Source organism: Salmo trutta, chromosome 13 (assembly GCF_901001165.1).
Source record: "Salmo trutta chromosome 13, fSalTru1.1, whole genome shotgun sequence".
Lineage (NCBI taxonomy): Eukaryota > Metazoa > Chordata > Actinopteri > Salmoniformes > Salmonidae > Salmo > Salmo trutta.
In genome coordinates, this window is record NC_042969.1 from 31,907,357 (window position 1) to 32,043,225 (window position 135,869).

The 135,869-nt window shown below is 42.9% G+C and overlaps 5 protein-coding genes and 1 long non-coding RNA gene across 10 annotated transcripts in view; 3 read left to right on the plus strand and 3 right to left on the minus strand.

Moving 5' to 3' along the window:
- Positions 1–30,577: 30,577 nt before the first annotated feature.
- On the minus strand, positions 30,578–73,349 carry LOC115205652 (androgen receptor). 2 transcript variants are annotated; one of them, XM_029771843.1, is made up of 10 exons: positions 72,194–73,348; positions 70,035–70,168; positions 69,248–69,364; positions 46,653–46,793; positions 46,225–46,434; positions 39,642–39,693; positions 39,467–39,559; positions 38,981–39,111; positions 38,745–38,896; positions 30,578–32,682 (listed from the first exon to the last, which is right to left on the minus strand). In XM_029771843.1, the coding sequence occupies exons 1-10, from the start codon at positions 73,057–73,059 to the stop codon at positions 32,515–32,517; spliced, it is 2,064 nt and encodes a 687-aa protein (XP_029627703.1). In that variant the 5' UTR covers positions 73,060–73,348; the 3' UTR covers positions 30,578–32,514. The 2 variants fall into 2 exon arrangements, with proteins under 2 accessions (XP_029627703.1, XP_029627701.1); XM_029771841.1 differs by lacking the exon at positions 39,642–39,693 and having other exon boundaries at positions 39,467–39,611; positions 72,194–73,349.
- On the plus strand, positions 40,387–46,071 carry LOC115205655 (uncharacterized). 2 transcript variants are annotated; one of them, XR_003880656.1, is made up of 4 exons: positions 40,387–40,630; positions 40,727–40,854; positions 40,895–41,356; positions 46,002–46,071. It is a non-coding gene; the product is annotated as an uncharacterized LOC115205655 (long non-coding RNA). The 2 variants fall into 2 exon arrangements; XR_003880655.1 differs by lacking the exon at positions 40,387–40,630 and having other exon boundaries at positions 40,640–40,854.
- Positions 73,350–74,708: 1,359 nt separating the features above from the next.
- LOC115205653 (moesin-like) lies at positions 74,709–87,851 on the minus strand. Its single transcript, XM_029771844.1, has 14 exons — positions 87,748–87,851; positions 86,413–86,496; positions 86,131–86,226; positions 85,893–86,015; positions 80,913–81,064; positions 80,437–80,520; positions 80,112–80,258; positions 79,888–79,984; positions 77,936–78,099; positions 77,720–77,850; positions 77,404–77,564; positions 76,999–77,091; positions 76,637–76,849; positions 74,709–75,406 (listed from the first exon to the last, which is right to left on the minus strand). The coding sequence occupies exons 1-14, from the start codon at positions 87,754–87,756 to the stop codon at positions 75,242–75,244; spliced, it is 1,719 nt and encodes a 572-aa protein (XP_029627704.1). The 5' UTR covers positions 87,757–87,851; the 3' UTR covers positions 74,709–75,241.
- Positions 87,852–98,614: 10,763 nt separating this feature from the next.
- LOC115205654 (zinc finger C4H2 domain-containing protein) lies at positions 98,615–107,744 on the plus strand. 3 transcript variants are annotated; one of them, XM_029771845.1, is made up of 5 exons: positions 98,615–98,795; positions 99,800–99,971; positions 105,127–105,299; positions 105,392–105,554; positions 107,099–107,744. In XM_029771845.1, the coding sequence occupies exons 1-5, from the start codon at positions 98,743–98,745 to the stop codon at positions 107,210–107,212; spliced, it is 675 nt and encodes a 224-aa protein (XP_029627705.1). In that variant the 5' UTR covers positions 98,615–98,742; the 3' UTR covers positions 107,213–107,744. The 3 variants fall into 3 exon arrangements, with proteins under 3 accessions (XP_029627705.1, XP_029627706.1, XP_029627707.1); XM_029771846.1 differs by having other exon boundaries at positions 98,633–98,801; XM_029771847.1 differs by lacking the exon at positions 98,615–98,795 and adding an exon at positions 98,828–98,966.
- Positions 107,745–112,768: 5,024 nt separating this feature from the next.
- Positions 112,769–118,381, plus strand: LOC115205656 (ankyrin repeat and SOCS box protein 12-like). Its single transcript, XM_029771848.1, has 5 exons — positions 112,769–112,944; positions 115,543–115,702; positions 116,236–116,418; positions 116,635–117,163; positions 117,374–118,381. The coding sequence occupies exons 2-5, from the start codon at positions 115,547–115,549 to the stop codon at positions 117,505–117,507; spliced, it is 1,002 nt and encodes a 333-aa protein (XP_029627708.1). The 5' UTR covers positions 112,769–112,944; positions 115,543–115,546; the 3' UTR covers positions 117,508–118,381.
- Positions 118,382–128,122: 9,741 nt separating this feature from the next.
- The window catches only part of LOC115205658 (rho guanine nucleotide exchange factor 9-like), a 35,566-nt gene continuing 27,819 nt past the window's right edge, over positions 128,123–135,869 (minus strand). Inside the window, 2 exon segments of the mRNA XM_029771849.1 lie at positions 128,123–128,374; positions 128,377–128,397. Of these exon segments, the coding sequence (XP_029627709.1) occupies positions 128,277–128,374; positions 128,377–128,397 (119 nt within the window). The 3' untranslated portion in view covers positions 128,123–128,276.

Below are 135,869 nucleotides of genomic sequence, written 5' to 3' on the forward strand. Positions count from 1 at the left end.
GGGTGTTATTTGGAACACAACTATGGTTTCTCCCCCTGATCGATTTAAACCTATTGAGTCCCTGGACATGGTTTCTCCCACCCCAGAGGCTGCTTACTGCAGTGTTAGGAATGACATGGTTTCTCCCACCCCAGAGGCTGCTTACTGCAGTGTTAGGAATGACATGGTTTCTCCCACCCCAGAGGCTGCTTACTGCAGTGTTAGGAATGACATGGTTTCTCCCACCCCAGAGGCTGCTTACTGCAGTGTTAGGAATGACATGGTTTCTCCCACCCCAGAGGCTGCTTACTGCAGTGTTAGGAATGTAGGAGGAATGAAATATACGTTACAACTCTATTAATGTACGGATGTATCTTCTATGCTGGGTGTGAGACTTACACAAGCTCTGGGCATGTGTGGGGATGTGTGTGTGCCTGCGCGTATGTGTGTGTGTGTATATATATCTGTGTATGTTTTATAGAGCTCAGTGAGTTGGGCTGGTTATATCTTAAAATCTCTGTGTTTTCAGTATTATGTACTGAGTGTTATAGTGGCTAATACCTAACAGCTTTTCTGTAGCCGGACCTCTAGTGGAAAAAAACCCAGTGTATTTGTCCAAAATAGCACCCTATTCCCTACACAGAGCACTATGGGCCCTGGACAGAAGTAGTGCACTATATAGGGTGTCATTTCGGACATAGGCAGTGTCTGGGGGACTCGCCAAAACATTGTTTTCAGTTCTGATGCACGTGAAAATGTGAGCTCCCCCATGAGAACAGTTCAAAGGTATTCTTCCTCCTATGCCACTATCGTTCTGTCTGTCTCAGCACGATGCTCTCTCTCTCTCTCTCCCATCCAAAACAGTTCCATTCACACATGTACTGTATTAGAAGACTGAGACAGAGACACCATTCAGAGTAAGGCTGTAAGGAGGTGACTATAGGTCATGACCTATAGAAACGCCCACACCTAACCACAGTGCTTCTCCATGGTTCTTCAACTCAACAACTCTACATACACAAGGGGAACTTAAATGTTGCTTTTGCATGATTACCAAACTGAAGACAGAAATGAATTCTTACTAAACTGCCATTAGTCATGTATGAAGAAAAAGCAATAACAGCCCACTTCACTGTCTCAGATACAGTAGTCTTTATGCAATAAACTCTAAATAATGCAGTGTGTGTGTGTGTGTGTGTGTGTGTGTGTGTGTGTGTGTGTGTGTGTGTGTGTGTGTGTGTGTGTGTGACTCTAAGATATATCGCATAATGCACTGAAAAGTACAATTATCTTGACGCTGAAAGTATTGCCTCATTGTCATATAGATGTGATTACTCCAAAATGGCACCCTATTCCCTATATAGTGCACTACTTCTGACCAGAGCCCTGTGGGCCCAAGACTAGCGCACTATGTGGGGAATAAGGTGCCATTTGGGATGCAGACAGACAGTCAAACAGAAAACCATTCCATTTGTCAGTTTTAGTTTTGGGTTGTTTTCCCATAAAGCCTAAAACAATAAATTAGAGGAAAACTAAAACACAACATAAAACTCTTTTTTTCCATCCTCATTTATTCACAAGCACTAATGAATGTAAGATGGGATGAGGAGAGGAGGAGGAGAGGAGGATGAGAGGACAGGAGGGAGGAGAAGAGGGAGGACAGTAGGAGGAGATGAGGAGGAGAGGACCGGAGGGAGGAGAGGAGGACAGGAGGAGAGGAGAGGAGAGGACAGGAGGGAGGACAGGAGGACGAGAGGAGGAGGAGAGGACAGGAGGGAGGAGAGGAAGGAGGAGGAGAGGAGGAGGAGAGGACCGGAGAGAGGAGAGGAGGAGGAGAGGAGGAGAGGACCGGAGGAGAGGACCGGAGGGAGGAGAGGAGGAGAGGAAGGAGGACAGGAGGAGGAGAGGAGGAGGAGGAGAGGACCGGAGGGAGGACAGGAGGAGGAGAGGACAGGATGGAGGAGAGGAGGAGAGGAGGGAGGACAGGAGGAGGAGAGGATGAGGAGAGGAGGAGGAGAGGACCAGAGGGAGGAGAGGAAGAGGAGAGGACAGGAGGGAGGACAGGAGGAGAGGAGGAGGAGAGGACCGGAGGGAGGAGAGGAGGAGGAGAGGACAGGAGGAGAGGACTGGAGGAGAGGAGAGGAGGAGGAGAGGACAGGAGGGAGGACAGGAGGAGAGGAGAGGAGGAGGAGAGGACAGGAGGGAGGACAGGAGGAGAGGAGAGGAGGAGGAGAGGACAGGAGGGAGGACAGGAGGAGAGGACAGGAGGGAGGAAAGGAGAGAAAGGAGGGGAGAATAAGAGAGATAAAGGGAAGAAGAGAAAATAAGAGATGAGGAGGAGGGAGAACGGGGACAGGAGATAAGTGAGTGTAGGAGTAGAAAAAAGGAGAAAAAATGATGGGAGGAGGAAGAGGATGATGAGAAGGGAGAGGAGATGAATATATTATATATCGGGCATTCTTGCTCAAGATGGAAAACTTGTGTAATCCACAACGAACATGATGACGTAAACATGTTTGATTGAAGTGTCTTTAGTCAGGAACTCATTGTGAAAACCATTCAAATGTTGTCCTTTCCCAATATCTATTCCTGTGTAATATCCTTTTCTGGAAATTCTTTGTTGAACATGTCTATGTTAGTTCGAGCAATCAGCATGTTCCTTTTTCCTTTAAAGTACCGTTGGTGTGCTCTGAGGAAAGACCATGACAAGGAACGTGCAAATGGTAAAACACACACCCCTCATTTTCTACATCACTAACATAAGGTTGATGGTTTCTTTATGAAAATGGAAACATGAAATTAAACATGGGCTATGCCCCAAATGGAACCCTATTCACTATATAGTGCACTACAGAATCCTGTGGGATGCAAAAAAAGGTTGTTCATGCAGCTGCTGAAAACTGCTCAAGCAGGGACACTCACTGTTATCTATCTGTTGTTGTGCCATTTGTAATGGGCCCAGTTGCATAAAACATCTTAAGAGTTTCTCCTAAGTATTTACCTTAAGCAATCATTTCCCGTACCTCAGGGAATTGTTTAAGGGCGTGCATAGAGTCCCTCAACGTTTTCCCTAGGTAAGGGCATACTTGAGGGGTTTTAAGGTAGTTTGAAGGCGTGTATGGCAGAAAGAGTCTCTGGTTACCATGGAGATGACCTGATTCACGGATTGGTCTTGTCAAAGAGAATTTATTTTGGAAGATCGAAAATTGATTCTGAAGATAATAAAACATGTTTCTTTTAGTTACTTTCTTCTCAGCTTGTTTCTAGTACTTTCTAGCACATCAAACTAACTTACAGAGTAGTTAGCTAGCTAGCCAGCTAGCTTTGTAGCCGTTGATGAAATCAAATCCAATCCAATCGACCTCCACTCATCACTGTCAAACGCTCCCTGAAACATTTCAGTGAGCAAGCCTTTCTAATCGATCTGGCCCTGGTATCCTGGAAGGATATTGACCTCATCCCGTCAGTAGAGGATGCCTGGTTATTTTTTTTGAATGCCTTCCTCACCATCTTAAATAAGCATGCCCCATTCAAAAAATTTAGAACCAGGAACAGATATAAAGCCCTTGGTTTTCCCCAGACCTGACTGCCCTTAACCAACACAAAAACATCCTGTGGCGTTCTGCATTAGCATCGAACAGCCCCCGTGATATGCAACTTTTCAGGGAAGTTAGAAACCAATATACACAGGCAGTTAGAAAAGCCAAGGCTAGCTTTTTCAAGCAGAAATTTGCTTCCTGCAACACAAATTCAAAAAAGTTCTGGGACATTGTAAAGTCCATGGAGAATAAGAACACCTCCTCCCAACTGCCCACTGCTCTGAGGATAGGAAACTCTGTCACCACCATAAACCCACTATAATTGAGAATTTCAATAAGCATTTTTCTACGGCTGGCCATGCTTTCCGCCTGGCTACCCCTACTGCAGTCAACAGCACTGCACCCCCCATAGCTACTCGCCCAAGCCTTTCCCATTTTTCCTTCTCCCAAATCAATTCAGCTGATATTCTGAAAGAGCTGCAAAATCTGGACCCCTACAAATCAGCCGGGCTAGACAATCTGGACCCTTTCTTTCTTAAATGATCTGCTGAAATTATTGCAATCCCTATTACTAGCCTGTTCAACCTCTCTTTCGTGTCGTCTGAGATTCCCATAGATTGGAAAGCAGCTGCTGTCATCCCCCTCTTCAAAGGAGGGGACACTCTTGACCCAAATTGCTACAGACCTATATCCATCCTACCCTGCCTTTCTAAGGTCTTCGAAAGCCAAGTTAACAAACAGATTTCCGACCATTTCGAATCCCACCGCACCTTCTCCGCTATGCAATCTGGTTTCAGAGCTGGTCATGGGTGCACCTCAGCCACGCTCAAGGTCCTAAACGATATCGTAACCGCCATCGATAAGAAACAATACTGTGCTGCCGTATTCATTGACCTGGCCAAAGCTTTCGACTCTGTCAATCACCACATCCTCATCGGCAGACTCAATAGCCTTGGTTTCTCAAACGATTGCATCGCCTGGTTCACCAACTACTTCTCTGATAGAGTTCAGTGTGTCAAATCCGAGGTCCTGTTGTCCGGACCTCTGGCAGTCTCTATGGGGGTGCCACAGGGTTCAATTCTCGGGCCGACTCTTTTCTCATTAAACATCAATGATATTGCTCTCACTGCTGGTGATACTCTGATCCACCTCTACGCAGACGACACCATTCTGTATACTTCTGGCCCTTCTTTGGACACTGTGTTAACAACCCTCTAGATGAGCTTCAATGCCATACAACTCTCCTTCCGTGGCCTCCAACTGCTCCTAAATACAAGTAAAACTAAATGCATGCTCTTCAAACGATCACTGCCTGCACCTGCCCGCCTGTCCAGCATCACTACTCTGGACGGTTCTGACTTAGAATATGTGGACAACTACAAATACCTAGGTGTCTGGTTAGACTGTAAACTCTCCTTCCAGACTCACATCAAACATCTCCAATCCAAAGTTAAATCTAGAATTGGCTTCCTATTTCGCAACAAAGCATCCTTCACTCATGCTGCTAAACATACTCTCGTAAAACTGACCATTCTACCGATCTTCGACTTCGGCGATGTCATTTACAAAATAGCCTCCAATACCCTACTCAACAAACTGGATGCAGTCTATCACAGTGCCATCCGTTTTGTCACCAAAGCCCCATATACTACCCACCACTGCGACCTGTACGCTCTCGTCGGCTGGCCTTCGCTTCATAATCGTCGCCAAACCCAGTGGCTCCAGGTCATCTACAAGACCCTACTAGGTAAAGTCCCCCCTTATCACCGCTCACTTGTCACCATAGCAGCACCCACCTGTAGCACGCGCTCCAGCAGGTATATCTCTCTGGTCACCCCCAAAGCCAATTCCTCCTTTGGCCGTCTCTCCTTCCAGTTCTCTGCTGCCAATGACTGGAACGAACAACAAAAATCTCTGAAACTGGAAACACTTATCTCCCTCACTAGCTTTAAGCACCAGCTGTCAGAGCAGCTCACAGATCATTGCACCTGTGCATAGCCCATCTATAATTTAGCCCAAACAACTACCTCTTCCCCTACTGTATTTATTTATTTTGCTCCTTTGCACCCCAATATTTCTATGTCTACATTGCACTTTCTTCTACTACAAATCTACCATTCCAGTGTTTTACTTGCTATATTGTATTTACTTTGCCACCATGGCCTTTTTTTGCCTTTACCTCCCTTATCTCACCTCATTTGCTCACATTGTATATAGACGTATTTTTCTACTGTATTATTGACTGTATGTTTGTTTTACTCCATGTGTAACTCTGTGTTGTTGTGTTGTCGAACTGCTTTGCTTTATCTTGGCCAGGTCGCAATTGTAAATGAGAACTTGTTCTCAACTTGCCTACCTGGTTAAATAAAGGTGAAATAAATAAATAAAATGTTATTGGTCACATACACATGGTTAGCAGATGTTAATGTGAGTGTAGTGAAATGCTTGTGTTTCTAGTTCTGACAGTGCAGTAATATCTAACATGTAATCTAACAATTCCACAACAACTACCTAATACACACAAATCTAAGTAAAGGAATGGAATAAGAATATATACATATGGATGAGCAATGACCAAGCGGCAGAGGCAAGATGCAATAGATATACATATGAGATGAGTAATTCAAGATATGTAAACATTATTAAAGTGACTAGTGATCCATTTATTAAATTGGCCAATGATTTCAAGTCTGTATCTAGGCAGCAGCCTCTGTGTTAGTGATGACTGTTTAACAGTCTGATGGCCTTGAGATAGAAGCTGTTTTTCAATCTCTCTGTCCCAGCTTTGATGCACCTGTACTGACCTCGCCTTCTGGATTGTGGCGGGGTGAACAGGCAGTGGCTAGAGTGGTTGTTGTCCTTGATTATCTTTTTGGCCTTCCTGTGGCATTGGGTGCTGTAGGTGTCCTGGAGGGCAGTTAGTTTGCCCTCTGTGATGCGTTGTGCAGACCGCACCACCCTCTGGAGAGCCCTGCGGTTGTGGACGGTGCAGTTGCCGTACCAGGCTGTGATACAGCCCAACAGGTTGCTCTCAATTGTGCATCTGTAAAGGTTTGTTAGGGTTTTAGGCAACAGGACACATTTCTTCAGCCTCCAGAGGTTGAAGAGGCGCTGTTGCGCCTTCTTCACCACGCTGTCTGTGTGGGTGGACCATTTCAGTTTGTCCGTGATGTGTACGCCGAGGAAATTATAACTGTCCACCTTCTCCACTGCTGTCCCGTCAATGTGGATAGGGGGGTGCTCCCTCTGCTGTTTTCTGAAGTCCACGATCATCTCCTTTGTTTTGTTGACTTTGAGTGAGAGGTTGTTTTCCTGACACCACACTCCGAGTGCCCTCACCTCCTCCCTGCAGGCTGTGTCGTCGTTGTTGGTAATCAAGCCTACTACTGTTGTGTTGTCTGCAAACTTGATGATTGAGTTGGAGGCGTGCATGGCCATGCAGTCATGGGTGAACAGGGAGTACAGGAGGGGGCTGAGCACGCACCCTTGCGGGGCCCCAGTGTTGAGGATCAGCGATGTGGAGATGTTGTTTCCTACCTTCACCACCTGGGGGCGGCCCATCAGGAAGTCCAAGACCCAATTGCACAGGACGGGGTTGAGACCCAGGGCCTCAAACTTAATGATGAGCTTGGAGGGTACTATGGTGTTGAATGCTGAGCTGTAGCCAATGAACAGCATTCTTACATAGGTATTCCTCTTGTCCAGATGGGAAAGGGCAGTGTGCAGTGTGATGGCAATTGCGTCATCTGTGGACCTATTGGGGCGGTACGCAAATTGAAGTGGTTCTAGGATATCAGGCAGGGTGGAGGTGATATGATCCTTGACTAGTCTCTCAAAACACTTAATGATGACAGAAGTGAGTGCTACGGGGCGAAAGTCATTTAGTTCAGTTACCTTTGCCTTCTTGGGTACAGGAACAATGGTAGCCATCTTGAAGAATGTGGGGACAGCAGACTGGGATAGGGAGAGATTGAATATGTCCGTAAACACACCCGCCAGCTGGTCTGCGCAAGCTCGGAGGATGCAGCTAGGGATGCTGTCTGGGACGGCAGCCTAGCGAGGCTTAACACGTTTAAATGTCTTACTCACGTCGGCCACAGAGAAGGAGAGCCTACAGTCCTTGGTAGCGGACTGGTCATACTAGCATTGAATAGTCGTTATCGCGGGTACATCCTGTTTGAGTTTCTGCCTATAGGAAGTGAGGAGCAAAATGGAGTCCTGGTCAGATTTGCCGAAAGGAGGTCGGGGCAGGACCTTGTATGCAGTGATCCAGTGTTTTGCCAGCGAGAGTGCTACAATCAATATATTGATAGAAGTTAGGTAGCCTTGTTCTCAAATTTGCTTTGCTAAAATCCCCAGCTACAATAAATGCAGCCTAAGGATATATGGTTTCCAGTTTGCATAAAGTCCAGGGAAGTTCTTTGAGGGCCATCGTGGTATCGGCTTGAGGGGGGATACTGTACACGGCTGTGACAATAACCAACGAGAATTCTCTTGGGAGATAAGATGGTTAGCATTTGATTGTGACGAATTCTAGGTCAGGTGAACAAAAGGACTTGAGTTCCTGTATGTTGTTTCAATTACACCATGAGTCGTTAATAATGAAACATACACCCTCGCCTTTCAACTTCCCAGAGAGATGTTTATTTCTGTCGGCGCAATGCACCAAGAATCCCAGTGGCTGTACCGACTCCGACAGTATATACCGAGAGATTCCATGAAACAGAGTATGTTACAATCCCTGATTTCTCTCTGGAAAGCAACCCTTACCCTAATTTCATGTACCTTGTTATCTAGAGACTGGACATTAGCGAGTAATATAAGGGAGAAATTCACCTTAAAATGTTTTCTGCAACTGACTTAAAGTTAAGGAAACTTTAAGGGAAAAGATAAGGGGAAAAATAAATTAAGATGTTTTATGCAACCGCTCCCTGGCCTTTTCATGGTTTCTACCGAGAGCACAGACCTCTTAGTATGTATCATTCAGTTTCACAGGAACAGTCTCTGCCTCACTATTTTAATGTATAGCTCTGCAAGATATTTCACATTATCATATTAATATGCTATCTGATTACGACAAGTAATAAATGCAAATCACATTTGATGACACGCTCGCACACACGCACGCACGCATGCACACACACACACCACAAGACGATGCAATATAAACATAATGTGGTCATATGAGTTAGATTATAATGACTTCATTGGGACCATAACTGGTGAACAATACATCTCTCTCTTAACTCCCTCTATTGTCCTGCTGTTAACTCATTATACTCCACTATAACTCTATTGTCCTGCTGTTAACTCATTATACTCCACTATAACTCTATTGTCTTGCTGTTAACTCATTATACTCCACTATAACTCTATTGTCCTGCTGGTAACTCATTATACTCCACTATAACTCTATTGTCCTGCTGTTAACTCATTATACTCCACTATAACTCTATTGTCCTGCTGTTAACTCATTATACTCCACTATAACTCTATTGTCCTGCTGTTAACTCATTATAGTCCACTACAACTCTATTGTCCTGCTGTTAACTCATTATACTCCACTATAACTCTATTGTCCTGCTGTTAACTCATTATACTCCACTATAACTCTATTGTCCTGCTGTTAACTCATTATAGTCCACTATAACTCTATTGTCCTGCTGTTAACTCATTATACTCCACTATGACTATATTGTCCTGCTGTTAACTCATTATACTCCACTATAACTCTATTGTCCTGCTGTTAACTCATTATACTCCACTATAACTCTATTGTCCTGCTGTTAACTCATTATAGTCCACTATAACTCTATTGTCCTGCTGTTAACTCATTATAGTCCACTATAACTCTATTGTCCTGCTGTTAACTCATTATACTCCACTATAACTCTATTGTCCTGCTGTTAACTCATTATACTCCACTATAACTCTATTGTCCTGCTGTTAACTCATTATACTCCACTATAACTCTATTGTATTGCTGTTAACTCATTATACTCCACTATAACTCTATTGTCTTGCTGTTAACTCATTATAGTCCACTATAACTCTATTGTCCTGCTGTTAACTCATTATAGTCCACTATAACTCTATTGTCCTGCTGTTAACTCATTATAGTCCACTATAACTCTATTGTCCTTCTGTTAACTCATTATACTCCACTATAACTCTATTGTCCTGCTGTTAACTCATTATAGTCCACTATAACTCTATTGTCCTGCTGTTAACTCATTATAGTCCACTATAACTCTATTGTCTTGCTGTTAACTCATTATAGTCCACTATAACTCTATTGTCTTGCTGTTAACTCATTAAACTCCACTATAACTCTATTGTCTTGCTGTTAACTCATTATAGTCCACTATAACTCCCTCTATTGTCCTGCTGTTAACTCATTATACTCCACTATAACTCTATTGTCCTGCTGTTAACTCATTATAGTCCACTATAACTCTATTGTCCTGCTGTTAACTCATTATACTCTACTATAACTCTATTGTCCTGCTGTTAACTCATTATAGTCCACTATAACTCTATTGTCCTGCTGTAAACTCATTATACTCCACTATAACTCTATTGTCCTGCTGTTAACTCATTATACTCCACTATAACTCTATTGTCCTGCTGTTAACTCATTATACTCCACTATAACTCTATTGTCCTGCTGTTAACTCATTATAGTCCACTATAACTCTATTGTCCTGCTGTTAACTCATTATACTCCACTATAACTCCCTCTATTGTCCTGCTGTTAACTCATTATAGTCCACTAGAACTCCCTCTAATGTCCTGCTGTTAACTCATTATACTCCACTATAACTCTATTGTCCTGCTGTTAACTCATTATACTCCACTATGACTATATTGTCCTGCTGTTATTCCATTATCCTCCACTACAATTCCCTCTATTGTCCTGCTGTTAACTCATTATACTCCACTACATCTCTATTGTCCTGCTGTTAACTCATTATACTCCACTATAACTCTATTGACCTGCTGCTAACTCATTATACTCTACTATAACTCTATTGTCTTGCTGTTAACTCATTATATTCCACTATAACTCTATTGTCCTGCTGTTAACTCATTATACTCCACTATAACTCCCTCTATTGTCTTTCTGTTAACTCATTATACTCCACTATAACTCTATTGTCCTGCTGGTAACTCATTATACTCCACTATAACTCTATTGTCTTGCTGTTAACTCATTATATTCCACTATAACTCTATTGTCCTGCTGTTAACTCATTATACTCCACTATAACTCTATTGTCCTGCTGTTAACTCATTATAGTCCACTATAACTCCCTCTATTGTCCTGCTGTTAACTCATTATAGTCCACTATAACTCTATTGTCCTGCTGTTAACTCATTATAGTCCACTATAACTCTATTGTCTTGCTGTTAACTCATTATACTCCACTATAACTCTATTGTCCTGCTGTTAACTCATTATACTCCACTATAACTCTATTGTCCTGCTGTTAACTCATTATAGTCCACTGTAACTCTATTGTCCTGCTGTTAACTCATTATAGTCCACTATAACTCTATTGTCCTGCTGTTAACTCATTATAGTCCACTATAACTCTATTGTCCTGCTGTTAACTCATTATACTCCACTATAACTCTATTGTCCTGCTGTTAACTCATTATAGTCCACTATAACTCTATTGTCCTGCTGTTAACTCATTATAGTCCACTATAACTCTATTGTCCTGCTGTTAACTCATTATAGTCCACTATAACTCTATTGTCCTGCTGTTAACTCATTATAGTCCACTATAACTCTATTGTCCTGCTGTTAACTCATTATACTCCACTATAACTCTATTGTCCTGCTGTTAACTCATTATACTCAACTATAACTCCCTCTATTGTCCTGCTGTTAACTCATTATAGTCCACTATAACTCTATTGTCCTTGCTGATAACTCATTATACTCCACTATAATTCCCTCTATTGTCCTGCTGTTAACTCATTATAGTCCACTATAACTCTATTGTCCTGCTTTTAACTCATTATAGTCCACTATAACTCTATTGTCCAGCTGTTAACTCATTATACTCCACTATAACTCTATTGTCCTGCTGTTAACTCATTATACTCCACTATAATTCCCTCTATTGTCCTGCTGTTAACTCATTATAGTCCACTATAACTCTATTGTCCTGCTGTTAACTCATTATACTCCACTATAACTCTATTGTCCTGCTGTTAACTCATTATACTCCACTATAACTCTATTGTCCTGCTGTTAACTCATTATACTCCACTATAACTCTATTGTCTTGCTGTTAACTCATTATAGTCCACTATAACTCTATTGTCCTGCTGTTAACTCATTATACTCCACTATAACTCTATTGTCTTGCTGTTAACTCATTATACTCTACTATAACTCTATTGTCTTGCTGTTAACTCATTATAGTCCACTATAACTCCCTCTATTGTCCTGCTGTTAACTCATTATACTCCACTATAACTCTATTGTCCTGCTGTTAACTCATTATAGTCCACTATAACTCTATTGTCCTGCTGTTAACTCATTATACTCCACTATAACTCTATTGTCCTGCTGTTAACTCATTATAGTCCACTATAACTCTATTGTCCTGCTGTTAACTCATTATACTCCACTATAACTCTATTGTCTTGCTGTTAACTCATTATACTCCACTATAACTCTATTGTCCTGCTGTTAACTCATTATACTCCACTATAACTCTATTGTCCTGCTGTTAACTCATTATACTCCACTATAACTCTATTGTCCTGCTGTTAACTCATTATACTCCACTATAACTCTATTGTCCTGCTGTTAAATCATTATAGTCCACTATAACTCTATTGTCCTGCTGTTAACTCATTATACTCCACTATAACTCTATTGTCCTGCTGTTAACTCATTATACTCCACTATAACTCTATTGTCCTGCTGTTAACTCATTATACTCCACTATAACTCCCTCTATTGTCCTGCTGTTAACTCATTATAGTCCACTATAACTCCCTCTAATGTCCTGCTGTTAACTCATTATACTCCACTATAACTCTATTGTCCTGCTGTTAACTCATTCTACTCCACTATAACTCTATTGTCCTGCTGTTAACTCATTATAGTCCACTATAACTCTATTGTCCTTGCTGATAACTCATTATACTCCACTATAATTCCCTCTATTGTCCTGCTGTTAACTCATTATAGTCCACTATAACTCTATTGTCCTTCTGTTAACTCATTATACTCCACTATAACTCTATTGTCCTGCTGTTAACTCATTATAGTCCACTATAACTCTATTGTCTTGCTGTTAACTCATTATACTCCACTATAACTCTATTGTCCTGCTGTTAACTCATTATAGTCCACTATAACTCTATTGTCCTGCTGTTAACTCATTATACTCCACTATAACTCTATTGTCCTGCTGTTAACTCATTATAGTCCACTATAACTCTATTGTCCTGCTGTTAACTCATTATAGTCCACTATAACTCTATTGTCCTGCTGTTAACTCATTATAGTCCACTATAACTCTATTGTCCTGCTGTTAACTCATTATACTCCACTATAACTCTATTGTCCTGCTGTTAACTCATTATACTCCACTATAACTCTATTGTCCTGCTGTTAACTCATTATACTCCACTATAACTCTATTATCCTGCTGTTAACTCATTATACTCCACTATAACTCTATTGTCTTGCTGTTAACTCATTATACTCTACTATAACTCTATTGTCTTGCTGTTAACTCATTATAGTCCACTATAACTCTATTGTCCTGCTGTTAACTCATTATAGTCCACTATAACTCAATTGTCCTGCTGTTAACTCATTATACTCCACTATAACTCTATTGTCCTGCTGTTAACTCATTATAGTCCACTATAACTCTATTGTCCTGCTGTTAACTCATTATACTCCACTATAAATCTATTGACCTGCTGTTAACTCATTATACTCCACTATAACTCTATTGTCCTGCTGTTAACTCATTATACTCCACTATAACTCTATTGTCCTGCTGTTAACTCATTATACTCCACTATAACTCTATTGTCCTGCTGTTAACTCATTATACTCCACTATAACTCTATTGTCCTGCTGTTAACTCATTATACTCCACTATAACTCTATTGTCCTGCTGTTAACTCATTATAGTCCACTATAACTCTATTGTCCTGCTGTTAACTCATTATAGTCCACTATAACTCTATTGTCCTGCTGTTAACTCATTATAGTCCACTATAACTCTATTGTCCTGCTGTTAACTCATTATACTCCACTATAACTCTATTGTCTTGCTGTTAACTCATTATAGTCCACTATAACTCTATTGTCCTGCTGTTAACTCATTATACTCCACTATAACTCTATTGTCTTGCTGTTAACTCATTATACTCTACTATAACTCTATTGTCTTGCTGTTAACTCATTATAGTCCACTATAACTCCCTCTATTGTCCTGCTGTTAACTCATTATACTCCACTATAACTCTATTGTCCTGCTGTTAACTCATTATACTCCACTATAACTCTATTGTATTGCTGTTAACTCATTATACTCCACTATAACTCTATTGTCTTGCTGTTAACTCATTATAGTCCACTATAACTCTATTGTCCTGCTGTTAACTCATTATAGTCCACTATAACTCTATTGTCCTGCTGTTAACTCATTATAGTCCACTATAACTCTATTGTCCTTCTGTTAACTCATTATACTCCACTATAACTCTATTGTCCTGCTGTTAACTCATTATAGTCCACTATAACTCTATTGTCCTGCTGTTAACTCATTATAGTCCACTATAACTCTATTGTCTTGCTGTTAACTCATTATAGTCCACTATAACTCTATTGTCTTGCTGTTAACTCATTAAACTCCACTATAACTCTATTGTCTTGCTGTTAACTCATTATAGTCCACTATAACTCCCTCTATTGTCCTGCTGTTAACTCATTATACTCCACTATAATTCTATTGTCCTGCTGTTAACTCATTATAGTCCACTATAACTCTATTGTCCTGCTGTTAACTCATTATACTCTACTATAACTCTATTGTCCTGCTGTTAACTCATTATAGTCCACTATAACTCTATTGTCCTGCTGTAAACTCATTATACTCCACTATAACTCTATTGTCCTGCTGTTAACTCATTATACTCCACTATAACTCTATTGTCCTGCTGTTAACTCATTATACTCCACTATAACTCTATTGTCCTGCTGTTAACTCATTATAGTCCACTATAACTCTATTGTCCTGCTGTTAACTCATTATACTCCACTATAACTCCCTCTATTGTCCTGCTGTTAACTCATTATAGTCCACTAGAACTCCCTCTAATGTCCTGCTGTTAACTCATTATACTCCACTATAACTCTATTGTCCTGCTGTTAACTCATTATACTCCACTATGACTATATTGTCCTGCTGTTATTCCATTATCCTCCACTACAATTCCCTCTATTGTCCTGCTGTTAACTCATTATACTCCACTACATCTCTATTGTCCTGCTGTTAACTCATTATACTCCACTATAACTCTATTGACCTGCTGCTAACTCATTATACTCTACTATAACTCTATTGTCTTGCTGTTAACTCATTATATTCCACTATAACTCTATTGTCCTGCTGTTAACTCATTATACTCCACTATAACTCCCTCTATTGTCTTTCTGTTAACTCATTATACTCCACTATAACTCTATTGTCCTGCTGGTAACTCATTATACTCCACTATAACTCTATTGTCTTGCTGTTAACTCATTATATTCCACTATAACTCTATTGTCCTGCTGTTAACTCATTATACTCCACTATAACTCTATTGTCCTGCTGTTAACTCATTATAGTCCACTATAACTCCCTCTATTGTCCTGCTGTTAACTCATTATAGTCCACTATAACTCTATTGTCCTGCTGTTAACTCATTATAGTCCACTATAACTCTATTGTCTTGCTGTTAACTCATTATACTCCACTATAACTCTATTGTCCTGCTGTTAACTCATTATACTCCACTATAACTCTATTGTCCTGCTGTTAACTCATTATAGTCCACTGTAACTCTATTGTCCTGCTGTTAACTCATTATAGTCCACTATAACTCTATTGTCCTGCTGTTAACTCATTATAGTCCACTATAACTCTATTGTCCTGCTGTTAACTCATTATACTCCACTATAACTCTATTGTCCTGCTGTTAACTCATTATAGTCCACTATAACTCTATTGTCCTGCTGTTAACTCATTATAGTCCACTATAACTCTTTTGTCCTGCTGTTAACTCATTATAGTCCACTATAACTCTATTGTCCTGCTGTTAACTCATTATAGTCCACTATAACTCTATTGTCCTGCTGTTAACTCATTATACTCCACTATAACTCTATTGTCCTGCTGTTAACTCATTATACTCAACTATAACTCCCTCTATTGTCCTGCTGTTAACTCATTATAGTCCACTATAACTCTATTGTCCTTGCTGATAACTCATTATACTCCACTATAATTCCCTCTATTGTCCTGCTGTTAACTCATTATACTCCACTATAATTCCCTCTATTGTCCTGCTGTTAACTCATTATAGTCCACTATAACTCTATTGTCCTGCTGTTAACTCATTATACTCCACTATAACTCTATTGTCCTGCTGTTAACTCATTATAGTCCACTATAACTCTATTGTCCTGCTGTTAACTCATTATAGTCCACTATAACTCTTTTGTCCTGCTGTTAACTCATTATAGTCCACTATAACTCTATTGTCCTGCTGTTAACTCATTATAGTCCACTATAACTCTATTGTCCTGCTGTTAACTCATTATACTCCACTATAACTCTATTGTCCTGCTGTTAACTCATTATACTCAACTATAACTCCCTCTATTGTCCTGCTGTTAACTCATTATAGTCCACTATAACTCTATTGTCCTTGCTGATAACTCATTATACTCCACTATAATTCCCTCTATTGTCCTGCTGTTAACTCATTATACTCCACTATAATTCCCTCTATTGTCCTGCTGTTAACTCATTATAGTCCACTATAACTCTATTGTCCTGCTGTTAACTCATTATACTCCACTATAACTCTATTGTCCTGCTGTTAACTCATTATACTCCACTATAACTCTATTGTCCTGCTGTTAACTCATTATACTCCACTATAACTCTATTGTCTTGCTGTTAACTCATTATAGTCCACTATAACTCTATTGTCCTGCTGTTAACTCATTATACTCCACTATAACTCTATTGTCTTGCTGTTAACTCATTATACTCTACTATAACTCTATTGTCTTGCTGTTAACTCATTATAGTCCACTATAACTCCCTCTATTGTCCTGCTGTTAACTCATTATACTCCACTATAACTCTATTGTCCTGCTGTTAACTCATTATAGTCCACTATAACTCTATTGTCCTGCTGTTAACTCATTATACTCCACTATAACTCTATTGTCCTGCTGTTAACTCATTATAGTCCACTATAACTCTATTGTCCTGCTGTTAACTCATTATACTCCACTATAACTCTATTGTCTTGCTGTTAACTCATTATACTCCACTATAACTCTATTGTCCTGCTGTTAACTCATTATACTCCACTATAACTCTATTGTCCTGCTGTTAACTCATTATACTCCACTATAACTCTATTGTCCTGCTGTTAACTCATTATACTCCACTATAACTCTATTGTCCTGCTGTTAAATCATTATAGTCCACTATAACTCTATTGTCCTGCTGTTAACTCATTATACTCCACTATAACTCTATTGTCCTGCTGTTAACTCATTATACTCCACTATAACTCTATTGTCCTGCTGTTAACTCATTATACTCCACTATAACTCCCTCTATTGTCCTGCTGTTAACTCATTATAGTCCACTATAACTCCCTCTAATGTCCTGCTGTTAACTCATTATACTCCACTATAACTCTATTGTCCTGCTGTTAACTCATTCTACTCCACTATAACTCTATTGTCCTGCTGTTAACTCATTATAGTCCACTATAACTCTATTGTCCTTGCTGATAACTCATTATACTCCACTATAATTCCCTCTATTGTCCTGCTGTTAACTCATTATAGTCCACTATAACTCTATTGTCCTTCTGTTAACTCATTATACTCCACTATAATTCTATTGTCCTGCTGTTAACTCATTATAGTCCACTATAACTCTATTGTCTTGCTGTTAACTCATTATACTCCACTATAACTCTATTGTCCTGCTGTTAACTCATTATAGTCCACTATAACTCTATTGTCCTGCTGTTAACTCATTATACTCCACTATAACTCTATTGTCCTGCTGTTAACTCATTATAGTCCACTATAACTCTATTGTCCTGCTGTTAACTCATTATAGTCCACTATAACTCTATTGTCCTGCTGTTAACTCATTATAGTCCACTATAACTCTATTGTCCTGCTGTTAACTCATTATACTCCACTATAACTCTATTGTCCTGCTGTTAACTCATTATACTCCACTATAACTCTATTGTCCTGCTGTTAACTCATTATACTCCACTATAACTCTATTGACCTGCTGTTAACTCATTATACTCCACTATAACTCTATTGTCCTGCTGTTAACTCATTATACTCCACTATAACTCTATTGTCCTGCTGTTAACTCATTATACTCCACTATAACTCTATTGTCCTGCTGTTAACTCATTATACTCCACTATAACTCTATTGTCCTGCTGTTAACTCATTATACTCCACTATAACTCTATTGTCCTGCTGTTAACTCATTATAGTCCACTATAACTCTATTGTCCTGCTGTTAACTCATTATAGTCCACTATAACTCTATTGTCCTGCTGTTAACTCATTATAGTCCACTATAACTCTATTGTCCTGCTGTTAACTCATTATACTCCACTATAACTCTATTGTCTTGCTGTTAACTCATTATAGTCCACTATAACTCTATTGTCCTGCTGTTAACTCATTATACTCCACTATAACTCTATTGTCTTGCTGTTAACTCATTATACTCTACTATAACTCTATTGTCTTGCTGTTAACTCATTATAGTCCACTATAACTCCCTCTATTGTCCTGCTGTTAACTCATTATACTCCACTATAACTCTATTGTCCTGCTGTTAACTCATTATAGTCCACTATAACTCTATTGTCTTGCTGTTAACTCATTATAGTCCACTATAACTCTATTGTCTTGCTGTTAACTCATTATAGTCCACTATAACTCTATTGTCCTGCTGTTAACTCATTATACTCCACTATAACTCTATTGTCTTGCTGTTAACTCATTATACTCCACTATAACTCTATTGTCCTGCTGGTAACTCATTATACTCCACTATAACTCCCTCTATTGTCCTGCTGTTAACTCATTATACTCCACTATAACTCTATTGTCCTGCTGGTAACTCATTATACTCCACTATAACTCTATTGTCCTGCTGTTAACTCATTATAGTCCACTATAACTCTATTGTCCTGCTGTTAACTCATTATAGTCCACTATAACTCTATTGTCTTGCTGTTAACTCATTATACTCCACTATAACTCTATTGTCCTGCTGTTAACTCATTATACTCCACTATAACTCTATTGTCCTGCTGGTAACTCATTATACTCCACTATAACTCTATTGTCCTGCTGTTAACTCATTATACTCCACTATAACTCTATTGTCCTGCTGTTAACTCATTATAGTCCACTATAACTCTATTGTCCTGCTGTTAACTCATTATACTCCACTATAACTCTATTGTCTTGCTGTTAACTCATTATACTCCACAATAACTCTATTGTCCTGCTGTTAACTCATTATACTCCACTATAACTCTATTGTCCTGCTGTTAACTCATTATACTCCACTATAACTCTATTGTCCTGCTGTTAACTCATTATACTCCACTATAACTCTATTGTCCTGCTGTTAACTCATTATACTCCACTATAACTCTATTGTCTTGCTGTTAACTCATTATAGTCCACTATAACTCCCTCTATTGTCTTGCTGTTAACTCATTATACTCCACTATAACTCTATTGTCCTGCTGTTAACTCATTATACTCCACTATAACTCTATTGTCCTGCTGGTAACTCATTATACTCCACTATAACTCTATTGTCCTGCTGTTAACTCATTATAGTCCACTATAACTCTATTGTCCTGCTGTTAACTCATTATAGTCCACTATAACTCTATTGTCCTGCTGTTAACTCATTATACTCCACTATAACTCCCTCTATTGTCCTGCTGTTAACTCATTATAGTCCACTATAACTCTATTGTCCTGCTGTTAACTCATTATACTCCACTATAACTCTATTGACCTGCTGCTAACTCAGTATTCTCTATATCACACAAGAAAAGAAGCTCGTTCTTCTGCAGATGCTGCATTATTGGATTAGTATGAGGATCTTAGGAGGGTGGTATCAAATTGTATTGTGTGTGCGTGTGTGTGCGTGTGTGTGTGTGCGTGCATGCATGTGTGCGTGTGTGTGTTTGTGTGTGTGTTCGAGGGCAGACGTGTGAAGATCCTGTCGGAATCAAAGGTGACAAGAGACGATTGTTTTTTTGCAGTCGCATTAATAATTCAATCATTTGACCCGTAAAACAATATGATCCTCAGAGAGATAGACCGGATCCAACTAAGTGTGTGAAAATGTGTGTGTGTATGGCTGTGTTTAGACAGGCAACCCAATTCGGATTTTATTTTTTTCAATCATTTATATTTTGACCGATCAGATCAGCCCTGGAAAAGACCTGATGTGAAAATATCTGATTTGATTGGTAAAAATCAAAATAAGTGGAAAAAGAAGGTCAAAACTGGGGTGCCTGTGTAAACATAGCCTATGTGTGTTCTGATCTTCCCTGTTCAAAAGGAAGCCTAGACCTCAGACAAAGGTAAGCATATTCTGCCTCTGTTAAAATGTAAACGTGTGTTGACCCCCAAACATACATACACACACACATAGTATTGTAATGATCAGCCATGCATCAGCTTGCAGTAGTAAATCTGTAGAAGGAGAATATGCAGCCAGGTCACCCGTGATACAAGTCAGTATTCGACATCCATCCATGTCTGAGGATGTCAGGAGATGATGTGGAAACCGGTCACTAGGGGCAACAGAGAGTGCTGTTACCTTTAAGAAGGTTTCGGTTTTGTTAGGGGGTTGTGGACAAATAAAATAAAATACAATTGTTGTAGTGGTCTGGGTGTAGCTGGTGCAGAGGAGTCACAGGCTCAGGACAGCAGAGATAAGTAACAGCAGAGATAATAACTTTACTCAAATATTCCAATAACATGCCGTAAAACCGAGCCCACAATAATGGACCGAACATACATAAAACAATCACGCACAAAAACCATGGGGAAAACAGAGGGTTAAATAATGAACATATAATTGGGGAATTGAAACCAGGTGTGTAAAACAAAGACAAAACAAATGGAAAATGAAAAGTGGATCGGCGATGGCTAGAAGGCTGGTGATGTCGACCGCCGAACGCCGCCCGAACAAGGAGTGGGGCCGACTTCGGCGGAAGTCGTGACAGTACCCCCCCTTGACGCGCGGCTCCAGCTGCGCGTCGACACCGATCTCGGGGACGACCCGGAGTGGACCAGAGTGGAGTGGACCAGCCACCACCGGCCTGAGGAGAGACACATGGAACGAGGGGTTAATACGGTAATCGGGGAGCCTCGATCTGGCTCTGATGCCAAGGTGCCAGAACCGGCTGATACCCCAGTACGCACTGGAAGGGGGAGAGGTTAGTGGAGGAGTGGCGGAGTGAGTTTTGGGCCATCTTTGCCCAGGGGATGAACGCCGCCCACTCCCCCGGCCGGTCCTGGCAATAAGACCGCAGAAACCTACCCACATCCTGGTTTACTCTCTCCACCTGCCCGTTACTCTCGCCCTCCAGACCCTTGACGTGAACTGGGGACCTCGATCAGAGACTATGTCCTCAGGAACCCCGTAGTGCCGGAAGACGTGTGTAAACAGGGCCTCCGCAGTCTGTAGGGCCGTAGGGAGACCGGGCAAAGGGAGGAGACGGCAGGACTTAGAAAACTGATCCACAACGACCAGGATCGTGGTGTTATCCTGTGAGGGAGGAAGATCCGTGAGGAAGTCCACCGACAGGTGCGACCACGGCCGTTGTGGAACGGGGAGGGGCTGTATCTTCCCTCTGGGCAGGTGCCTGGGAGCCTTGCACTGGGCACACACCAAGCAGGAGGAAACATAAACCCTCATGTCCTTAGCTAAGGTGGACCACCAGTACTTCCCACTAAGGCAACGCACTGTCCGACCGATGCCAGGATGACCAGAGGAGGGTGACGTGTGGGCCCAATAGATCAAATGGTCACGGACAGCAGACGGAACGTACAGACGCCCAGCTTGACACTGGGGAGGAGTGGGCTCTGTGCGTAACGCCCGCTCTATGTCCGCGTCCAGCTCCCACACTACCGGTGCCACCAGGCAAGAGGCCGGAAGTATGGGAGTGTGATCTATGGACCGCTCCTCTGTGTCGTACATCCGGGACAGTGCGTCTGACTTAGCGTTCTGGGAACCTGGTCTGTAGGACAGGGTGAAAACAAAACGGGTAAAGAACATGGCCCACCTTGCCTGGTGAGGGTTCAGTCTCCTCACCGCCCGGATGTACTCCAGATTGCGGTGGTCAGTCCAGATGAGAAAAGGGTGTTTAGCCCCCTCAAGCCAATGTCTCCACGCCTCCAGAGCCTTGACAACAGCCAACAGCTCCCGGTCCCCCACATCATAGTTTTGTTCCGCCGGGCTGAGCTTCTTCGAAAAGAAAGCACAGGGGCGGAGCTTTGGTGGCGTACCCGAGCGCTGAGAGAGCACGGCTCCTATCCCAGACGAGAGAGAGACAAATATATAACAGCAAATTCCACACTAACACATCCCCCATGTTTTATTGCATCACAAACACCCCATTCCAATAAAAACACAATGAGAGAGGGAGGAGGGGGGAGGGGTGTAATATCTGGTGCTGGGGGAAATTAAATCTGAAGTTCCTCGCCTCTGCTCGGGCACAAACACACACACAGACACACACACAGACACACACACAGACACACACACACTCACACAGACGTTAATCAGCAGCCCAGAGAGAAATCTAAGACCACAGCTACATCCAGTGAAGGAAATCTGATACAACTGCTGGCCTCTCTTCTCCATCTCTTCCTCAATCCCTCTCGCTCTCTCTCCCTTTATTTCCTTTCATTCCATCTCTCTTTTTCTCTCCCTTTTGCTCTATTTCACTTCCTCTCTTATCTTCCTCAATCCCTCTGACTCTCTCTCCATCTCTCTTTCTCCTGGATAACTATGTGGTTATGATTCAGATATAATACAATTATTTCAAATGTAAGTAGCGAAACTCATCAAGAGAGAATGATAACTCCTTATTCAGTCTCCAGGCAAACATCAAACATTAAAAAACCTCAAGCCTTGAAACGTTTATTTTTTCTGCTATTCTTCCAAACCTGTTTCAGTGCCAAACATAACCCTACTCTTACAGCTAGGAAAATAAATCATACTTTCAAGTAAAGACAAATACATGTTCCACTGGGACTTACTGAGGTCATAATGGGCCTTCTCTCTCTCTTCCCACTCTCCCTCTCTTCCCGCTCTCCCTCCTTCTCCATCTCTCTCTCCTCCCTCTTCTCCCTCTCTCTTCCCGCTCTCCCTCTCCTCCCATCTCCCTCTCTCTTCACGCTCTCCCTCCTTCTCCATCTCTCTCTCCTCCCTCCTCCCTCTCTCTTCCCGCTCTCCCTCTCCTCCCTTCTCCCTCTCTCTTCACGCTGTCCCTCCTTCTCCATCTCCCTCTCCTCCCTCTCTTCCCACTCTCCCTCCTTCTCCATCTCCCTCTCCTCCCTCACTCTTCCTGCTCTCCCTCCTTCATCTCCCTCTCCTCCCTCTCTCTTCACGCTCTCCCTCCTCTCTCTCTCATCTATCCTCTCTCTCCCCATCTATCCCCCTCTCTCTCTCCCTACTTCTCCCTCCCTCCCTCCCTCCCTCCCTCCCACTCTCTCTCTCTTCCCTCTCTATCTCCCTACCTCTCCTCCCCCCCCCCTCTCTCTCTCTCTCTCTGAGACTGGGAGTTTCCCTGAGCTATATAGTTCTACTGTCCACCCTGATCCCAGTTCATAGAATAGGAACCAGTAAGCGGACATTCTAGTGTGAATGAGTTCATAGGGCCTCATGCCTTTGCCCACATCCTAACTCTGTCTCAACACGCCCCAGACTGAGACCAGCTGCAGAAAGCTGTCTTTCTCCTCATGTTGCAATCAGGTTGTCTCTCAGGGTTGGGAAGGTTACTTTCTAAATGTAATCTGTTACAGTTACATGTCCAACATTATAATCAGTAATGTAACTTTTGGATTACCCAAACTCAGTAATGTAATCTGATTACTTTCTCCTTAAGAAGCGATAGAAGACAAAAAGCATCCATCAAACGCATTTGGTGTGTCATCATAGTGGTCTCTGATTGGTGGTCATCATTCGGTGTGTCATCATAGTGGTCTCTGATTGGTGGTCATCATTTGGTGTGTCATCATAGTAGTCTCTGACTTGCTAAGGTGGGACAAACTTAAACTTGCGCCTTTTTGAGAAAACAGAAAGGTGTCATGTTGTTTTTTTTTTGTTGCAAACATCCTTTCTGAATTTAAAAGTAATCCAAGAAGTAATGATGTCATTTTTGAAAACAATCTGTAATTTGATTACGATATGTTTTATTGGAACACAACTGATGACATTTTTTGTAATCAGATTACATGTAATCTGATATTCTCCAACCCTGCTCTCCATCTAATTCTCCCTATTCCCTTTCCACCTTCTCCAGACCATCTCCCCAGTCCTCTCTCCCTTTTCACCTCCTCCTCCCCTCGGGACAGTAGTGGAGAAGGTGGAAAGTTTTAAGTTCCTCGGCGTACACATCACAGACAAACTGAAATGGTCCACCCACACAGACAGCGTGGTGAAGAAGGCGCAACAGCACCTCTTCAACCTCAGGAGGCTGAAGAAATTCGGCTTGTCACCAAAAATACTCACAAACTTTTACAGATGCACAATCAAGAGCATCCTGTCGGGCTGTATCACCGCCTGGTACGGCAACTGCTCCGCCCATAACCGGAAGGCTCTCCAGAGGGTAGTGCGGTCTGCACGACGCATCACCGGGTGCAAACTACCTGCCCTCCAGGACAGCTACACCACCCGATGTCACAGGAAGGCCAAAAAGATCATCAAGGACAACAACCACCTGGGCCACTGTCTGTTCACCCCGCTATCATCCAGAAGGCGAGGTCAGTACAGGTGCATCAAAGCGGGGACCGAGAGACTGAACAACAGCTTCTATCTCAAGGCCATCAGACTGTTAAACAGCCATCACTAACATTGAGTGGCTGCTGCCAACATACTGACTCAACTCCAGCTAATTTAATAATGAAAAATTGGATGTAATAAATATATCACTTGCCACTTTAAACAATGCCACTTTATATAATGTTTACATACCCTACATTACTCATCTCATATGTATATACTGTACTGTATACCATCTACTGCATCTTGCCTATGCCGTTCGGCCATCACTCATCCATATATTTTTATGTACATATTCTTATTCATTCCTTTACACTTGTGTGTATGAGGTAGTTGTTGTGAAATTGTTAGATTACTTGTTAGATATTACTGCATGGTCGGAACTAGAATCACAAGCATTTTGCTACACTCACATTAACATCTGCTAACCATGTGTATGTGACAAATAAAATTTGATTTGATTTCTCCCTTTTTTCCCAACCCTCAATACCTTCTGTCCATCTCCACCTCCCCGTTTTCTCTCGTCATTTCCTCTCTCCTCCTCCTCTACCCTCCATCCAGACCATTACACCAGTCCTCTGTCCTCCTCCTCTACCCTCCATCCAGACCATTACACCAGTCCTCTGTCCTCCTCCTCTTCCCTCCATCCAGACCATTACACCAGTCCTCTGTCCTCCTCCTCTACCCTCCATCCAGACCATTACACCAGTCCTCTGTCCTCCTCCTCTTCCCTCCATCCAGACCATTACACCAGTCCTCTGTCCTCCTCCTCTTCCCTCCATCCAGATCATTACACCAGTCCTCTGTCCTCTTCCTCTACCCTCCATCCAGACCATTACACCAGTCCTCTGTCCTCCTCCTCTACCCTCCATCCAGACCATTACACCAGTCCTCTGTCCTCCTCCTCTACCCTCCCTCCAGACCATTACACCAGTCCTCTGTCCTCCTCCTCTTCCCTCCATCCAGACCATTACACCAGTCCTCTGTCCTCCTCCTCTTCCCTCCATCCAGACCATTACACCAGTCCTCTGTCCTCCTCCTCTACCCTCCATCCAGACCTTTACACCAGTCCTCTGTCCTCCTCCTCTTCCCTCCCTCCAGACCATTACACCAGTCCTCTGTCCTCCTCCCTTTCCCTCCATCCAGACCATTACACCAGTCCTCTGTCCTCCTCCTCTACCCTCCATCCAGACCATTACACCAGTCCTCTGTCCTCCTCCTCTTCCCTCCATCCAGACCATTACACCAGTCCTCTGTCCTCCTCCTCTTCCCTCCATCCAGACCATTACACCAGTCCTCTGTCCTCCTCCTCTTCCCTCCATCTAGACCATTACACCAGTCCTCTGTCCTCCTCCTCTACCCTCCATCCAGACCATTACACCAGTCCTCTGTCCTCCTCCTCTTCCCTCCATCCAGACCATTACACCAGTCCTCTGTCCTCCTCCTCTTCCCTCCATCTAGACCATTACACCAGTCCTCTGTCCTCCTCCTCTTCCCTCCATCCAGACCATTACACCAGTCCTCTGTCCTCCTCCTCTTCCCTCCATCCAGACCATTACACCAGTCCTCTGTCCTCCTCCTCTACCCTCCATCCAGACCATTACACCAGTCCTCTGTCCTCCTCCTCTTCCCTCCATCCAGACCATTACACCAGTCCTCTGTCCTCCTCCTCTACCCTCCATCCAGACCATTACACCAGTCCTCTGTCCTCCTCCTCTTCCCTCCATCCAGACCATTACACCAGTCCTCTGTCCTCCTCCTCTACCCTCCATCCAGACCTTTACACCAGTCCTCTGTCCTCCTCCTCTTCCCTCCCTCCAGACCATTACACCAGTCCTCTGTCCTCCTCCTCTTCCCTCCATCCAGACCATTACACCAGTCCTCTGTCCTCCTCCTCTACCCTCCATCCAGACCATTACACCAGTCCTCTGTCCTCCTCCTCTTCCCTCCATCCAGACCATTACACCAGATCTCTGTCCTCCTCCTCTTCCCTCCATCCAGACCATTACACCAGTCCTCTGTCCTCCTCCTCTTCCCTCCATCCAGACCATTACACCAGTCCTCTGTCCTCCTCCTCTTCCCTCCATCCAGACCATTACACCGGCTTCTTACTGCTACGGCTGAAAGCAGCTCATGTTCAAACACTCCTAGGACATCCTCCTTTAAACCACACTCCATCTCTCTCTCTCTCTCTCTCCTAGGACATCCTCCTTTAAACCACACTCCCTCCCTGTCTCTCTCTCTCTCCTAGGACATCCTCCTTTAAACCACACACTTCCTCTCTCTCTCACTCCGAGGACATTCTCCTTTAAACCACACACTCCCTCTCTCTCTCTCCTAGGACAACCTCCTTTAAACCACACACTCCCTGTCTCTCTCACTCCTAGGACATCCTCCTTTAAACCACACACAGCCCCTCTCTCTCTCTCCTAGGACACTCTCCTTTAAACCACACACAGCCCCTCTCTCTCTCTCTCTCCTAGGACACTCTCCTTTAAACCACACACAGCCCCTCTCTCTCTCTCTCCTATGACATTCTCCTTTAAACCACACACAGCCCCTCTCTCTCTCTCTCTCCTAGGACATTCTCCTTTAAACCACACACAGCCCCTCTCTTTCTCTCTCTCCTAGGACATTCTCCTTTAAACCACACACAGCCCCTCTCTCTCTCCTAGGACATTTTCCTTTAAACCACACACAGCCCCTCTCTCTCTCCTAGGACATTTTCCTTTAAACCACACACAGCCCCTCTCTCTCTCCTAGGACATCCTCCTTTAAACCACACACAGCCCCTCTCTTTCCCTCTCTCCTAGGACATTCTCCTTTAAACCACACACAGCCCCTCTCTCTCCTAGGACATTTTCCTTTAAACCACACACAGCCCCTCTCTCTCCTAGGACATTCTCCTTTAAACCACACACTCCCTCTCTCTCTCTCCTGGGACATCCTCTTTTAAAACCACAATGAGATGAGAAGGGCTGTCTGGTAAAATAGTAATAGTCCATTCATTGGTTGTTAATGGACTGGGTTGTGTTAATAGTCCTGTTTATTACCATTCAACCACAGCCCTGTGAGCCCTGGCCACATAGTGTAGAGTTACACCTCTACAACTGGCTGATAAACCAGGATCTGCGTCCCAAAGGGCTCTCTATTCACCATATAGTGCACTACTTTTGACCTGGGCCCATTGGTGCACTATATAGTGCTATTTCTGACACAGCCAATATGTTGTGGAATTCAGAGTGTAGAAGTTAATCCTAGTATTGTTTTATGTGCTGCTGCTTTGGTTTATTAGTGTTATTTTTTTGTGCCCCAAGTCAAGTGGCCCAGGAGGTTGACCACGTTGTCTAGTGAGATTTACTATCCTAAGCATTCCCCTAATCAATTATGTTGTGGAACATTCTGTTAGCACAGTACCTACAATAGCCCAACCGCACAGGAAATCTCACAGGAATGTGACTTGTGACAATCTTACATACCAATCATTTTACTGCAACAACAACAAAAATTGATTCTGTTTCTACTGTATGTTCTTCTCTGGTGTGCATTGGGGAGAAATATACATCCGGTAGGAATGTAAATGACTAGGGCTATTTATGACTGTGATGTCGCAAGCCTTGTCTCTACTCCCCAGTACTTCCACTACAGTAGGAATGTAAATGACTAGGGCTATTTATGACTGTGATGTCGCAAGCCTTGTCTCTACTCCCCAGTACTTCCACTACAGTAGGAATGTAAATGACTAGGGCTATTTATGACTGTGATGTCGCAAGCCTTGTCTCTACTCCCCAGTACTTCCACTACAGTAGGAATGTAAATGACTAGGGCTATTTATGACTGTGATGTCGCAAGCCTTGTCTCTACTCCCCAGTACTTCCACTCCAGTAGGAATGTAAATGACTAGGGCTATTTATGACTGTGATGTCGCAAGCCTTGTCTCTACTCCCCAGTACTTCCACTACAGTAGGAATGTAAATGACTAGGGCTATTTATGACTGTGATGTCGCAAGCCTTGTCTCTACTCCCCAGTACTTCCACTCCAGTAGGAATGTAAATGACTAGGGCTATTTATGACTGTGATGTCGCAAGCCTTGTCTCTACTCCCCAGTACTTCCACTCCAGTAGGAATGTAAATGACTAGGGCTATTTATGACTGTGATGTCGCAAGCCTTGTCTCTACTCCCCAGTACTTCCACTCCAGTAGGAATGTAAATGACTAGGGCTATTTATGACTGTGATGTCGCAAGCCTTGTCTCTACTCCCCAGTACTTCCACTACAGTGGAAATATATTGATGTACAAATGGCTGGAGGATCACAAACACACACAAACCAAATGGAATCACAACTAAAAGTTCAAATGTCGACGTCAACACATGTATTTTTGATCATTTCAAATGTAGGAGTAGCCTGTCCTTTTTAAGTCAAACCACAAGGGCAATGTTGCAAATAATATATTTAGAGAAGTGATCTTTCAGCTCTCGATCACTCAGTTCTACGTCATTTATGAGGAGACAAATAGTTAAATAGTTAATAGTTAAGAGAGTTGGTTAGAGCAGGAACTGAATATGTGTGTGTGTGTGTACTTAACATGGCCGCAGTGCAGGATGTTACTCAGACAGATCTGGGCTTTTTACAGCCGGGTCTTTCGGACGTCCAATCCAATGAACTAAAACAGACTAGTGGCATTCAGTCAGAGTCATGTCACTCCTCGCTGTGGAGAGATGTACTAAAACATTTCACTAACAGAAAGAATGTTTTTAATTTTTTATACAACCAGATAGTCTAGATGGACTGTTTTAAAAACCCACAGGAATCAGAGCGATTCAATGTGACATTGGTTCTGGTTTAGACGGGTCAGAGGTTGCGTCCCACATTAGACCACTTTCACTGTATAGTGCACTACTTTAACCAGACGCCTGGTCAAAAGTAGTGCACTATATAGGGGATAGGATAAGTAGTGCACTATAAAGGGTTCCATTTAGGACAATACCTTGTAGACAAAGTAGACTATTTAGGCCCTGTTCCAATCTCCATACTACCATACCACTTGGAGTACATGCTTCATACTAAGAGTCGTACTAGTGTGGACATTGGAATACAGCTTAGGGGTTGAGCCCTAAACCATATTCTTATCTGGTTTCATCAACATGTGAGGATTTCAACATAAAACATTGAGGGAAAGACAGATTGTTGAGGCATGTTCATGAATAATACATTAAGAAAGTTATGAGATCAGAAAAGACGGTTTTCATTATAAGGAGTTCATCATCTCATTCCTCTGCCCAGCACATGATGATATAAGATTGTTCCAGCATGTAGAACTAATGTGGTTGGTATCAACGTGGCAGACTGTCTGTCGTAACCCAGTCCTACGTCACTGCCAGCTGGTCTTCATTTGCCGCTTGTTGCAGTAACAGGGCCGTCCACTAGATGGCTGTAGTTGAACACTGAACTGCTCTACTCAGTTGTTATTAATCATGTTTGATGTGGGCTCTTTTTGGGCTGAGAAATAAAAACTACAAGACCCATAAGCAGATGATCACTGGGGCCTGTTCAGGATGCAACATTTTTTTTCTTCCAGAAAGAGATAGAAATGTATTGTGTTTCTCAAGTAGAATAGGGAATTGTGTTGGCTTTGTTTCCCTTTCTGCAACGTCGTGAAAATATAACCTCACTGAATAGAACACACCTTTTGGAATAGTGAGGTAAGGTATTTATTTGGTAAGTAGAAATGTGAACTCAGATAGCATAAAGTATTGATGAAGCTCAATACGTCAATAGATGGTAACACCTTACCTGAGGGAGAAATATAAGCTTTTTATGGAAAATTACTGTGATTGAGTCAGAAATTGGCACCCTATTCCCTACATAGTGCACTAGTTTTGACCAGAGCCCTATGGGTCCTACTCAAATGTAGTGCACTAAAAGGAATAGGATGTCATTTTGGATACAGACTGTATGTCTGTTTCCCTCTCACATAGAACACTTACATACAAATCACATGATGCTAAATAAAGCCCACAGTGATGTGGAATATAGGTTGTTTTATTTGTTAGAATTTAAAGAGTTTTAAACAAGTCTGATTTGTTTTTATAGAATATGCAACGTATAATGCATTTTATATTTACAGATATTGTGTTATATATAAATGTCTATAGAGTATGAATGATGGCTTATTCAGAAGAATTATGTCTTATTTTGACAGTGTTTAACATACTACTACATTTACTGAAACTATGAAAGAGTATATAACAGTAAACTGAAAAGAGAGAAAAACAACAGTCTTAAATGTACATTCAGGATCAAACCCTAGCTTGAGATCAGGGGGTCTAACGTAATCAACGCAGAGGAAGGGTATGGGTTGGACCCTGGGGAGACCAACTGACCCCTCTTATTGAAGCCATGAAGTTCAAGGCCGACTGTGGTACTGCAGGCTGTTGTTTCCAGAAAGCAGGATCTCCCATCATAGTGAATGGGAAAATGGTGATCTTCGTTGTCAATATTAGAGAAAAAAAAACAACAAATAGCAATCAAACATAACCATGTTACCAATAATTGCTTATATTAGAACAGATGTATGTCCTTGAACCGATTATATAAAAAAAATACAATTGTACAAAGTTATAAGGATAATTCAGTTGCTATGTTAGCCTGCAGTACCCCGGTCGGCCTTCAACTTGAGATACTCAAGTTCGTTGCAGGCAGCACTGAGGTAGCCTGCAACGTCCCTTCCTGGAGTAGCTCAAACTGTGCATGTTATGTCGACATACATATCCCCATGAGACGCCATTTTAGCAAGCTTAAACCCACTTCTTAACCTTCAAATGCGACATTGAGTCTTCACATAGGAATTAATGGTGTGACATCATCGACGGCTTTGTCCATTCATTTACAGTCAATGGTTGGTCCTCTAGGAAGGTGTTTTGTGATATATTGAACCAGGGCTGGCCCTAGCTTTTTGGAGCCCCACACCATGCGGGTAAAACATTTTAGTGGTCCCCCTCTTGACGGCAAATATAAAGCAAATTTAAGTTTTAAAGTACATTTCCTAAAATTCAACACATTTAGCTATGGGGCGTAGAAAAATGTTGTGGTTTTAAGTCACATTTTCTGAAATTCTACAAATTTTTGTCCACATGGGGTAGCCAGAAGATCTTGCAGATTTAACACAAATTTCCTACAATTCTACACATTTTGCCATGTTCATATGATATCTGAGTGAGAGTGACTTGACAAAATCAATGGAGGCCCCCTGGAGGTCAGGCGCCTGGGTACATGCGTGCCTGGTCATTAGTTGGCCATGATTACTACAAGGTGTAGACAGCTGGCTAGGCTAACTTACCAATCTAAATAAATGTTTGCTGACATGGGCTAATTGAGTAACTTTCAGAGACTGACATTCCAAGAGAAAAACTGCCGAAGCACTACCAAATTTAAAAATGTCAGCTCGTGTATTCTATTTTAACTCTCAACATTAAGTTGACACTCCGACTGAGTGACCCTCTAGCAAGGTGCATTGTGATAGGATGACCCTCTAGCAAGGTGCATTGTGATAGGATGACCCTCTAGCAAGGTGCATTGTGATAGGATGACCCTCTAGCCAGGTGCATTGTGATAGGATGACCCTCTAGCAAGGTGCATTGTGAAAGAGGATTGGCTGAACTATGCCTGTGAGTATCTTGGGCACGTGAACGCTGACGATCTCAGAGATCATCTCTGGATAGCTGACTCTGGTGGGCAGAGACTGGGCCTGGATAAACAGATCATAGGTGAACTGGTGCAGCTTCCTCACAATCTGAGAGCGAGAGAGAGAGTGAGGGGGGAGAGAGAGGGGGGGAGAGAGAGAGAGAGCGAGAGAGAGGGAGAGAGTGTCAACTGTCAGCAACACCAAAGAGGCCAAACAGGCCAGGGGTTAGTGGTTAGGGATATAAGCAGGGCCGGCTCTGAGCATAGGCGACATAAGCGGTTGCTTAGGGCCCCCAGCCGCTACGGCCCCCAACCCTCAAAAATACTTTAGGAACTCAGTTGGGGTCTAAACTTACTGTTGAGAGTTATAATAGTAGAACACACAAGAACTGTTGCTAGAACGTGCAAAATTCTGACCGGATTACGTAACGAACCAAAGCGTCTGTTGCTATGCTGGTTGTTTGTTCTCTATTTTACCTCGTAGCGGTCGCGAAGGAAGGATGCGTCATATTAAGGTGTCTAGCTATAAGTTAAACCTGATCAATCAAATGGATAGGTGTAAGCAATTATGGTTATTCCAAATGTCCTTAACTAGGTGTCTTCGCTAGACAGACACAGAGAGGGGGGAGGAGGAAAGTGAGAAAGAAAGGATGAAAGTGAGGAGAGGGAGAGAGGTGGGAAAATAATGGAAGACAGAGGGACAGATGAAGAGAGAGAAACAGAGAGAGAAAAACAGCAGTGTAAATGTACTTAGACTAGAGTATTTCAACACCTCTTCTCTTCCAACTTGTTAGGCAATCATATCTACCTACGGGGGAAGGATGGCCAGCCGCACAGGAGGGTGATTTTTTACTAAGGAGGAGAAGGAGGCCGTGCTGACCAAGATGCATGCTGGCCATTTCGGAGCGAAGCGCATGATTGCCAAAATCAACCCACGCTTCTTCTGACAGGGAATTGTCAAGGTGGACAAATGGGCAAGTGAAATAACCTTTTGTTTATCATTCACATTCTATTATATCTGAAATGATTATGATTTCAATGAATGTCATATCAGAGAGCACACAATGTTTCAATTTGTAACTTTGTGCTTAAACATTTACGTCATTTAGCAGACGCTCTTATCCAGAGCGTTTTTTAAAGGTCAGTACCTGTCTAGCCTGCCAGAAGTTTGAGAGGGCGAAGACTGTGGTGCCGGAGTTGAAGCCCATCAAAGTTGTTTCATCATGGCACATGATTGGTAAGTGTCCCAATTCAAATTTTGCCCTGACAGGTTGTTTGTAATGGTTTCTTTATTTGACCACAGCAAAGTTCAATATTATAGTGTGTGTCAGTATCCTTACAAATATGAACATCTGCATACTGTATGACACAGATACGGGAAAGAATAAAGTAATCTTCTCTCTAATACTTTACATGTTAGAGGTGGACCTCATTGGACCCTTCACGAAATCCAGGAATGGCAACAGCTGGTGTCTGCCGGCGACCGATCACTCTACCAAGTGGGTGGAGGCAATTCCCATTAAGGTCAGTACAGGAAGAGTACGTGCTTAACTCTAAATTCCCTTCTGTAACCCATTAAAAAAGGTGCTTGGAACCAAAAATTGATTTTTGTTTTGTATGATACCCATCAAGGACGAGACTGGCGAGGCCACCTCCAAGGCAATGATGGACATCTTCAACACCCACGGTCATCTTGAGTGACCGGGATCATGAACGCTGGAATAAGTTACGGATGTTATAGGTTATATTCTGTCACCAATGGTTTGTTTTATTTATTTTTTTACAATTTGTTTTTCCGTGGTACATAAACAGACATATTTCAATATCTTACATTGTCAATAGATATCCCTATCCTAGCCCCTCCTCCAGGTTTGGTGAATGGACCAACCAGACTCTCAAGACTGCCATGGGCAAGTCCCTTGATTGGTACCAGGAAGGATGGGAGAACTACTGGAAGGTCATTCTCTTTGCACACAACAGCAGCATCCAGGCCTCCACCTAGTACGGACGCGAGTCGCAGCTGTTGACTGAGGCAATTGTATATACAATTATTGTATATACTGTTGTTGTTTGTCTATTGCTATTTTTATATAAAGGTACTTTCAGATCACTGAAACCCCACCTGATGGAAGCTGTGGAACCAGTTCAGAACGCTCGAGGACTACAGTACCTTCAGGCATGGACTGAGGAGGATCTGGAGGTTTTTGACCAGGTAAAAATGATTGTCCGCTGTCAATTTATTTTCTGTCCCTCCAAGAGATATGTAAGAAATGTATTTGTAATACGAAATAGAATAGCATTTATTCCTTTTATCAATCAAGGTGAGACTGAACATGGACAAGGCGCAGGAGAAACAGAAGGAGAGCTACCGGAGCAGAATCAGGAAGGGGACTGAGTGCTAATACATCAGGGCGAATTACTAGGTTTGTAAGATGGACGAAAGAAAGGTGACACCTGGGAAACCTCGCTGCTCTTTCACTCCTAGCTGGGGTCACCATCAGTTAAAGTGAATACAGAAAATCTCAGATAATAACTATTTGCATTTGCACATCAAATAACCTGAAGCTAGTTTTAGTTCCCCTAACACTGATATTTTCCTCTTTTGCCTTCCTAGGGTTTCCTCGGTGGAAGCCAACAATCTCCTACAGTTGGAGCACTTGGACGGTCGACCAGTGAAAGCACTGACGCCCTACACATCAGCGAAGCCCAATAGACAAAGTATGTTCAGCTTTGGTTGACAGAAACAAGAAGAAAAGCAAGAAATAGTAGTTATGCTAAGCCTATAAAAATGTACTTCTCCAATATCATACTCTATCCTACTCTATCATACTCTATCATACTTTATCATAGTCTATCATTCTCTATCATACTCTATCATACTTTATCATAGTCTATCATACTCTATCAGACTGGGCACATAATATGTGAGATACACAGATGAACTGAAAACACTAGCACTGTAAACACTCAGAACAAAGAGAGCATCAGCGCCTGGACTTTGCAGTCTCCCTCTTCAAGTCTCCCTTCTGAGACTGACTGCCTGTTGAGAACAGGTGACAGGCAGAACCTCCCACCCACACAGCAACCCTCTCCTCTATATTCCACACACCAGAATTCAGTATTTTTGTCTATGATTGCCATGTTAGTGTACAAAAAATCTGTGAAGATAAATGAATGACACAACTGTACCAAAAACTATCGAAGTTTATATATTCAAATCTTAAATATTGCCAGGTTGGTTTTCACAGTTGTTTCACAATGTGTTCATTATTGAAAGTTGTAAAGTATCCTTTGATGTTATTTATTTGTTCTACATTATTCATTGTTGTATTGTAGGACCTACAATAGATATATATATATATTCAACCACAAGGGAGTACTAATGAGCTATGTGAGATAGAAAAAATGAATCCTAAAAGAGGTCTAGTGAAAATATAGTATTTCAGTGTAGATAAGGGAAGGGCAGGTTCAAATGAAACATGACGGCCAGACAAGCCAGTGTATGAATCAAACGGATTTGCATATGAATGGAGTGGAAATTAGCTGACTTCCTGGTCTGTCAGGTAAGTAACTTTAATGTGTCAAGCAGATTACACGTTTTATTTGACATTTCCGAAACGTAGTAATGTTTAAGCCATGGATTTCATGTTGTAATGTTAACAAGGTACCCAAAAGTAGTTTGAATTAATGTTTTCATTTTGTCAGCTAAATAAAACTTGTTTAAACAGCGAAATTGCTGCGGAAATCCGCCTTGTTTGCATAGCGATGATGAAAAGAATGTAATTTAGGCTGTAATTAGGTAATCCCACCGTTGATATAGCAACGGACACTAACAGTTTATCGAATTCCATTGTGACGCAGAAGGGGACACTATTTAGCCAGGGGACATTATTTGTCATGACAGGCCCCCAAAACGTAGGCTGGCCCTTGGTAGTATATTACCAGGTGAAGGTAGTCCGCTGGAACAGGTGTTGTGTGCGGGTTACGGGTTAGAGGTCAGGGATAGGTCAGTTCTGTGGCTACCATGGCGCAGAGAGCTCTGTAAATATTGTACATATTTGAAGTTTTAGTTGTTTTCTTTTTTAATCAATTTTTTATTTTGTTAGCTAAGTAAGTTTTGATTGTATATATTGTAGCAACCCTGGGTTTATATGTGCGGATATCGACTGCAAGAAGAGCATGTTCTTACGCTCTGGGCTTCAGGCCAGAAGGTTGGGGGTTTGAGCCGCACTTCCTGCCTGATTCATTACAATATATTGATCCACGGCAGTGCAAGACCGGCAAGTCAGTTATTTTACCAACTGAACTGAGAAGCTAGCTATTTAGCTACCAACTTTATTTGAAACAACAAGAGATGGCAGAGGCTTGAAATAAACTACTGGGGAAAAACTTAGAGATCCTCTGCCATCTTCAAAATTCTCCAAGGTGGACTATCGCTTTTGACTGTAGTCAGCTTCATTCCATAAAGCTTAGCGGCTGCATTGCTTCACCCAGGTTGGTGCTACATGTTTTACCAAGGGAAGAGGTGACCTGACTTCTAACTTGTTTCCCCCCTGGATCTAAGCATCGTTTCACCCCTGCTCATCCACATCTCGGCCCGTCCTTCATCTGGGCCTCAACTCTTCATCTGGGTCTCAACCCTTCATCTGGGCTTCAACACTTCATCTGGGCCTCAACTCTTCATCTGGGTCTCAACCCTTCATCTGGGCTTCAACACTTCATCTGGGCCTCAACCATTCATCTGTGCCTCAACCATTTATCTGGGCCCCAAGCCTTCATCTGGGCTTCAACCCTTCATCTGGGCCTCAACCCTTCATCTGGGCTTCAACCCTTCATCTGGGCCTCAACACTTCATCTGGGCTTCAACCATTTATCTGGGCCCCAAGCCTTCATCTGGGCTTCAACCCTTCATCTGGGCCTCAACCCTTCATCTGGGCCTCAACCCTTCATCTGGGCTTCAACCCTTCATCTGGGACTCAACCATTTATCTGGGCCCCAACCCTTCATCTGGGCTTCAACCCTTCATCTGGGCTTCAACCCTTCATCTGGGCTTCAACCCTTCATCTGGGCTTCAACCCTTCATCTGGGCCTCAATCCTTCATCTGGGCCTCAACCCTTCATCTGGGCTTCAACCCTTCATCTGGGCTTCAACTCTTCATCTGGGCCTTAACCCTTGGGCTCCCGAATGGCGCAGGGGTCTAAGACACTGCATCTCAGTGCTAGAGGAGTCACTACAGACCCTGGTTCAGTGGTCTAAGACACTGCATCTCAGTGCTTGAGGCGTCACTACAGACACCCTGGTTCGAATCCAGGCTGTATCACAACCGGCAGTGATTGGGAGTCCCATACGGCGGTGCACTATAGGCCCAGCGTTGTCCGGGTTTGGCCGGTGTAGGCTGTCATTGTAAATAAGAATTTGTTCTTAACTGACTTACCTAGTTAAATAAAGGTGACATTTAAAAAAAAAAAAAAAAAAAGTATAATCTGGACCTCAACCCTTCATCTGGACCTCAACCCTTCATCTGGACCTCAACCCTTCATCTGGACCTCAACCCTTCATCTGGACCTCAACCCTTCATCTGGACCTCGGTCGGTAGAGATGTGGACGGCACGGGTGAGGTAAGTGCACATGTAGAGTGGATCGGACACAGGATGTGACCTGTTGGACTGGCACCTGCCTCTGTGGATGACTGTGAAAGACTGTGGATGACTGTGAAAGACCTTCCAGCTAGAACTGTCAATAGGCTAACGAGGCTAACTGAAAGATTTTGCTGTTTTAAGAGCGTCATTGAGATTCTTGCTGTAATGAAAAGCGCTATACTAATTAAATGTATTATTATCATTATTATTATCATTAAATTACCGGACGTAGTTGTGTTAGCTGGAACAGGTGTTGGTTAGGGGTTAGAGGTCAGGGTTAGTGTATATTACCGGGTGTAGGAAGTCCAGTAGCTGTGTTAGCTGGAACAGGTGTTGTGTAGGGGTTAGAGGTCAGGGTTAGTGTATATTACTGGGTGTAGGAAGTCCAGTAGCTGTGTTAGCTGGAACAGGTGTTGGTTAGGGGTTAGAGGTCAGGGTTAGTGTATATTACCGGGTGTAGGAAGTCCAGTAGCTGTGTTAGCTGGAACAGGTGTTGGTTAGGGGTTAGAGGTCAGGGTTAGTGTATATTACCGGGTGTAGGAAGTCCAGTAGCTGTGTTAGCTGGAACAGACGTTGTGTGTGGTGTTTTTCTCCGTGTTGGCTGGCCAGACGAACCAGCTCCTTGATGTAAGAGATCCTCAGTTCGTCAAAACACTTCTGATTCCTCAGACCCTCCACAGGGACTAAAAGACACAAAGCAATAAGCAAATATTGAACCAGATAATGATACAGTCACTTAGTTTCAGTGTGTCAGTGATGTGACTCACTGATGCTGAAGAGGAGCAGAGCCTTCATACAGAGGAACTCTTCCTGGGTGACTCTGAGCATACAGAACCTCTGGGACAGCAGACGGAACTGGACACAGTGTTCATACATACTGGACACACGCATCCTCTGACTGGGGTGGGGGTGGGGGGGGGGGGGTAGAGAGAGGAGAGAGAGACAGACGGAGCGAAAGCGAGGGAGAGAAAGAGGGTGAGGAGAGAGAGAGTAATGTTTACTAATGTTTCCCTTGTTTATTTCAATTTTTTTATTGTCTATTCCATTTGGTAACATGTGTTTCCCATGCTAATAAATTGAATTGCGAGGGAGAGAGAGAGGGAGTTAGGATGAGAGGGAGTGAAATTGATTGAGAGTGTTGTTATATAACCAATAATACAACATTTCAAATTTCAAACATTTCCCTTGTTTATTGTCTAGAGACAGAGAGAGATTGTCTTCAATATTGTATTCAGCAAGACAATAGTACTCACTCATTGAAGATGAGGTCAGGAGCGAAGTAGAGCTCTCTAGCGTCTGTATTAGTGTAAGATCTCCAGCCCAGAGCGAACACCATCAACCCCAGCCATGAAGACTGGATCACTGACATCTGGTCTTCTACATGCAGCTCTCTGAAACCTACACAGAGAGAACACCATCAACCCCAACCATGAAGACTGGATCACTGACATCTGGTCTTCTACATGCAGCTCTCTGAAACCTACACAGAGAGAACACCATCAACCCCAGCCATGAAGACTGGATCACTGACATCTGGTCTTCTACATGCAGCTCTCTGAAGCTCACAGTGCAGGGAGAATAAAATGCGTTATGAGTAGAGCCCCCTCTGGTGGGAAGGACATAGAAAACTAGAACCGAGGCTACAGCACTGGTATCAGTCATACACAGACCAGCTGTCTGTCCCCCAGCTCTCTCTATCACACCTGGGTTAGAGAGTTGGTACCATGTAATGGTTAGGTAACAGTAGGATACAGTGTTAGAGAGTTGGTACCATGTAGTGGTTAGGTAACAGTAGGATACAGGGTTAGTACCATGTAGTGGTTAGGTAACAGTAGGATACAGGGTTAGTACCATGTAGTGGTTAGGTAACAGTAGGATACAGTGTTAGAGAGTTGGTACCATGTAGTGGTTAGGTAACAGTAGGATACAGGGTTAGTACCATGTAGAGGTTAGGTAACAGTAGGATACAGTTTTAGAGGGTTGGTACCATGTAGTGGTTAGGTAACAGTAGGATACAGGGTTAGTACCATGTAGTGGTTAGGTAACAGTAGGATACAGTTTTAGAGGGTTGGTACCATGTAGTGGTTAGCTAACAGTAGGATACAGTGTTAGAGAGTTGGTACCATGTAGTGGTTAGGTAACAGTAGGATACAGTGTTAGAGGGTTAGTACCATGTAGTGGTTAGGTAACAGTAGGATACAGGGTTAGTACCATGTAGTGGTTAGGTAACAGTAGGATACAGGGTTAGAGGGTTAGTACCATGTAGTGGTTAGGTAACAGTAGGATACAGTGTTAGAGAGTTGGTACCATGTAGTGGTTAGGTAACAGTAGGATACAGTGTTAGCGGGTTGGTACCATGTAGTGGTTAGGTAACAGTAGGATACAGTGTTAGAGAGTTGGTACCATGTAGTGGTTAGGTAACAGTAGAATACAGTGTTAGAGAGTTGGTACCATGTAGTGGTTAGGTAACAGTAGGATACAGTGTTAGAGGGTTGGTACCATGTAGTGGTTAGGTAACAGTAGGATACAGGGTTAGTACCATGTAGTGGTTAGGTAACAGTAGGATACAGGGTTAGTACCATGTAGTGGTTAGGTAACAGTAGGATACAGTGTTAGAGGGTTGGTACCATGTAGTGGTTAGGTAACAGTAGGATACAGGGTTAGTACCATGTAGTGGTTAGGTAACAGTAGGATACAGTGTTAGAGAGTTGGTACCATGTAGTGGTTAGGTAACAGTAGGATACAGTGTTAGCGGGTTGGTACCATGTAGTGGTTAGGTAACAGTAGGATACAGTGTTAGAGAGTTGGTACCATGTAGTGGTTAGGTAACAGTAGGATACAGTGTTAGAGAGTTGGTACCATGTAGTGGTTAGGTAACAGTAGGATACAGTGTTAGAGAGTTGGTACCATGTAGTGGTTAGGTAACAGTAGGATACAGTGTTAGAGAGTTGGTACCATGTAGTGGTTAGGTAACAGTAGGATACAGTGTTAGAGGGTTGGTACCATGTAGTGGTTAGGTAACAGTAGGATACAGTGTTAGAGAGTTGGTACCATGTAGTGGTTAGGTAACAGTAGGATACAGGGTTAGAGAGTTGGTACCATATAGTGGTTAGGTAACAGTAGGATACAGTGTTAGAGGGTTGGTACTGTTAAGTTCATGTTTTAAGTATCCCTATATTTCTGTTATTACGGAGCTATCACTCAGTCAAGAGTGCGCCTGCGCAGGATGTCTGTTCGTTGATGGACCTAGCCTAGAGTGCAATGGCTACCTTGTAGTGTGTTCATACGGTATAGTAAACTTTGTTAAACTGGAACCTTGTCGTTTTGTCATTTCGAGTTAACATTGGTAGCAGAGGATGGCTAATAACTACAATGTGCCACCTCGCTTCGACGAGAACAGGTCGTACGAAAATTGGAAAAATGAACTTGGAATCTGGACACGGGTTACTAATCTGGACGGGAAAAAGCAAGCACTTGCAGTGGTATTATGGCTCGATGGAAGAGCGAGAGATACAGCACTGGAAATATCCGTTGAGGATTTGAACAATGATGATGGTATGGGAACTTTGATCAGAGCACTGGATTCTGTATTTCTTAAAGAAGAGAAAGACCGTGCCTACGAGGCATATTCAAACTGTGACAGTGTTACGAGAGATATTTCGGTTGCAATGACGGACTACATCATTGATTTTGAACAGAGGTACAACAGGATGCGCAAGTACAACATGGTTCTCCCGGATGCAGTGTTAGCTTTCAAGTTGCTAGATACTGCCTGTCTAGATGGTAGGGAGAAACAGTTGGCTTTGACTGCTTGTGCTGTACTGACTTTTGCATCAATGAAGTCGGCACTAAAAATCATTTTTGGTGAAAAGACGTCTGTCGCGCCGGAATGCAAGTGAGTGATGCAGCATATTACACTGAGCAGCAGACAAAAGGCGCCAAAAAGTCACGTTCTCAAGACAACCAGAAGATGGCGCCATTTCCCGGCACAAATCCACTGGACAAATATGGAAGGAGATCAAACATTTTAGACATTTTAGTCATTTAGCAGACGCTCTTATCCAGAGCGACTTACAGTAGTGAACGCATACATTTCATACAATTTCATACATTTTTTTTTTTCCTGTGCTGGCCCCCCGTGGGAATCGAACCCACAACCCTGGTGTTGTAAACACCATGCTCTACCAACTGAGCTAAATGTGCTGTTTGTCAAAGCATTTACATTTAAGTCATTTAGCAGACGCTCTTATCCAGAGCGACTTACAAAAAGCACTTACCATTCGGTTAAAGACTGTCCTCATAAAAATGAATAAAAAAAATGAATAAGTTAAACTAACAGGAAAATGTAAACACAGATAATAGAGCAGTGTAACATTACACTGTTTTCAAATGAATCTGCTTCTGATACTGAGATTTTTATAGTTGAATCCTTAGGATCTGCTGTGATTGATACTGCATGTACATGGACAGTGTGTGGTGAAAAATGGCTTGATAGCTACGTCAGTGAACTAAATATAAAAGAAGTACAAAATATGATTGACACACCAAGCAACAGAGCTTTCAAATTTGGAGATGGGAGAATTGTCCATTCTACCAAGAGAGTTAAGATACCAGCAAAAATGTGTCAGACTAAGTGTCACATTGAAACAGAGGTGGTCCCTACAGATGTCCCCTCACTATTAAGCAAAGCTTCCCTCAAGAAGGCAGGGGCTGTACTAGACATAAAAAATGACAAGGCGGTGATGTTTAAACAACCAGTGACTCTTGAACTTACTACCTCAGGCCACTATTGTGTAAACATTTTAGACAAAGACATCACACAGAGTCCATGCAAAAATTTGATTCTGACGGACCCAGAGCACATGGAGATTCTGACAGTCACAGAGAACATGAACACAAAAGAAAAACACAAAGTATTGTAAAAGATTCACAAACAGTTTGGACATGCTACAGTTGACAGACTTCAGAAGTTACTCAGCAGTTCAGGGAATAATGATGAGTATTTCCATTCTACAGCAGATAGTTAACAGTTGTGAGACATGTCAAAAATACAGTAAACCTAAGCCCAAACCAGCTGTTGGTTTGCCACTGGCTTCCAAGTACAATGAAACAGTGGCTGTAGATCTACATGAGTTAGCACCAAGTGTGTGGTACCTTCACATAATCCACCACTTCACACGCTTCAGCGCTGGAAGCATTGTGAATACAAAGAAACCCAGTGACATCGTCAGGCACTTCATTCATTCCTGGGTAAGTGTGCATGGCCCGCCCCAGAAATTGTACAGTGACAATGGAGGAGAATTAAATAATAATGAAATAAGAGAAATGGCAGAGAAATTCAACATGGAAGTTAAAGACATTGGCCAAAAATGTGTCTCAACAAGGTGGGTGTGTACCCTTAAAGAATCCTTAACTGGAATAGTGCCTAAAGCACGTCTAGTGGCTAGAGGTTTAGAGGAGCTGGCTGCTAAACAACTCCCAAAAGACTCATCTAGTGGCTAGAGGTTTAGAGGAGCTGGCTGCTAAACAACTCCCAAAAGACTCATCTAGTGGCTAGAGGTTTAGAGGAGCTGGCTGCTAAACAACTCCCAAAAGACTCATCTAATGGCTAGAGGTTTAGAGGAGCTGGCTGCTAAACAACTCCCAAAAGACTCATCTAGTGGCTAGAGGTTTAGAGGAGCTGGCTGCTAAACAACTCCCAAAAGACTCATCTAGTGGCTAGAGGTTTAGAGGAGCTGGCTGCTAAACAACTCCCAAAAGACTCATCTAGTGGCTAGAGGTTTAGAGGAGCTGGCTGCTAAACAACTCCCAAAAGACTCATCTAGTGGCTAGAGGTTTAGAGGAGCTGGCTGCTAAACAACTCCCAAAAGACTCATCTAGTGGCTAGAGGTTTTGAGGAGCTGGCTGCTAAACAACTCCCAAAAGACTCATCTAGTGGCTAGAGGTTTTGAGGAGCTGGCTGCTAAACAACTCCCAAAAGACTCATCTAGTGGCTAGAGGTTTAGAGGAGCTGGCTGCTAAACAACTCCCAAAAGACTCATCTAATGGCTAGAGGTTTAGAGGAGCTGGCTGCTAAACAACTCCCAAAAGACTCATCTAGTGGCTAGAGGTTTAGAGGAGCTGGCTGCTAAACAACTCCCAAAAGACTCATCTAGTGGCTAGAGGTTTAGAGGAGCTGGCTGCTAAACAACTCCCAAAAGACTCACCGACATGCGCCTCAGAGTCACTCAGATTGCTGATGTCAGTGATCTGCCAGAAAAAATGGAAACTTAATTCCATAGACATCAAATCTGCATTTTTGCAGGGAACAGAGCTGTCAAGGGACATTCACATCAGACCTCCACCTGAAGCTAAACGCGAAGGAACACTGTGGAAACTAAAAAAGTGTGTGTATGGACTGGCAGATGCATCACTCTACTGGTACAACAAAGTCAAGGCAACAATGCTGAATACAGGTGGAAAACTGTCACAAGTGGATCCTGCAGTCTTCTATTGGCTTGATCAAGACTGCAGTGTGACTGGAGTACTTGCCTGTCATGTTGATGACTTCATCTGGGGTGGCTCACAGACCTTTGCTACAACTGTGATTCCAAACCTCAAATCTGTTTTCCAGGTCGGCCGTGAGGAGCATGATCATTTTTGTTATGTTGGCATAGAGTTTATTACAGTTGACGGAACAATACTGATGCAACAGGAGAGCTATATCAAGAATCTTCAACCTATCCACATGGATTCTTCAAGAGCCGTACAAAGGAATTCCCCTCTGTGGAATTGAAGCTGATCAATTGTGGTCAAAGATAGGACAAATTTTATGGGTTGCTAGATAGCGTAGACCTGATGTAATGTTTGATGGTTGCAACTTGGCATCTAACACAAAACACGCCACTGTACAAACCATTCATGAGGCAAACAAAGTTGTTCGTAAACTGAAATCACAACAAGTGACTTTAAAGTTTCAGCATGTTGGAAAAGATGACTCTTTGAAACCAGTTGTCTTCAGTGATGCTTCGCTAGGGAACCTTACAGATGGAGGCACACAAGGTGGACATCTAATCGTGTTAATGGGTGAAGGAGGAAGATTCTCACCCATCTGTTGGCAGTCAAAAAGGATCAGAAGGGTTGTCCGAAGCACACTTGCTGGAGAAACACTTGCTCTTGCGGATGGAATTGACAATGCTATCTTTCTTGCAACTCTGTTCTCAGAGCTTAACACTGGTGAGACAAAACGGCACATTCTACTTGTAGTTTGTGTCACTGACAACTACTCATTAGTTGATGCTGTGAAGTCAACCAAGTCTGTCACAGAGAAAAGACTTCATCTTGAGATTAGCAACATCAAGGAACTTATTCAAGCACAGAGAATCCAGCGGATTCTGTGGTCGACCACAAAGGAACAGCTTGCTGACTGTCTGACTAAAAAGGGAGCATCCGGTCTTGTGCTCCTACAGGCAATCAGTAATGGAAAGTGGCAGCTTGAGTAATACAAATAAAAACTGTCACACAACCCATTTGTAATGGGGAACTTGAATAATACCTGGACATTTAATTATGTTGTTGATGTTTAATTTGTCTTTAAAGAAAAGGGGGAGATTGTTAAGTTCATGTTTTAAGTATCCCTATATTTCTGTTATTACGGGGCTATCACTCAGTCAAGAGTGCGCCTGCGCAGGAAGTCTGTTCGTTGATGGACCTAGCCTAGAGTGCAATGGCTACCTTGTAGTGTGTTCATACAGTATAGTAAACTTTGTTAAACTGGAACCTTGTCGTTGTGTCATTTCGAGTTAACAGGTACCATGTAGTGGTTAGGTAACAGTAGGATACAGTGTTAGTACCATGTAGTGGTTAGGTAACAGTAGGATAGTGTTAGAGAGTTGGTACCATGTAGTGGTTAGGTAACAGTAGGATACAGTGTTAGAGGGTTGGTACCATGTAGTGGTTAGGTAACAGTAGGATACAGTGTTAGTACCATGTAGTGGTTAGGTAACAGTAGGATACAGGAAGAGTGGTTTACCTGGCATGGCTTTAGCCCAGTTCACCACAGACACCAGTTGTCTCTCTCCCAGCTCGTTGAGGCTGGACAGAAGGGAGGCGAAACAGTCTGGCTGGGAGGTGTCGTGGCCTGCATTGACCATTCCTGGCTCGATGGAACTCAGGACGTTGAGGAGGGAGGGGCGCAGGCTGGGGGAGAGGCCAAGAGCGGGAGCCTGCCGTGCATCACAGCCTGCAGAGAGGGACATGAGATGAGACAAGGCAAGCTGAATTGAGACATGAGATGAGAGACACAATGAGACCAGTTGAGACTGAATATGTGCTGCCTTTCATCCAGGTTTGGGCTAAATTCTGAATTGAGTTGTAACTGCTTTCTTAGTCAGGGCTCACTTTAAAAAATAGCATTCTGGTTAAGAAAAATATTTTACATATGGTAATATTGATCCTCACATTTAGCCTGTGGGGCAACGGTGGATAACTGTAGTCCCCCCGTCCTCTCTCCTCCCCTCTCTCCAGTCCTCTCTCTGCCAGGTGCCTGTGTTCCTCCCTCCACTCCTCCTTTCAGTGGGCCAGCTCCCCTCAGCTTCCGGCCTGAAATGCACCACACACAGAAGTAGGACAGAGAGAAAGGCCTCATTTCCACTAGGAGATATGAAGGAGACTGAGGAGCGGGGTGGCGAAAAAGAAAGCTATTTTTCCATTCACATTACATCATTGCCTTAAACTTTCATGGTGGCTGGCCATGTGACATTCTTGGTCTGCAGCTCAAATTGACCGTAAATATCACAGTAGCCACTAGCCAGAAGGCAAACTATTTAACACTGACAGAGACTTTTCTTCTGAAATATTGCACTACTTGATAATGCAACAATTCACAAGCATGTACAGCGCAACCAGAAAGTATTCAGACGTTACTTATTCTATAATGGATAAAATATATATTTTTCCTCAACATTCTACACACAATACCACATAATGGCAAAGCGAAAACGGGTTTTTAGAAATGTTTGCAAATGTATTAAAAATAGAAAAAGCTGAAATATCTTATTTGCATAAGTATTCACACCCTTTGCTATGAGACTCGAAATTCTGCTCAGGTTGATCCTGTTTCCATTGATCATCCTTGAAATGTTTCTACAACTTGATTGGAGTCCACCTGTGGTAAATTCAATTGATCGGAGATGATTTAGAAAGGCACACACCTGTCTATATAAGGTCCCACAATTGACAGTGCATGTCAAAGCAAAAACCAAGCCATGAGGTGGAAGGAATTGTCAGTAGAGCTCCGAGACCGGATTACATTGAGGCACAGATCTGGGGAATCGTACCAAAACATTTCTGCAGCATTGAAGTTCCCCAAGAACAAAGTGACCTCCATCATTCTGAAATGGAAGAAGTTTGGAACCACCAAGACTCTTCCTAGAGCTGGCCGCCTGGCCAAACTGAGCAATCGGGGGGGGGGGGGGGGGGGGGGGGGGGGGGGGGGGGGGGGGGCGTTGGTCAGGGAGGTGACAAAGAACCTGATGGTCACTCTGACAGAGTTCCTCTGTGGAGATGGGAGAACCTTCCTTGAAGGACAACTATCTCTGCAGCACTCCACCAATCAGGCCTTTATGGTAGAGTGGCCAGACGGAAACAACTCTTTAGTAAAAGGCACATGACAGCCCGCTTGGAGTTTGCCAAAAGGCACCTAAAGACTCTCAGACTATGAGAAACAAGATTATTTGGTCTGATGAAACCAAGAATTAACTCTTTGGACTGAATGCCAAGCGTCACGTCTGGAGGAAATCTGGCACCATCCCTACGGTGAAGCATGGTGGTGGCAGCATCATGCTATGGGAATGTTTTTCAGCAGCAGTGACTGGGAGACTAGTCAGGATCGAGGGAAAGATGAACGAAGTAAAGTACTGAGAGATAATTGATGAAAACCTGCTCCAGAGCGTTCACCTTCCAACAGGACAATGACCTTAAGCACACGGCCAAGACAACGCAAGTCTCTGAATGTCTTTGAGTGGCCCAACCAGAGCCCGGACTTGAAACCGATTGAACATCTCTGATAAGACCTGAATATAGCTTTGCAGCGACACTCCCTATACGACCTGACAGCGCTTGAGAGGATCTGCAGAGAAGAATGGGAGAAACTCCCCAAATACAGGGGTGCCAAGCTTGTAGCATCATACCCAAAAAGACTCAAGGCTGTAATCGCTGCCAAAGGTGCTTCAACAAAGTACTGAGTAAAGGGTCTGAATACTTACGTAAATGTAAAATTCACATTTTCTATTTTTAATAAATTTGCAAAAAAATCTAAAAACCTGTTTTTGCTTTGTCATTATGGGGTATTGTGTGTAGACTGATGATGGGAAAAATAATTTATCAACGTAACAAAATGTGGAAAAATTCAAGGGGTCTGAATACTTTCCGAATGCACTGTATTATGCAGACAATTAAAAGGTTTATTTTCTTGTCTGTAGGCTACACTCATTACATTTTAGCTTCAAGACAAAAGTCCAGAGTTGCTATAACAGCATGTTTTTATTAAGTACTGTAAACATATAAAAAAATTAAGGATTAACCCTCTCATACAAATATAAAAGTACAAAAGGCCAACCTTACAACTAACCAGGCTTCATTTGTAGCAATATCATGCAAATCATTACATGTGGAAAAGGCAAATTGTGACTGAAAACATGGGTATAAGTGACTCCGCTGCAATGAGCTGTTTTATATGGAAGCCCATACCTGCCACCCAAAAATAAAATCTGAATGCCTCATGATCTGATCTAATCTGATCAACTTTAGTCTACTGATAACAACCACAGCTGCAGGTGGGTGATTGTCATGAAATCAGTTTTAAACATGTCTGTAGCAAATTGAATTACAAATCCATGATGCATCTGCAAAAATCAACTATCATTCTGAGGACTAAGATGTCTAGTTTTTAATACATTTTTGCCTGAATTTTGTAAATTCTTCCATATTCTCATTACCGCAATGCATCTGGATGAAATTATTGGGTCATTTTATAAAATTGTACTTTAGAAAAACCTAACTGATTTGAATAAAACACAAAATATGTTGCTGCAGTTTGTCCATAAATAGGGTTGCAAAGGGTCGGAAACTTCCTGGTAAATTTCCAGAGATTTTCCATGGGAAGTTAAGCCTGGGAATTTGGGGAATTTTGCTTAAATTCATCAAAAAAGTTAGCTTATAAAACAGTGAACCTTTTTTTGTGGGATACACATAAGGCAATTCTAGGTCTTGTGGCATATTTTGGAATTGCAACCCTCTGCATGCACAGTGCACTCTTCCATCACATGTGCAGTGCACTCTTCCATCACATGCACGGCTGATTCTCAAGATCTTGCACACTAATGAGATGCTATTGAGCCCACACTACTACACTGTCTGTGCCAAGGACTACATGCTTTCTGGTAAGTTTTGATTACAATACTGGGTGGGGGTGAATATACACTACCTTTCAAAAGTTTGGGGTCACTTAGAAATGTCCTTGTTTTTGAAAGAAAAGCACATTTTTTGTCCATTAAAAATAACAGTGTAGACATTGTTAATGTTGTAAATGAGTATCGTAGCTGGAAACGGCAGATTTTTTATGGAATATCTACATAGGTGTACAGAGGCCGAAAATTCAGCAACCATCACTCCTGTGTTTCAATGGCACGTTGTGTTAGCTAATCCAAGTTTATCATTTTAAAAGGCTAATTGATCATTAGAAAACCCTTTTGCAATTATGTTAGCACAGCTGAAAACTGTTGACCTTATTTTTTTAATTTTAATTTTATTTATTATTTATTACAAAAAAATACAAGGAAGGGGTAACATTAAAGTATTAGAACATGAAGGACAAGCAATACAGCATCAAGACACTATCAAACATCTATCAGTCTTTCCTCATTGTCTGACCTTCATGTCTTAAAGTAATGATGAACTTTCTTTTCTCTTTGCTTATTTGAGCTGTTCTTGCCATAATATGGACTTGGTCTTTTACCAAATAGGGCTATCTTCTGTATACCACCCCTACCTTGTCACAACACCACTGATTGGCTCAATCACATTAAGAAGGAAATAAATTCCACAAATTATATTTTAACAAGGCACACCTGTTAATTGAAATGCATTCCAGGAGATTACCTCATGAAGCTGGTTGAGAGAATGTCAAGCATGTGCAAAGCTGCTATCAATTCAAAGGGTGGCTACTTTGAATAATCTCAAATATAAAATATATTTTGCTTTGTTTAACACTTTTTTGGTTACTACATGATTCTATATTTGTTATTTCGCAGTTTAATGTTTTTTTTATAATTATTTATTACAAAAAACACAAGGAAGATGTAACATTAAAGTATTAGAACATGAAGGACAAACAATACAGCATCAAGACACTATCAAACATGTATAAGTCTTTCCGTAACAGAGCCATCCTTATGTGTGAGGGTGCGTGTGCATGATAGTGATATTAAATATGTTATAGTTTCCTTTTTCATGATCACAATCTTGTGAAACCCGAACCCTCCAAGATCCCCCCACAGTTCCACAATAGTTTTCCCTCAACCATTCGAGACCCCTCCTACAGTCTTCCCCGAAGAAAAAAATATAAAAATACAACTAATTCCATTCCCCACCCCCAAGAACCCCCCAATGCACCAACAACCAAGAGAATGAACTAAAGAGAAAAAAGGAAAAGACAGAAGAAAACAGTAAACACTGCAAAAAAATAAATAAAAAAAATTAATTTAAAACAAAGGACATCAAGGACAACTGAAATCATAACAGCAATGCCAACTGTATATGTTTGTGTGCATGTATGGCACTATTACATGTATGTGTGTGTTCTTGTATGTGTTTATTTGAATGAGAGTGTGTGTGTATATGCATGTGTACAAACACCTGCACGGCATCAGCTTCAGGCAAACCGGCATTTGTTGTAAAAACACTGCCACTTAGTGTCATTCAAATGTACTTTTATTATGTTTTATTTAGACTTTTTTTTCTCCTTTATCTTTTGACCATCATTCTCTCTCTCACACAGCAACTCCACTCCCACTTGTCTCCAATTCCACATACCAACCCTCAGCTTCTCTCAGCCCATCCCATCCCATCCCATCAACTTCGTGTGTGTACGCAACACATATCTTTCAACTATGCTGTGATGTTTAACGTACAATTTCAATCTATCTAATCGAATAGAATCTACAGATTGCGTGTTGAAGATAAATACTTTTACTAAGAGTTTTAGTATATTAGTAATTGACTGACCCGGTCTCTCCAGATCTCCTAACAGTACTATTTCTAGGGTCAATTTTAGATCAATGTTATGCATTTTCAGCCTTTCCTGAACCTGAGACCAGAAACAGGCTACCTGAAATAAATAAATGGTCTACTGATTCTGTATCCTCACAACAAAATCTGCAGAGCTTCGATGATTTTATGGCCCAGATATTCCACATTTTGTTGGTGGCAAGAATTCTATATAATAATTTTAGCTGAAAAGCACAAAGTCTTGAATCGTGCGTTGTTTTATATATCAACTCATACACCCTGTACCATGGAATCGGTACATCAAAAATCTCTTCCCAAATATTTTGCAATCTGTATGGCACAGTTGTAAACATCCTGGTCCTCAAATGAAACTGGTATACTTTCCTATTTATGCTATTTTTATTCCTCCGCCAGTTTTGATCCTTTATATTGGGCAGAAAGACCAGTTCCCTACCTCCTCCCGCTGCCACTCACCTCCTCCATTTTTGGGGCAATGCTGTAATCAATTGGTTGTACTCTTGGATTGAGCAGACAATTCCGTACAATTCTGATAACTCCATGAAGGACATAACTCTACCCTTACAATTTACAACATAATTTAAGAACAAAATACCATTTTCAAACATCTTTCCCATAAATACATGTATTTTATCAACCAGCACATTTGAGTTCAGCCATAATGAAATTGAATGAATTGGGATGAAATTTAAATTGTAGCCAGCTCTGCAATGCTTGTTTGAAAAAGACAGATACTTTGAAAAAAGTATAATTTTCAATTAATCGAAAATGAGACATGGCAACCTGCACAAAGGCAAAAAGGCCATTTTTAAACAATGGATGAGCTTTTCTTAGTAATCTACTTGAGAACCATGTAGGGCTCAAATAAAACTTTTGAATGAGTGAAGCTTTTAGAGAGAGGTTAGTGCTTTTATATTTAATAATCTCAACCCACCCAATTCATATTCATTATATAGATTCGCTCGTTTTATTTTGCCTGGTTTAGCGTCCCAGATAAAACAAAATATTTTTTGCTCATATGTTTTGAAAAACGAATCATCAGCAGTAGGCAGCGCCATAAGTAAGTGAGTAAATTGAGATATGACTAAGGAGTTAATGTAACGTTCGTCGTATTGAGTGGACCAAAACGCACCGGGAATGTGTATACTCATCTTCTTTATTAGAAGGAAAAACACAAACAAAATACTTATACAAAATAAACGACGAAGACAGTCCTGTAAGGCTAAACGCTATACATGGAACAACTACCCACAAACACAGTGACAAAAACCCCTACTTAAATATGACCTCCAATTAGAAGCAACGAAGAACAGCTGCTTCTAATTGAAGGCCAAACCAAAAACCCTGAACATAGAAATAGACTAAATAGACACAGAAATATACTAACATAGAACATTGCCCAAAACCCCCGAAACACACTAAACAAACACCCCCTGCCACGCCCTGACCAAACTACAATAACAAACAACCCCTTTTACTGGTCAGGACATGACAGTTAATCAGGTCAATTTTTCCATAAATAAACAGGTATTTACCTCTCCATGGTTGCAGGATCTTGTCTATGTTTACAAGTTTTCCATTGAAATTCATTGTGGAGAGCTTATTTATATCTTTTGTGATATGAATACCGAGTATGTCTACTTCACCATCAGCCCATTTTATAGGTAAGCTGCAGAGTAATGTAAAAGTTGTATTTTTTAAGGATCCAATACGTAATATTGTACACTTATCATAATTAGGTTTTGGTCCAGAGCAGGGGTGTCAAACGTCCGGCCCGCGGGCCGGATCAGGCCCGCAAAGGGGTTTAATCCGGCCCGCGAGATGATTTTGTAAAGTATAAAAATGAGCTGCAATTTTTCAATAAAAGAAACTGCTGTTCCAATTGCGTCCACTGTGTTAAGCAAGCAAACCGTTTATAACGGAGCAGAGCAAGTAGGTCAAGCAAGTGCAGCCAGTCCGGATGAACTACTTTGTTTTGCCCGCGATATTTATTACGGCTTCTACTTTTAACATTTTGTGCTTTGGCACCCTCATTGCCCCAATATGTCTCTGTCAAAAAAGAGAAAAGTGGACGCAGAGTGCAGAGTGTTCCAAGAAAATTGGTCATCCTCCTATTTATTCACGGAATTGAATGGGAAAGCTGTATGTTTGGTGTGTTCACAGCATGTTGCAGTGCTGAAAGAGTATAACCTTCGTCGCCACTATGTGAGTCTTCATGCCGACAAATATGACAACTTTCAAGGACAGCGGAGAAGAGAGAAGGTGAATGAACTGTTGGCGGGTCTGAAGAAACAGCAGTCTGTGTTTACTCACAGCCGAGACATCAGTGACGCTGCAGTGAAAGCTAGCTACCTCATTGCTAATGAAATCGCAGTGGCTTCAAAACCATTTAGTGAGGGTGAATTTGTAAAAACATGCAAGATGAAGGCAGCGGAGATTGTGTGCCCTGAAAAGCGGCAGGCTTTTGCAAATATCAGCCTGACAAGAAACACAGTTGCAGACAGGATTTCCGATCTTTCAGTGGATTTGGACAGCCAGTTGAAGCAAAAAGTAAAGTGGGATTTCAGTTGCAATTGATGAAAGCACGGACATTACAGATGTTGCACAACTGGCCATTTTCATCTGCGGAGTTGATGACACATTGACCGTCACCGAGGAGTTCGTGGAGTTGGTGCCGATGACAGATACAACGACAGCAGCTGATATTTTCACCGCACTCGTCGGCGCGCTGGACAGGGTCGGAGTGGACTGATCCCGCGCTGTCAGCCTGGCTACAGATGGTGCGCCCTCAATGATCGGGAAAAAAGCAGGCGTTGTGACAAAGTTCAGAGAGAAAGTGCAATCTGCAAATGGAGGATGTGATTTTTGGACTTTTCACTGTATTTTGCACCAGGAGGCTTTGTGTTGCAAGTCATTAAAGATGGATAACGTCATGAAGGTGGTCATCCAAACTGTTAATTTCATCCGATCCAGAAGCCTGAATCACCGTCAGTTTGACAGCCTTCTCAGAGAGAAAGACCACATCCATGGCCTGCCATACCACACTGAGGTAAGATGGTTAAGCCGAGGTGCTGTGCTTAGGCGTTTCTTTGATTTACGAGAAGAAATTGAACAGTTCATGGAAGAAAAGGGCAAACCAGTGTTAGAATTTCATTCCGCAGAATGGATGCAGGACCTTGCATTTATGGTGGATGTTACAGAGCACCTGAATAACTTGAACAAACAGCTGCAAGGGCGCAACAAAGTCGTCACGCAGTATTATGACAGCATACGTTCTTTCAAGTTGAAGCTGTCATTGTGGGAGACGCAACTCGCCGGTGGTGATGCAGCTCACTTCCCCTGTCTGAAAAATGTGTGCGCGACCCAACATGTGGCAGACATGAAGCGGTTCAAAGATAAAATAACGGCACTGTTATGGGAGTTTGAGCAACGCTTTCAGATTTTTGGTGAACTTGAGAAGGACTTCAACGTTTTTTGCTCGCCATTCACCGTGAATCCCTCTGATCTGCCCGTCAGCATCCAACTTGAAATAATAGACTTGCAGTGTGACTCGGATATGAGGGGCAAATTTGCCGCAGCTGGCTTGGACACATTTTATCAGAATCTCTTGCCAGGTTACCCCAACTTGACAGCCCTCGCTGCAAAACTGTTGTGCATGTTTGGAACCACATATCTTTGTGAGCAAGTTTTCTCTGTAATGAGCATAAATAAAACAAAGCTGCGCTCAAGGCTCACGCACAAGCACTTGAATCACATCCTGAAGTTGGCTGCCACTCAGGATGTGACGCCTGATATTGATGCGCTGGTGAAAGCTAAAAGATGCCAGGTATCAGGAGTCAAATAAACTATGCAACCCCACTTAAAGTGCTGCATGAGACACCCTGATATACTTATGTGAATCACTGAGGCATTGTGTGTTTGTGTGTTCTTTTTCTTTAGAATTTTCAAATAAACTTGAGGTGTTTTATGATTAATAGTGATGTTGTGCTTGTACTATTGTGGACACACAGTCCTCAGGCTCCAGCTTTATGTTTTATGTTGATCGTATTAAAACAAAGAAAACAATCTGAAGTTGTTGTTTTTAAGTTATATATACCATGATTTTACCGGTCCGGCCCACTTGGGAATAGATTTTCCTCCATGTGGCCCCTGAGCTAAAATGAGTTTGACACCCCTGGTCCAGAGAGTACAGAAAAGTTATCTAGATCTTTAATGAGACACTGCAGGGATCTAGCTTGCGGACTTAACATAACATTTGAATCCTACAGACGAAGAACCATATATGTGACAATTTTTCCATTTTAAGATAATCAGTTATTTTTATATTATTAATTGTGTGTACCACATTAGGTGTTTTATGGTTGACAAATAATTCACCATACTCATATCTTCCAACAACAATTGATATTTTTTTGTTATTTCAAAAAATACTTATTTTATTGCTGTTTTAATTTTTAGAATGTGGAAGAACAGTATATCTCCAGCGATGATTTCAGTTTGTGGAAGAACAGTATATGTGACATTTTGCATGACACTTGTAAGATGTCCTTTTTTAACACCTGATATGATGTTTTAAGTACTTTCAAGTACAGATGCCCTTCATGTAAATAACTTAAATGCAATATAGCTAATTAATTTGTATGGAGGTTCATTTAAAGGTGGTCTATCAACTTTAGCACTGATGACTTTTCTTAAAAGTTGAGTCATGAAATCTTAGTCTCATTTAAAATGAAGCCCTCAATGTGAACATACCATAGAATAACTACAAAAATAGAATACAATTAAATTAATTCAATCAAAAGAAGCACAACTTGTACATATCAAATATGGATCAATGTGATGTGCCAATATGCATGTCCATTATGCAGGTCCCTAAGGTCAATATTACAAAACGTTCAGAAAACCATTCTCTTTGCGTTTAACACTATGATCAGCAATTAAGTTTTGAATTGCGTTAAACCCATGCTAAAGGCAAGAAATGTCCTTCTGTACTGAGGTGACAGCAGTAAATAAGTTAACTGCTTAGAGTTAATGCTAAATGTGGTGACAGAGAGATGTACTGTATATTGTAATGAATAAAAAAAGGGAATCATTAGGATATTTTATTGTTAGAACAACATGTTGCATGTTGATGGGATGTTAGTAAACTATTTTCTGTGCAATACCTGTGACTTTTAACCACCTCACTGAGGTGATCTGTAGTCCAGCTGGTCGCTTGAGGACAGAATCTGGAAGGTGCCTGAAGTCTTCACATTGCATCCTCATCACCTTGAATGGTTTCGCTGGTTGTGCTTCAAGTATCATCTTTGAAACATCATCAGGTGTATGAAGGACTGACTCCTTGCACCTCTTCTCGATGGTGGCAAAAGATCGATCACAAGGAAGAAAAGAATGACCAGAGACCATGAACTTCTGCTCAACTTGGGTAAAGTAACCCATAGAGACGAGCATCGACATCAGATTGAGCATCCGCCAGTTGTTATTCTGCCCACAGCATCTGTCACTGAAGATGATCAACTTGTGCACCTCTGGTTTGGTGAGTGGCGTGAATTTTGTCTTCACCCACTTCAATATGCAGCTTGCTACCTAAATGGACCCTCGGTGTGCAATCCCCTCATGCCAAACACACATGTATGCAGGATCTTCTTTTCCAAGTTCCTGGATGCAAAGGTTAAAATTTGACAGCTGCCGCTGATAGTAGACATTGGAGTGGGTCAGATTAGGGGTGTACATCACCCCCTATAGATCCACAGAAATGACATGGCAGTCAGCATTGGCTTTAGCCCACTCAGTGTCACTTTGAAGCTGTGTGTAGGCCTTTTCGGCTTTTCGATGGTGCAACTCACTTTCAACTGCAATCTTCCTCTTCTCCTCTTCAGATGTTGCTGCTGACATCTTAGTGAAGAATGTGTCACATTTGCCACAGGTGTCACTCCTGGGTTGGCCGAAATTGAGACTGCTGTTTGAAAATGTCCCTATAAACCCAGAATTTTGCAGTTGATGTGGTATTCTTCTCTTTGTAGAACATATACATTTATTGATAGTAAAACATATACTGTAGCACATTCAGGGTATTGCTTGATCAGGACCCCCATCTTTCACACACACTCCCAACCTATACACAGAATGAGTTTGTATTGCACCATTGTGTAACACTGCACTTTTAGAGTTAACGTTAATGTACGTATCATTGCTGTCAAAGTTAAACTATGCAAGTGTTCAATATAGCTATTATAATAGGAGTTTTGTCCTATTTCTAACCTGTTCTAAGCCGGAGAGAATCAACGCTTGTTGTTTCTCGTATGGGACAGTGTAGAAACTGTTGAACAGATGCAGCTTGCGCTCATCAGTCAACTTTCCACAATCCTTTCTGCACGTCGTGGAACACGCTCTTCCCTGCAGGATACAGTGTAACGTTACATATAACTAGCTAGCTACTGTAGCCATGTCGAATCATCCGGTGGATGGACAAAAAGTAGCTAGCTATGTTTCTTCTATAATCTAGCAATAACATTTGTAACGATAGTGTATAAATTAGTAGCCAACGAACTTTAGCTAATATATTTTCTCTATAGTTACAAATTAGACAACCCAGAACATACATGTTAGTTACTGTACTCTATAGCTAGCTAGCTTGATTGTTTGATATACGGTTCTTCCACATACCTCTTTTGGACAGCTTTTCACAGTTTTTTCTTGACCCTTACGATTTGTATAGGGTTTTCCCGCATTCCGTAAGATCTTCCTTTGCCTGTCTTTCCATTCTTTTAGTTTTGTTTTACGTTTCTTTCCCACATTTCGGCGATTTTCATCAGCAACAGAAAAGGTGTGCGCTTATCCGTCCATTCTGAGTGGTGCACATAAACGGTTATTCCACGAGAGCCTATCTTTAAATTTAAAAATATTGTTAATTAGCGCGTGGAAAGCTTGTGAAACCGGTTCACTATAGAAAAAGGGTGTCCAATAATGATTTTTCATGTATATCTCTTTTTTTTGAAAAATGTCACATATACGGTTCTTCGTCTGTAGGATTCATTTGAGTCATCAGCATACATGGACACCTTTGTTTTTAAGCCTTGAATTTCTAATCCTCTGATGTTGTTATTGGATCGGTTTTTAATAGCTAGCATTTCGATGGCCATAACGAATAGATATGGTGACAGCGGACACCCTTGTTTAACTCCTTTTGACAATTCAAAACTCTCTCAGAAGTAGCCGTTATTTACTATTTTACACCTGGGGTTGCTAAACATTATTTTACCCATTTTATAAGAGAATTACCGAAATTGAAAAGAATCCGGGCATTTATAAATAAAATCAAGTCTTACTTTATCAAATGCCTTTTCAAAATCTGCTATAAATACCATTCCTGGCTTCTTATATGTTTCATGATGTTCAATTATTTCTAGTAGTTTTCGTATATTATCTCCAATGTATCGTCCATGAAAAAAACCTGTCTGATCAGGATGAACAATACCTGGCAAAACCCTTTTAATTCTGCTTGCTATGCATTTTGCTTGTATTTTTGCATCACAACATTGAAGTGTAAGGGGCCTCCAGTTTTTTATATAGACTGGGTCTTTATATTTGCCATCTGGGTCTTGTTTTAATAATAGAGAAATCAGACATTCCTGCTGAGTACCTGACAGACTACCATTTCTATAGGAGTAGTTAAAACAATCTAACAATGGAGCTTTTAGTATATCAAAAAATATTTGATATACCTCTACCGGTATGCCATCAAGTCCTGGGGTTTTTCCAGACTGAAAGGATTTAATACACTCAAAAAGTTATTCCACTGTAATTTGGCCTTCGCACTGATCTTTCTGTACATTTGTTAATTTTCCATTTTTTTTATATTATTTGGAAAGAATTCCTTACCGTAATCTTCATTCAGTGGGAGAGGATGAGACGGAAAAGAGAACATCTGCCTAAAATAATTAGCTTCCTCTTTTAAAATATCTTTCGGAGAATCATAGATGACTCCGTCTTCAGTAACGAGTTTCTGCAAATTATTTTTGTTAGCATTCCTGTATTGGAGATTCAGGAAGAATTTTGTTCATTTTTCTCCATATTCCATCCAGTTTGCTTTATTTTTGTAATAGATTACATTAGATCGTTCTTGAATAAGTTCCTCAAGTTCTTTTTGTTTTTCCTCTAACTTATTTTGTATCTCTGTAGTATCATTTTTATTGCTATCTACCTGTACTAACAGTTCATGGATTTCCCTTGTTAGTCTTGTTTCTTTAGCCAGAAACTGCTTTTTTATTATTGATGAATATTGAATTGAATGACCCCTGAAGGTACATTTAAAGGTATCCCAAACAATAAGGGGATTTGCTGAACCTATATTATATACTGGAAAAATTCAGTTAAATTATTTTGTCTTAGTTAACTTCTCTAGGGTAGGGGGCAGTATTTTGACGTCCGGATGAAAGGCGTGCCCAAATTAAACTGCCTGCTACTCAGGCAGCAGGTAGGTAGGATATGGTAGGATATGCACATTATTAGTAGATTTGGATAGAAAACACTCTGAAGTTTCTAAAACGGTTTGAATGATGTCTGTGAGTATAACAGAACTCATATGGCAGGCAAAAACCTGAGTAAAATCCAACCAGGAAGTGTGGAAATCTGAGGTTTGTAGTTTTTCAAGTGATTGCCTATACAGTATACAGTGACTTAGGGTTAATTTTGCACTTCCTAAGGCTTCCACTAGATGTCAACAGTCTTTAGAACGTTGTTTCATGCTTCTACTGTGAATATGGAGCGAACAAGAGGGCCTGGAAGTTGATGAGTGAGAAAATGACATGAGCTTAGAGGCGCGCACTCACGTGGGAGTTAGCTGTGTTCCTTTTCTTTTCTGAAGACATTGGATTTGTCCGGTTGGAATATTACTGAAGATTTATGTTAAAAACATCCTAAAGATTGATGCTATACATCGTTTGACATATTTCTACAAACGTAAATCTAACTTTTTTTGACTTTTCGTCGTGACATTTTGTGCGCGCTTCCTGCATTTGTAGTGGACTGAACGCGCAAACAAAAAAGAGGTATTTGGACATAAATTATGGACTTTATCGAACAAAACAAACATTTATTGTGGACCTGGGATTCCTGGGAGTGCATTCTGATGAAGATCATCAAAGGTAAGTGAATATTTATAATATTGTTTCTGATTTTTGTTGACTCCACAAAATGGCGGGTTTGGTTTCGTGTCTGAACGCTGAACTCAGATTATTGCAACGTGTGCTTTCGCTGTAAAGTTTTTTTGAAATCTGACACAGCGGTTGCATTAAGGAGAAGTGTATCTATAATTCTTTGAATAACAGTTTAATATTTTATCAACGTTTATGATGAGTATTTCTGTAAATTGATGTGCTCATTCACCGGAAGTTTTGGGAGGCAAAACATTTCTGAACATTACACGCCAATGTAAAATGGGGTTTTTGGATATAAATATGAACTTTATCGAGCAAAACATGCATGTATTGTGTAACATGAAGTCCTATGAGAGCCATCTGATGAAGATCAAAGGTTACTGATTCATTTTAGCTGTATTTCTGGTTTTTGTGACGCCTGGAATCTGATTGATTGATTGCTTCTGTGGACAGGTGTCTTTTATACAGGTAACAAACTGAGATTAGGAGCACTCCCTTTAAGAGTGTGCTCCTAATCTCAGGTCGATACCTGTATGAAAGACACCTGGGAGCCAGAAATCTTTCTGATTGAGAGGGGGTCAAATACTTATTTCCCTCATTAAAATGCAAATCAATTTATAACATTTTTGACATGCGTTTTTCTGGATTTTTTTGTTGTTATTCTGTCTCTCACTGTTCAAATAAACCTACCATTAAAATTATAGACTGATCATTTCTTTGTCAGTGGGCAAACGTACAAAATCAGCAGGGGATCAAATACTTTTTTCCCTCACTGTAATTACCTTTAACATAATTGAAAAATACATCCCAGCATTTCCATAGCAATTGACGTTTCACATGATCATGAAAGAGACCTTGCATTACTCCAGAGATGGCTTCACTACAGTACAAATGTATTCCGTACAATATGTTATTATTCCCCAATGGCCCTATTCTGATATCTTCCCCTTGCTTGTTGTAAACATATATAAACTTGTAGACAAATACATAAAAAAGATAGACAAACAATAAACACATTAAATTATAAAACAGTTCTCGACAATAGAGAGGGAGAGAAAAGAGAGAAATAGAGAGTGAGAAAAGAGTGAGATCAGGTGGGTGTGTGTGTATGTATAAGTCCGTATGTGTAAGCAAGCATGTAGTTGAGTACATGTGTGTTCATATCCACTTCATAATGTTCAGATATTTTAAACAGTTCCCATACCTTCTTTTTTTTCGTAACCTGAAGTCCCTGTAGAATTTAGTACAGCCACGGTGTTATGGAGCCGTCTCAGAATAGCTGTCCATCTATAAAGAGTTTGTCCACAATGATAAAGGCACACCTACCATCCATCCTTTGTTGTCTTTGTACCAGATACAGTCTCTTACGACGTTCGTTTATCTCCTTTGGAAATTGGTCATTGAGACCGAATTTGGTCCCTTTAAGCTCCCTTCCCTTGCTTTTGATCAGCTCCTTTTGTTGGTAGTGTTCAAGTTTTGTGACGATCGGTCGGGGACCCTTGGTCTTGTCGCTCCAAGTCTGTGTACTCGGTGGAAAGCCACCTTGTTTACAGTCTCTATAGGAAGTTTCAAGGCGGATTGCATGAATTCTCTGATCGCGCCCTCTGTATTATCGGATGCGTCCTCAGGAATACCAGAAAAAAATAGATTTTCACGCATGCCATGACTTTGTATGTCTAGTAGCGTCTCCTTCATCACCCTGTTTTCCCTGAGTAGACAAGCCATGTTGGAATCGTGTATCTTTACCTTGGCTGTGAGTGTCTTTTTTTCTCTTTGGAGCTTGAGAATTTCACTCTGGCTGAACTCCAAACTCCCCCTCAGCCCTGTTACCTCACTTTTCCATTGTTGCATGGATTCCAACCAGAGCACTAGCCTCTACCTCAATGGTAAGTAAATCGTCCGTGTCTGTAGATTAATCTGTTTTTCTTTTTTTTGTCGAGTTAAAGTTATTTTGTGAGGTGGTCGGATCTTTCCACGAAGGAGTATGTTGTTCCTCCATAGCGTAAAGCTGTTGGTACTCTTCGATTTCCCTCAGGATCTCCTTGGTATCCAGATTGGCTCTATACTGCAACCAGTTGTTTTACGAAAAGATAACAATGAGTCTTTCCCACGACGACGACAGGTGTCTGTAGTACAGCCAGCTAGCACTCGCAGAATCCACACAAAAAAAATGAACACAAACTTGCAGTCCCAGCCATAAAGGCTAACCACGTTGTGGAATCCTTAGTAACAAAACTTTAGTTTGGATTAAAATTGATTTAATGAAAATGTTTTAATGTTAACAACAAACCGAGTGTAGACAGTAGTATCCTGTTGCACGCTCTGATACAGTGTAGTTATTCCCTCCGCAAGGCAATCAAACAAGCGAAATGTCGGTATAGGGACAAAGTGGAGTCGCAATTGAACGGGTCAGACACAAGACGTATGTGGCCTGTTGTCCTTATTAAAGAAGCAATAAAACTGGCCTTCTTTAGACTAGCTGAGTATCTGGAGCATCAGCATTTGTGGGTTCGATTACAGGCTCAAAATGGCCAGAAACAAAGAACTTTCTTCTGAAACTCGTCAGTCTACTCTTGTTCTGAGAAATGAAGGCTATTCCATGCGAGAAATTGCCAAGAAACTGAAGATCACGTACATCGCTGTGTACTACTCCATTCACAGAGCAACGCAAACTGTCTCTAACCAGAATAGAAAGAGGAGTGGGAGGCCCCGGTGCACAACTGAGCAGGACGACAAGTACATTAGAGTGTCTAGTTTGAGAAACAAGACGCCTTACAGGTCCTCAACTGGCAACTTCATTAAATAGTACCCGCAAAACACCAGTCTCAACATCAACAGTGAAGAGGCGACTCCGGGATGCTGGCCTTCTAGGCAGAGTTGCAAAGAAAAAGCCATATTTCAGACTGGCCAATAAAAAGAAAAGATTAAGATGGGCAAAAGAATACAGACACTGGACAGAAGAAGATTGGAAAAAAGTGTTATGGACAGACGAATCTAAGTTTGAGGTGTTCAGATCACAAAGAAGAACATTCGTGAGACGCAGAAAAAATTATGGCTTGACTGTCACATCCTGACCATAGTAAGATGTGATTTTCTATGGTAGAGTAGGTCAGGGTGTGACAGCGGGTGTTTTGTGTTTTTCTATGTTTTGTATATCTATGTTTTTTTGGGGGGGGATGATCTCCAATTAGAGGCAGCTGGTCCTCGTTTTCTCTAATTGGAGATCATACTTAAGTGGGGTTTTTTTCCACCTGTGTTTGTGGGTAGTTGTCTTCTGTTTAGTTTATGTACCTGACTGAACTGTGCGCTTTCGTTTTCTCTTTGTTATTTTTTCTTTAGTGTTCTGAGTTAAAATAAATATTCATCATGAGCACTCAACACGCTGCGCTTTGGTCCACTCTCTACGACAGCCGTTACAGAACTACCCACCACCAAAGGACCAAGCAGCGTGATCAGGAACGGACCTGGGAAGAAATTCTGGAAGGGAAAGGACCCGGGAGTCAGGCTGGGGAGTATTGCCGCCCGAGGGAGGAGATTGAGGCAGCAAAAGCAGAGCGGCGTTATTATGAGGCGCTATACCAACCACAAGGCAAGTGTGAGAGACAGCCCCCCCGGGGCACACGGGGAGATTGGCAGAGTCATGTTGGAGACCTGAGCCAACTCCCCGTGCTTACCGTGGGGGGCGAGTGATCGAGCAAGCACCATGTTATGCGGGGATGCGCACTGTGTCGCCAGTGCGCAGCTACAGCCCGGTGCGCTCGGTGCAAGCTTTCCACAGTTGCCGTGCTAGAGTTAGCATTCATCCAGGAAGGATTGTGCCTGCTCAGCGTTCCTGGTCTCCGGTGCGTGTCTTCGGCCCAGGTTATCCTGCGCCAGCTCTATGCACGGTACACCCAGTTCACCAGCACAAACCTGTGCGACCTGTTACAACGCCCCGTGCTTGCCGGGCTACGGGGGTTATCCAGCCAGGACGGGTTGTGCCAGCCATAAGCTCCAGACCTCCAGTGTGCCTCCACGGCCCAATATACCCTGTGCATGCTCTGCGCACCTGGCCTCCAGCGACGTTCCCTAGTCCAGAACTCTCAGCGACGTTTCCCAGTCCGGAGCCTCCAGCGACGTTCCCTAGTCCGGTGAGACCTATTCCAGCTCCACGAAAGAAGCCTTCAGTGATGATCTATGGTCCGAAGCCTCCTGTGATGATCCATGGCACGAAGCCTCCAGTGATGATCCATGGCCCGGAGCCTGTAGGGATGATCCATGGCACGAAGCCTCCAGGGATAATCCATGGCCCGGAGCCTGTAGGGATGATCCATGGCAAGAAGCCTGTAGGGATGATCCATGGCCCGGAGCCTGTAGAGATGATCCGTGGCACGAAGCCTCCAGTGATAATCCATGGCCCGGAGCCTCCAGTGATGATCCATGGCACGAAGCCTCCAGTGATAATCCATGGCCCGGAGCCTCCAGTGATGATCCATGGCACAAAGCCTCCAGGGATAATCTATGGCGCAGAACCTGTAGTGATGATCCAAGGCACGGAACCTGTAGCGATGATCCATGGCACGGAGCCTGCAGCGAAGGCCCCCGGTCCAGAGCCTCCAGCGACGGTCCCGGGTCCGGGGCCTCCAGCGACGGTCCCGGGTCCGGAGCCTCCTGCGACGCTCCCCAGGTCCGGAGCCTCCAGCGACGCTCCTCAGTCCGGAGCCTCCAGCGACGCTCCTCAGTCCGGAGCCTCCAGCGACGCTCCTCAGCCCGGAACCTCCAGCGGCGGCCTGCAGCCCGGAACCTCCAGCGGCGGCCTGCAGCCCGGAACCTCCAGCGGCAGCCTGCAGCACGGAGCCTCCGGCGATGATCTACAGTCCGGTTCCTCCTCCGACAATCCACGGTCCGGTGGTACTGAAGCAGAGGGATCAGCGGGTGGAGCGGGGGTTACGCCCCGAACCGGAGCCGCCTCTGCTGGAGGATCCGCTGGAGGATAAGGTTATGTGGACTGCACTAGAGCCGCCATAGACAGGAGTTACCCACCCTACCCTCCCTTTTGTTTTTTAGTGGCATTCGGAGTCTGCACCTTTGGGTGGGGGGTACTGTCACATCCTGACCACAGTAAGATGTTATTTTCTATAGTAGAGTAGGTCAGAGCGTGACAGGGGTGTTTTGTGTTTTTCTATGTTTTGTATATCTATGTTTAGGTTCTAGATTTCTATTTCTATGTTGTTTTTTGGGGGGATGATCTCCATGTGAAGAAAGCAACAAAGATGCAGAATCATCTGGCCAAGTGCATAACTGTCACTCCCTGACAGTGAAAATGGGGCCTCAGAGTCTGACGTTCAAGAGGTGGACATTGAGGAGGTCCAGGGAGAAGACATGGAAGGCTGAGAAGACAACCAAAGCTTTAGTTTCTAGACAATCATTTTACAGATGTATGTTGAGAATGTTTTTGTGCGATGCAATGAATCATTGGGGATCATTCATTATTCCCTTTATTTTGTTGTTCAGTGAAATCATCAAATGTGAAGAGTCAACTCATTTGATTAAAGTTCAATGAGAAACTAAATAGTTTTTTTTATTTCTATTGGAAGGATTTAATCATTTGCAATTATGTCTACTTATGATAAGGTAAAAGGTTTATGTTTCTGTCTCCATATGATATGATAAATATACCCAATGCAAAAAAACATCTACATTTCTCCAGTACGGAGAAAAAAATGTATGATATGTATGAAATGTATGCATTCACTACTGTAAGTCGCTCTGGATAAGAGCGTCTGCTAAATGACTAAAATGTAAATGGTATTACTATTAATTTGCATATATTTCCGTTAATTCCCATTTATTCCCGTTAATTCCCACGGAAAGTTTCCACCTCTGAATATTCCCCAAAATGTGCAACCCTATCCATAAATCATAAAAATGTTATACTAGTTGAAGTTTACATTAAACTAGAATATTTATTACGTTCAAATCATTAGCATAACACTTTTTCAACTTCCTGTAGAAACCATGATGCATATCTAGAGGAGTAGTAGAATTTAATTTATCTACTTAAATGCCTTCAGAATGAGGTTCTTATTCTCAAACAACCCCTTTACCCCATTTGGCCTTTTCATTATTGAAATGGCTAACAAGCTCAAATTTAGAAAAAGTCCAATTTAATTGAATTATAATTGTATAATTTAATTTTTATTTTTTTATTTTCAGTGTTATTTTTTAAATCAGGCATTTTCATTCGGGAAGCAATGTAAAAAATATTGGCAATTGATTTGTTTATTGCTAGTTTGGGATTTTTGCCTTGATGAGAATTTGGTGGAATTTGTGGTAAAATGCATATCTTATAAAACAACATAATGATAATTATGAAATATGTAAGTACAGATCCAGGTAGCCTAGAGAAGCCTATGCCCTCTGATCCCATCTGAGCCAGGGGAAACTTATATAGCCTAAGCTATGCATTTATAGCCTAAAATAGGCCAATTTATTTGTGTTCTGAGAAAATGTGAATGTGATCAAACTTCGTGTAGCTAGGCCTTTTTAATCCAAAATGATTGGCTTGAATTTACATTTACATTTACATTTAAGTCATTTAGCAGACGCTCTTATCCAGAGCGACTTACAAATTGGATTAAACAATTAACACAATAGTGATGACACACTGTATGAGTATCTTTTTAATTACAGATGTAAAGGCCATACAACACCATACACAGCCAGCTCAGCCCTGTTAGTCTCTGTCCAATCCCAGTTGTTCTCTATGTGAAAAGGGTTTTCATCCTTCCTAGGGCCAGGAGTTTTTCCAGGAGTTGTTTTAATGACCTTACAGCTGATTTATTACTATGACATACACTACAAATAGGGATCTGGAGTTGGTTAAGGTTACGACAAGCTCCTCTCCGTTGATCTACTTGTGTGTATGTGGGTGGAGTGGGATTTTATTTTTTTATGTAAAATGGAATATGATTAATAATACAAAAATATACCCGGGTAATATTCTTCTACTTGCCGGTGTAACCTAAAACATTATCCCAGTTGGATATGCTGCTTGTGTATGTATTCCCACATCAGCTAAAAATAGAAGTGCATGTTTTGATCAAGGAGAAGAAAGCTAGAGGACTACAGTAGCCTACAGCAGTTTCTACCATTTCACAATAGCCTGTAATCACAAGATATTACTGAACAAAACAAACAAAATACATTTTGGGTAGATTCTAACAAGGCTACAATGTTTGGTTTATTGTTTGAACAGTAGATTCAATTTTCTTATCAACGCAAAATAGACTTCTTTGATGCATAGCTTACACTGCTGATCAGATCAAGGAACCAAGCAAACTTCATTGCCTACACAGCACTGCCCCCACGGGAGGGCTACGTCGAATGTCAGTGCGCACTACAAGGAGCCTCCCCTTTAATAACAAAAAAACAACATTGCGACTCTATGCTACGTCGCCGCCGTTTGAGTATTCTGTGTAGTACCCTTTAGGTTAGCCTACTACCAGATCAGGAAAACTCTGAGCCCCAGGAAAACAACTCCCCCACCACCACTCTGGGACCTGTGGTGCCACATCTGAAATCACTACACAATGTTACAAACAGTGTTGCCAACTATTGTTCAGTGATATCTGCTATTGGCCACTTGAATTCTCTCTAGATGACGTTTTGCTGTTGCCACGACTTCACAGCACCATTTTGCCTTGCTGCGGCACAGCTGCACTCCCCGACATAACGTTTTCCCCTCCTCTCTCACCGCACACCCCCTCCCCTGGTGCTTCTCTGCCTGTGTGTGCACCAATGCTGTGACTTCTGTTGCACAGACTGCTTCTCCCACTCTTGTGTGTGGCAGGACTTCTGGTCCCCACAAGGATAGCTACATGCTGTCAAAACTCCCCAAAGGCAGCCTGAAAAGCAGCTGAATTTGTCGCTTGAATCTTCTACCAATGAAAGTCACTGGATAGGGAGTAAAACACATGGTCAATTAAAACCTACCTAAAGACCTAGTCATGATTCCTGCTTTTTCAAAGACCCTGTAACCTAAATACAAGTAGGTGTGTCTAGCCTTCCTCCCCTCTTTATCTCTGCTCCCCTCTTCTTGTCACGTCCTGACCAGTAAAGGGGTTATTTGTTATTATAGTTTGGTCAGGACGTGGCAGGGGGTATTTGTTTTATATGGTTTTGAGTGTGTGTTTATGTAGAGGGGCGTTTTATTTATGTTTCCGGGGTTTTTGGTTTAGTTCTATGTTGTACAGTTCTATGTCTGTTTCTAGGGTGTTTATTTCTATGTTTAGTATTTGGGATTGGGGCCTTCAATTGGAGGCAGCTGGTTATCGTTGCCTCTGATTGAAGGTCCTATAATTAGGAGTTTGTTTGTTTTGGGGATTGTGGGAGATTGTTCTTTGTACTGCTGTGTGAGCCTACAAGACTGTTTGTCGTCCGTTCATCGTTTTCTTGTTTTGTTTCGTGTTTAATAAAATGAGCATTCACATACCCGCTGCGCCTTGGTCCAATTCATACGACGGCCGTGACACTTCTCCCCCTCTTTTTCATTATCTCTTTCTCTCCCTCTCTCCATTTAACAGTCATGTATGTTGTAGTAAAAGTTGTTACCTTTGAGGCTCATTCCAGACCGGAAGCATCTGCTGAGACGACAGGAAGGACAGTTCTTCCTCCTCAGCTTGTCGATGGTGCAGTCGTTACGGCTGGCGCACAGGTGATTCTGCTTGCCTGGGGACACAATAACAAACAAGGCCGCTACAGGGGAATTGGATATCCCATTTCCTGTAGGTTTGTGTGTGTGCGCCTGCGAGGGTGTTTTTGGTTTTACTATCCTTGTGGGGACCAGAAGTCTCTCAAGGATAGTAAAACAAGGGGAAATGTGGGGACATTTCTCCAGTACCCACAAGGGAATAGGCTATTTTAGGCTTAGGGGTTACAATTAGGGTTAGGGGTTACAATTAGGGTTAGTGGTTACAATTAGGGTTAGGGGTTACAATTAGAGTTAGTGGTTAGGTATAAGAGTTATGGTTAGGGAACATAGGATTTTGAATGGGAATCGATTGTTTGGTCCCCACAAGGATAGTAAAACAAACGTGCGTGTGTGTGTGTATGTGTGTGCGTGGGGCTCCCGAGTGGTGCAGCGGTCTAAGGCACTGCATCTCAGTGCCAGAGGCGTCACTACAGACCCTGGTTCGATTCCAGGCTGTATCACAACCGGCTGTGATTGGGAGTCCCATAAGGCGCCGCACAATTGGCCCAGGGTCGTCCGGGTTAGGTTTTGGCCGGGGTAGGCCGTCATTGTAATTAAGAATTTATTCTTAACTGACTTGCCTAGTAAAATGAATGTAAACAAAGTGATATATGTGAGTGCATGCATGCGTGTGTGTGTATGGCTCACCCTCTGCAGCCCTCTTGAAGAACACCTTGCAGCTCCCACAGGTAACAGCTCCATAGTGACAGCCTGACGCCTCGTCTCCACATACCTTACACACCCTCCGGTCAGAGAAATACACTGGCAACATATCCTCACATCTGAAACAAGCACACATCTGTAAACACCTAACACTCTTTCAGATCTTACAGATACACTCTCACTGGCAACATATATACACATCTGTAAACACACACATATCTGTACACACACCTAACATGTGGGTAACACTCTTTTAGATCTTACAGCTACACTTCATAACCACACACACACACACACATACACACACACACACACAGATGTACACACATACACATTCACCTGAAATCACACAACACACACCTAACACTCTTTCAGATCTTACAGCTACACCCTCACATCTGAAACGCACCTACCTGCCTACCTGCCTACCTGCCTATACCTGCCTACCTGCCTATACCTGCCTACCTGCCTATACCTGCCTATTGATGTGGGATTGAGTCATGCAGATTCTTTTTAATTCAGTTAGCAGCAGAATCTGTTAACCATATGGTGTGGAATACGGGCTCAGATCAACATTACACTACTTTTGAGGTATAACAAGTCTGACAAACTTTACATTTAAATTAGCCAGCTACCCGTTTAATGGGCGACTGCACTTCCTGATTTGGCCTCATTTTAAATTTGGTTCATTAAGAAATGCTAGGGGCCATGACTGAATTCAAACGTGAGTTGGTTTCGGGGTGTGGTTTGATGTGGGTACCTTGTGTGTGTTTGCAGGTGGAAAGAGGTAGACAAATTATTTAGCCAATTACTGTCAGTAAGCTGGTGTGCGACTGTGTCAAAGTTGGTTTGACCTTGGATAGCCTTTCTATAAATTAAATGGTCCTTGAATGTGAATTAATTCAACTTGATCAATATCCGCTACTAGATCTTTGACTGACCCACCACCCCACAGCCTTGGCAATAAGTGTGATATTATTATTAAAGCTGTAATATATAACTTTTTGGGCAACCTCGCCAAATTCACATTGAAATGTATGTTATAGATCTGTCATTCTCATTGAAAGCAAGTCTAAGAAGCGGTAGATATGTTCTATGTGCACTATTTCTATGCTTCCCGTGCTTAAGTTTCGTTTTTGTGCCTTTTACTTTCGGTTTTGTACACCAGCTTCAAACAGCTGAAAATACAATATTTATGGTTATGGAAAATATATTTCACAGCGGTTTAGATGATACAGTTATTTTCTACACTAGACTTGCTTGTTTTATTACATAAACTGAAAGTAGGCAAACTATTAGAATTTTAGCAACCAGGAAATGGCTGAGTGATTTCTGCACAGTGCATCTTTAAGTGGTGAGTGTTGCCTAATGTCCTACTGGGCCGTGTGGATTGAGACTAAATACATTACACCTGGTTAGTTGAAGGCCAGCGGAAAGTCAGCCGGAAGCCTATTACTCTAATACTCATTAAATAAACACTGGTTAGTAAGGTAAACAGTTGTGTCAGAGCCAGACTGCCCGGTAGTAGTCACGAGACCGGCCATGATGGAAAGGACAGTGGCAATAACCTATCACTTGCACTCTGTCCTCTCCAGCATGGGGACATTGTGGTGAGTCTCTGTGGCAGCTTGTGCAGGGAATTAGATCATTATAACAGATAGCATAAATGTTATTATAACCTGGGTGGTTTGAGCTCTGAATGCTGATTGGCTGACAGGCATGGTATCAGACAGTATACCATGGGTATGACAAAACGTTTATTTTTACTGCTCAGGAGTTTGTGGTATATTTATTTAACTAGGCAAGTCAGTTAAGAACAAATTCTTATTTTCAATGACGGCCTAGGAACAGTGGGTTAACTGCCTGTTCAGGGGCAGAACGACAGATTTTTACCTTGTCAGCTCAGGGATTCGATCTTGCAACCTTTCAGTTACAAATCCAACGCTCTAACTCTAACCAGATATGGCCAATATGCCACAGATAAGGCCATATACCACACCCCCATAACATCTGATATTACTGTTGTTTTGTTATGATTACATAGTTAGAGAAGCTCCATTGATTTGCCTCTGGTCAGCTTGGTCTTATGTGAAAACAAACAAAGAAACAATTGAAATAAAATGTATTATAAAGAGTATGTCTACCTCAGTCTGGGGTCAGCACCCATCCATCCAGAACTCTCCTCCTTGATAGCGGAGTGATACACTTGTTGAAGACCGCTTTCATGCATCACACTTTGGTAACTTTGCTCCTGGACATGACCCTCCTGTGGCATCCCTGGGTCATAGTCCTGATAATTAACCCCAGGGGGACAGGCTTTACGTGCTCCACAAGACATGCAATTTCCGTTGTCCAAATATTTACAGAACCAAGATCCACCCGCCACCGGACAGGGTCCCTCGTTCACTGGTTCGGTTTTGTTAAGGCTGCTTTTGATGAGGCCATTGACGGTCGATGGATCCGTAAAATCCCTACCGAATAACGTGGTTGGGGCGTCTTTACGGAATGGAGAACTTAACGGTAGCAGTTCGTCAAACTGAGAGGGCACCGAGAGTGCATTAGCGTTATCCAGATTCACGAACATGTCCGAGTTTTTACGGAGACCTCGGGCCATTTCCAACTCGTGCAGAGGCCTCGTCACCTTCCATGCGCTGTCCCTTTCGAGCTCAAGGGTCTGTAAAAAACCGACATAATTTTGTCCATAAATGTCTTGATGTACTTCGAACGATGGCCCGAGATCATTTGATTTAATTATCGTTTTCCTCGGCATCTGGGTGGTTAACTCTGAGGTCATACTTGCGCCAGCTCCAAACTCTGGAGATGACTCCTCGGAGACTGAAAAATGGTTTCCATGATTTGGGCCGCTGTCTGCAGAGAAGACAGGGCCGCTCCGTCCATTATCCACTATCTCGTTTAACTGCGAACTCAAACCTAAAGACACTGACACCGCGTCACTTAACTCCTTGGCTGTATCTGATATATTGGTGCCACTCTGCATTGTTGTTTTCATTTCTTCCCAGGCGCGGACAGTTCCAAAAAAAGTTTGCTCTCGCGTCTCCGTTTTTCACAGTAGGCCTAAAGCACGAGGAGCTACTACATTTGTTCCGTGGTGAGAGTAGACGCAACTATGTTAAGTCCTAACGTAACCGTGTAACCAGAGACTCCTGTTATGTCGTTATGTCGGGCCACCACCTATAACCTCCCCGAGCTGAACTACGGGAGACTACACTACATGAACAACAAATCCCTACTACGCCTCTGCGTTTCGCTCATTCGTTGTGACCTCGGGGAGGGAAAGGCTGGCGCGGGTCCAAGTTGTGACTAGTGTAGGGTAAAGTGCATTCTCTACCGTGTTATTATTGTCTGTTTATAACACCGTGTTCTACATCTATCGGTTACTTATTTGACCGTTACAATTCTGACTGTAAAGTATATTTAAAATATATTTGTAATAAAGTTGTAGAGAGACTGAGTGTTGTTGGTTCGTCTTATCTCACAGTCAAAACAGACTCTTCCTCTTCCTCCGGTACAATAACACAACATTAGTGAGTTGTCCGTATTTTTCTGACCCACAGACACTCCTGTAATCTGTTTACAAACAGGGATTGAGAGCTATGGCACATCTGTTGTTCTGTTTGTCACATGACAGTAACATGTCAGCTGTCATAAAATGACTAACAATTATATGGCATCTGTTATGACAGCATTATGAACTTATGTAGCCTATCTTATCTTACAACAGAACTTATTTTCCTGAAAAATGTACTTACTATGACTGAGACTGGTTGTCCCACCTAACTATATGTGCTCTTGAGTGGCGCAAGGCATTACTACAGATCCTGGTTCGATCCCGGGCTGTATCACAACCGGCCGTGATCGGGAGTCCATAGTGCGGCGCACAATTGGCCCCGCGTCGTCCAGGTTAGGGGAAGGTTTAGGCTGTCATTGTAAAATAAGAATTTGTTCTTAGCTGACTTGCCTAGTTAAATAATGGTTAAATATTAAACTATCTTAAGATGAATTCACTAACTGGGAGTCTGCTCTTGTAACTGAGCTGTTCAATGGCCTATTTCCCACAGAAGATAACTGTATTTTCCTTAGAGAGGGATCTTGTCTTCCAACATAGTAGACCTCAGATTTCATAACACTGTAAAAAACTAAAAGAGATGTTGATTCAATGTCAGGCAGGGTTGTGAGTTTTGCTCAAGAACATTTTTGTTGAACAAACACAATCCTATTGCAGCTGGTTGCCTTACAATTCTACATTGAATCAATATATATATATATATTTTACAGCGGTTACTGTATGCTATCAGTCATAACAGGCCTACTAAAAAACACACACTCCTTACAAACAAATGTCACACACATACTGCAGACACACAAACACATGACACACACTGCAGACACACAAACACATGACACACACTGCAGACAAACACATGACACACACACTGATGACACAAACACACACACACACACACACACACTGCAGACACACACACATACACACTGTAGACACACACACATACACACTGTAGACACACATACACTCACACACACTGCAGACACACACACACACACACATCAATCATAAGAGCCTATAACAGATGACCAGAGTGACAATCATAACAGATGACCAGAGTGAGACAGTAGCTATATGCACAGCACTCAACACATATTCAATGTTGTTAATGGTATTTATTTGACTCATAGCAAAACACTCATTTATATCTGCGAAATGACATCCATTGTAAATATTGTAAATAACCTCAAAACCGTTCCTCTCACTAAACTATGCATACAGAGAAATATGGTTTTTATAGTGTATCAGCTAAGGATTGTTTTGCATAGATGCATTTCAAGATCGCAAAATCCAAAAGCAGCAGAAATGATAATGTAGTAACAATATCATCACTCACTTTGATTGTTGTACTAGTAGCCTACAGTCTGTTGTCGACAGAATTTTACTTTAGCAAACATAAATGTAATACTTTACAGCCAGTAGATGGCAATCTTTAGTCACGGTAGACAAAACGCTACTGGGGAGAGGCAGTGGGTGCTTACAAAGTCAATAAAGCAATGTTGATGTTATAATTACACTGTACCTGCCTATATGACTTCCATTCAAATACATAGATTCAGTACAGACTCTTGTTCTCTCACTCACTCTCTCACTCACTTATTCTCTTTCACATGGACTCAAACTCGTCGATGCGTTGCTTGGTGTTGCCCTGTCGTATCTGACGGAGGGTCCTGTACTTGTCCCGGCCGGCCTTAACGTTCTCCGCGTGGATCAGGTCGTTGGGAGTATTCTTACTGTCGTCTCGAGCGCCGGCCAACTCAGTACTCAGGACCTGAGGACAAACGGACAACAAGGACACAAATAAACTGGAGGAGCATCAACATAATGTACTAAAACATTGGAAGCAATGTGTAGGACATGTGTAATGCATGTGGTCTCAGAACCATATCTCTCAGCTCAGAGCTCAGAGCAGGAGGACATTTTAAAATTTAGTCAGGATGGAACCCAACCAGGTATAAAGGGTTATTGTTAGGTTAGGTTAGGGTCATAGGTTATATGTTAAGGTAGGGTCTGACCTTTGTATAGCCATTCATTCTTCTGGGCCTCTGTTATGGTCATGAATTAAGGTCATGGGTTAGGGTTAAAGTTCATGGCTTATGGGTTAAAGGGGAACTCCACTCAAAAACTATCTTGTGGTATTTGCTTCATTAGTACACTGATGATACAGTTCCAAAATGATTAGCATGTCAGCAGCCAAGTTTTCAAGATATTGGACTTTCAGGAAGCAGTGTTACTTTTGATTAATTTCACGTCATCACGATGATGTGTCCAAATGACACTTTGCTTCTTGAAAACTTGACTGTTGGCCAGTGACACTTTGCTTCTTGAAAACTTGACTGTTGCCCAGTGACACTTTGCTTCTTGAAAACTTGACTGTTGGCCAGTGACACTTTGCTTCTTGAAAACTTGGCTGTTAGCCAGTGACACTTTGCTTCTTGAAAACTTGACTGTTAGCCAGTGACACTTTGCTTCTTGAAAACTTGACTTTTGGCCAGTGACACTTTGCTTCTTGAAAACTTGACTGTTAGCCAGTGACACTTTGCTTCTTGAAAACTTGACTGTTAGCCAGTGACACTTTGCTTCTTGAAAACTTGACTGTTAGCCAGTGACACTTTGCTTCTTGAAAACTTGACTGTTGGCCAGTGACACTTTGCTTCTTGAAAACTTGACTGTTAGCCAGTGACACTTTGCTTCTTGAAAACTTGACTGTTAGCCAGTGACACTTTGCTTCTTGAAAACTTGACTGTTGGCCAGTGACACTTTGCTTCTTGAAAACTTGACTGTTGGCCAGTGACACTTTGCTTCTTGAAAACTTGACTGTTGGCCAGTGACACTTTGCTTCTTGAAAACTTGACTGTTGGCCAGTAACACTTTGCTTCTTGAAAACTTGACTGTTTGCCAGTGACACTTTGCTTCTTGAAAACTTGACTGCTGACAATGCAAAACATTTTGTGGGACTAATGGGAAAAAAGTTACTAGAGTTCCCCTAGGTGTTTCTGACCTTGAGGTGTTTTTGTAGCCGTTTGTTCTTCTGAGCTTCCGTCATGCGTTCCTCCTCGCTGCGGTCTCTGACCATGCCTGGTGATGTCAGCTCGGCGCTGGCCTCGGCGCTGCTCTCGTCGGTCTCGTCGTGGTCCCCCTGCACACAGTCCTGGATGTCTTTAGTCTTCAGAACTTCTTTGGCCCGCTCTAAATCAACCTCCACCATGACCGTCTGACGACAAACACACACATGACCGCTCACAGTGGATAACGCTATCACACACACCACTCACACCACACACACACAGGCTCGCTCAAATTGAAGCACTGTGGTTAGATAGAGGGTTGCGCCAACACACACATTCATTTATTCTCTCTCACCCTTTTCTGCCATCTCTTTGTATCGTCGTCCTTCTCCTTCTTTACGTCCTCCAGAAGGGAGATCTTAGAGGTCAGCTCAGCCAGCTCAGTGGCCTGGAAAGAGAACCTTACAATAATACATGAGCCTCCTAATGTGTATGTGGCAGTCTATCTGACTGTCTGTGCATGTGTATGTGTGTGGTGTCTGTCTTTCTGTGTGTGCATGTGTCTGTGTGTGGTGTCTGTCTTTCTGTGTGTGTGTGGCTGTCTGACTGTCTGTGCATGTGTCTGTGTGTGGTGTCTGTCTTTCTGTGTGTGTGTGGCTGTCTGTCTGTGCATGTATCTGTGTGTGGTGTCTGCCTGTCTGTGTGTGGCTGTCTGACTGTCTGTGCATGTGTGTGTGTGTGTGTGTGTGTGTGTGTGTACCAGGTTCTCCTGGTTCATCATCTGGCTCTCTGACTGCTGTATGAGGGATGCCTTGGCCTCTTCCGCTGCCCTGCGCTCCTTCTCCAGACGCTCTGCCTCCTCCTGGGAAAACGTCCTCTCCTTCTCCAGCTCCAGGGCCCTGCGAGTCTGCTCCTCCAGCTCTACACACACACACACACACACATAGAGAGTAAAAACACACACACACACACATAACACACACACACACACACACACAGAGAGAATATGAACACACACAATCATGCATGCACACCCATACAGCACACACACTGTCAGACAACAGAAAGAGTCTGACCTTTCTGAGCTTTCTTGGTCTCTTCCTCAATCTGTTTCAGTCTGCCCATCAGCTCCATGGTTTCTCTGGCGATCTTCTCTGTCTCCTTCTCCGCATTCTCTCTCTTCTTCTTCTCGCTCTCAAGCAGAGCTCTGGAACGAGGGATATGAGGGATGAGTAAACACCTGCTAACAACATTATCATTCTCGCTCTCTTTCACCCTCTGTCTGTCCTCACTTCTCCATCTGTCTCTTAGTCTTCTCCTCGCGGGCCTGGGCCTTCATCTGCTGGACCTCGATGGTGTCTGGCTTCCTCCTCCTCATGTACAGGTCATGGTTCCCCATGCACAGCGCCAGGATACGCTTGTTGATCCGCAGACGAGGGGCGTAGAACACAAAATCCTGAAACAGACCCAGTCACCACAAATGTAGTTATCAATGCCTCTTGTAGTTATCAGTGCCTCTTGTAGTTATCAGTGCCTCTTGTAGTTATCAGTGCCTCTTGAAAAAATAAAGTGACCTTTATTCTGTACTTAACAAACAGGTACTACAGTGATGGAAAAAAGTATTTCATTCCCTGCTGATTTTGTACGTTTGCCCACTGACAAAGAAATGATCAGTCTATAATTTTAATGGTAGGTGTATTTGAACAGTGAGAGACAGAATAACAACAAAATAATCCAGAAAAACGCATGTCAAAAATGTTATAAAATGATTTGCATTTTAATGAGGGAAATAAGTATTTGACCCCTCTGCAAAACATGACTTAGTACTTGGTGGCAAAACCCTTGTTGGCAATCACAGAGGTCAGACGTTTCTTGTAGTTGGCCGCCAGGTTTGCACACATCTCAGGAGGGATTTTGTCCCACTCCTCTTTGCAGATCTTCTCTAAGTCATTAAGGTTTCGAGGCTGACGTTTGGCAACTCGAACCTTTAGCTCCCTCCACAGATTTTCTATGGGATAAAGGTCTGGAGTCTGGCTAGGCCACTCCAGGACCTTAATGTGCTTCTTCTTGAGCCACTCCTTTGTTGCCTTGGCCGTGTGTTTTGGGTCATTGTCATGCTGGAATATCCATCCACGACCCATTTTCAATGCCCTGGCTGAGGGAAGGAGGTTCTCACCCAAGATTTGATGGTACATGGCCCCGTCCATCGTCCCTTTGATGCGGTGAAGTTGTCCTGTCCCCTTAGCAGAAAAACACCCCCAAAACATATTGTTTCCTTCTCCATGTTTGACGGTGGGGATGGTGTTCTTGGGGTCATAGGCAGCATTCCTCCTCCTCCAAACACGGCGAGTTGAGTTGATGCCAAAGAGCTCCATTTTGGTCTCATCTGACCACAACACTTTCACCCAGTTGTCCTCTGAATCATTCAGATGTTCATTGGCAAACTTCAGACGGGCATGTATATGTGCTTTCTTGAGCAGGGGGACCTTGCGGGCGCTGCAGGATTTCAGTCCTTCACGGCGTAGTGTGTTACCAATTGTTTTCTTGGTGACTATGGTCCCAGCTGCCTTGAGATCATTGACAAGATCCTCCCGTGTAGTTCTGGGCTGATTCCTCACCGTTCTCATGATCATTGCAACTCCACAAGGGGAGATCTTGCATGGAGCCCCAGGCCGAGGGAGATTGACAGTTCTTTTGTGTTTCTTCCATTTGCAAATAATTGCACCAACTGTTGTCACCTTCTCACCAAGCTGCTTGGCGATGGTCTTGTAGCCCATTCCAGCCTTGTGTAGGTCTACAATCTTGTCCCTGACATCCTTGGAGAGCTCTTTGGTCTTGGCCATGGTGGAGAGTTTGGAATCTGATTGATTGATTGATTGCTTCTGTGGACAGGTGTCTTTTATATAGGTAACAAGCTGAGATTAGGAGCACTCCCTTTAAGAGTGTGCTCCTAATCTCAGCTCGTTACCTGTATAAAAGACACCTGGGAGCCAGAAATCTTTTTGATTGAGAGGGGGTCAAATACTTATTTTCCTCATTAAAATACAAATCAATTTCTAACATTTTTGACATGCTTTTTTCTGGATTTTTTGTTGTTATTCTGTCTCTCACTGTTCAAATAAAACTACCATTAAAATTATAGACTGATCATTTCTTTGTCAGTGGGCAAATGTACAAAATCAGCAGGGGATCAAATACTTTTTTCCCTCACTATACAGCAGACAAAGAAACAGAGGTGTTGTACCGGGGCTTTTTTGTCCATGGGCTTTATAACAAACTTCTTGTCGTTGAAGGAAATGTTTCTGATCTCACTCCATGGGAAGCCGATCTTAGGGGTCATCCTATAAAGAAAACACTGTAGAATAGTTCACTCCAAAATCAAAGTTTATCCAATGTTTTCAGACTTCAAAAGTAGTCTAATATCATGATGAACATATGGGGAATTCAGATCTAATTAAAGGTTCCTACCTGTCAGTGTTCTGGTATATATTGAGGCCCAGAGCGTCTACCCCCAGCCACAGCTCTGAACCCTTCTTGTTCTTGATGCTGAAGTAGTTGACTCCATACATCTCTAGATCCTGAGCTATCTTCAGATACTCCACCATGGCATCCTCCCTGGGGACAGACAGAAACAAACACATGTACAGGACCAGATACAGACACCGATACAGACACACACAGACAATCTGTGAGAATGCAGCTAACATAATGCTTAGCACGTTCTACATACAATCAGTGCAATAGAAGTGTTAACTTGGATTGGACTGTGAGTAGAGAGGACATGTGGTCTTACCTCAGCACCCCCTTGTGCTCCTCATGCCACACCTTTATCCTATTCTCCCACTGCTCCTTGTTCAGCTTGTGCTGCTCCAGAACCCTGGGGGTAGAGGACACAAGAAGGGTTCAATTAGGAGGGTAGGGAGAGGACGGTAAACTAGCGGTTAAGAACATTGGGCCTGTAACCAAAAGGTTGCTGTTTCAAATCCCCTAGCTGACTAGGTGAAAAAATCTGTTGAGAAAGGTACTTAACCCTAATTGCTCCTGTAAGTCTCTCTGGATAAGAGTGTCTGCTAAATGAAATGGAATTGACCCCAACACTGATCTAAGTATGGGAGACAACAATCAGAGGAACGTTCAGGGAGACTTGGAATAGATCTCTCTTCAAAATGATCATAGAAGATCAACAAATTCAGTGGACAGTTTCACCAGTTTAGCTTCTGTTTGTGGGCTGAGGTATGTCACACAGGGGGACGGGGAGAGACGACACACCTCTGGGGAAGCAGCTTGTCCCTGCTGAGGTAACCAGGGAAGTGGTAGTCCTTCTTGTAGTCTCCATGTTTGGTCTGAACAGAGTAGGAGGCCAACAGCACAGCCGTCTCCGGAGGACAGTAGATATCATCATTCAGGATGCCCTCCTTCACCTGCAGTGACAAACAGTATGTGACCAGCTCGTGTGTGTGTGTGTGTGTGTGTGTGTGTGTGTCTGACCTGTGTACATCCTTATACACATACATGTATGTGTAAGGGAGAGTGAGGTAAGTGGAGCCACCCTTGTTTCTAGGAAACCATACATAAAATGAATCATGTGACCAAATATTTAGGAAGAGGTCATCATTTCTTGGAGTCTGTGAAGGAAGAACCCACATGGAAAAAGTGGTAAGCAAGTTATGGCCAGCATTTTTTTTGCACAAAGTCAAATGTAAGTATTGTGTTATAGGTTTCATGATGCTTGTATCTAAATCAAAATAGATCGTTTTAAGATGTTCTATAGATCAGTTGGGGTCTCTATAAGCTACAATATGAGGTCCTAAACCTAGCATGAAAGTGCATCCTTGTAGCTGTATGGGTTAATATAGTCAAAATGTTTGCCTTAGGGTAAGTTGAGCCAATGGTCATGGAGTAAGTTGAGCCAATGGCCACCGTACCCCATACAAATGATGATTACATTTTGTCCATTTTATGTATAATATGCATAGTATTTTTGCAATGTATCATGCATATGAACTCAAGATAGTACTTTTTTTTATTGTTAAAGAGCAAACATCCTCATGCCCCGTGTATACAAACGTAAAACAAGCAGAGTTCTAGTCCCCCTTGAGGTTCTTCAGAGAGCAGCCAATGAAGTGAGAGAAAGCAATAAGTCCATTAGAGCAGCAGCAAGGGATAAAAACATAGACTGAATGACATTGAAGAGGTACTATGGTGGAGAAATTGCAAGATTATGTTGCATCGAGTGGTTGTTTTATGCAATAGAATAGGCTTCTATTAGTCCTCGCTCATCTGTGTCTGTGTGACCTGAGAGGAGCCTCTGAGGCTTATTCACTGACAATTGATTTAATGGGTTGATGATGAAACCTACAGCATGCATTTCCTAGAATGAGTTGGTGTTTGTGTAATGTAAGGTACAGGGGAGAGACGGCTCGGGTATGACAGGATAGTGATGAGGAACCTTGTCTCGGGCCAAACTCTGGTTTCTATACAATAAGAACAGTCTTCACAGCAAATGCTATCTGGCTGGGGGAAACTCCTTTCTCATATATCAAGTCTCACCTTTTGACCCATTCCACACATCTGTTGTTTGTCATGTAGTTTAAGAGGGTGTATTTTTTCTATAAAATATATTTGTATTCGTTCTATGTTAGAGCTACTCAAAAGTGTTGGGTCGTCCAGCCTCACTCGCTGTTTTATTAATATCTTTTGAGTAAAGTAATATCCTGATTGATGATTGACCTTGTCTCTCGTCATTATTGATTAGAATTCTACGACAGAAGGGGCAGACAGAGCGGTCTTCTGGTCAGGCTCTGTAGACGGGCACATCGCGCACCGCTCCCGAGCATACTACTCACCAATCTCCAGCCTCTTGACAACAAGGTAGGCGAAATCCGAGCAAGGGTAGCATTCCAGAGAGACATCCGAGACTGTAACGTTCTTTGTTTCACGTAAACATGGCTCACTCGAGACACGCTATCTGAGTCGGTACAGACACCTGGTTTCTTCACGCATCACGCCGACAGAAACAAGCATCTCTCTGGTAAGAAGAAGGGCGGGGGTGTATGCCTTATGATTAACGAGACGTGGTGTGATCATAACAATATACAGGAACTCAAGTCCTTTTGTTCACCTGACTTAGAATTCCTCACTATCAAATGCCGACCGCATTATCTACCAAGAGAATTCTCTTCGATCATAATCACAGTCATGTATATCCCCCCCCCAAGCAGACACATCGACGGCCCTGAAAGAACTTCATTGGACTCTATGTAAACTGGAAACCACATATCCTGAGGCTGCATTTATTGTAGCCGGGGATTTTAACAAGGCTAATCTGAAAACAAGGCTCCCCAAATTCTATCAGCATATCGATTGTGCTAGCAAGGGTAGGAAAACCCTGTATCATTATTATTCTGACTTCAGCGATGCATATAAGGCCCTCCCCCGCCCTCCCTTCGGAAAAGCTGACCGCGACTCCATTTTGTTGCTCCCAGCCTATAGACAGAAACGAAAACAGGAAGCTCCCGCCCTCAGGTCTGTTCAACGCTGGTCCGACCAATCGGATTCCACGCTTCAAGATTGTTTCGATCACGTGGACTGGGATATGTTCCGCATTGCGTCGAATAACAACATTGACGAATACGCTGATTCGGTGTGCGAGTTCATTAACAAGTGCATCGGTGATGTTGTACCCACAGCGTCTATTAAAACATTCCCCAACCAGAAACTGTGGATTGATGGCAGCATTCGCGCAAAACTGAACGTGTGAACCACTGCTTTTAATCAGGGCAAGGTGACCGGAAACATGACCGAATACAAACAGTGTAGCTATTCCCTCCGCAAGGTAATCAAACAAACTAAGCGTCAGTATAGAGACAAAGTGGAGTCGCAATTCAACGGCTCAGACACGAGAGGTATGTGGCAGGGTCTACAGTCAATCACGGACTACAAAAGAAAAACCAGCCCCGTCGCGGATCATGATGCCTTGCTCCCAGACAGACTAAACACATTTTTTGCTCGCTTTGAGGACAATACAGTGCCACTGACACGGCCCGCTACCAAAACCTGTGGACTCTCCTTCACTGCAGCCGACGTGAGTAAACCATTTAAACGTGTTAACCCTCGCAAGGCTGCAGGCCCAGACAGCATCCCCAGCCGCGTCCTCAGAGCATGCGCAGACCAGCTGGCTGGTGTGTTTACGGACATATTCAATCAATCCTTATCCCAGTCTGCTGTCCCCACATGCTTCAAGAGGGCCACCATTGTTCCTGTTCCCAAGAAAGCTAAGGTAACTGAGCTAAATGACTACAGCCCTGTAGCACTCACTTCCATCATCATGAAGTGCTTTGAGAGACTAGTCAAGGACCATATCACCTCCACCCTACCTGACACCCTAGACCCACTCCAATTTTCTTACCGCCACAATAGGTCCACAGACGACGCAATCACCATCACACTGCACACTGCCCTAACCCATCTGGACAAGAGGAATACCTATGTAAGAATGCTGTTCATTGACTACAGCTCAGCATTTAACACTATAATACCCTCCAAACTCATCATTAAGCTCGAGACCCTAGGTCTCGACCCCGCCCTGTGCAACTGGGTTCTGGACTTCCTGACGGGCCGCCCCCAGGTGGTGAGGGTAGGTAACAACATCTCCACCCCGCTGATCCTCAACACTGGGTCCCCACAAGGGTGCATTCTCAGCCCTCTACTGTACTCCCTGTTCACCCATGACTGCGTGGCCATGCATGCCTCCAACTCAATCATGAAGTTTGCAGACAACACTACAGTGGTAGGCTTGATTACCAACAACAACGAGACAACCTATAGGGAGGAGGTGAGGGCACTCAGAGTGTGGTGTCAGGAAAATAACCTCACACTCAATGTCAACAAAACAAAGGAGATGATCGTGGACTTCAGGAAACAGCAGAGGGAGCAGCCCCCTATCTACATTGACGGGACAGTAGTGGAGAGGGTGGAGAGTTTTAAGTTCCTCGGCGTACACATCACGGACAAACTGAAATGGTCCACCCACACAGACAGCGTGGTAGAGAAGGCGCAGCAGCACCTCTTCAACCTCAGGAGGCTGAAGAAATTCGGCTTGTCACCAAAAACACTCACAAACTTTTACAGATGCACAATCGAGAGCATCCTGTCGGGCTGTATCACCGCCTGGTACGGCAGCTGCTCCGCCCATAACCGTAAGGCTCTCCAGAGGGTAGTGCGGTCTGCACGACGCATCACCGGGTGCAAACTACCTGCCCTCCAGGACACCTACACCACCCGATGTCACAGAAGGGCCATAAAGATCATCAAGGACAACAACCCCCCGAGCCACTGCCTGTTCACCCCGCTATCATCCAGAAGGCTAGGTCAGTACAGGTGCATCAAAGCTGGGACCGAGAGACTGAAAAACAGCTTCTATCTCAAGGCCATCAGACTGTTAAACAGCCATCACTAACATTGAGTGGCTGCTGCCAACATACTGACTCAACTCCACCCACTTTAATAATGGTAAAATTGATGTAATCAATTTATCACTAGCCACTTTATATTATATAATGTTTACTTACCCTACATTACTCATCTCTTATGAATATACTGTACGCTATACCATCTACTGCATCTTGCCATCTTGATGTAATGTATCACTAGCCACTTTAAACAATGTCACTTCATATAATGTTTTCATACCCTGCATTGCTCATCTCATATGTATATACTGTACTCTATACCATCGACTGCATCTTGCCTATGCCGTTCGGCCATCGCTCATTTATATATTTATATGTACATATTCGTATTCATTCCTTTACACTTGTGTGTACAAGGTAGTTGTTTTGGAATTGTTAGGTTATATTACTTGTTAGATATTACTGCATGGTCGGAACTAGAAGCACAAGCATTTCGCTACACTTACATTAACACCTGCTAACCATGTGTATGTGACAAATACATTTGATTTGATTTGACTTACCCCTCAACTTCCCCTGTCCCTATGCTCAACATACCCCATAAGTTGTGCCAAGAGATCAACTCGAATGTTTACATGAATTCTGATTATTTACAACAGAGATGGGCAACTTTGATTGGGTTGAACATTGCATTGTTGAGGAGAGCTTGTAAGTTAACATTTCTCTGTACTGTTCACACCTGTTGTATCCTGTGAACGTGACAAATAAACTTTGATTTGATGTACAGTATGTGTGTGTGTCTGGCCAGCTCATGTGTGTGTGCGCTTGTGAGTATGACCTGCAGGAAGAAAAGTCGTTGCGTGGCCTCTTGGATCAGTTCCTCAGCTACGTCTTCAGGGTAGAACTTGGCCCTGAACTTTATCAACAGAGGGTTCTCCCTGCGTACATCCTGAGCTGTCACCTGGGAACATTGCAACAACATGAGTGAGTAAATAAGTGAATGAATGAACGTGGAAGTGTGTGAGACAGTTCTGTATGTTGTTACTGTCTGAGCAGAGTAGTGAGGATGTACTCACCCTCTTGTTGAGTTTGAGCCAGGTAGAGAAGCCTTTGCTGTCCTGGTACTGTAGGCCAAAGAACCAGGTCTCTCTCAGCCCGATGGTCTTCACTATCTACACAACAATGAAGAAGAAGAAGATTGTCCATAGTGTGGGAAACAGAGATCTGTCTGTCTGTCTGTCTGTCTGTCTGTCTGTCTGTCTGTCTGTCTGTCTGTCTGTCTGTCTGTCTGTCTGTCTGTCTGTCTGTCTGTCTGTCTGTCTGTCAGTCTGTCTGTCTGTCTGTCTGTCTGTCTGTACCTGGTTGAAGAGCTGTTTGCCAGTGGTGCTGGGCAGGATGGCGAACTCCAGCTCAGCGTCCATGGTGGTGACGCGAACATTGATCTACCAGAGGGCATTCACATAGACACAAACTGGAGTATGAATGGGAGGAGAGAGAACTTAATAGCCTATTAAAACACATAGCTAGAGTAATGGTTAGTATAATGGGTAGTATGGCTTATAATAGGGGATAGGCATGCAATGTATTAAGGGGCTAAGCAAATTGTATGTCTCTTACTATGATTGTAAAATGATGTGCTAGGTTTTTTGTGAGGTAAAAGGCCCCAAAAATATAATGTTTCTTACATTTTTCTGTTCAACCTGCAGGATCATCCAATCGCAAGTGGTTGTAGGCGACTACAATCAAAACATGAAGCCCACAAGGTATTTTTAAACGTGAAATATTGTTTAGGGAGAATTCTCAGAACAAAATTGAGTTGAGAGTATTCTCAGAACAGGGGAAGGTTTATTCTAGGATCCCATGATCCACACAGAACTGTAGTGTAGGTTTCTATTGTTGCGGTCATTGTTTTAATGTCAATCATGTTAGTGAAAGTTTCCACATTGTGTGGACAATAACGTTTTTCTAATAAATTCTAATCTACCCCAGGTAGCCCCTGCTAGGTTTTCTGAGGTGGTTTTTAACACTGATTATGGAGCAAACTGGAATAAAGTTACGAAACAGCAGAGATCAGAGCGGGCCAGGCCAACTAGGGAGGCCCATAAGTAGTCCAATTCTCGTATGTTTAATGTTGATCATATCGGTCTATTCTGGCCAGAATACTTCAACCACAAAAAATATGGAATGTTTCTACAAGTAAAATGTTTATATCACTCAAAAGTGCTAAGATATAAAAGATTGAGTTTCAAAATGTAGTGAAATCCTACTACAAATATCACACAGAACGACGTACTGTTGTGTTGAAGCTCAACATTCTAAAAACCATTTGTGTCTGATGTGAGTGGTTAACAAACAAACACTTCACTTTTAACAAACACGCTATAACTCAGGGTAGTAACATGGTAAGCCTTTCAAATGGCTGAAAATCACAACTCACAAAATCACAAATCCATCAAACAACAAACACAGCCAAGAAACCAAGCACTGTGTCCAGAACAGATCTGTCCTAGAATCAACTTTTGTAGCCCGTTATTCTGTCTCACAGAGAGTAGAGACATGACTATGGGAAAAAGTTGGCCTTGTCTTATTGTCAAATGCTAAATGTACACAAACTCTCCCTAATCTTACACAGACAGCCACATCTTAACTTCAATCCAGATGTTGTAGGATAAAGAGAATAAATGGATACTCACAGAAGACATTTGTAGGTCTTTAATCTACTATGTTATTAAGTTCCTGAGAGGTCCTTCTTTAGGCATTAGCTTCCTCTCCACAGAGTCATATGAAAGTGCTTGCAATATTCACTGGGATTATGGTGAATTCAAAAAATCCATTGTTGTGTTCTCAGGAATAATCCAATGGCAGCCCAGGAATCTAACTCAAGATGGATTAGGGCGGTGTACTAACACTTGACCCTCACAGGCCCACCGCAAAATGGCACACAAGACACTGATTACACATCCACCTTTAGAATACGATGAGTTCAAATGAGATTTATGATAAGACAATGTGGATAATATACTGTAGTACTGCCTTAACACTAGACCACATTGCCACTAGCCAAGGTAAAAGTACTTACTAAGCCCAACACTCAAGGCATTTATTCCTAGTTCTATGTACAGTTGAAGTCGGAAGTTTACATACACTTAGGTTGGAGTCATTAAAACTTGTTTTTAAACCACTCCACAAATGTCTTGTTAACAAACTATAGTTTTGGCAAGTCAGTTAGGACATCTACTTTGTGCATGACACAAGTAATTTTTCCAATAATTGTTTACAGACAGATTATTTCACTTAAAATTCACTGTATCACAATTCCAGTGGGTCAGAAGTTTACATACACTAAGTTGACTGTGCCTTTAAACAGCTTGGAAAATTCCAGAAAATGATGTCATGGCTTTAGAAGCTTCTGATTGGCTAATTGATATAATTTGAGTCAATTGGAGGTGTATATTTGAGTCAATTGGATGTATTTCAAGGCCTACCTTCAAACTCAGTGCCTCTTTGCTTGACATCATGGGAAAATCTAAAGAAATCAGCCAAGACCTCAGAAAAAAATGTGTTGACCTCCACAAGTCTGGTTCATCCTTGGGAGCAATTTCCAAACGCCTGAAGGTACCACGTTCATCTGTACAAACAATAGTACGCAAGTATAAACACCATGGGACCACGCAGCTGTCATACCACTCAGGAAGGAGACGCGTTCTGTCTCCTAGAGATGAACGTACTTGGTGTGAAAAGTGCAAATCAATCCCAGAACAACAGCAAAGGACCACTGAGTTCCCTGAGTTCCTATCGGACATTGTAGTCACAGCAGATAATATTCAACTTTTTGGTGACTTTAAAATTCACATGGAAAAGTCCACAGACCCACTCCAAAAGGCTTTCGGAGCCATCATCGACTCAGTGGGTTTTGTCCAACATGTCTCTGGACCTACTCACTGCCACAGTCATACTCTTGACCTAGTTTTGTCCCGTGGAATAAATGTAGTGGATCTTAATGTTTTTCCTCATAATCCTGGACTATCGGACCACCATTTTCTTACGTTTGCAATCGCAACAAATAATCTGCTCAGACCCCAACCAAGGAGCATCAAAAGTCGTGCTATAAATTCTCAGACAACCCAAAGATTCCTTGATGCCCTTCCAGACTCCCTCTGCCTACCCAAGGACATCAGAGGACAAAAATCTGTTAACCACCTAACTGAGGAACTCAATTTAACTTTGCGCAATACCCTAGATGCAGTTGCACCCCTAAAAACTAAAAACATTTGTCATAAGAAACTAGCTCCCTGGTATACAGAAAATACACGAGCTCTGAAGCAAGCTTCCAGAAAATTGGAACGGAAATGGCCCCACACCAAACTGGAAGTCTTCCGACTAGCTTGGAAAGACAGTACCGTGCAGTATCGAAGAGCCCTCACTGCTGCTCGATCATCCTATTTTTCCAACTTAATTGAGGAAAATAAGAACAATCCGAAATTTATTTTTGATACTGTCGCACAGCTAACTAAAAAGCAGCATTCGCCAAGAGAGGATGGCTTTCACTTCAGCAGTAATAAATTCATGAACTTCTTTGAGGAAAAGATCATAATCATTAGAAAGCAAATTACGAACTCCTCTTTAAATCTGCGTATTCCTCCAAAGCTCCGTTGTCCTGAGTCTGCACAACTCTGCCAGGACCTAGGATCAAGGGAGACACTAAAGTGGTTTAGTACTATATCTCTTGACACAATGATGAAAATAATCATGGCCTCTAAACCTTCAGGCTGCATACTGGACCCTATTCTAACTAAACTACTGAAAGAGCTGCTTCCTGTGCTTGGCCCTCCTATGTTGAACATAATAAACGGCTCTCTATCCACCAGATGTGTACCAAGCTCACTAAAAGTGGCAGTAATAAAGCCTTTCTTGAAAAAGCCAAACCTTGACCCAGAAAATATAAAAAACTATCGGCCTATATCGAATCTTCCATTCCTCTCAAAAAAAATTAAAAAGCTGTTGCACAGCAACTCACTGCCTTCCTGAAGACAAACAATGTATATGAAACGCTTCAGTCTGGTTTTAGACCCCATCATAGCACTGAGACTGCACTTGTGAAGGTGATAAATGACCTTTTAATGGTGTCAGACCGAGTCTCTGCATCTGTTCTCGTGCTCCTAGATCTTAGTGCTGCTTTTGATACCATCGATCACCAATCACCAATTCGAAACCCAAATTGGTCTACACGGACAAGTTCTGGCCTGGTTTAGATCTTATCTGTCGGAAAGATATCAGTTTGTCTCTGTGAATGGTTTGTCCTCTGACAAATCAACTGTAAATTTCGGTGTTCCTCAAGGTTTTGTTTTAGGACCACTATTGTTTTCACTATATATTTTACCTCTTGGGGATGTCATTCGAAAACATAATGATATCCTGTCTGGGCTAGGGGGCAGTATTTTCACGGCCGGATAAAAAACGTACCCGATTTAAACTGGTTACTACTCTTGCCCAGAAATGAGAATATGCATAGTAGTAGTAGTATTAGTCGATTTGGATAGAAAACACTCTGAAGTTTCTAAAACTGTTTGAATGGTGTCTGTGAGTATAACAGAACTCATATGGCAGGCAAAAACCTGAGAAAATTCCAAGCAGGAAGTGGCCTGTCTGAGAATTTGTAGTTCTTCTTTTGGTTCTCTATCAAAACTACAGTATCTGTGGGGTTACGTAGCACTTTATAAGGCTTCCATTGGCTCTCTAAAGCCTCCAGAAAGTGGATTGAGGCGTCTCCTGTCTCTGGGCAGAGTACAGTAGCTCAGTTTCTCAGTGGTCTGCCTGGTGACTAAGAGATTGGATATGCGCATTCACGAGACCATGCTGTTTTTTCTTTTCCTCTTTGAATGAATACAATATTGTCCGTTTGGTATATTATCGCTATTTCACGAGAAAAATACCATAAAAATTGATTTTAAACAGCGTTTGACATGCTTCAAAGTACATTAATGGAAAAATTTTAATTTTTTGTCTCGAAATTTGCTCGCGCGTTACCCTTTGGATAGTGACCTGAACGCACGAACGAAACTGATGTATTTGGACATAACTATGGATTATTTGGAACAAAAACAAAATTTCTTGTGGAAGTAGCAGTCCTGGGAGTGCATTCTGACGAAGATCAGCAAAGGTAATACAATTTTTCTAATACTAATTCTGAGTTTAGTGTGCCCCGAAGTTAGCGGGTGTCAAAATAGCTAGCCGGGATGGCTGAGCTATGTACTCAGAATATTGCTAAATGTGCTTTCGCCGAAAAGCTATTTTAAAATCTGACATAGCGATTGCATAAGGGAGTTCTGTATCTATAATTCTTAAAATAATTGTTATGTATTTTGTCAACGTTTATGATGAGTAATTTAGTAAATTCACCGGAAGTTTTCAGTGGGGATACATTTTCTGAACATCACACACCAATGTAAAAAGCTGTTTTTTGATATAAATATGAACTTGATTGAACAAAACATGCACGTATTGTACAACATCATGTCCTAGGAGTGTCATATGATGAAGATCATCAAAGGTTAGTGCTTCATTTAGCTGTGTTTTGGGTTTCTGTGACATATATGCTTGCTTGGAAAATGGCTGTGTGATTATTTTGGGCTATGTACTCTCCTAACATAATCTAATGTTTTGCTTTTTCTGTAAAGCATTTTTGAAATCGGACAATGTGGTTAGATTAACGAGAGTCTTATCTTTAAAATGGTGTAAAATAGTCATATGTTTGAAAAATTGAAATGATTGCATTTTTTAGGTTTTTGTATTTCGCGCCATGCTGTTCCACTGGCTGTTGAATAGAGTGGGACGGTGACATCCCACTAGCCCAGAGAGGTTAAATTTCACTGCTATGCGGATGACACACAGTTGCACATTTCAATGAGACATGGTGAAGCCCCAAAATTGCCCTCGCTAGAAGCCTGTGTTTCAGACATAAGGAAGTGGATGGCTGCAAACTTTCTACTTTTAAACTCGGACAAAACAGAAATTCTTGTTCTAGGTCCCAAGAAACAAAGAGATCTTCTGTTAAATCTGACAATTAATCTTGATGGTTGTACAGTCGTCTCAAATAAAACTGTGAAGGACCTCGGCGTTACTCTGGACCCTGATCTCTGTTTTGAAGAACATATCAAGACTGTTTCAAGGACAGCTTTTTTCCATCAACTTAACATTGCAAAAATCAGAAACTTTCTGTCCAAAAATGATGCAGAAAAATGTATCTATGCTTTTGTTACTTCTAGGCTGGACTACTGCAATGCTCTACTTTCCGGCTACCCGGATAAAGCACTAAATAAACTTCAGTTAGTGCTAAATACGGCTGCTAGAATCCTGACTAGAACCAAAAAATGTGATCATATTACTCCAGTGCTAGCCTCCCTACACTGGCTTCCTGTTAAGGCAAGGGCTGATTACAAGGTTTTACTGCTAACCAACAAAGCATTACATGGGCTTGCTCCTACCTATCTTTCCGATTTGGTCCTGCCGTACGTACCTACATGTACGCTATGGTCACAAGACTCAGGCCTCCTAATTGTCCCTAGAATTTCTAAGCAAACAGCTGGAGGCAGGGCTTTCTCCTATAGAGCTCAATTTTTATGGAATGGTCTGCATACCCATGTGAGAGATGCAGACTCGGTCTCAACCTTTAAGTCTTTACTGAAGACTCATCTCTTCAGTAGGTCATATGATTGAGTGTAGTCTGGCCCAGGAGTGTGAAGGTGAACGGAAAGGCTCTGGAGCAACGAACCGCCCTTGCTGTCTCTGCCTGGCCGGTTCCCCTCTCTCCACTGGGATTCTCTGCCTCTAACCCTATTACAGGGGCTGAGTCACTGGCTTATTGGTGTTAATCCATGCCGTCCCTAGGAGGGGTGCGTCACTTGAGTGGGTTGAGTCACTGACGTGGTCTTCCTGTCTGGGTTGGCGCCCCCCCTTGGGTTGTTCCGTGGCGGAGATCTTTGTGCGCTATACTCAGCCTTGTCTCAGGATGGTAAGTTGGTGGTTGAAGATATCCCTCTAGTGGTGTGGGGGCTGTGCTTTGGCAAAGTGGGTGGGGTTATATCCTTCCTGTTTGGCCCTGTCCGGGGTTATCATCGGATGGGGCCACAGTGTCTCCTGACCCCTCCTGTCTCAGCCTCCAGTATTTATGCTGCAGTAGTTTATGTGTCGGGGGGCTAGGGTCAGTCTGTTATATCTGGAGTATTTCTCCTGTCTTATCCGGTGTCCTGTGTGAATTTAAGTATGCTCTCTAATTCTCTCTTTCTCTTTTTCTTTCTCTCTCTCGGAGGACCTGAGCCCTAGGACCATGCCTCAGGACTACCTGACATGATTACTCCTTGCTGTCCCCAGTCCACCTGGCCGTGCTGCTGCTCCAGTTTCAACTGCTCTGCCTGCGGCTATGGAACCCTGACCTGTTCACTGGATGTGCTACCTGTCCCAGACCTGCCGTTTTCAACTCTCTAGAGACAGCAGGGGTGGTAGAGATACTCTCAATGATCGGCCATGAAAAGCCAACTGACATTTACTCTTGAGGTGCTGACTTGTTGCACCCTCGACAACTACTGTGATTATTATTATTTGACCATGCTGGTCATTTATGAACATTTGAACATCTTGGCCATGTTCTATTATAATGTTCACCCGGCACAGCCAGAAGAGGACTGGCCACCCCTCATAGCCTGGTTCCTCTCTAGGTTTCTTCCTGGGTTTTGGCCTTTCTAGGGAGTTTTTCCTAGCCACTGTGCTTCTACACCTGCATTGTTTGGGGTTTTAGGCTGGGTTTCTGTACAGCACTTTGAGATATCAGCTGATGTAAGAAGGGCTATATAAATACATTTGATTTGATTTGATTTGAAGATGCTGGAGGAAACGGGTACAAAAGTATCTATATCCACAGTAAAACAAGTCCTATATCGACATAACCTGAAAGGCCGCTCAGCAAGGAAAAAGCCACTGCTCCAAAACCGCCATAAAAAAGCCAGACTACGGTTTGCATCTGCACATGGGGACAAAGATCGTACTTTTTTGGAGAAATGTCCTCTGGTCTGATGAAACAAAAATTAAAACTATTTGGCCATAATGACCATCGTTATATTTGGAGGAAAAATGATGCAAGCCAAATGGCAGCATCATGTTGTGGGGGTGCTTTGCTGCAGGAGGGACTGGTGCACTTCACAAAATAGATGGCATCATGAGGGAGGGAAATGATGTGGATATATTGAAGCAACATCTCAAGACATCAGTCAGGGAGTTAAAGCTTGTTCGCAAATGGGTCTTCCAAATGGACAATGACCGCAAGCACATTTCCAAAGTTGTGGCAAAATGGATTAAGGACAACAAAGTCAAGGTATTGGAGTGGCCATCACAAAGCCCTGACCTCAATCCCATAGAAAATTTGTGGGCAGAATGGAAAAAGCGTGTGCGAGCAAGGAGGCCTACAAACCTGACTCAGTTACACCAGCTCTGTCAGGAGAAATGGGCCAACATTCACCCAACTTATTGTGGGAAGCTTGTGGAAGGCTACCCGAAACATTTGACCCAAGTTAAACAATTTAAAGGCAATGCTACCAAATGCTAATTGAGTGTATGTAAACTTCTTGTTAGGTGGAGCAGCACAGGGGAACCCAAGAGCAGACTCAGACCAAGAAACAGGGATGAATGAACCAAGGTATTTATTGTAGCACAGGGAGATATGGAGTGCAGATCTGGGGAAGCTCAGATGAGTGGTAGGAAACTAGATGTGGAGGCTGAGGTTGGAGTGTAATGGGTTGGGACAGGGGAAACAGGTCCGGAGAGGAATCCAATAGAGTGGTGGTGTGGTGAGTCCAGAACAGGGTAGCAGGGTGGTGAGATGTGGAACAGGAGACAGAGTCAGAGCAGCAAAACTGCAGTGAGAGGATAAACAGCATCAGGCAGGGAAACAGACACAGCAGGGTAACAGGATCTTGAATAATCACAAATAGCTAGAATCATAAACTGACTGAGCAGAGATTACGATCTGGCAGAGTGGAAGTGGCAGGACTGAGTATTTGTAGAGGTCTTGATTATGGAACGGGTTGCAGCTGGTGAGGATCCGCTCTGGCTCCAGCACACCAGTCTCCAACCACACAATCACAAACAAACAGAAAGAGATGGGGAGAGAGAGAGTGTACTGGAGGAGTGGCTGCAGGTCAAGGACACACCGGATGTCCACTAGGGTGTGTGGCAGAAGCAGATGTGACACTTCTGACCCACTGGGAATGTGATGAATGAAATAAAAGCTGAAATAAATCCTCCTTTCTACTATTATTGTCATGCCCTGACCGTAGAGAGCCTTTTTATTTTCTCGATTTGGTTAGGTCAGGGTGTGATTTGGGTGGGCATTCTAGATTATGTATATCTATGTTTTGTATTTATATGTTGGCCTGATATGGTTCCCAATCAAAGGCTCTTTCGTTGTCTCTGATTGGGGATCATATTTAGGCAGCCTTTTCCCACTGGGGTTTTGTGGGATCTTGTTGCACTTTGGTCTCCTTCTTACGGCGAACGTGACAATTATTCTGACATTTCACATTCTTAAAATAAAGTGGTGATCCTAACTGACCTAAAACAGGGAATTTTTACTAGGATTAAATGTCAGGAATTGTGAAAAACTGAGTTTAAATGTATTTGGCTTAGGTGTATGTAACCTTCCAACTTCAACTGTATGTCTCTTTCATTGTTCTTTTTTAAGCTCTACGGGATCGTTTGAACTAACGTGCGCTAATGTGATTTGCATGACGCTGTAAGTAACAAGAACATTTCCCCAGGACATATGTGCAGAAAGCTTAAATTCTTGTTAATCTAACTGCACTGTCCAATTTACAGTGAAAAAATGACATGCTATTGTTTGAGGAGAGTGCACAACAACAAAAAACTTTTATCACGGTAACTGGTTTGATACATTCCCATCTGAAGGTAAATAATGTACGTCAGTAATCTTGCTCTGATTTGTCATCCTTAGGGTCCCAGAAATAAAAAATAAAAATGCAGCATAGTGTTTTGTCTTATAAAATCCATTTTCATATTCAAATGTAGGTACTGGGTTCTACAGTTTGAACCCTTGCTGTATCTTGCCCCCCCCCCCCCCATCTAGATGTGTGAAGGTTAGTGTCTTTTCCATATGGAAGCTAATTATCCATCATTTATGACATTCCTGGGAGTGTGCAAACTATAAAAATGTATGTTCTCTATAGTTACGTACTTGAAAATGTATCAATTTACCAATTCGGCACATTTGGGCAGACTTGATACAACATTTTGAACAGTAATGCGATGGTTCATTGGATCAGTCTAAAACTTTGCTCATACACTGCTGCCATTTAGTGGCCAAAATCTAAATTGTGCCTAGACTCCTAAGTTATATAATGGCCTTTCTCTTGCATTTCAAAGATGGAGATGATTTTTGGGGGAAAACGTAAGTTTTTGTCATTGTATTATTTTTTACCAGATCTAATGTGTTATATTCTTCTACATTAATTTCACATTTCCACAAACTTCAAAGTGTTTCCTTTCAAATGGTATCAAGAATATGCATATTCTTGCTTCAGGTCCTGAGCTACAGGCAGTTAGATTTGGGTATGTCATTCTAGGCGAAAATTGAAAAAAAGAGTCCGATCATTACAACATGTAGTTGTTATTTTGTAAAAAAAATATATATATATATACTGCTCAAAAAAATAAAGTGAACACTTAAACAACACATCCTAGATCTGAATGAAAGAAATAATCTTATTAAATACTTTTTTCTTTACATAGTTGAATGTGCTGACAACAAAATCACACAAAAATAATCAATGGAAATCCAATTTATCAACCCATGGAGGTCTGGATTTGGAGTCACACTCAAAATTAAAGTGGAAAACCACACTACAGGCTGATCCAACTTTGATGCAATGTCCTTAAAACAAGTCAAAATGAGGCTCAGTAGTGTGTGTGGCCTCCACGTGCCTGTATGACCTCTCTACAATGCCTGGGCATGCTCCTGATGAGGTGGCGGATGGTCTCCTGAGGGATCTCCTCCCAGACCTGGACTAAAGCATCCGCCAACTCCTGGACAGTCTGTGGTGCAACGTGGCGTTGGTGGATGGAGCGAGACATGATGTCCCAGATGTGCTCAATTGGATTCAGGTCTGGGGAACGGGCGGGCCAGTCCATAGCATCAATTCCTTCCTCTTGCAGGAACTGCTGACACACTCCAGCCACATGAGGTCTAGCATTGTCTTGCATTAGGAGGAACCCAGGGCCAACCGCACCAGCATATGGTCTCACAAGGGGTCTGAGGATCTCATCTCGGTACCTAATGGCAGTCAGGCTACCTCTGGCGAGCACATGGAGGGCTGTGTGGCCCCCCAAAGAAATGCCACCCCACACCATGACTGACCCACCGGCAAACCGGTCATGCTGGAGGATGTTGCAGGCAGCAGAACGTTCTCCACGGCGTCTCCAGACTCTGTCACGTCTGTCACGTGCTCAGTGTGAACCTGCTTTCATCTGTGAAGAGCACAGGGCGCCAATGGTGAATTTGCCAATGTTGGTGTTCTCTGGCAAATGCCAAACATCCTGCACAGTGTTGGGCTGTAAGCACAACCCCCACCTGTGGACGTCGGGCCCTCATACCACCCTCATGGAGTCTCTTTCTGACCGTTTGAGCAGACACATGCACATTTGTGGCCTGCTGGAGGTCCTTTTGCAGGGCTCTGGCAGTGCTTCTCCTGCTCCTCCTTGCACAAAGGCGGAGGTAGCGGTCCTGCTGCTGGGTTGTTGCCCTCCGACGGCCTCCTCCACGTCTCCTGATGTACTGGCCTGTCTCCTGGTAGCGCCTCCATGCTCTGGACACTACGCTGACAGACACAGCAAACCTTCCTGCCACAGCTCGCATTGATGTGCCATCCTGGATGAGCTGCACTACCTGAGCCACTTGTGTGGGTTGTAGACTCCGTCTCATCCTACCACTAGAGTGAAAGCACCACCAGCATTCAAAAGTGACCAAAAAATCAGCCAGGAAGCATAGGAACTGAGAAGTGGTCTGTGGTCCCCACCTGCAGAACCACTCCTTTATTGGGGTTGTCTTGCTAATTGCCTATAATTTCCACCTGTTGTCTATTCCATTTGCACAACAGCATGTGAAATGTATTGTCAATCAGTGTTGCTTCCTAAGTGGACAGTTTGATTTCACAGAAGTGTGATTGACTTGGAGTTACATTGTGTTGTTTAAGTGTTCCCTTTGTTTTTTTGAGCAGTATATATATATATATATATATATATATATATATATATATATATATATATATATATATATATATATATATATATATAAGCACCTTTACACTATGAGTAATGTAGAGTTTAGACAGTTTACACCATCATCAAGAGGATTACATTCAAGCAATGCAACCGTTTCTATTAAAAGGCTATAACAACAATGCAACCGTTTCTTTTTTATCAGACAGTGTCTGTCTGTCTCTGAGACAATGTAACAGTTTCCAGCTGGGGTCACGGAAGTACAATACACTTAGCCACTGTTTCTCCGCGCATGCGTGGTGATTCACAGCGAATGTTACAGCTGACGGTATTGTTTTTATCAGCAAGGAGGCAGACCACCCTGGCCTTCCATAAGATCTAATTTATCAGGGTTTAAAGACAAAACCATGGGGGACGAACAGGACATAATGTGCAAACTAGAAAACATTATGGAAATACGGTAAAAGAAAGTGTATATATTCTTCTTCAAAGAAACCACATCTGGTAAATGTAGCTGGATGGCTCAGGAAAAGATCAGACAGAAGAATGGTCTCGCCAGCTGATATTAGCGTCTTGGCTTTGTTATTGGGCGAGGAAGCTAGCTATATGTGCCGACATAGCCTCGAGCAAGGTTAGCAAGTGGAGGTGACCGTTCTACTGTTGTTTTGAAGGAACTGCAAAAAACATGTCACAGAATAGCTTGCTAGCTCTGCATTATATATAATCAATCCAGCTGTTTGCATCAACAAAAATCCAGATGCGAAGTGCTTTGCCAGATTAGCGGCTATCAGGCTACTTAGCTAGCTAGCTTTCTGTCATTAGCCAGGTAGTTAATTGGCTAACCATGGTTCATTCTGTTGGAACCAGTTACAAATGTACACATTGTAACAGATGTGCAGCTGTATAGCTTCGCATCAGTAACATCAGTATAAAAAAATTATAATTACACCACTTATAACTATGTCATGTGGTGCACGTCCATCTCTATGTCGGATATGCATTCATTATATTACTTATTCCCATGACAAATAGTATCTCTCCTTATTTCACAATAAACTAATCGATTGCAACAGAAAACAGGTCTCTTGTAAAATAGATATTTATCTGAAGAGACTAACCAGGTTAAATAATGGAGAAACAATAGAAGATACCTTAGGGCAATTGGTTTCTGAAGCATGATTGAGTGACAGGAAGTTGAACTGACAGAACGTTGTCTTTGTGCCCTCTGCCCTGTAATCAAAATAAGTGCATTAGTAAATAGCCCAGTGGTAGGTAACTACTTAATGTTGTGTAATTGGTAACTACTGCATTGGTAAATAGCCCAGTGGTAGGTTAACTACCTAATGTTGTATAATTGGTAACTAGTGCATTGGTAATAACTACTGTGTAACATTGGTAACTACTGTTTTACAGTGATAACTAACTAGTAATGCATTGGTTAAACTGTGTTTTCTGTCATTTCAGGAATAAGACGGTACAGATGCAGAAGATCAAGTCTCGTCTGAAGTCAGAGTTTGAGTCCCTAGAGTCTGAGGAGAAACATCTGAAGGAATACAAACAGGAGATGGACCTCCTAATGCAGGAGAAGATGGCCCATGTGGAGGAGCTACGACTCATACACGCTGATATCAATGTGGTGCGTAGAGAGAGCGAGAGAGTGTGTGAGAGGGAGAGGCAGAAACCACTATTTGACTATTTGATCTGTTTTTTTTCATGGAAAACCAGATGTTTTAGGCTTAGTTATAGTGAAACACATCCATTCAGTTCTTAATTTTTAAGTTCATTGCAAAAGTGATATACACGGTGAACAAAACATTAAGAACAACTTCCTAATGTTGAGTTACACCCCGCCACACTTTTGCCCTCAGAACAGCCTCACATTTTCTGGCATGGACTTTAACCTCTCTGGGCTAACCCTAGTCAACAGCCAGTGGAATCGCGTGGCGCGAAATACAAATACCTCAAAAACGCTATAACTTCAATTTCTCAAACATATGACTATTTTACACCATTTTAAAGACAAGACTCTCGTTAATCTAACCACATTGTCCGATTTCAAAAAGGCTTTACAGCGAAAGCAAAAACATTAGATTATGTCAGGAGAGTACCCTGCCAAAAATAATCACACAGCCATTTTCAAAGCAAGCATATATGTCACAAAAACCAAAACCACAGCTAAATGCAGCACTAACCTTTGTTGATCTTCATCAGATGACACTCCTAGGACATTATGTTATACAATACATGCATGTTTTGTTCAATGAAGTTCATATTTATATCAAAAACCAGCATTTTACATTAGCATGTGATGTTCAGAACTAGCATACCCACCGAAAACTTCCGGTGAATTTACTAAATTACTCATGATAAACGTTGACAAAATACATAACAATTATTTTTAGAATTATAGATACAGAACTCCCTTATGCAAACGCTATGTCAGATTTTAAAATAGCTTTTCGGCGAAAGCACATTTTGCAATATTCTGAGTACATAGCTCGGCCATCACAGGCTAGCTAATTTGACACCCACCTAGTTTGGGGCTCACTAAACTCAGAATTACTATTAGAAAAATCGGATTACCTTTGCTGTTCTTTGTCAGAATGCACTCCCAGGACTTCTACTTCAACAACAAATGTTGTTTTGGTTCCAAATAATCCATAGTTATATCCAAATACCTCCGTTTTGTTCGTGCATTCAGGTCACTATCCGAAGGGTAACACGCGAGTGCATTTCGTGACAAAAAAATTCTAAATATTCCATTACCGTACTTAGAAGCATGTCAAACGCTGTTTAAAATCAATTTTTATGCTATTTATCTCGTAAAATAGCGATAATATTCCAACTAGGCAACGTTGTATTCATTCAAAGACTGAAAGAAAAAAATGGAGAAGTCTCGTGAACGCCCATCTCAGTCTCACTGTCCCCAGGCTGACCACTTACAAACTCTGCTGCTGTACTTTGCCCAGAGACAGCAGACACCCCATTCCACTTTCTGGCGGCTTTAGAGAGCCAATGGAAGCCTTAGAAAGTGTCACGTTACAGCACAGATGCTGTATTTTCGATAGAGATGCAACAGAAGGACAACAAATTGTCAGACAGGGCACTTCCTGTATGGAATCTTCTCAGGTTTTGGCCTGCCATATGAGTTCTGTTATACTCTCAGACACCATTCAAACAGTTTTAGAAACTTTTGAGTGTTTTCTATCCAAATCTACTAATTATATGCATATTCTCGTTTCTGGGCAAGAGTAGTAACCAGTTTAAATCGGGTACGTTTTTTATCCGGCTGTGAAAATACTGCCCCCTAGCTCAGACAGGTTAAGTGGCGAAAGGGTTCCACAGGGATGCTGGCCCATGTTGACTCCAATGCTTCCCACTGTTGTGTCAAGTTGGCTGGATGTCGTTTGGGTGGTGGACCATTCTTGATACACATGGGAAACTGTTGATCGTGAAAACCCCAGCAGCATTGTAGTTCTTGACACAAACTACTACCATACCCCGTTCAAAGGCATTTCAATCTTGTGTCTAACTCTCTGAATGGCACACATTCACAATCCATGTCTCAGTTGTCTCAAGGCTTAAAAATCCTTCTTTAACCTGTTTCCTCCCCTTCATCTATACTGATTGAAGTGGATTTAACAAGTGACATCAATAAGGGATCATAGCTTTCACCTGGTCAGTCTGTGTCATGGAAAGAGCAGGTGTTCATAATACTTTGTTCACTCAGTGTATTTTGGTATTTTAGTAGTAAATATAGTTTGTTTTCACACCTAGCGGTTCAATTCTACCACTGGAATCTTGATGTAGAGGCGCCTTGAGCAGGTTCCTATACATCATCTCAAGGGAGGGGTTTGGTATGAAATACACTCTTTTCTAGATGTGCTGGGTGGTACCACCTCAAGGCTTACTATAAAAGCAGGTAACTGTGTGCCTTATTTGGCAATGGTCTTGGTAAGTGGAGTGTGCCAATATATTTAGCATGATGCTTCCTTGACCAGACTACTGACGTTACACAACATTCAAAAGGCAGTAAGGCACATTTCCGCATATGACCAAATTCTACGTTTTTGTTTACCGTTTCATACACATCTATGTGCTTTTATGAAGAAAAAAAATGATGTACAGTGGCAAGAAAAACAGTATGTGAACCCTTTGGAATTAGCTGGATTTCTGCATAAATTGGTCATCAAATTTGATCTGATCTTCATTTTAGTCACAACAATAGACAAACATAAAGTGCTTAAACTAGTAACACACAAATTATTGTATTTTTCTTATCTATATTGAATACATAATTTACACATTCGCAGTGTAGGTTGGAAAACATATGTGAACCCCTAGGCTAATGACTTCTCCAAAAGCTAATTGGAATCAGGAGTCAGCTAACCTGGAGTCCAATCAATGAGATGAAATTGGAGATGTTGGTTAGAGCTGCCTTGCCCTATAAAAAACACTCACTAAATTTGAGTTTGCTATTCACAAGAAGCATTGCCTGATGTGAACCATACCTCGAACAAAAGAGTTCTCAGAAGACCTACGATTAAGAATTGTTGACGTGGATAAAGCTGGAAAGGGTTACAAAAGTATCTCTAAAAGCCTTGATGTTCATCAGTCCACGGTATAACAAAGTGGCCATCCTGCAAAGATGACTGCAAGAGAACAGCGCAGAATGCTCAATGAGATTAAGAAGAATCTTAGTGTCAGCTAGACTTACAGGAATTTCTGGGTCATCCTAACATCTCTGTGGACGAGTCTACGATACGTAAAACACTAAACAAGAATGGTGTTCATGGGAGGACACCACGGAAGAAGCCACTCCTGTCCAAAAAACCATTGCTGCACATCTGAAGTTTGCAAAAGAGCACCTGGATGTTCCACAGCGCTATTGGAAAAATATTCTGTGACAGATGAAACTACAGTTGAGTGGTTTGGAAAGAACACACAACACTATGTGTGGAGAAAAAAAGGCACAGCACACCAACAACAAAACCTCATTCCAACTGTAAAGTATGGTGGAGGGAGCATCATGGTTTGGGGCTGCTTTGCTGCCTCAAGGCTTGGACAGCTTGCTATCATCGATGGAAAAATGAATTCCCAAGTTTATCAAGACATTTTGCAGGAGAATGAAAGGCTATCTGTCTGCCAGTTGAAGCTCAACAGAAGTTGGGTTATGCAACAGTACAACGACCCAAAACACAGAAGTAAATCAACAACAGAATGGCTTCAACAGAAGAAAATACGCCTTCCCAGTCAGAGTCCTGACCTCAACCCTATTGAGATGTTGTGGCATGACCTCAAGAGAGCAGTTCATACCAGACATCCCAAGAATATTGCTGAACTGAAACAGTTTTGTAAAGAGGAATGGTCCAAAATTCTTCCTGACCATTGTGCAGGTCTGATCCGTAACTACAGAAAACGTTTGGTTGAGGTTATTGCTGCCAAACCAGTTATTAAATCGAAGGGTTCACATACTTTTCCCACCCTGCACTGTGAATGTTTACACGGTGTGTTCAATAAAGACATGAAAACGTATAATTGTTTGTGTTATTAGTTTAAGCAGACTGTGTTTGCCTATTGTTGTGACCTAGATAAAGATCAGATACCAATTTATGCAGAAATCCAGGTATTTCCAAAGGGTTCGCATACTTTTTCTTGCCACTGTAAGTTATGAAAGTCATGTTTATATTCGTAGCTACAGCCATCGTAACAAGAAATAGATGACAATGGTGGTCAAATCAACTCATTGTATTTTTTCTCAACTGCTACGGCTGATTGGCGTTGCAACCTGCTAAAACAGTTGGCTCATAGTTCAATGGTTGTGTGCTGTAATCTCACAAGTTGTAACGCTTGGACGTCGTGGGTGTGGAGTCAGGCGCAGGAGGCAGAAAAATGTTTGGTACAATATATATTTAATAAGTACCACAAAAGAGGAAAAATGCCCAAACACAACAGGGCGTAACAAACCCAAAGTCCAACAACACGATACACAACACGAACACAGTGAAAACACGTAACAAGCCCGCACACAGAACAGGTGGAGAGGCGGGCTAAAATAACACCACTAATTACATAATAGAACACAGGTGCAACTAATAAAGACATGACTAACAGAAAAACGAAAAGGGGATCGATGGCAGCTAGTTGGCCGGTGACGACGACCGCCGAGCGCCACCCGAACAGGGAGAGGAACTACCCTCGGCAGTAGTCGTGACACAAGGGGCAGATTTTTTTATTTACAATAGTCATCCCATGCCCACACACTTCCAATTCTGAAAAGTGAAAGCGTACCTGTGAGAGGGTTCACCCTGGTAGTAGTTGTAGGTTTTTATACAGTACCCAAAACCAATCTGTGAGTTCATTTGACCACTGGAATAAGAGCTAATGCGTATATACCACAAGTGGTACTAGATGTCTAATTTACACTACAAGTGGTACTAGATGTCAGGAACTCTGTACCTCAACACTGTCAGATAACTGTCCAGAGTTGTGTTTGGTAATAGATGTCAGGAACTCTGTACCTCAACACTGACAGATAACTGTCCAGAGTTGTGTTTGGACAACTCCCTCACCCACAACTTCTCAACTGAAAGCATTTTTTGAAAATGTGAAGGGATTGGGCAAAGGCTGAAATTGGGTTGAGAATTACAGAAAAATAAACTATTAAAGGTTCTTTCTCCTCTCTCTCTACCTTCTCTCTCTCCCCTTCTCCTCCCTCCTTCTCCTCTCCTCCCTCCTTCTCTCTCCCATTCTCTCCTCCTCTCCCCTTCCATCTCTCTCCTTCTCCCCAGATGGAGAGCACTATAAAGCAGTCGGAGAATGACTTGAACAAGCTGCTGGAGACAACGCGGAGGCTCCATGATGAGTACAAACCCCTGAAGGAACATGTAGACGCCCTGAGGATGACCTTGGGCCTGCACAGACTGCCCAACCTCAACGAAGAGGAGGAGAAACTCTCTCTGGAGTCAGTACACATATTATACACACACGGTCACACAGGCCCTCACACACACATCAACTTGTTCTCTGTCCTATCTTCTATCTCTGTTGCCATAGTTACTTTGAGAAACAGAAGGCTGAGTGGCAGAAGGAGCCTCATGAGCCCACAATCCCAGAATCCCTTGCAGCAGCGGCTGCCGCGGCCCAACAGCTCCAGGTCTCCCGGAAACAAGACGCCCGCCAGACTGCCACCTTCAGACAACAGCCCCCTCCCATGAAGGTACACAATACACACCCTCCCATGAAGGTACACAATACACACCCTCCCATGAAGGTACACAATACACACCCTCCCATGAAGGTACACAATACACACCCTCCCATGAAGGTACACAATACACACCCTCCTATGAAGGTACACAATACACACCCTCCCATGAAGGTACACAATACACACGCACCTATGAAGGTCCATAGTATTCACCCTCCTTTGAAGGTACACACCCTCCTATGAAGGTCCATAGTACACACCCTCCTATGAAGGTACACGCCCTCCTATGCAGGTCCATAGTACACACCCTCCTATGAAGGTCCACAGCACACACCCTCCTATGAAGGTCCATAGTACACACCCTCCTATGAAGGTCTACAGTACACACCCTCCTCTGAAGGTACACAATACACACCCTCCCATGAAGGTACACAATACACACCCTCCCATGAAGGTACACAATACACACCCTCCCATGAAGGTACACAATACACACCCTCCCATGAAGGTACACAATACACACCCTCCCATGAAGGTACACAATACACACCCTCCCATGTAGGTACACAATACACACCCTCCCATGAAGGTACACAATACACACCCTCCTATGAAGGTACACAATACACACCCTCCCATGAAGGTACACAATACACACCCACCTATGAAGGTCCATAGTATCCACCCTCCTTTGAAGGTACACACCCTCCTATGAAGGTCCATAGTACACACCCTCCTATGAAGGTACACGCCCTCCTATGCAGGTCCATAGTACACACCCTCCTATGAAGGTCCACAGCACACACCCTCCTATGAAGGTCCATAGTACACACCCTCCTATGAAGGTCTACAGTACACACCCTCCTATGAAGGTCCATAGTACACACCCTCCTCTGAAGGTCCACAGTACACACCCTCCTCTGAAGGTCCATAGTACACACCCTCCTATGAAGTTCCACAGTACACACCCTCCTATGTAGGTCTACAGTACACACCCTCCTCTGAAGGTCCACAGTACACACCCTCCTATGAAGGTCTACAGTACACACCCTCCTATGAAGGTCCACAGTACACACCCTCCTATGAAGGTCCACAGTACACACCCTCCTATGAAGGTCTACAGTACACACCCTCCTCTGAAGGTCCACAGTACACACCCTCCTATGAAGGTCTACAGTACACACCCTCCTATAAAGGTACACAGTACACACCCTCCTATGAAGGTCCACAGTACACACCCTCCTATGAAGGTCCACAGTACACACCCTCCTATGTAGGTACACACCCTCCTATGTAGGTACACACCCTCCTCCCCCGTCTGTACCTACACAATAATGACACTGTACTGACGTCTGTATTGACAGAGTAATGACACACTATAACATCTCTGTCCTCTCTGTCCTCTCTGTCCTCCCTGTCCTCTCTGTCCTCCCTGTCCTCTGTCCTCCCTGTCCTCTCTGTCCTCCCTGTCCTCCCTGTCCTCCCTGTCCTCTCTGTCCTCCCTGTCCTCTCTGTCCTCCCTGTCCTCTCTGTCCTCCCTGTCCTCTCTCCAGGCCTGTCTGTCATGCCACCAGCAGATCCATCGTAACGCTCCTATCTGTCCACTGTGTAAGGCCAAGAGTCGCTCCCGCAACCCCAAGAAACCCAAGAGGAAGCCTGACGAGTAGACACACACCTCATACTGCTACATTTCACATCTGGAATTCACTAATACATATCTTCATAACCTTCTCCATGCCATGGAACCTACGTTTAGTATTATCTTCATTATCCTAAGTGTTGTGTTATTTTAATGGTGCTAAAGTGTTGAAATGTCATTGTTATGGTTTAATAGACCTTAACCATGTTATATGCAATAATACAAACCATTATACTGTAACTGTACCCATGTTGTGATTGGTTCAGGCATTAGAAATGTAAAACTGACTGAATTGACTTGTTACTCTGTATTTAGCATGTTTGCATTGCATGAACACTTTCCATGGCTGAACTATAATGACTGTGTTGTAACTGTTTGTGATGATATGAAAGTGGGTTCATTGTTGCAGTGTATAACCCAGGAAGTTGTTCTAATGTTTACTGAACACATAAGGAACAGTCAAGGACTGAGAAAACCATGACGCTTATTTGCTTTTAACAGTGTTGTAATGTGAAACTTTAATACAAGAATTCAAAAATAAATGTCTGTTTTGTACTGCAGCTGGAATTGTATTTTCTCCTAGCCGAAGATGAATGTCATTATAATAGAGATGATCAGTGGCACTGTAGGTTACAGGCTGCAATCCACGTCCACATTCAGCTGTCTCGATGCGAAAGTAGTTCACTACATAGGGAAAAGGGTGCCATTTCTGATATGCTCAGTCACACGGCCAGCATGAGGATATCTTTAGCTCAGTTATTGTACTGTCTTCAGGGTAACCCCAGATTCCTGTTCTGTCGCCAAGGTAACCCCAGATTGCTCTGTGCTCTCCCCAGGGAAGCAGTTGTTCCCATATCCTACTTGGGGAGGCCCTTTAGCAACTCTCTGAACAGACACACAGCGTCTGTTGTACCCTGTTGTAGAGGTGTGTTGTACCCTGTTGTAGAGGTGTGTTGTACCCTGTTGTAGAGGTGTGTTATACCCTGTTGTAGAGGTGTGTTGTACCCTGTTGTAGAGGTGTGTTGTACCCTGTTGTAGAGGTGTGTTGTACCCTGTTGTAGAGGTGTGTTGTGTTGTACCCTGTTGTAGAGTTGTGTTGTACCCTGTTGTAGAGGTGTGTTATACCCTGTTGTAGAGGTGTGTTGTACCCTGTTGTAGAGGTGTGTTGTACCCTGTTGTAGAGGTGTGTTGTACCCTGTTGTAGAGGTGTGTTGTGTTGTACCCTGTTGTAGAGGTGTGTTGTACCCTGTTGTAGAGGTGTGTTGTGTTGTACCCTGTTGTAGAGGTGTGTTGTACCCTGTTGTAGAGGTGTGTTGTACCCTGTTGTAGAGGTGTGTTGTACCCTGTTGTAGAGGTGTGTTGTGTTGTACCCTGTTGCAGAGGTGTGTGTGTGTTGTACCCTGTTCAGGGACAGGGCTGCACACACACACATTGCTACAGCCACCATAGAGCGATACGGCTGATAAATACAATGAAACTAAGCCAGAGTAGACCCAACAGAACATATATAGTTCCTATACCCAGACAAAGTGCCTTTTTTCCTTCTGCCTCTCTCTCCTCTCACTTGCTGCTGTAATTTCTGTATTCTGTGTACATTGTATGATCATCCTCCTACAGGTCTCACTCTACAACTCCTGCCTCCCCCTGAGGGCTGCTCTCCCCCTGCCTCTCTCTCCTCCAGTTTCTGGGTTCAGTTGATTGTTGACCTGTGTTATTCTCCTGCAGTAGATCTCCTGTGCCTAGTTCACCTCCATGCCTAGGGCCAAGAAAAATACCCTTTTCACGCCGCCGGAAATGCCACTTCCAGTCTAGGGAACACAACTTCCGCCAACATGGCGCCGCATTTGTTTAACAGTACGAGTTCTTTAACGTAACTTCAGCTTTCAAAGGTTGAATAAACCGACCTCATATCAAAAACAGTGGCCACTATGTGATATTACTGTCAGGATTTTCTGATCAACTGACGTACAACTGAATGACGTAACGAGAGGCGTTGTCGAAAGTCAGATTGATGCTAGCTAGCTAGCTTTACGGCTGCAGACGTTTGTTATTATAATTTTATTTTATCTAACGTTTAGCCTCAATGAATATAGTAAAGTGCACAAACTACAAAGTACAAGTACAAATCTAACCTTGTTCGTGAAAGAAAGAAAATGTTGACGCAATTGCGTATCCCCAAACTTTGTGATGATTTAGCTAGCTATTAGAATAAAAATACTTCAGCTAGCCAGCTACACACCCAAAACTACAACAGAGCAACCATTTTTTTCTTGCAAGCGCAGTGCCGCTAACAATGATTATTCAGCGCCACCTGGTGTAGTGGAGTGGGATAGATGAAGAGCGTCCAAAAAATGAAAAGTTCACATTTTGAAACACTTTTGGCAAACCTCAGTTTATCTGCCTGCTTACATTATTTTATATGACAAAATGTAATGTTAATCATGATACGTTATAATATTATACTATAGTATACTTTATTGCCTGCATATATTTTATTGTAGAAACTTATAATGTAGACAGGCATAACTAAACTAATTGGCTACACTTCCAGTTCAGTTATAAGGACAAAGTCATCTAAGCTATAAGAAAACAATGGTTACATCAAATGATTTTCCTTCCCTGTGTTTTTTGAGAGGCGGAAACAGATTTCACCTCCCAAAATGGAATGTGTAGATCTAGTGGCATGCTGGAAAAGAATGCAAGATGCATGCCATACCTGTGAAGAGCTCTTCTTGATCATGGTTCTGAGGGTAGGGCAGGGCTGTGTGAACAGCTGATCATGGTTCTGAGGGTAGGGCAGGGCTGTGTGAACAGCTCATCATGGTTCTGAGGGTAAGGCAGGGCTGTGTGAACAGCTGATCCTGGTTCTGAGGGTAGGGCAGGGCTGTGTGAACAGCTCATCATGGTTCTGAGGGTAGGGCAGGGCTGTGTGAACAGCTGATCATGGTTCTGAGGGTAGGGCAGGGCTGTGTGAACAGCTGATCATGGTTCTGAGGGTAGGGAAGGGCTGTGTGAACAGCTGATCATGGTTCTGAGGGTAGGGCAGGGCTGTGTGAACAGCTGATCATGGTTCTGAGGGTAGGGAAGGGCTGTGTGAACAGCTGATCATGGTTCTGAGGGTAGGGCAGGGCTGTGTGAACAGCTGATCATGGTTCTGAGGGTAGGGAAGGGCTGTGTGAACAGCTGATCATGGTTCTGAGGGTAGGGCAGGGCTGTGTGAACAGCTGATCATGGTTCTGAGGGTAAGGCAGGGCTGTGTGAACAGCTGATCATGGTTCTGAGGGTAGGGCAGGGCAGGGCAGGGCTGTGTGAACAGCTGATCATGGTTCTGAGGGCAGGGCAGGGCTGTGTGAACAGCTGATCCTGGTTCTGAGGGTAGGGAAGGGCTGTCTGACCAGCTGATCATGGTTCTGAGGGTAGGGCAGGGCTGTGTGAACAGTTGATCATGGTTCTGAGGTTAGGGCAGGGCAGGGCTGTGTGACCAGCTGATCATGGTTCTGAGGGTAGGGCAGGGCTGTGTGAACAGCTGATCATGGTTCTGAGGGTAGGGCAGGGCTGTGTGAACAGCTGATCATGGTTCTGAGGGCAGGGCAGGGCTGTGTGAACAGCTGATCATGGTTCTGAGGGTAGGGCAGGGCTGGGCTGTGTGAACAGCTGATCATGGTTCTGAGGGTAAGGCAGGGCTGTGTGAACAGCTGATCATGGTTCTGAGGGTAGGGAAGGGCTGTGTGAACAGCTGATCATGGTTCTGAGGGTAGGGCAGGGCTGTGTGAACAGCTGATCATGGTTCTGAGGGTAGGGCAGGGCTGTGTGAACAGCTGATCATGGTTCTGAGGGTAGGGCAGGGCTGTGTGAACAGCTGATCATGGTTCTGAGGGCAGGGCAGGGCAGGGCTGTGTGAACAGCTGATCATGGTTCTGAGGGCAGGGCAGGGCTGTGTGAGCAGCTGAACATGGTTCTGAGGGTAGGGCAGGGCTGTGTGAACAGCTGATCATGGTTCTGAGGGTAGGGCAGGGCTGTGTGAACAGCTGATCATGGTTCTGAGAGTAGGGAAGGGCTGTGTGAACAGCTGATCATGGTTCTGAGGGCAGGGCAGGGCTGTGTGAACAGCTGATCATGGTTCTGAGGGTAAGGCAGGGCTGTGTGAACAGCTGATCATGGTTCTGAGGTTAGGGCGGGGCTGTGTGAACAGCTGATCATGGTTCTGAGGGTAGGGCAGGGCTGTGTGAACAGCTGATCATGGTTCTGAGGGTAGGGCAGGGCTGTGTGAACAGCTGATCATGGTTCTGAGGGTAGGGCAGGGCTGTGTGAACAGCTGATCATGGTTCTGAGGGCAGGGCGGGGCTGTGTGACCAGCTGATCATGGTTCTGAGGGTAGGGCAGGGCAGGGCTGTGTGAACAGCTGATCCTGGTTCTGAGGGTAGGGCAGGGCTGTGTGAACAGCTGATCATGGTTCTGAGGGTAAGGCAGGGCTGTGTGAACAGCTGATCCTGGTTCTGAGGGTAGGGCAGGGCTGTGTGAACAGCTCATCATGGTTCTGAGGGTAAGGCAGGGCTGTGTGAACAGCTGATCCTGGTTCTGAGGGTAGGGCAGGGCTGTGTGAACAGCTCATCATGGTTCTGATGGTAGGGCAGGGCTGTGTGAACAGCTGATCATGGTTCTGAGGGTAGGGCAGGGCTGTGTGAACAGCTGATCATGGTTCTGAGGGTAGGGAAGGGCTGTGTGAACAGCTGATCATGGTTCTGAGGGTAGGGCAGGGCTGTGTGAACAGCTGATCATGGTTCTGAGGGTAAGGCAGGGCTGTGTGAACAGCTGATCATGGTTCTGAGGGTAGGGCAGGGCAGGGCAGGGCTGTGTGAACAGCTGACAGTCTACAGCAGCCTCTCTGACAGTCAGACAGCTGCACACAGGCTATAAGATGGTTTCCAGTCACAGTGTAAACTAAAGAAATGGAGGTGATGACAGGCCTGTTACTCGTAGACACAATACAGCACAAAGCATTTCTCTTATAGGATTCAAATACACACTGACACTGTATTAAAGATCTGAGTAACCTAAGTGGTTACTTTCTGTGAGCATGGCAAGCCAAAATGAAAATAGACTGTAGTAAGTCTATCTGATTTCAGATCACACATCATACATCTGATGACGTGTTTGCTGGTACGGTAGTCTAGCCGTGTATTTCTACTACTGACCATCAATTATAGAAGTGCTGCCATATCATGTAATCTTTACTCAGGATACAGTGAAACACCAGGGAGTGCCAAGGCCCCTGCCCACCAACCCAACTCACAGCCTGAGTGTCAGTGTCACCAGTCTTATCACCAGTCTAATTATAACCCTCACAGTTCTCCAAGAATGGAAGTTTAGGTAAGTCTATCTGTGGGCCTAAAATTATCCCCCCAGCAGCACCTAGCCAGCCAGACCCCCTCTCTGGTCTGCTGTGTTTTACACACACACACACACACACACACACACACACACACACACACACACACACACACACACACACACACACACACACACACACACACACACACACACACACACACACACACACACACACACACACACACACCCGCCTCAGCTCTCAGACCCTAGTCCCTGTGTGGATACAGCAACACATTCCTCTTGGAGTCTCCTCTTCCTCCATGTGACCAACGGACCATGGAGTTATTAAAGAGTGGAAAGTGTTTACTACCAAGGTCCTGAGTAACATTGTTGGCAGAGAGATCACTGGCTGGTGACCCTGTGGGGGAGGTAAGTGGAAAGCATTGTTAACCACCATTTGCTGTGTGGCTCTGGGTCTTTGGATCATGGTAGCTATAGAAGGAGTTAAATGGGGAATGGGATTCTGTCTGGGATGGATGTTTTTAACAGTCCCCAAATCTGTTGTCTTTTATCATATTTTCCATGATAGTTGTTCACGCAAATAGAGAGAAATATCCAGAAACATTTCATTTTCTTAATCCATCTCAACATTATGCCCTTTCTGCTAAGTCATATGACGAAGACTTTCACTAATTTAACTCTTATATAGAAATGTATATTTCAACAAGTGTTCATCCCACTTGGCTCCTAATAAAACATTTGCAGATGTCTGAGAGTAAATTAACTGAATTTGAAAAAAGGTTAATATGTAACTGTGCATTGGGCTCTATATGTTCTCTATCTATCCCTGTCTATTATCTATCCCTGTCTCTATCTATTCCCTGTCTATCTATCCCTGACTCTATCTATTCCTGTTTATTATCTATCCCTGTCTCTATCTATTCCTGTCTATTATCTATTCCCTGTCTCTATCTATTCCTGTCTATTATCTATTCCCTGTCTATTATCTATTCCCTGTCTCTATCTATTCCTGTCTATTATCTATTCCCTGTCTATCTATTCCTGTCTATTATATATTCCCTGTCTCTATCTATTCCTGTCTATTATCTATTCCCTGTCTATCTATTCCTGTTTATTATCTATCCCTGTCTCTATCTATTCCTGTTTATTATCTATCCCTGTCTCTATCTATTCCTGTCTATTTTCTATTCCCTGTCTATCTATTCCTGTCTATTATCTATTCCCTGTCTCTATCTATTCCTGTCTATTATCTATCCCTGTCTCTATCTATTCCTGTTTATTATCTATCCCTGTCTCTATCTATCCCTGCCTATTATCTATTCCCTGTCTATCTATTCATGTCTATTATCTATTCCCTGTCTCTATCTATTCCTGTTTATTATCTACTCCTGTCTATTATCTATTCCCTGTCTATCTATTCCTGTCTATTATCTATTCCCTGTCTCTATCTATTCCTGTTTATTATCTATCCCTGTCTCTATCTATTCCTGTCTATTTTCTATTCCCTGTCTATCTATTCCTGTCTATTATCTATTCCCTGTCTCTATCTATTCCTGTCTATTATCTATCCCTGTCTCTATCTATTCCTGTTTATTATCTATCCCTGTCTCTATCTATTCCTGTTTATTATCTATCCCTGTCTCTATCTATTCCTGTCTCTGTCTATTCCCTGTCTTTTATCTATTCCCTGTTTCTATCTATTCTATCCCTGTCTCTGTCTATTCCCTGTCTCTATCTATTCCTGTCTCTATCTATCCCTGTCTCTATCTATTCCCTGTCTCTATCTATTCCCTGTCTCTATCTACTCCTGTCTCTATCTATTCCTGTCTAATATCCATTCCCTGTCTATTATCTATTCCCTGTCTCTATCTATTCCCTGTCTCTATCTATTCCTGACTATTATTTATTCATGTTTCTATCTATTCCTGTCTCTATCTATTCCATGTCTCTATCTATTCCCTATCTCTATCTATTCCTGTCTATTATGTATTCATGTCTCTATCTATTCCTGTCTCTATCTATTCCCTGTCTATTATCTATTCCCTGTCTCTATCTATTCCCTGTCTCTGTCTATTCCCTGTCTCTATCTATTCCCTGTCTTTGTCTATTCCCGGTCTATTATCTTTTATCTATTCCTGTCCGGAAGCACAGATGAGCCCTGGCTGGTACAAACCCAGTCAGTTTAGCCCTGGCTGGTACAAACCCAGTCAGTTTAGCCCTGGCTGGTACAAACCCAGTCAGTTTAGCCCTGCCGGTGTGTCTGTATTCTCCATGTCTGTGCCTGATGCTGGTGACAACACCAATTTTCCCTACTAGGATCTATAAAGTTTATTCATTAATTTAATGATTTATATCCCCCTCCCCCTCTCCCTCTCTCTCTCTACCATTCTCTCTCGTTCTCTTTCTTTTTGTCTCTCTCTCGCTCTACCATTCTCTCTCATTCTCTTTCTTTTTGTCTCTCTCTCGCTCTACCATTCTCTCTCATTCTCTTTCTTTTTGTCTCTCTCGTTCTCTTTCTTTTTGTCTCTCTCTCGCTCTACCATTCTCTCTCATTCTCTTTCTTTTTGTCTCTCTCGTTCTCTTTCTTTTTGTCTCTCTCTCGCTCTACCATTCTCTCTCATTCTCTTTCTTTTTGTCTCTCTCTCGCTCTACCATTCTCTCTCATTCTCTTTCTTTTTGTCTCTCTCGTTCTCTTTCTTTTTGTCTCTCTCTCGCTCTACCATTATCTCTCGTTCTCTTTCTTTTTGTCTCTCTCGTTCTCTTTCTTTTTGTCTCTCTCTCTCTCTCGTTCTCTTTCTTTTTGTCTCTCTCTCGCTCTACCATTCTCTCTCATTCTCTTTCTTTTTGTCTCTCTCGTTCTCTTTCTTTTTGTCTCTCTCTCTCTCGTTCTCTTTCTTTTTGCCTATCTCTACCGTTGTCTCGCTCTGTCTCTCTCTCTCTCTCTGTCTCTCTGTCTCTCTCTCTCTCTCTCTCTCTCTCTCTCTCTCTCTCTCTGTCTCTCCTCAGATGGATGAGTTGTAACTGTTATATCTATAGTAACAGTATGGTCCTAGACAGTATCAACACAGCCACCAACCCTCTCAAAATGAGTCTAATGGATGTCTCCAAGATCTTCTCTCTGCTTCAGTCCAAGGAAGAGGACGAGGAGGAAAATGAGCATTGCCAGGTACAACCAATGAGCTTGCAGTGCTTTGTAACTTAGCAACCTATCACTGAGACAGCATCAGTAGACTTCCACAGCATCACACCCACTGGGGTGACTTCCCAAGTCTACATGGGTGTGACCTAACTAGGGTCGTATTCATTAGGAGACTCCGTAGCAAAGAGTTTCAAAATGATGTCCAACAGAAAACGTCACAGAGCATATAGTATTGATGGGGTGGCAGGTAGCCTAGTGGTTAGCACGTTGAACTAGTAACCAAAAGGTTGCAAGATCAAATCCCTGAGCTGATAAGGTAAAAATCTCTTGTTCTGCCCCTGAACAAGGCAGTTAACCCACTGTTCCTAGACCGTCATTGAAAATAAGAATTTGTTCTTAACTGACTTGCCTAGTTAAATAAAATAAAAATATCTTATTGAACAAGTTCAGATAGTATCTCCCTGTTTGTGTTTTGTTTTGAGTGTAGTGAACACTACCCAGCAGTGCAGCCCAATAACACTGTGTGGTAAGTGGAGGTATAATACTGCTCTGTTCCCCAGGCTCTGAACCAGGCAGTGAGCAGTGATGACGTGGTGGTGTTAGCTGAGCTGTTGTCCCAGGAGAGCTACAGAAGGTGTATCAACAGCAGAAGCGGCTGGGGGATCCCTGTTACCCCCCTACGGACTGCCGCAGCACACGGCCACCTGAGGTGTCTGGAAGTGCTGCTGGAGCATGGAGCGGAGGTGAGATATGCCGATAGAAGACTTTGGGCTAGCTTCTCCCACCCAGACGCCTACTCCCGACATGGTTTATTATACGGTGGTTTAAACAACGGTCATTTACTCTATGCTACTGTACAAGCACGTTGTGACAACTGCTGATGTAAAAAAAGGGCTTTCTAAATAAATGTAATTTAGCCTATTGATTAATTATTTTTTGGTGATTGATTGGTTTTGCAGGTGGACAGTCTAGATGTGAAGGCCCAGACCCCTCTGTTTACAGCGGTCAGTGGTAAACACCTGGACTGTGTTGTGGTCTTACTAAAGGCTGGAGCCGACCCCAACGGCAGCCCGTACAACAACTGTTCCCCGGTGCTGACCGCCGCCCGCGAGGGAGACGAAGAGGTCCTCAGGGAGCTGCTTCAGTTCAGAGCCGAGGTCGATGTCTGGCCAAAAGTCCCTGAGTGGGCCTCCAACGCCACAGCCTGCAGGGGACCCCTGTACATATCCGCTGTATATGGACACCTGGACTGTTTTAAGCTGCTACTGCTCCACGGGGCCAATCCTAACTATAACTGTAAGTCAGAGAAGATGCTGGCCAGGATCAAAGAGCCCAAGACGGTGCTGGAGATGTGTCTGAGGTATGGCTGTGGAGTGGAATATATACAGCTGCTCATAGACTTTGGGGCAGACGTGCATCTGCCCACGCTGATTATTGACAAGAGCACCAAGCAGAAGGAAGCGGTGGTGCTGCTGCTCAAGGAGAGAGGTGAGAACATCACACACACTTGTTAAACAGTTGTTACAGATTCGTTACGTTTGTTGCACAAAAGTTATACATTTGTTACATATTTGACTCTCACATATTCAGTCTGTTCTGTATCTCTAACTGATTGATGGTTGTTAATGATGAGAACATCGGAGCGTTTCTCGAATTTCACTGAATTAATAAGGAACCTCTCCTCTGTTTTGTTTCCAGTTTGTCCCAATACTCTGATGTCACAGACACGGCTTGCGATTCGGAGATACCTCCCCATGGTTAATAAAATGACGACCATAGACCGCTTGGACATTCCCCAGATACTGAGGAACTACCTGAAACATCTCACCTGACCTTTATCTCCTGACCTCTGAACTTTGTATGATGAAGATGATGTCACAAATGGATACCCTATATGGCTGTGTCTCAATAGTGGATTCCTCTGCTTCATCTCCACTGTTCTGAAAACACATGTTAGGTGAAAGCAATATGGAGGAGGATTTCTGCAAAACGTAAACAAAAAGTGTGATAATTTCATACCTTCTTCTTTCTACTGAGTGCATCATGGGCTGCAAAGTCCAGTTTGTTCTGTTTTTATTGGAAGTGTGAATAATAATTATGCCAATTTTGCCTTTGAATAGTTGTAGAGGTTTAATTAGAAGAGACATATTTATTTAACTTAATCTCTGTGATTGAATTCAGCAAACTGTGCGTAAATGTAATCATTGGAAATTGATTGCAGTCTACTGAAACCATGGTGAAGACACTGCCCTCTCCTGGACAGTTATGAGTGCACAGCGCTTCAGGAGAAACGTTTTGTAAGTGTAAAACCATGAGTAACCACTAGGTGTTACACTACCACTGTAAATGTACTCTCCATCTATAAAATCACTGCTCACCGTTTGAAAGTAATCTTTAGTCAAGCTAAAAACAATGTAATTTGTGGAATCTCGCTCACATTATGAGTGACCTTGCTGAAGACTGACGTTAGTTCCCTGAGTAAATTCTAGGGCTTTAGCTCAGTGACATAGTCTTGTGGAGTGCAAAAGACCCAGGTTCAAACCCAATCATTCAAACCCAGGTTCAAACCCAGTCAGTCAAACCCAGGTTCAAACCCAGTCAGTCAAACCCAGGTTCAAACCCTGTCAGTCGAACCCAGGTTCAAACCCAGTCAGTTAAACCCAGGTTCAAACCCAGTCAGTCAAACCCAGGTTCAAACCCAGTCAGTCGAACCCAGGTTCAAACCCAGTCAGTCAAACCCAGGTTCAAACCCAGTCCGTCGAACCCAGGTTCAAACCCAGTCAGTCGAACCCAAGTTCAAACCCAGTCAGTCAAACCCAGGTTCAAACCCAGTCAGTCGAACCCAGGTTCAAACCCAGTCAGTTAAACCCAGGTTCAAACCCAGTCAGTCAAACCCAGGTTCAAACCCAGTCAGTGAAACCCAGGTTCAAACCCAGTCAGTCAAACCCAGGTTCAAACCCAGTCAGTCGAACCCAGGTTCTAGCCTGGTTGCAAAAAACAAATAAGCAACGGCACAACGCCTGTCCCCTATTTGACCTAGATAGTTTGCGTGTATGTATTGATATGTAGGCTACGTGTGCCTTTTAAAAAATGTATGTAGTTCTGTCCTTGAACTGTTCTTGTCTAATGATGTTCTGTATTATGTCATTCTGTATTATGGTTCATGTTTTGTGTGGACCCCAGGAAGAGTAGCTGCTGCTTTTGCAAAAGATAATAGGGACCCTAATAAAATACCAGTACCAAAAAAAAACTGGTTTAAACCCAGTCAGTCAAAGGAGCAGCAAACAAACAGGAAGAAGACATTGCCTTATTTGAACAGAAGAATTCGTACACACACAGGATATGACATCACATTACAGGATGAGGATATCCTGTCTAACGTCTCCATTGACCTTACGACACAGTTCAGTATATAGAGGTTTTAATTTCAACTACAGTTATATCAGAAGTGGTTCAGTTTTTACAGTGAAATACAATGTAATAATTCCCAGTGCTCTTTGATTACATCAAAATATATAGACTTCTCCACACTCCACATTCACAGTTTCAGCAATTGAATAGGCATTACTTAGTTTCAGAGTTGGTTTTTCCATTTCTACAACCAATCAAAACAAACATAATCGAAGGCCAGAGAGAAAATATATGTCCCTGCTATTTGTACTGTACAAACATGGTGATGACATTTCAGACTGACAGATAAAATAGAAGTCATACCAGAGTCGTCCCCCCCCCTAGATGACAATGTGAATGTACAGTGAAAAGCCTAGTATCTCCAACTAAACTTGTTACTTGTCTTGTTATCTGTTTCAGTGTCCATACATTAGTACCCTGACTGTTCTGAAACCACATACTGCTGTATAACCAACTAGAGAAAAGCAACAAGGATTTGTAGTGATGATTGTGTGTATGTCCCAATGGCACCCTATTCCCTGTATAGTGCACTCCTTTTGATCAGGGCCTATAGGGACTATATAGAGAATAGGATGCCATTTGGGACAAAACCAGTGTATCGTATGTATAATGTCTGCTACAGATTTCTACTTCCTTTCAGCCCTAAATATAGACTCACCCGGCCAACAACAGAATCGAGGGCTTATACTGTCCATGTCTAAACCAACAACAAACATATAATGTTAATATCAACATAATATACCATATTACATTTCATAAATATTTGTGCATTTATTGGGAGGTAAATAAATAGTGTGTCTCCTAAATGCACTTCAAAGAATCCATGACTGTGTTGAGTAGAGCTGCTGACATGAATATATCCACGATGATAGCTCCTTCTACCAGGTTTCTTATTGGTTCAGCATAAATACATGCTAACACCATATACAGTAGATAGATCTACTATTTGGTGTGCTTTTGCCATAGGAAAACATTGACCCGTTTTACCTTGAATCTGTTCTGCAGGAGTGGTAGGATATTCTATCAATGGTCAGTGCATGGCAGAGAACTAACTGATCAAATTACACAAATATTTATCAAAGTATCAACTACAGCAGTGTTATGCTAATAGTGTTAACCACCAATCAATTAATTCATTATTGATTGATAGCAAACCATAATCCAGTGTTATAATAATATTATTATGGCATGTCAGTGGATTGATATTCTCTACTGTTGTCTGCCATGAATAAATATAATCCCCTGGGAGAGGGAAACAGTATATTATGGCCTAGAGAAAACATCAGATCATTACATGGAATAAAACAGTGGAAGGTTGTAAAATAATGACAAGCAGGTTGGTTGTTAAAAGAGAAAACCAAATCTTCAAAGAGTTCATCTCATGTCATGCAGAACTTTGGATGCCATAAACATCATGCATCTACCTGGTACTGAGGATGGAACTGGGTCTCTGGTACTGAGGATGGAACTGGGTCTCTGGTACTGAGGATGGAACTGGGTCTCTGGTACTGAGGATGGAACTGGGTCTCTGGTACTGAGGATAGAACTGGGTCTCTGGTACTGAGGATAGAACTGGATCTCTGGTACTGAGGCTAGAACTGGGTCTCTGGTACTGAGGATAGAACTGAGTCTCTGGTACTGAGGATGGAACTGGGTCTCTGGTACTGAGGCTAGAACTGGGTCTCTGGTACTGAGGATAGAACTGGGTCTCTGGTACTGAGGATAGAACTGGATCTCTGGTACTGAGGCTAGAACTGGGTCTCTGGTACTGAGGATAGAACTGAGTCTCTGGTACTGAGGATGGAACTGGGTCTCTGGTACTGAGGATGGAACTGGGTCTCTGGTACTGAGGCTGTCTCCAACGCAAAATACCAATATTGTAATATAATATATGATCTGTTGTTTATACAGTATGCACATGTAGCTAGCTGCTAGTCACAGGTAATATGACTGTTCTGTTTCCTCACCATTTTATGTCAGTTAGCTTCTCAAAACTGTGGACGTTGAATTGGAAAATAAAATAAATGTAAATAAATGTAAATAAACCAAATGCTGACTAACTAAACAGTCATCTCCCACCATTATGTTTATATTGATTTTCACAGTGATATTTATAGTGATATTCAGAGTGACATTCAGAGTGATATTCAGAGTGATATTCAGAGTGATATTCAGTGATGTTCAAAGTAATATTTCGAGGGATATTCTGAGTGATATTCAGAGTGATATTCAGAGTGATATTCAGTGATATTCAAAGTAATATTTAGAGTGATATTCAACGTGATATTCAGAGTGATATTCAGAGTGATATTTATAGTGATATTCAACGTGATATTCAGAGTGATATTCAGAGTGATATTCAACATGATATTCAGAGTGATATTCAGAGTGATATTCAACGTGATATTCAGAGTGATATTTAGTGATATTCAATGTGATATTCAGAGTGATATTCAGAGTGATATTCAGAGTGATATTCAGAGTGATATTCGACGTGATATTCAGAGTGATACTCAGAGTGATATTTAGAGTGATATTCAGAGCGATATTCAGAGTGATATTCAGAGTGATATTTACAGGGATATTCAAAGTAATATTTAGAGTGATATTCAACGTGATATTCAGAGTGATATTCAGAGTGATATTTAGAGTGATATTCAGAGTGATATTCAATGTGATATTCAGAGTGATATTCAGAGTGATATTTAGAGGGATATTCAGAGCGATATTCAGAGTGATATTCAGAGTGATATTTAGAGTCATATTCAGAGTGATATTTAGAGTGATATTCAGAGTGATATTCAACGCAATATTCAGAGTGATATTCAGAGTGATATTCAGAGTGACATTTAGAATGATATTTAGAGGGATATTCAGAGTGATATTTTGAGTGACATTTAGAGGGATATTTAGAGTGATATTCAGAGTGATATTCAGAGTGACATTTAGAGTGATATTTAGAGGGATATTCAGAGTGATATTTCGAGGGATATTCAGAGTGATATTTTGAGTGATATTTAGCGTGATATTTAGAGGATATTCAGAGCATTATTCAGAACGATATTCAGTTTGGCTCCCAGGCTACCGCCTGTCATGTTTCTGTCTTGCCAGTTTCTCTAACACTGGGAATTCCCGCTCACAGGCACAGAGGCTGCAACCCCAATTGTATCCTAATCCCTATATAGTGCGCTACTTTTGACCAGAGCCCTATAGGGAATTGGGTGCCATTTGGGATGGGCCCAGAGAGATGAGAAGTCATACACTGGAGGGGGAAAGAGAACACATGCCTGATTCATCTCTGCTGCATGAGACATGGATTAAATCCAGTAATCACTTGTGGGACGCTGGAAGACACTGTTAGGGCATCTCTGTTAGATAGCATCTCTGTTAGATAGCATCTCTGTTAGGGCATCTCTGTTAGATAGCATCTCTGTTAGATAGCATCTCTGTTAGATAGCATCTCTGTTAGGGCATCTCTGTTAGATAGCATCTCTGTTAGATAGCATCTCTGTTAGATAGCATCTCTGTTAGATAGCATCTCTGTTAGGGCATCTCTGTTAGATAGCATCTATGTTAGGGCATCACTGTTAGATAGCATCTCTGTTAGGGCATCTCTGTTAGATAGCATCTCTGTTAGGGCATCTCTGTTAGATAGCATCTCTGTTAGATAGCATCTCTGTTAGATAGCATCTCTGTTAGGGCATCACTGTTAGATAGCATCTCTGTTAGATAGCATCTCTGTTAGGGCATCTCTGTTAGATAGCATCTCTGTTAGATAGCATCTCTCGTAGATAGCATCTCTGTTAGGGCATCTCTGTTAGATAGCATCTCTGTTAGGGCATCACTGTTAGATAGCATCTCTGTTAGGGCATCACTGTTAGATAGCATCTCTGTTAGATAGCATCTCTGTTAGGGCATCTCTGTTAGATAGTATCTCTGTTAGATAGCATCTCTGTTAGATAGCATCTCTGTTAGGGTATCACTGTTAGATAGCATTTCTGTTAGATAGCATCTATGTTAGATAGCATCTCTGTTAGATAGCATATCTGTTAGATAGCATCTCTGTTAGGGCATCACTGTTAGATAGCATTTCTGTTAGATAGCATCTCTGTTAGATAGCATCTCTGTTAGATAGCATCTCTGTTAGGGCATCACTGTTAGATAGCATCTCTGTTAGATAGCATCTCTCGTAGATAGCATCTCTGTTTGGGCATCTCTGTTAGATAGCATCTCTGTTAGGGCATCACTGTTAGATAGCATTTCTGTTAGATAGCATCTCTGTTAGATAGCATCTCTGTTAGGGCATCACTGTTAGATAGCATCTCTGTTAGATAGCATCTCTCGTAGATAGCATCTCTGTTAGGGCATCACTGTTAGATAGCATCTCTGTTAGGGCATCACTGTTAGATAGCATCTCTGTTAGATAGCATCTCTGTTAGATAGCATCTCTGTTAGGGCATCTCTGTTAGATAGCATCTCTGTTAGATAGCATCTCTGTTAGATAGCATCTCTGTTAGGGTATCACTGTTAGATAGCATTTATGTTAGATAGCATCTATGTTAGATAGCATCTCTGTTAGATAGCATATCTGTTAGATAGCATCTCTGTTAGGGCATCACTGTTAGATAGCATCTCTGTTAGATAGCATCTCTGTTAGATAGCATATCTGTTAGATAGCATCTCTGTTAGGGCATCACTGTTAGATAGCATCTCTGTTAGATAGCATCTCTGTTAGAAAGCATCTTTGGTGGGGCACAGTTAGCTGTCTGTCACTGTTTCTGCTTCTACAGTGGAACGTGGCTCGGGGCTATGTGAAGATATCTTACCCAACATTTACTAGTACGATGGATTATTGGCTTTTCCAAGTAGTGTATCATCATCTATGTAACATATGGTAAATCTACTACTGTGCATTAGGGCTCTGGTGGGGCTGGACTGGGGGAGGGATATTTTCTGCTGGACATGAGGTTATCGACTAGCCATGTTGCCAGATCTGTTCTGCTTCAGCTTACTCCTCTGTGTTATAATAGCAGATGAAGTAAAAACCAATCTGGCAACCTGGCTAGTAAAGTAGTAAAACCTACTGCAGGGGGTGACCAACCTAACTCCTGGAGAGATTTAGCCTCCTGCAGGCTTTTGTTCTAGCCCTGCTCTAACACACCTGATTCAAGATAATCAAGGTCTTGGGGACCAGCTGGTTAGTAGTCTGGTGTGTAGGAGCAGGGTTGGAATAAAATCCTGCAGGAGGGTATCTCTCCAGGAGGAGGGAATCTCTCCAGGAGGGTGGAATCTCTCCAGGAGGGTGGAATCTCTCCAGGAGGAGGGAATCTCTCCAGGAGGGTGGAATCTCTCCAGGAGGAGGGAATCTCTCCAGGAGGATGGAATCTCTCCAGGAGGAGGGAATCTCTCCAGAAGGAAGGTATCTCTCCAGGAGGAGGGAATCTCTCCAGGAGGATGGTATCTCTCCAGGAGGAGGGAATCTCTCCAGGAGGAAGGAATCTCTCCAGGAGGAGAGAATCTCTCCAGGAGGAAGGTATCTCTCCAGGAGGAGGCTTGGACACCACTGATCTCAAGCAATTATTCTAGGAACACTTTCTAGAGATACCAGAAATCAAATCATCCTTTTATTAACTTTTTTTTACTGAAATAAAAACATAAATTACACACCAATTTTTCAATAATTAATTCATATAGGGCCTATAAGGCAAACAAAATGACATACAACTAACTATAATATAATATAACTCTAATAATTGTTTTATATCACATTGTCGTGAGTATTGGAGATACAACGATATATCAAGTTGGTATACTGTACTTGATTTCCATCAACTAGTATCATCTGATATAAAAAGTGTTCTTGTATTTGTTTCTAAGTATGAACATGGCTTACTCTTTCTTTTGGAAAATCATTAATATGAGAGATTTTATGCACTTAAAATTCTAACTTTGAAAGAACAAAACGTAGACCTATAAACGTAGACATCTAGTGGTTAATTCTCTCTAGTGTACAACATTCTCCCCCTGAAAAACACTTCAGAACTTGAACTGAAAGCTGACAGCAGTTTGATGCCATCCATGTTAGTGCAGTATTCTTAGTTATGTCTAAAACAAGGGAATGGTTGGCTGTGCTTTTCTCAACATATGGAGATTAAACAAAGCTATAAAAAAACATAGTTGGTTCATTGTGAATGTTAATTATTTTACAGCTGAACCAAATGAAAGACATGTTTAATCTGTCATATCATTTTGTGATTTTTGTCATTTCAGTCAAGGAATCAGACAGATGAGACAGACAGACATTCTACCTGTCTACAGCTCAGTACTCAGACAGACAGGTGAGACAGACAGACATTCTACCTGTCTACAGCTCAGTACACAGTGATGCTTCATCTGGTCTGTCTGTTTTAACTGGTTCAAAGGAAACCCTTTGTGACCCAACGCAATGACGCAATGATTTTACCCTGTCAACAGTGTTTGGTGCGTAGTAGAAAATGTAAAGGTTGTATTGATGTTACGGCTATTGATTACTTCCCTGACCTGCCGTAACATCATGGATAATGGCAGACATCCAACTAGATGAGCCTCATTAAACAAAAACATAGTCAAAAAGAAGAGAGGGAACAGAGAGAGAGGGAGGGAACAGAGAGAGATGGTACAGAGAGAGAGAGGGAGGGAACAGAGAGAGGGGGATGGAATAGAGAGAGGGGGAGGGAACAGAGAGAGGGGAGGGAACAGAGAGAGGGGGATGGAATAGAGAGAGGGGGAGGGAACAGAGAGAGGGGAGGGAACAGAGAGAGATGGCACAGAGAGAGAGAGAGAGGGAGGGAACAGAGAGAGGGGGATGGAACAGAGAGAGGGGGAGGGAACAGAGAGAGGGGGAGGGAACAGAGAGAGAGGGGGGAACAGAGAGAGAGGTAGGGAACAGAGAGAGGGGGAGGGAACAGAGAGAGGGGGAGGGAACAGAGAGAGGGGGAGGGAACAGAGAGAGAGGTAGGGAACAGAGAGAGAGGTAGGGAACAGAGAGAGGGGGAGGGAACAGAGAGAGGGGGAGGGAACAGAGAGAGGGGGAGGGAACAGAGAGAGGGGGAGGGAACAGAGAGAGGGGGAGGGAACAGAGAGAGGGGGAGGGAACAGAGAGAGAGGGAGGGAACAGAGAGAGGGGGAGGGAACAGAGAGAGGGGGGAGGGAACAGAGAGAGGGGAGGGAACGAGAGAGGGGGAGGGGAAGCAGAGAGAGGGGGAGGAACGAGGAGAGAGGTAGGGAACAGAGAGAGCGGGAGGGAACAGAGAGAGGGGGAGGGAACAGAGAGAGAGAGAGGGAGGGAACAGAGAGAGAGAGAGGGAGGGAACAGAGAGAGGGGGAGGGGAACAGAGAGAGGGGAGGAACAAAGAGAGAGGGAGGGGAACAGAGAGAGAAGAGAGGAGAACAGAGAGAGGGGAGGGAACACGAGAGAGGGGGAGGGAACAGAGATGAGGGGGAGGGAACAGAGAGAGAGGGAGAGAACAGAGAGAGGGGAGAGGAACAGAGAGAGGGGGAGGGAACAGAGAGAGAGGGAGGTAACAGAGAGGGGAGGTAACAGAGAGGGGAGGTAACAGAGAGGGGAGGTAACAGAGAGGGGAGGTAACAGAGAGGGGAGGTAACAGAGAGGGGAGGGAACAGAGAGAGAGAGAGAGAGAACAGAGAGAGAGAGAGGGGGAGCGAACAGAGAGAGGGGGAGGGAACAGAGAGAGGGGGAGGGAACAGAGAGAGGGGGAGGGAACAGAGAGAGAGGGAGAGAACAGAGAGAGGGAGGGAACAGAGAGAGAGAGAGAGAACAGAGAGAGAGAGAGGGAGCGAACAGAGAGAGAGAGAGAGAACAGAGAGAAAGGGAGGGAACAGAGAGAGAGAGAGGGAGGGAACAGAGAGAGAGGGAGAGAACAGAGAGAAAGGGAGAGAACAGAGAGAGGGGGAGGGAACAGAGAGAGAGGGGGAGGGAAAAGAGAGACGGGGAAAAGAGAGACAGGGTAAAGAGAGCTAAGAGAGAGATAGACAGGGATAGAGGGGAGGGAGAAAGACAGAGAGAGAGAGAATGAGAGAGAGAGAGATACAGGGTATAGAGAAGTTAGAGAGACTATTTGCAAATCATTACAACACTGTATATAGCCATAATATGACATATGAAATGTCTCTATTCCTTTCGTGAGTGTACTGTTTACTGTTCATTTTGTATTGTTTATTTCAGAAAGATAGACAGAGAAAAGAGACACAGAGAGAGAGATGGTCTGACCAGTCTTTGATGGGACAGGTGCTGCTGAGAAACATCAGAACCAGCAACGGCTCTCCTGTCAGTCAAAGTGGCACCCTACCCCACTAGGTAGAGAATAGGATGCCACTTCAGCCTCATTGTTACAGTGCACCTCAGGCCACAATCACAACAACATAATCCTCACAGACACACACGTCAACACAACACCTGTCATCTACACAATCATACTGTACTGTAGGTAGGTGGACTCACTAGTTCTGGTAAAGGAACATTAAATATGCTTACTTCAAATATGGAAAAACGCCAGAGCCTGAAAAGAACAAAATAAAAGCTATCTCCATGAATCCAGGACATTCAGATGACGATGGTGGGGTTGAGGGTTGTAGTAGTAGATTCCTGTACAGTACAGTTCAGTAGGGAACAGTAGTAGATTCCTGTACAGTACAGTTCAGTAGGGAACAGTAGTAGATTCGTGTACAGTACAGTTCAGTAGGGAAGAGTAGTAGATTCCTGTACAGTACAGTTCAGTAGGGAACAGTAGTAGATTCCTGTACAGTACAGTTCAGTAGGGAACAGTAGTAGATTCCTGTACAGTACAGTTCAGTAGGGAACAGTAGTGTTTACTGGAGGAGAGAAGCATTGGAACTCAGAACTAAGATCAGTGGAATTAGAATGAAGTGAAGAAGTTAGAATCCATAGTTCTCCAGTCTCCTGGGTGACAACTCACAATGAAACTCACAATGAAACATCCCTGGTCCTTCCTTCAGTGCTTCTTTTTTCCTCCTCAATTCTTCTTCACAGGATGACGATGATGTAATCCTCCAAACATTTTAGTTTGAGTGTTTCTCAGAAAAAAATAGATGGTCCTTGGAAAGGGTCTGTTTCTCTATTTCTTAAAGGTGTTAATCAAGTAAAATTGTTGAGCCAGAAAAGAGACTGACCTCATTTGGATTGACTGAATTCAAAAACCTCTGCTTGTGCCAAGTCCTCTGTTAAGTCATACTGTCCCAGGGGTAGGGGGTCCTGGGGAGGGGGGTAGGAGGGGGCACACATCTGTTCACACCTGGAAGACAGGTGCAGAGTCGGGGGCAGAAAGGAGGAGCAGAGTAGGGGGCAGGAAGGAGGAGCAGAGTACGGGGCAGGAAGGAGGAGCAGAGTAGGGGGCAGGAAGGGAGAACAGAGTAGGGGGCAGGAAGGAGGAGCAGAGTACGGGGCAGGAAGGAGGTGCAGAGTAGGGGGCAGGAAGGGAGAACAGAGTAGGGGGCAGGAAGGGAGAATAGAGTAGGGGGCAGGACGAGGAGCAGAGTACGGGGCAGGAAGGAGGTGCAGAGTAGGGGGCAGGAAGGGAGAACAGAGTAGGGGGCAGGAAGGGAGAACAGAGTAGGGGGCAGGAAGGGAGAACAGAGTAGGGGGCAGGAAGGAGGAGCAGAGTACGGGGCAGGAAGGAGGAGCAGAGTACGGGGCAGGAAGGAGGAACAGAGTACGGGTCAGGAAGGAGGAGCAGAGTACGGGGCAGGAAGGAGGAACAGAGTACGGGTCAGGAAGGAGGAGCAGAGTACGGGTCAGGAAGGAGGAGCAGAGTACGGGTCAGGAAGGAGGAGCAGAGTACGGGTCAGAAAGGAGGAGCAGAGTAGGGGGCAGAGGCAGAGAGCAGAGTATGGGGTCAGGAAGGAGGAGCAGAGAACGGGGCAGGAAGGAGGAGCAGAGTATGGGGCAGGAAGGAGGAGCAGAGTAGGGGGCAGAGGCAGAGAGCAGAGTATGGGGTCAGGAAGGAGGAGCAGAGTACGGGGCAGGAAGGAGGAGCAGAGCACGGGGCAGGAAGGAGGAGCAGAGTACGGGTCAGGAAGGAGGAGCAGAGTACGGGTCAGGAAGGAGGAGCAGATTACGGTGCAGGAAGGAGGAACAGAGTACGGGGCAGGAAGGAGGAGCAGAGTACGGGTCAGAAAGGAGGAGCAGAGTACGGGTCAGGAAGGAGGAGCAGAGTACGGGTCAGGAAGGAGGAGCAGAGTACAGGGCAGGAAGGAGGAGCAGAGTACGGGTCAGAGGCAGAGAGCAGAGTACGGGTCAGGAAGGAGGAACAGAGTACGGGTCAGGAAGGAGGAACAGAGTAGGGGCAGAGGCAGAGAGCAGAGTATGGGGTCAGGAAGGAGGAGCAGAGAACGGGGCAGGAAGGAGGAGCAGAGTACGGGGCAGGAAGGAGGAGCAGAGTACGGGTCAGGAAGGAGGAACAGAGTACGGGGCAGGAAGGAGGAGCAGAGTACGGGGCAGGAAGGAGGAGCAGAGTACGGGGCAGGAAGGAGGAGCAGAGTACGGGGCAGGAAGGAGGAGCAGAGTAGGGGGCAGGAAGGAGGAGCAGAGTACGGGGCAGGAAGGAGGAGCAGAGTAGGGGACAGGAAGGAGGAGCAGAGTAGGGGGCAGAGGCAGAGAGTAGAAGTCAAGGGGTGGAGAAGTGGATAACCAGAGAAACATGGTCAGTATCGGATCAGAAACAGAACATTGTACACAACATCTTGTCATGCTTTCACAACAAACAGGCAACTACAACTATGTACTACATTGTTCATCACTGTGTTATTGTTGTAGCATATAATATTAGACAGATATGATGTATGATCATATGATGATGCTGGAGGATGGAAAATACACATCTCTGCTCTAGTAATGACACAAGTGAAAACTAGAGATGCTATTCAAACAATCCCTGAATCAGGCAAACACGAGGACCCGGAAAAATAACATTCTTCCAGCACAAATATGAAATCCGGCGTTTCCACTGGCGATGGAGAGACAAGTGTTATTCCGACTTTGCTGATTACATGTTTGATTGAATAGCACCCCAAGACTAAGGAAAGTAAGCGCGATCAAAATTGGACGACAATCTAGGAGCATCACAACAACTACTCCACAGCCAATATCAAACCGTGAATAATCAATATTTGATGATGGAAAATTGAAAAGTTGCCATGGCATCTTGAAAAACACAGTGTCGTTGTGTTGTTAACTGATTAGAGACACTGTTTCTCTATGGAGATCTCGGAGAGCCTTGAGAGTAAAATGGAACATACTAGATCAACATGTTCTAATGCCATTGGTAATCATAGTAGTTCTGATTTCTTATCAGTTGCCATGGCATCTTGTTACATTATCTCTACAGTAAACAAAACTCTAATGAATGATATACCTTTATCATTTTCAAACCATGTCCATAAAACAAGGCCCTCTTTCTCAAGATGATATCTAACAATGAATCTGAAAATTCAAGAGCAGTACTTCACCTTGTGCCAACCACGTAACACACACAGTTACTGTCAAACCACGATGTAACACACACACAGAACAGTACAGTACCGTGACACACCAAACCAAACACAGATCAACACAGTTCTGACACACATGCAGGGCTCTATTTTAACAAGCCTAACCTAGTGGTAAATCTTAGTGCTGGTAGTAGCGCTATAGGTCCTGGGGTGTGTCAGAAATATCTTTGCTATTTTTACAGTCCAAACTATGAGGAAAATAGTTGACGGTGGTGTGAAAGGGCTGGTGTTGATGAATAAACAAGTTGTAGGTGTGTCTAACCTCGACTAATTTACCTCGACTAACCTGTACCACCGCACATTGACTCGGTACCGGTACCCCCTGTATATAGTTTCATTACTAACCGGTACCCCCAGTATATAGTCTCATTACTAACCTGTAACACCGCACATTGACTCGGGACCGGTACCCCCTGTATATAGTTTCATTACTAACCGGTACCCCCAGTATATAGTCTCATTACTAACCTTTACCACCGCACATTGACTCGGTACCGGTACCCCCTGTATATAGTTTCATTACTAACCGGTACCCCCAGTATATAGTCTCATTACCAACCGGTACCACCACACATTGACTCGGTACCAGTACCCCCTGTATATAGTTTCATTACTAACCGGTACCCCCTGTATATAGTCTCATTACCAACCGGTACCCCCTGTATATAGTTTCATTACTAACCGGTACCCCCAGTATATAGTTTAATTACTAACCTGTACCACCAGTATATAGTCTCATTACTAACCGGTACCCCCAGTATATAGTCTCATTACTAACCGGTACCCCCAGTATACAGTCTCATTACTAACCGGTACCCCCTGTATATAGTCTCATTACTAACCGGTACCCCCTGTATATAGTTTCATTACTAACCGGCACCCCCAGTACATAGTTTCATTACTAACCGGTACCCCCTGTATATAGTTTCATTACTAACCGGTACCACAAGTATATAGCCTCATTACCAACTGTACCCCCAGTATATAGTCTCATTACTAACCGGTACCACCTGTATATAGTCTCATTACTAACCGGTACCCCCTGTATATAGTCTCATTACTAACCGGAACCCCCAGTATATAGTCTCATTACTAACCGGTACCCCCTGTATATAGTCTCATTACTAACCGGTACCCCCTGTATATAGTTTCATTACTAACCGGTACCACCAGTATATAGCCTCATTACCAACCGGTACCCCCAGTATATAGTCTCATTACTAACTGGTACCCCTGTATATAGTCTCATTACTAACCGGTACCCCCTGTATATAGTCTCATTACTAACCGGTACCCCCTGTATATAGTTTCATTACTAACCGGCACCCCAGTACATAGTTTCATTACTAACCGGTACCCCCTGTATATAGTCTCATTACTAACCGGTACCCCCTGTATATAGTTTCATTACTAACCGGTACCACCAGTATATAGCTTCATTACTAACCTGTACCCCAGTATATAGTCACATTACTAACCGGTACCCCCTGTATATAGTTTCATTACTAACCGGTACCACCAGTATATAGCCTCATTACCAACCGGTACCCCCAGTATATAGTCTCATTACTAACTGGTACCCCTGTATATAGTCTCATTACTAACCGGTACCCCCTGTATATAGTCTCATTACTAACCGGTACCCCCTGTATATAGTTTCATTACTAACCGGCACCCCAGTACATAGTTTCATTACTAACCGGTACCCCCTGTATATAGTCTCATTACTAACCGGTACCCCCTGTATATAGTTTCATTACTAACCGGTACCACCAGTATATAGCTTCATTACTAACCTGTACCCCCAGTATATAGTCACATTACTAACCGGTACCCCCTGTATATAGTCTCATTACCAACCGGTACCCCCTGTATATAGTTTCATTACTAACCGGTACCCCCAGTATATAGTTTAATTACTAACCTGTACCACCAGTATATAGTCTCATTACTAACCGGTACCCCCAGTATATAGTCTCATTACTAACCGGTACCCCCAGTATACAGTCTCATTACTAACCGGTACCCCCTGTACATAGTTTCATTACTAACCGGCACCCCCAGTACATAGTTTCATTACTAACCGGTACCCCCTGTATATAGTCTCATTACTAACCGGTACCCCCTGTATATAGTTTCATTACTAACCGGCACCCCCAGTACATAGTTTCATTACTAACCGGTACCCCCTGTATATAGTTTCATTACTAACCGGTACCACAAGTATATAGCCTCATTACCAACTGTACCCCCAGTATATAGTCTCATTACTAACCGGTACCCCCTGTATATAGTCTCATTACTAACCGGTACCCCCTGTATATAGTCTCATTACTAACCGGAACCCCCAGTATATAGTCTCATTACTAACCGGTACCCCCTGTATATAGTCTCATTACTAACCGGTACCCCCTGTATATAGTTTCATTACTAACCGGTACCACCAGTATATAGCCTCATTACCAACCGGTACCCCCAGTATATAGTCTCATTACTAACTGGTACCCCTGTATATAGTCTCATTACTAACCGGTACCCCCTGTATATAGTCTCATTACTAACCGGTACCCCCTGTATATAGTTTCATTACTAACCGGCACCCCAGTACATAGTTTCATTATTAACCGGTACCCCCTGTATATAGTCTCATTACTAACCGGTACCCCCTGTATATAGTTTCATTACTAACCGGTACCACCAGTATATAGCTTCATTACTAACCGGTACCCCCAGTATATAGTCACATTACTAACCGGTACCCCCTGTATATAGTCTCATTACCAACCGGTACCACCAGTATTTAGCCTCATTACTAACCGGTACCCCCAGTATATAGTCTCATTACTAACCGGTACCCCCTGTATATAGTCTCATTACTAACCGGTACCACCAGTATATAGTCTCATTACTATCCGGTACCCCTGTATATAGTCTAATTACCAACCGGTACCCCCAGTATATAGTCTCATTACTAACCGGTACCCCCTGTATATAGTCTCATTACCAACCGGTACCACCAGTATATAGCCTCATTACTAACCGGTACCTCCAGTATATAGTCTCATTACTAACCGGTACCCCCTGTATATAGTCTCATTACTAATCGGTACCCCCTGTATATAGTCTCATTACCAACCGGTACCACCAGTATATAGTCTCATTACTTACCGGTACCCCCTGTATATAGTCTCATTACCAACCGGTACCACCAGTATATAGCCTCACTACTAACCGGTACCCCCAGTATATAGTCAAATTACTAACCGGTACCACCAGTATATAGTCTCATTACTAACCGGTACCCCCTGTATATAGTCTCATTACCAACCGGTACCACCAGTATATAGTCTCATTACTAACCGGTACCCCCTGTATATAGTCTCATTACCAACCGGTACCACCAGTATATAGTCTCATTACCAACCGGTACCACCAGTATATAGCCTCATTACTAACCGGTACCCCCACTATATAGTCTCATTACTAACCGGTACCACCAGTATATAGCCTCATTACTAACCTGTACCACCGCACATTGACTCGGTACCGGTACCACCAGTATATAGTGTCATTACTAACCGGTACCCCCAGTATATAGGCCCATTATTGTTATTTTATTGTACTACTTTTTATTACATTTTTTTTTTCAACTTTAATTCATTAATTAATTAATTTAGTTTAACATTCCAGTGTTTTAATTGCTATATTGTATTTACTTCGCAACAATGGCCTATTCATTGCCTTTACCTCCCTTATCTCACCTCATTTGCTCACATTGTATATAGACTTATTTTTCTACTGTATTATTGACTGTATGTTTGTTTTACTCCATGTGTAACTCTGTGTTGTTGTATGTTGTCGAACTGCTTTGCTTTATCTTGGCCAGGTCGCAGTTGCAAATGAGAACTTGTTCTCAACTTGCCTACCTGGTTAAATAAAGGTGAAATAAAAAATAAAAAAATGTAGTAAATATTTACTCAACTCTTTTCTTAAAATTGCATTGTTTGTTAAGGGCTTGTAAGGCTATTGGGCTAATGTCCAGGATAAACAGACATCAGCACAATGATGCTTAACCAGGGGAGGGCTACACGTGGCTTTTAATCAAATTAAACAAAATGTGGAGGGGGGGACCAATATATATTTTTTATGTTTCTAAACATGAGATTCACCGGCATAAAAGGCACATCTCTCTTCCATGCGCACTGTGCGTCATGGCTGGATAAGCTGCGCTTCCGCTGTCTAAATCCATCCCATTATCAACTGTGTTACTGTTAAGACCTGCTCTTCCTGGGTCTTATAACTTCTCATTAGCGCTGCATGAAATTGTCACTTTTGCTCTTGTTTGACACAGCTCAAATATTGCCACCCCTCCCACCTCAGCGCAAGTTAGCTGATGGTAGACAGGTAAATTGCGGAACCTGGCATTAGGGCTGGAAAACGCCATTGATGAAATTGCAAACTACGTTTGACACTTGCGCCTCCTTAGTAGCAGCTAAAAATAGAGCCCCTACACTGAGGAATGGGTCATCAGAAACAACATAAACAGAGAGACCACATCTGTTATGATGGGTCGAACGATACAAAACACACATCACATCAACAATGGCAAACAACACACATCCAACTGGCATTCTGTACACCTTCTACATTTTCACTACAAGATAAGATTATATTCACCATGCATAAAACCCTCTGTCTTTTCATAGGTGTTTAGCAGTCGTTTGATTGACAAGTCTCTTCTGGAAGATAATGTGTGACTAGATTCTACGCTCTTGGAATGGTTGTAAATCAATTTGTAAACAGAAAGAGAAGATCAGGTCAGACATGGTGAGAGGCGTAGGTGAAAGAGTGATGTGCGGCGTGTGTGTACGTGTGGGTGTGTGAGAGACCAAGGTAAACGTGTGCGTGTGTGTGTGTGTGTGTGTGTGTGTGTGTGTGTGTGTGTGTGTGTGTGTGTGTGTGTGTGTGTGTGTGTGTGTGTGTGTAAGGCTTGGTAAGTAAACAGCGATGAAAAGACAGACTGTCAGAGAGAGAGAGAGAGAGAGAGAGAGAGAGAGAGAAGAGAGAGAGAGAGAGAAGAGAGAGAGAGAGAGAAGAGGGGAGGAGAGAGGAGAGAAGCGAGCAGAGGATAGAGAGAGAGAGAGAGAGGAGACAGAGAGAAGAGAGGGAGTAGAGAGAGATGAGAGATACGAGAGAGAGAGAGAGAGATAGATGAGAA

Coding starts and splice junctions, on each gene's coding strand:
- LOC115205652 (XM_029771841.1), bottom strand. CDS start 73,059: ATGAAAACAACAATGCAGAGTGGCACCAATATATCAGATACAGCCAAG. Junction 69,365..70,034: donor CTTCAAGAGGGCTGCAGAGG/GTGAGCCATACA, acceptor TTGTGTCCCCAG/GCAAGCAGAATCACCTGTGC. Junction 46,435..46,652: donor CGTTGCCCCACAGGCTAAAT/GTGAGGATCAAT, acceptor CCCTCTCTGCAG/GCTGTGATGCACGGCAGGCT.
- LOC115205653 (XM_029771844.1), bottom strand. Junction 86,016..86,130: donor GGCTCAAACTCAACAAGAGG/GTGAGTACATCC, acceptor CAATGTTCCCAG/GTGACAGCTCAGGATGTACG. Junction 78,100..79,887: donor CCATGGACAAAAAAGCCCCG/GTACAACACCTC, acceptor GGTCTGTTTCAG/GATTTTGTGTTCTACGCCCC.
- LOC115205654 (XM_029771845.1), top strand. CDS start 98,743: ATGGGGGACGAACAGGACATAATGTGCAAACTAGAAAACATTATGGAA. Junction 99,972..105,126: donor TACACGCTGATATCAATGTG/GTGCGTAGAGAG, acceptor CCTTCTCCCCAG/ATGGAGAGCACTATAAAGCA. Junction 105,555..107,098: donor AACAGCCCCCTCCCATGAAG/GTACACAATACA, acceptor TCCTCTCTCCAG/GCCTGTCTGTCATGCCACCA.
- LOC115205656 (XM_029771848.1), top strand. CDS start 115,547: ATGAGTTGTAACTGTTATATCTATAGTAACAGTATGGTCCTAGACAGT. Junction 115,703..116,235: donor AGGAAAATGAGCATTGCCAG/GTACAACCAATG, acceptor TCTGTTCCCCAG/GCTCTGAACCAGGCAGTGAG. Junction 116,419..116,634: donor TGCTGGAGCATGGAGCGGAG/GTGAGATATGCC, acceptor TTGGTTTTGCAG/GTGGACAGTCTAGATGTGAA.